The sequence below is a fragment of the Canis aureus genome, chromosome 28 (assembly GCF_053574225.1).
Source record: "Canis aureus isolate CA01 chromosome 28, VMU_Caureus_v.1.0, whole genome shotgun sequence".
Lineage (NCBI taxonomy): Eukaryota > Metazoa > Chordata > Mammalia > Carnivora > Canidae > Canis > Canis aureus.
This window is the reverse complement of record NC_135638.1, coordinates 21,847,394-21,991,572: the sequence shown is the minus strand read 5'-3', so window position 1 is coordinate 21,991,572 and position 144,179 is coordinate 21,847,394. Positions and strand designations below refer to the sequence as shown.

The 144,179-nt window shown below is 38.9% G+C and overlaps 2 long non-coding RNA genes across 2 annotated transcripts; one reads left to right on the top strand and one right to left on the bottom strand.

Annotated features, from left to right (window-relative positions):
- Positions 1-50,617: 50,617 nt before the first annotated feature.
- Positions 50,618-60,084, bottom strand: LOC144300210 (uncharacterized). Its single transcript, XR_013366802.1, has 3 exons — positions 59,860-60,084; positions 57,837-57,919; positions 50,618-51,020 (listed from the first exon to the last, which is right to left on the bottom strand). It is a non-coding gene; the product is annotated as an uncharacterized LOC144300210 (long non-coding RNA).
- On the top strand, positions 59,761-114,306 carry LOC144300209 (uncharacterized). The gene is made up of 3 exons (XR_013366801.1): positions 59,761-60,195; positions 87,326-87,477; positions 114,104-114,306. It is a non-coding gene; the product is annotated as an uncharacterized LOC144300209 (long non-coding RNA).
- Positions 114,307-144,179: the final 29,873 nt, after the last annotated feature.

The following is a 144,179-nucleotide window of genomic DNA, read 5'->3' as shown; positions in this document are numbered from 1 at the left end:
TGCAGGATGTGACCTGACAGGAACACCTTTGGAGGGACTCACTCCTGCTGAGTGGTTGGATCTGCAGGAGAATGTGAGTATAGGGAATGTGTGTTAGCAAGGTAGACAGAGGGTGTCATACTGGTTCCTGCAAGTGTCCCAGTATCTAGGCTGGGGGTAAGGGAGAGATATGCTGCCTGCTAATAAATATTTTTTTTTGAGAAGTTTCCTAAAGGTTTCTGCTCCTCCAACACATGTTCTGAAATTAATAAATAAATCTCCTTCTCATATATCTCAGGTAATTTTTAAACTGCTGCTTCTGTGCTGTATCTCTGGTGGGGTTGTTCATTATGCTGGCTTATTGAGAGCAGAGACTCAGTTTCCTGGCATTCTCCCAGAGTTAAGCCTGCTGATTTTTAAAGTACCCAGAATGAAGCCCTGCTGATTGTAAAACCTCCTGAAGTTAAGCCCCACTTGTTTTGAAATCCAAATGCTAAAGCACTCATCTTCCCAGTACAGGTCCCCCATGTCTGGGGTGCGTGGCATAGAGTCTGCTCCTCTCTCTTCTCTGTGCTTGTGGCATCCCTCCTGTTTGTGGTTAGTCTTTCCAGGAATTTGGTTCTTACTGCAACTCCACCCCTTCTATCCTTTGCTATGTGGGTTCCTCTCTACAATTAACTGTGGAAATCTGTCTTGCTAGTCTTTGGGTATTTTCTGGGTTGTTTGCACTAATGTGGCTGTTATCTAGGTGTGTCTGTGGGATGGGGTGAGCTTAGGATCCTTCTATTCCACCATCTTCCCAGAAGTTCGTGACTATTTAGGTCTTTCTTAATTTCCTTCAGTAATGGTTTGCAGTTTCCCATGCAGAAATTTGTGCAGAAATTTGTGCATCTTTCATGAGACTTGTTCCTAGGTATTTGATACTTTCAATGCTGATGTTATTGGTATTATTAAACATTTTTATTTTCTAACTGCTTACTACTGATGATTGGTGTGTTCATTTTTGTGTGTGTGTTACCCTAATGTCCAGGAGTCTTGCTAAATACACTTAATTCTAACCATTAATCTGTAACTTCTTTGGGATTTTTTTTATTTATACGACAATGTCATCTGTAAATAATGAGAGTTTTATTTCTTCTTTTCCATATTATAACTTTTATTTCTTTATCTTGCTGTATTTGCTTTGGTTAAGATTTAAATATATTGTTAGGGATCCCTGGGTGGCGCAGCGGTTTGGCGCCTGCCTTTGGCCCAGGGCGCAATCCTGGAGACCCGGGATCGAATCCCACGTCGGGCTCCCGGTGCATGGAGCATGCTTCTCCCTCTGCCTATGTCTCTGCCTCTCTCTCTCTCTCTCTCTCTCTGTGACTATCATAAATAAATAAAAATTAAAAAAATATATTGTTAAATAAAGACAGTGTTAGAGGGCCTTCTTATTTTGATGTAGATCTCAGAGGTAGGTCTCCAACATTTCACCATTAAAGATGATGTTTGTTACAAACTTTTTTTAAAAATTTTTATTTATTTTTGATAGTCACACAGAGAGAGAGAGAGAGGCAGAGACATAGGCAGAGGGAGAAGCAGGCTCCATGCACCGGGAGCCCGACGTGGGATTTGATCCCGGGTCTCCAGGATCGCTCCCTGGGCCAAAGGCAGGTGCTAAACTGCTGCGCCACCCAGGGATCCCCTGTTACAAACTTTTTTGGCAGATATACTTTATCAGATTAAGGTAGTCTTATTCTATTTTTAAATTTTATTCATTTATTCATTAGAGACACACACAGAGAGAGAGGTAGATTCACAGGCAGAGGGAGAAGCAGGCTCCATGCAGGGAACCTGACGTGGGACTTGATCCCGGGTCTCCAGGATCACGCCCTGGACCGAAGGCAGCGCTAAACAGCTGAGCCACCCGGGCTGCCCTCTTTTATTCTTTAAATGTGGGAAATTACATTGATTGATTTTCAAATGTTAAGCTATCTTTGAATTACTGAAATGTAACCAATTTTGTTATGATATAAAAGTCTATTTATACAATACTGGCTTCAGTTTGCATATACATACATATTTGTTTTACCATATATACATATATTTAGGATTATTCATGAAAGAGATTAGACCATATATTTTATTTCCTTGAAAAATTCAATTTTGATATCAAGGTTATAGTGGTCTCTTTGTTTAGCTTTGTGTCTTATCTATTGCGCTATTCCTCAGAGAGTCTGTCTTTTTGAAACTCTCTCACCTATACTTCATTGTTATTTTTACTCAGATGCATGGGAAGAGAGGTAGTAGAGCATTCTCTGATATCCTGATTAAGCCTCAGTTTTAGGCAGGCACCTGAGAACCTAGGTTTTAGGGGTATGGCCTTCACAGGTGTTCTGCACCTTCTGTAGATATGGCATTGGACTGAATCCTTTCCCGAACTCCAGGAGTAGAGCTTCTTGGCCCCTATTTCCCTTATATCAGATCTGCTATAGGGCAACCTATAACAGGAAGATAAAGGAAGATAAATGGAGACTGAATTGGCCTTCCCTCCCCTCTTCAAGTATATGTACCACAAATACTCTTTCTTTCTTTCTTTCTTTCTTTCTTTCTTTCTTTCTTTCTTTCTTTCTTTCTTTCTCTCTCTCTCTCTCTTTCTTTCTTTCTTCTTTCTCTTTCTTTCTTTCTTTCTTTCTTTCTTTCTTTCTTTCTTTCTTCTTTCTTTTCTTTCTTTCTTTCTTCCTTCCTTCCTTCCTTCCTTCCTTCCTTCCTTCCTTCCTTCCTTCCTTCCTTCCTTCCTTCCGAGAGAAAAGAGTGAGTGGGAGGGAAGGGGTAGAAGGAGGAGGAGAGAGAGAATCTTAAGCAAGCTCCATTACCAGCATGGAGCCCAACACAGGGCTCTGTATTAGTACCCTGAGATCATGCCCTGAGCCAAAATCGAGAGTTGGGTGCTTAACTGACTGAGCCACCCAGGTGCCCTGCAAAAACACATGTTCTGAACTAATAATGGGAACCTATTATCTGATACATGGTATATAATGTCACCAAATATTTGTAAAGGGGCTGTCTTGGAAATTTTGTTAAGTATACAAGATATAAAGTAGAATTGTGGTGGATACTCCACTTAAGTCCCTTTTAAGGAAGGATTTGCTGCTCAACCATGGAGAGTGTCATCAGTAGATTGTATTTGGGCACCATCTTTTAAAGAGCCTGCCTCAACTACTGAGGATTGCCTTGCCAGAAGTCACACCCTTCCCAGAAACCTCACATCCTATGACTTAAGAGGTGGGGGTTATTTCCAATGGGAAGTATCACTCCAGGGCTCCCTACCAGGTTGGCCAAGAATTAGTCATCTTTAAATTGCAGTTCAGATTCTCCATTTGCCCAATCCTGGTTCCACTTCTTTTCTTTCAAGGTATGGATCCTTAATAAATATCTAGCCCTGCAAATTCCTCATCAGTATCTGCCTCTAGAGAATCCAACCTGAAACAGCAATGTACCTTAATTTTTAACTTTGTAGTTTTGTATCTTCATATCGTTCGTAGATTCTTATCATCACATTGTAATGCCCAAGAATATGTTCATTGTTTTTGATTGATTTCGTTGATTAGAATTAATGAGAAATGGGATAGATGACATTGTGGGATGCAGTGCACTCCATTTTTTTTTTTTTTTTACCATTGGTTCCATCCTTGATTACTCCCTTTCCCTCATTCCCCACATCCAATCCATCCAGATGTATTTGAAGTCCTACTTTCAAGTAACTATCTAGCTATTTCTTTAGATATTGTGTTCAAAACCCTAGTTCAAGCCATTGTTATCATTTGCCTGGACAACTGCAGGAGATTCCCTATTGTTCTCCCTACTTCTATCCTTTTCTATCCCCAACCAATCCTTTATTAAAATATTTTTTTATTGAGATATAGTTAAATTCTTTAAAATATTTTTCCAGTTAATCCTCTTTTTACAAAGAAACCAGAGAGATCCTTTAAGGTCCCTTACATAAACATCCTTGATGGTTTTTCATTGCTCTTAGAATAAAGTCCAAACTTCATTGATAGGGCCAACAAAGCTTTGCATGAGCTAGCTGGACTCACTTCTTTGGTATTACCTTCTATTCTTCTCTTTACTTCATGTCTGCCTGTTCCTCAAGTCCACCTGTTTCTGCCTCAGGATCTTTCCTCACAGTTCTTTAACTAGAATGCTTCACCAGACCATTGGCTGAATCACAGTTACCTTTCGGTTCAAATAACACCTTTATTGAAAGACTTTTCCTGATCATTCTAGCAAAAGTAGCTTTCCTCATTTAATCATATTTTCCTTGTATCATTTTTTATTATTTGAAATTATCTGATTTGTTATTTGATTATCATCTATCTCACAACAGTAGAATATAAGGTCAGATCCCTTATCTATCTTGTTCACTTCTGTGTGTAGTTCCTAGAATATTATTGTTCCTGTTTTTATTATTATTATTATTTTTAAAGATTTTATTTATTTATTCATGAGAGACAGGAGAGAGGAGGCAGAGACATAGGCAGAGGGAGAAGCAGGCTCACTGTGGGGAGCCTGATGTAGGACTTGATCCTAGGACCCTGGGATCATGACCTGAGCCAAAGTCAGATGCTCAACCCTTGAGCCACCCAGGTGGCCTATTTATTATTTTTTAAAGAAGATTTCATTTATTTATTTGAGAGAGAGAGAATGAGTGAGGGGAGGGGCAGAGGGAGAGGGAGAAGCAGACTCCCCAATGAGCAGAGAGCCTGATGCAGGGCTTGATTCCAGGACTCTGGAATCATGACTGACCTGAAGGCAGATATTTAACCGACTGAGCCACCCAGGCGTACCTATAGTTCTGGTTTTATAAATATTTATTCAAAGAATGAATGAATGGCATGGTTGAACCTGTCAACTTTTTCCAAAATGTTAGCATCTTCTAAACATGGATTATCATAATCTTTAAAAGTATACTTTTAAAATTATTATAAATTATTCTTATGCAGTTAAGCATGTGGATTTTAAGCCAGATTGCTTGTATTTAAATACTGGCTTTATTGATTCCTAAATGGTGTGATACTGAGCAAGTTACGTATCTTATCCTCCTCCCCCGTGGAAATAATAGTAGCTAGTATCTACCTTAAGGGTTATGACAAAGATTACTTGAGATAATCCATGCAACATACTTAGAGCAAAGCCAGGTATGTAGTAAGTGGTCTTAAAACATTAGTTATTAATTATAGTATGGAGAGTTACATGGAGATCTTGCCTTAAATGTAGGTAGAACCAGCAGTCATCTGGTAAGCTTTGAGGGCAGTACGAAAGTTCTCTTGCTTCAGAATCTTCTACATGTCTGCTAAATTGCTTGAAATTTTGTCTTAGGTAATTTTTTTCCCCTTGGATTTAGTTATTGTTTCTCCCTACCTATGCAGATTGGACAAGAAATTACCGAGAGAGAGAAGATAGGGAGAGACCAATGTCGAAGGAAACCAACAAAATGGGTACAGGGAGCAGACAGACTGTATTAGGGAAATCCATAGAGGGTGAGAACATAGGTGAAGGACTATGAGAAGGAGGGCTTCTGTCCTTGAATGATTTGGAGGAAATAAAGCCCTCAGATACAAAGGAACTGGATCTGGGAACCAAGTAAGAGATTAAGGAATAAATAATATCTAGTTCCTGGGCTGGAGTAGAAGATAGTTAATGCAACTGGGAAACAACTCAGTTGGCCTCCATCTGAGCCAAGAGGTCTGACAGAGTTCCTGTAAAAGGAACAGTATTGGTCTCAGATTTAGTCATTCAGTCATGATAAAAAAAAAAAGTGTTTAAGAGCTAGCATCCAAACAGATCATGGGATCTTTACAGTGGAAGCGTAATTGGTACAGTGACAAGGACTTGGACTAGAGTCAGACACTTACATTTCAGCTATGCTATTTACCATCTGTCTTAATTTGAGTGGGTTACCTAAGTCCTCTGAGCCTCTGGCTCTCTGTCTGATGAAAAAGAACATGATAATATGTTTCTAATAGAAGTTTTTGGGGAAGATGAAGTGATCTAACATGTGAAAGAATTCTGTAGAATTCCAGGTACAGCATAGAAGTTCAATAAATGATAGTTTCTCTCCCTATTATTGGTCATTTATATGTTGGGATGAATGTTTTTACATTTGCTCTGTTAATAATAGTTCTTTTGGTCTGCCAAGGGCAAACCATTTGTAGCAGTGAATGGTTTGATTAGGGGAAGGTGGGGAAAAAAAGGAAGAAGAAATGATATCAAATGGGAGGCCTGGATAGAGTATCCAGTGGGATGTCACAGATATGCTTTAGGGTATTCCAGGGTAGTCCTTTAGCAAGTAGAATGAGTGGCTTGCTTATGCCCCAGCTAAGTCTGCTCATCTTACTCTTCACTTCCACAAGGAAGTATTCTCTTATTCCTTGATATATTACAGTGACTACAGAGTGAACCTTTAGTCTTGTGATTATTTGATTACCAGCTGTCTTCCTCACCTGGCTGCTTGCTCCATGTGGGCAGGGAACCTATTTGTATGTAGTGCGTCTGCAGTATATAAAATGACTGTGACAGCACCCAGCACATAGGCAGTGGGCACCAGGATTGGGAAGAGGAACATTAAAATATTGAAAATGTTGAGATAATTTACCTTTTCTTTCTTTATAGGTTAGCCTAGGGCTTTCGGAATTGTTAAAATGCTGTACAGATATTATGATTCATTTGAGAGATGTTGGAGATCATCCACATCATAGGTACCACTTTCTTTCTGGAAGATCTTGATATAGTTACTTATAAAAGATCTGCTGGTATCAACAGCAGTGCATGTAATGCCTATAAGGCAACAACTATTCATTATGGTTGTTATGGATGTTTCAAAGAAGAGAATGAACTATTAAGATTATTTATACCTTGATAATTTTAGAAAAAATATATTAATAATAATTATTTTTCCCACCTATTTTTAAGAACACGTCGGTCTTTCCCTCACCAATGAAATGATATTCATTACAGTATCTAAGAGTGGAATTTCATTGTGAAAGGTGATATTACATTAATGATAAAGAAAATTTTGTCTAAAAAATTAAGTATGAGACTTATTGAAGAATTAAAATATAAATTCCCACATTAAAAAGCATACTGACAATGAATTATGCTCCCATATTAATTTTTATTAAGATGTTTTTATTCAATCATGAAAAATAACCTGAAAATTAAACACTTTACTTACCAGAATCCTTTTTTTTTTTGGCATTTGCACAAAAATGAAGGTTGTTAAACTTGAATAGCTAAAGGTTTTTCTTGGAGAGTGGATATAAAATATGACATCTTCTTTTTTGGTAGAACACCAAAAATAATGATGTGGAATTAAATGAGTTCACTAGTTTTCAAAAGAAAATAATTCAGGGGAAAAATGCAAGAGAGGTCATCCCTTAAGGAAAATTTTTACACCTACCTATCTCAAATTGTTAGGATAGGATTGTGATGTTTTCCTAGTAACCTGTCTACATTTTTGAGTAATTGTTTCCATTATTTTGAAATGAAGCAAGCATGAAAAAATATTTTAACTTCTCTTACCAGAGTAAGTGAAATAAGCATTTCCTACATGTTTTCCTTAGCTACCATGTATTGATGTTCTACTGTGCATCAGGTGTTGGCCAATTCCTTTAAATATGCTTTTACTGTCTTCACAACCATTCCAGATATTATTATTCCTATTTTTATAGATGCAGAAACTGATGCTTGCCCAAGGTCACCAAATGAATAGGAACAGCCTGAATTTTTACTCAGCTCTGAATTTCCTTTAAAATATGTTGTACTCTCCAAATTTAAATCCTAAAAATATTAACAGGAAAATACAATTTTAAGTACTAAACAGAAATCAAAGAATCCAATACAACCAAGCAACTTCTTTTCTAATATGCTTAAGTAGTAATAGTAGCTTATATGAAAAGATTTTTTTAAAAATTTTTATTTATTTATGATAGTCACAGAGAGAGAGAGAGAGGCAGAGACATAGGCAGAGGGAGAAGCAGGCTCCATGCACCGGGAGCCCGATGTGGGATTCGATCCCGGGTCTCCAGGATTGCGCCCTGGGCCAAAGGCAGGCGCCAAACCGCTGCGCCACCCAGGGATCCCTGAAAAGATTTTTATATAAATCTTTTGATATTAATCTCTTAGATAATGGGCCACTACAGATAATGTCACTGATTTCCAATCCTCTTACTGGGAATAATTACCTATTGAGCTAATCTTAGTGATGACATTTTTTCTTGAATAGAAAGGGGAATGAAGGTATTTATCAATGTGGACATTTGTCTATTTAAAATCTTTTCCCAGAGGATTATGGGGGTATTATGTTTGTTGAAGCCACAAAAAGGCTGAGATAAACACATCATAAGCCCCCCTACACTTGCTACTAGGCAAATAGCTTATCTGACAGAGGATATTGCAGTTCCTCAAACCAACAATGACAGGATGCTCTCAGGGACAGGAGGATCTCACTTTGCTCTTGCCTTGTATGGCACATGACAAACAGTAGTGAAAAATTCGCAATTATTGGCATTTGTCAAGTCTGGTTCTATGGCAGGAAAACGGAAACAGCAGCAATCATGTTCAATTTAAGTCTCCCGTGATGTCAGGCTATTCACGGACTCACATGGACATCTGAAGAGACTCGAAAAGGTTTACAGATGTGCAGTCAGCTATGACAGTGATGCTGCCAACGTGGCTCATGGATCAACTAACGATTAAGATATCAAAAGCGATCCCTGTAGCTTGCTGACAGCTGGTTCAATTGTTTGCACCTGTTTCCCCTGCATTACACATGTGTCTGGAATGGATTATTCTGGCTTGCACTAGAAACATTTCACCTTTCCGCACTGTGATGTCCTCCAGGAGCATCACTGCTGAAGACCAGGTGGCTCTCTCCAAGGGTCCACAAGGGGAAGAAACCTGTGTGCTTTTGAAAATGGCTCTGGGATGTTGCGCCTGACAACGTTACCAGTTAAGTTCAGTTCTTGTTAACAGTTAACAGTGATAATATGAACAATGTTTGCTTCCAACAGGAATGAGAGAGAGAGCTCTGTTATCTTACAGGGATACTCCATTCTCATCTCTTCTTCAGATAGTAGTGTCACCATCCATACAGCCATCTTGAATCTGTGGTAGAACTAGATAGGAGTAAAAGAAAGTAAATCAGTGAGCCATTCCTCTGGTCCCTTGGTCTTCTTGTTGGCTAGGATACCTCTCTTACTCTCAGAGCCAAATTTACCATGAAGCCGAGGAAGCTCAAGCTTCATATTCTTGCAATTGCATGGGCTCTTTCCCAGGTTCTGAGAGTTGCCCTCACCAGGGGTTCACATGGTTACATATTTTTGTAAAATGTGCAAAAGTAAGACATTTTAACCACAGTGGGTTAAGACTGCTGTTTCTTTCCACTTTGACTTCTCCTCTGACATACTTCCCATCATGTGATGTGGTGTTGGGGTGGTTGTGGGCACTTTTAGTGTCTGGCTAAGGGGAAGCTGAGTTGGGGACACATTTAGTTTGGGTTTAGTGGGATATTTTTATGCGGTTTGCAGTCACTTCCGTGTGTATTTAAGTTATTGCTGGCTTCCAGGAATACTCCTACTGTTATTTATGTCTAATTTCGATTTCATAGTTCTATATTCTTAAGGAGGATCCTTTAAATTATAAAAGTTACTAGCCCCCAAAAGCCTGATGGCTCCCACTTGCTCATTATATCTAGTCACCAAATCCTGTCCATTCCATTTAGCGGTATGCTGGTCAACTGGTTCTCATAAAATAAAAAGCCCTGATTTATAGTGTGTGTTAATTTCTGTGGCCAATTTCCATTGCAGCTACCAAGCTACCAATGGTTTAACAACCAGCTCATGGTATTTCTTTATTTTTTAAAAAAGATTTATTTATTTTAGAAAGAGAGAGAGAGAGAGAGAGAGAGAGAACATGTGTGAGAGAGGTGGCGGAGGGGGCAGAGGCAGAGGCAGAGGGAGAGAGAATCCTCAAGCAGATTCCTCATTGAATACAGAGCCTGACATGAGGCTCCATCCCAGGACCCTGAGTTCATGACCTGAGCCAAAATGAAGAGCTGGACATTTAACACACTGTGCCACCCAGGCACCTCGCAGTATTTCTGAATATGTAACAACTGACCATTGCTAGCTGGTACAACATGGCTCCAATATGCCATTAATGCTCCCTCAGAAATAATTTTATGAATTGGCCTCTCTTCTTCATTTCAAATTACCTTAGCTCAGACTTTTCATTTTTCTTTAACACCATCATCCCAAGACCATTCTTAAGAGCTTCTTATCCTGTTTTCATTTACCAAGCTGTTGTGAGCATAGTCTACCTTCTAGAATACCACTAGATATACTTCTTAAAATGCAAATTTGACCATGTAAGCCTCTCACTTTAATCCTCCTTTGGCTTCCCCATTATCCAGAGGGGAAAAGTTGAAATTCCCAAGCTTGTTTTAAAGTTCCATCATGTTCTGGCTCTTATACATCATCTGGCCTCATCTCCCTCCATAGCACTGGAGCTTCCTGAGTGAACTCAACAATTCCCAAACATGCTGAAACCATCACTTTTCTGGGCCTTTGTTCATGCTGTGCCTCTGCTTGGATTCTGCTTCTTTCCTTTCTCTGCTTGGCAAACTCCTATGCGTGCACATGTCTATACACTGGTCTGTTTTTCAGACTGTGAAAGTTTCTCTGAATGACGGCTACCTCAAGGATATCTTCTGCAGGGACTCATTAAACTCATAAATGTTCACTTGAAGACCCAGTACAAAAAGAGGGACAAAGGAAATAAGTATCTCCATATCAGAAATTACATTTCCCCAAATTCCCTATGCACCTCACAATCAATACCAAAAATAATGTCCCACTAAATGAGACCACTCTTTCATTGTTGGCTTTAAAACATATCATTCACTATTGCAGGATAAAAGAAACTGAATTTGGATTGGGGATCCTAGGCCAGGACTGTGAAAAGTTAACTTTAGGTTTTCTGTCCAAATCATCTTCCAGAGGTCATCATTAAAATAATGTTCTCTGCTTGTTGAACTGATAACCTGTATCATATTGTCACATTCCAAAAGTATTCTGTATCTCTTGTATTTTCAGTTGCATTCTCTGTGAAGGTTACTCAACTTCATAAGGTTCTTGGGTCCTCCAGCAGGATCTTTCCATACATTTATAGTACTCATGAGGATGTACATAACCATCTGTTTATATGCCTATCTCCTATGGCTAGACTATATACTCCTCAAGAATGGGAACCAGGTCTTATTAAACCTGATATCCTCAATGACTGACAAAATGGGCCCTCAATAGCATGTAGAAATTTTCAGTAAGTATGTGCTTCATAAAAAATGGATGGATGGATATATGAATGAAAGGATAAAGTAGGTGAGGCAGTAATCAAGGTAGGAGACAGAAAATTTTCCATATTCATACAAGTGGCAATTGGAATACATCCAGGTGATAGAGTCAAATGACAGCTCTGGAAACAAATAGTGGAAGCTCTTGGTTTTGTGTCTATTAATGTTTACAAGTGTAATGTATTTATGAAATTAATCCTTATTCTTTTTTTTTAAATTTAATTTAATTTAATTTATTTATGATAGGCACACAGTGAGAGAGAGAGAGAGGCAGAGGGAGAAGCAGGCTCCATGCACCGGGAGCCCGACGTGGGATCCAATCCCGGGTCTCCAGGATCGCGCCCTGGGCCAAAGGCAGGCACTAAACCGCTGCGCCACTCAGGGATCCCTAATCCTTATTCTTTTTTTTTTTATTTTTTTATTTTTTTTTTATTTTTTTATTTTTTTATTTTTTTTTTATTTTTTATTTTTTCCTAATCCTTATTCTTGACATGATAATTTTTAAGCATTAAAAAATAGAGATAGTTGGGGAGGCCCTGGGTGGCTCAGTTGGTTGAGCATCCAACTTGATTTCAGCTCAGGTCATGATCTCAGGGTCATGAGGTTGAGCTCTGCACTCAGTGCAGAGTCTGTTTGCCATTCTTTCCCTCCCTCTACCTCTGCCCGTTTCCCACTCATGCACATGTGTGCATGTGCACGCACTCTCTCTCAAATAAATGAATGAATGAATGAATGAATAAATAAATAAATAAATCTATCTTTTAAGAAAATTAAAAAAAGAGATACAGTGGAGATAATAGGAAAAACTACTAAAATTAAATCCCAGCTAATTCCTGTAGTGAGTACATGATGAAAACTTAATGAATACTAAGTGTTAAGAAAAGAGGATACACAGGGCCAACTGGGAGATAAGATGGTAAGCTAATAGAGGAGAGAATGAAAGGCAGTGTGCAAAAGAAATGCAGAGGAGGCTGTAGCGATAATGAAGAAAATTGCTATTGGCTCTGTAGGAAGAAACTGGGATGTGGCATAAGAATACAGGAAGGAACAAATACCTTAGACGGAAAGGTATCTAGTAAACTAAGTGGAAAAAAAAAAAGGAATTTCTGAAGTGGGTGCATAGATGATTGCAGGCACCAATTTCAATAGACTGTTTTGCAGAGCACTTTCACATACATTACAAATACACGTCATATGATTGATGTTTCTAAACTTTATGTCAGTGTTTCCCAAACTATGTTTTGTGGAACACTAATATTTTCAAGATGGTAATGGTTGTTTCGCTGGGAAAATATTCCACATACCTTATAACCAACCTTTGTTCTCTTAGATATTAAAGGCTCTGGGAATTTAAAAAAACATTTCTCACCCCTTCCCTTTTTGTTTTACATTTATCCCCTTTTTTAACCCAACTTTCCCCAAATAGATCTAACCACTAAACACTTCTTTTGTAAAACATCTACTGAGACAGCAAAGGATGAGAGTTTTCCTCAGAACATAGTTGAATAAATATATGTGTTTCATCTAATTCACTTCAAGGAGGATCCAGAGTGTGACATGGAGGGAAATTTTATTTCAACCAATCTTAATTTTTAGTAACCACAGAGACAAAATATGCAAAAGTGACTTACTATTTGAAGCTCAATTTTCTTTTCTGTGGTATGGTGATGGATGACTGTCCCACCAACGTGTGAAGATGTTGGGACCAGCACCTTTGAAAATACTTTGGAAAAGTTTAGAACAGCTGCTGGAAGGCAGCTTGACTAGACCACCGGACTAGGAGTCAGGAGACCTGGCATGCCTGGCTTTGACAGTTAATCTTCCATTAAGTGTGTGCATATACAAAAGTTATATGAACTACCAGGGTTTTACCTTCATATGTATATTGCATACATGCATGCAAAGGACTGGGCCTAAAGCTGAAGGGTTCTGAACTGAGATTGTTTGACAGTGAGCTGAAAACAAGGTGAGACACAGTCCAGGGTGAGAAGTAGTCACTGCTGGGAGTGCTACAAGATAGACATAGGAGTTAACCAAGGGGAGAGAAAGAATGGACCCACTTTTGCTGGGTGAAGAACCTCTTTGGGTGCTTGGCAACAAGAACAGGAGTGGAGGGCCATAGACTCACACCCCCTTCCCTGGCCCTATCCACATACTTAGCATCCCCATGTCAGCTTGAGCCTATCTTGACTGTCTGTGATGTCTGTGCCTTCTGCCTTAGGCCATAAGCCAATGGACACTGGATTGGGTAGTACATAGGAAACCCTCTCTACGTATTTATAAGAATGGTCTAGAAATGGTCTACTATCCCCTATTTATCTCAGACTTCACTGAGTGGCAGGCCCCATCTGAGCCTGGAACTATAGACTTTCTGACTATTAATGCATGTTTGTGGTCTGCTGGGTGCTATGTCTAGGTGTCAAGCCCTCTGACTGCATCTGTTTTACCTAGTTTCCCTATTTCCCCATCTTCCCCAGGCCCTGGGCCCTGGTATGTGGTTTTTCCTTCTATCTCCTTAGAAGGACTGGAGTCTGAATTTGGCCTTTCATCTAATTCCTTTAGATTTTCCTTTTCTGCTAGGGCTTAAACCAAAATCTGATTTCCAGGTTTTTATTAGGACATTTTGGCATTTTACTGTGTAGTCTTCCCATAGCCTTGGGGAGATTCCTAACCATACCCCATGGGGTGAAGTCATCTGTTGCAAAATGTTTTTAAAAGGCCCAGAAAGTGAGCTGTGTTGTTATCATTGTCCATGAACTGTATGCAAATGACAAAAATGGCTGCATAACACTGACTGAAATCTCATCACCTTTTAGGAAAACGATTTTGTGGCCTAACATTTACTTTAATTGATATCTAGAATCACTGCTGCCTCAAAGCCTGGGTGCTCTTTCTTGATCTGCGGCTCAATATTATCCCCACACCATTAGCCCAGGTCACACCTCCCTGGAGTTGGTCTTAAATAGCCAAAGTGTTCCTCCTGCCAAGCTGGTCAGACTCCAAAGTCAGTCCCAGCATGTTCTTGTTCCCAGACGGCCCAGATATGCGATTGCTAGCCTGTGCAAAGAAGGAGTAGGATAGGTCCATGGAATGACATCATATGCACATTTAACTAAAACAGGTCCAACTACAGGAGTTCAGAGAGATCGTGTGGAAATAATAGCATAGATTCTACCGACCGTTTCACAAATTGTTTATGCATCTGGGCACAAGCAGGAAATGGAGGGCAGAAATCAATTCTCCTGATCAGTCTTAGTTTCCTTTGTTTCTCTATGATGTGAGCATTTCACTGGGCTGAGTATGATTGCAGTATTAAAGATACATATTTTACTTACCACATGGTTTTTTAGTTAAACCCTATTATATAATTTGCTGCTCAAAAAAGAAGTAATAATCTGGGCCAAAGCTGTAAGAAAACTGGTTCTTTTGGATCTTGTAAAGTAGTACTGTCCAATAGAACTTTTTGTGATGATGGAAAGATTCTATAGTTTTTAGTGTCCAATATGGTAGCAAGTAGCCACATGAGGCTATGGAGTACTTGATATGTAGTTCATGTGACAGAGAAATTTAAACTAATAAAGATTCATTTAAATGAAATAATCTCATGCTACTGTATTAAAAGGTACTGGTTTTCTATTTCTGTAGAGCAGATTATCACAAACTTAGCAGTTTACTTACTGTTTTATTACCTCACAGTTCTTTAGGTCAAAAGTCTGGGATACTTTGAGTTCTCTGGTTCGAATCTCAAAAGACTGCAATGAAGGTGTTGGCAGGGGCTGGGCTCTTACCTAGGAGACTTGGGACAAATCTGCTGCTAGGCTCATTTAGTTTCTTATGGTTAAAAGTCCAAGGCTCTTATTTCCTGGCTGGCTGTTGGCCAGAGGCCACTCTCAGTAGCTAGTGGCCAATCTCTGGTCCTTCTACGTGGTGCCTTCTGTCTGCAAGCCTGCAAATGGCTTACCAATTTCTTTTTTTTTTTTTTTTTAAGATTTTTATTTATGAATAAAAGACACACACACACAGAGAGGCAGAGACATAGGTAGAGGGAGAAGTAGGCTCCCTGTAGGGAGCCTGATGTGGGACTTGATCCCAGGATCCTGGGATCACAACCTGAGCCAAAGTCAGATGTTCAACCACTGAGCCACCCAGGTGTCCCAGCTTACTGATTTCTTTCAGTGCTTCGAATCTCTCTGATTTCTCCTTCTGCTACCAGCCTGAGAAAACACTCTGCTTTCTTCTGCTCACTCAATTGGGTTAGGCCCACCCAGTTAATCTGCCATCTATTTTATTTTAAAGCCCACTGACTACAGGCTGCATCTGCAAAATCCCTTCACAGTGGTATGGAGATTAGTGTTTGATTGAATCTCTCAGGAGGCCAACTTTAGAATTCTGCCTCCCACAGTCACCTTCTTCTTAAGATTTCTGATGGTCATTTTCACCAGACTTGATTTTTGTATTTCGTGTTAACTTTAGGACCCAACTTCCAAGTAAATGCTGATCTCATAGCAGATAGAGTAACTTCATTGCTTGGGGTTTTAAATTCTTTTCTGTACTTGAGAATCACTTTAAAAATGTAGAAACCAAAAAAAAAAAAAAAAAAAAAAAGTAGAAACCTAGAAGTTAGTGGCTGGAAGTTGTGGTGGGGGGGGGGGGTGGAAGGTGGAGCAGGAGAATGTGAGACTGTATCTACTAAGACTTTAACTTTTAACACTTTAGTTCAGATGAGGTGATATATAGATGAGACGGGCTGGCTGAGTTTGAGGAAGGAGGATGGTGAATCGACCGAGGAGAGCTGGGAGGAGGGGACAAATGGAAGGACTTAATGTCTACTGAGGCCAGCTTCATTCATCTCTCTCAAAATTATCTACCACTTTGGCATTTGAGCTATAGGTTGCCACTCCATCACTTAACAGAATTTGAGAGCTATTAAGGTCAACAAAACAGCATGATTTGTTAAAAAAGAAAGATCCCTCAAATCCTTTCAAAGTGATATCAGTCTGCGTTAATGGAAGCATTATGTTCTAAACCAGCAAAAAAAAAAAAAAAAAAGGCAAAAAATTATTTCCAGCAACTTGGCACTAGTCTTGCCTGAACATATTTCAACTGCTTTTAGTTTGGGATACCACATGTTGAAAAAGAGACAAATTAGAGAAAATTCAGAGACCGGCAACCAACATGATAAAATGTCTAGTTAAAGGGCCGTGGCGTGGCTCAGGGGATTGGTAATGGGATGTAAATCCTCTCTCGTCAGCACTTCATGTTTAGCAATGCCTATCTAATGGCTGTCGTCACTGCTTAGATTCAGAGACCAGCATGGGAGAACTGTCTATGGTTCAGAATGTTGTAGTTCGTGTTTCAAGTAGCATCACCATCAGAGACTTTTTCACCTTTCCGGGCAGAAGTGAAGGGTTTAAACACAAAGGCTAAATCACGTATTCACTTTGACCTGAGCTAGTTGCTTCCAAGTTTGGCTGGGTGTCTTCTAATTACTCTGAGCAGTAGGCTTCACTGTGTTTGAATTAGGAGTGAGAGAGATTCCAGTTTTTGAGCTTAAAGAAATATCCACAGTAGTTGAACTAGTTCCAAGAAGTTCACAGTCTGCTTCAAGTTTAGGTTAAAGAAACAGAATGTCAATTTATTTAGCTACAATGAGAAATAAAACAATAATCTGAACTACGGTGCTCATGCTAATGAGATCTGTGCATTCTGTACTTCTAGGAAGACTTCCAGTGGAAGCCAGATCATAATCTGAAGGTTACTCTGTGCCAGCACAATGTTTTTTAGATGATTCTAAAATACGTGGATATGTCTGTCCATCTATGATTTTTTATCAAGTCTGTGTGAGTGTCCAGATTGCTTAGTGGGAGAGGTCTAGAATTCATGAGACTTCTGTTTAAGTCATGGATCTGATATTAACTCACTGAATGATGCTTGGTGAATTGGTAAAATAAGAAACAGGTAACAGATGGCCTTTAAAACCTTTTTAGTTGTCAAATTCTTTGATTTTATATATATTCTCTATAGGCAGCTAAGTAGATAGATAATTAACTCTCATATTCTACTTGCTAAAGACCTCAAGGGTTTTTACAGCTATCAGTCAATTTAATAAACATCTGTCGGGTTGCCTGGGGAGCTCAGTTAAGTGTATGACTCTTGATTTTGGCTTAGGTTATGATCCTGTCAGGGTCGTGAGATTGAGCCCCATGTTGGTCTCTGTGCTGGGTGTCAAGCCTGCTTAAGATTCTCTCTCTCCCTCTGCTCCCCCACCTCTTTCTCTCTTCCTCTCTAAAAAACAAATAAATAGGGATGCCTGGATGGCTCAGTCAGTTAAGCATCTGCCTTCAGCTCAGATCATGATCCCAGGGTCCTGGGATGAGCCCTGTGTTAGGCTTCCTGCTCAGCAGGGAGTCTGCTTCTTCTCTGTCTGCCCCTCACTCCTGCTCATTCTCTCTCTCTCAAATAAATAAAATCTTTAAAAAACAAATAAATATTTGTGGATGGCTTCCTATGTGCAAATATCGTATTAGGCATGGAATTAGAGATGGTCTCATCCCACAGGGGATTTAAATGACTAGCGAAAATACAAATGCTATCATTGTGAATTAATTTAAATATTAATGAATATGAATAATAACATGAATATGATAGTATCATATGAATAATGACTGATGACAATATAAGAGAATTAAAACCAGCAAAAGAGGTATAGATAGATACCTGTGGTTTAGGATATGGGGTAGGGAAAATATATATTTAATTTATAGAGATTAGAGAAGAGCATAATATTTGAACTGGATTTTTAAGCATGGATGTGTTCAGCAAACTGAGAACCTCTGGTCTGGAGTCAGAGTTGGAACTATGGTAATGGTGATGTGAAATTTGGCTTGTTCGGTAGGACAGGAGGATATAGGAAGAAGCTAATGACATTTTAGTTTTAGGGCCTCTCAGTTGCGTGGACCACTTCTGTAGTAGTCTACTAGGGCTGCCAGAGCAAAATTCCACAGACTGGGTGGCTTAAATAACATAAATTTATTTTCTCACAGTTTGGGAGGTTGGAAATCCAAGATCAAGGTGTCAACAAGGCTGGTTTCTCCTGAGGCCCCTGTCCTTGGCTTTTAAAGGACACCTTTCCTCTGTGTCCTCACATGGCCTTTTTTCTGTGCATGCACATCCCTGGTTTCTGTATTCTTCAAAGAACACTAGTTGTAATAGATCAGAGCCCTACTCTTATGTGCTCATTAAACCTTAATTATCCCTTAAAAGGCCCTATCTTCAAATATAGTGCACTGGGGGTTAGGCTCCATGTGAATTGGAGGGATAGGACACAAAATAGTTTTGTTTTTGCTTTTTAAAAATCTTATTTATTTATTTGAGGAGAGCAAGAGAGATCACAGAGGGAGAAGGAGAGAAGCAGACTCCCCACTGAGCAGAGAGTGGGTGGATCCTGGGTGGATCCCAAGACCCAGAGATCGTGACCTGAGCTAAAGGCAGACATTCAACTGACTAAGCTACCCAGGTGCCCCACAAAATAATTTATAACAACTTCTAAGGATCTTAGAGGGGACCTGGCCTTGAAATCACATGATATGTTTTTTTTTTTGAAAAGTAAGATTTTTTTGGTATTCTTTGTCTTTAAGAGAGGTAGACCTGAGGTGGGATGCTGTGTGGGGGAAGTGGGCAAGGGAGAAATCCCCCCGTCAATTGACACGGAGGACATAGGGGCCGATGTGAAAATCTCAGGTTCATAGTTGGAATTGGTGGATATGAAGTGGGAGAACCATTCTGATTTTTTTTTTTTTCTGGTGTGACATAAGTATAAATTAGATTTAGGAAAAGATTTCTTGGTCTCAGAGTCAGGACAAAGCAGTTAGTATTAGTAAAAAGTAAGACCCTTCAGGAAGAGGAGTCATAGATTCTATTCTTCTCCTTCCTTTTGAGGCCCTCTGCTATTCCTCCTGTATCCAGCTTCTTGTCACAATCACTTGGGGTGCTTGTAAAGAATGAAGATTCTCAATTCCTATGCCTAATCCCAGATGGAATGAATCAGAATCTTTGGGGGCTGGGGCCCCCAGATCTTCATTTCCAAAGTTCAGATTTGTTTTTTTACTCTCTACAGATTCACTGCCCTATAGATATAGCAGACTAGAATACCTCTCTTGATTCCAGTATTGCTACCATTAATCTCTGTGGATTACATCAAGAAACTACTATTTTTGGAGAAGTTATTTGAAGCTATGTACTGTTCTAAGCAACATAGCCACTTGATTTTCACAGTAAACCTTTATGGTGATACCATTACTCCCATCATGTGGATGAGAAACTGAGGCTCAGAAAAGTTAAAACAGATTTTCCAAGGCCATGGAAAGCAGCAGTGTTCATAAGAGTTAAGGGGAAAAAAGAGAGGGAAGATTTGGTAAGCATATTAATTTGCAAATTTTTCTGTTATGTCAAAAACTACATTAGAGTTATTATAGATTACCTTAATTGTGTGGATGTTGTAATAAACATGAACTCAGACTCTTGCCTGCTCGGGCATTGCAGAACTATACTGTTCAGCTGATACTCTGATGAAATGGAATGCCAGGAAATTCCAGGCACTTGTGGCAGAAGAAATAGATTTCGTGCACTTTTCTTGCCAATACTAACATCCCTCTATGACACTTACGAGGCTGTGGAGACTTGTGTGCTTGGCTAATGTTCACATTTTTGGTTTGATAAGAAATTTGGGCAGCTTTAGAAATAAGGTGTGCAGCTTTTGAAAATATGAACAGAAGCTTACTGTGTGATAATCTCCTTTCTTTCAGTAGGCTCTGAATTGGTAAGTAGGTTTTATTTTTGTGCAGCAAAATGAAACAACTCATACTAAAAACACATATTGGGAACACGAGAATATTCCATCTCTTAGTCCTCCACAGTTTTGTTTAGAGGAAGATGATTCCCATTCATTGGACCCAACAACATAATGAAGCTTCTTAAGGCAACCCTTGCAATTGCCATGTCAATTTATAATACAAGCAATGTGTGTATTCCTTCAACAAATTTACATTTCAAATACACAGAAAGAAATAAAATATCCATGTTTATTATGTTTAGATTGACTGGATATCAGCTAGAAGAGATGGCAATGAAAAAGAGTTCATGTTGATGTAACTTATTTTAACAAATGTAGTACCCCCAAAATTAAGAGGTTAGTTATTTCACAGATGATGAGAATAAATTTTGACTTCTTTTAATATTTATTTAAATATAAGTTTCTAGTTTCTAAACATTTTTAGAGTTTAAACATTTTGAAATACACTGCAAAATCAAAATAAATAGAATTCACCTGTCGTCTATGTTTGGCTTTTATTAAATAAGAAGCTAAAGATCCCTTCCATCCATACATTTTCTCCTCTCAGGGTTAAAAACTATTGGCTAGCTATTAATGTATATTCTTCCTTTTTCCTAGGTTTATACTTTATAGACACTTATACATTAGATACCTTAAATTAGAATATTATTAAATATGCTTATCTGGAATCAGTTTTATTTATTATGGTTTAGACATTTTTTCTAGGTCACTTCATGCAGAATTTTTTTTTACCATTTCAATGCCCGTATTGTTACTGTTGAACCATTCCTCAATGTAATTTTATAATTTTTATATTTTTCCATCTATTTAGTTTTTTTTTTTGCTATTGTAAACAATTTCTCAATGAATATAGACTTGCCAGATATGCACGTTTCAAATTTCAATAGCTATTGCCAACCAAATTACTTTCCACAAAATTTGTGTATTTTCCTCATGATTTGTATTTGTATACTTTCTCCATGTTTGCGGGAGCTGGCTGTTAGCAGTCTTGTAAGTCACTGACAATCAGCTGAGGGCAAATTGTATTTTGTTTTACTCTGCAATAAAGAACTGGATTATTCTGAATGTTTCATATACTTAAAATTTTTTCTGGTATGATTCTAAAAGGTACATGTACTCGAGTTAAAATAAGAAAAACAGATGCTTAGTTAGGACTAACCTCCACTTAAAATAACTACTATTCACGTCTTTAATCTCAGATTTAAAACACCTTTTATTTGCCAGAATGGCTAATTAATTCAAAATGTTTCCAACATTAACCTCAATTTCTGCTGTGTCTGTAAGGGAACTAGATGAGGAATAAGTAACTCAGCTTGTTTGAGAAATTCAGGCAGTTTTTGTTTTGTTTTTACCATCTGTATTTTGTTATTGGGGAATGATCTTCATCTTTATCGCCCCACGTTCCAAATTATACTTTTAACTTTGAAATCTATAGAAAACACTGAAGATTACACTCTTGGATTGTTTCTGACCAGTGCTAATTTATTGGAGCTCTTCCCCTTGTGTCCTCATAAATTAAAACTATTTTTTTCTTTAAAATAAGTTATTGGAATTTGGTGGATAGGAAACTGAAATGAGATGCTCTTTACTCAATCAAACCAGCAAATACCTCTGCAGGCTTAGTCATAAAACCCGGCACGGAAATAATACTTGTCTCACAATCAGGTCAGAAATGATAACTGAAACCATGGAAGCCTGAAGATAAGCTACCTGTGTGACCGGGGGAAATAGCTGAAAGCCTAATAGAAGGCTTTGTGTTGGAGGACAGTGATTGAAGTTCAAAAGGCTTAGCAGAGGTCAAGTTGGCAATGTCAGGTATTTCCCCAAGTTTACTTCATTCAATTAAGTTGAAACAATCTGCTCCTGTGAGAGTTAGTGGCTTTCCTTACACTGGGAGGCCCAGGCAAAGGGATGCTCTGTTTCCTCGGCACCAGAAGCTATGCCTGGCATAATTTTTAGAAAGAGATTGTGTCGATTTTCAGGAACTCTCTGCAGGGGAATTTATGTGCAATACAATGCTTGTAAATCTGGTAAATTTACCAGATACATTTGAAAGGGATGGATGAGGCACTTCTTTGTTTGCGTGTATCAGCCAACTCTTGGCAACCTAATTCTCCTCAAACTTTTGTTGTCTCTAACTGGGATGACTCTTCCTGTGTCTGTCATGTTAATTGAGCTGGTTTTCTAAACTGCTGTTGATTGCCTTGACCTCTGCCCAGCTGAGGGACTAAATGCCTGGGACTGAAGGCTTTCTTACGAGTGCCTGTATTCTCTGCTCATGGCTGTGGGATGCCAGCAGACTTCGGGGTAGGAAAGTGCCCCAGATTGCTTCTTTAAAAAGCAAATTTCACACGCTTAGGATTTTGTCTTTTTCCTTGGTATGTTACTTTTCTTTCCCTTTTTGAAATGTACTGTTTTATTTCTTAGTTTCAGTAATTATTTTACAAACACGAGTGAACTTTGTGGAGGAATAGAAATGGGACATAACCTGACTGCAGCAAATGATCAGATTACAGAGATAAATTGACATATGAGAGGTTCCGGAATACTGGGTAATTACAGCACATACCTCCAGGAAATTCACACACACACACACACACACACGCACACCCCACACTAACCTCCTGCATATGTGTGCGTATGTGACTATGTAGATTTTAATTACAAGAAAAGCTTAGGAAATTTTTTAAGTTGAATGGCGCCAAATGTCATTATCAATTGGTTCCTTACCATTTAAGATATATTTTTCTAAAAGCTCATAATCCCAATAAGTTTTCATGGGTCAGATACTGGGAAAAACAAATGTGGCCAAAATGATTTAATCCAGTAGGTCCTAAACTTGGCTAATTCAATTCAGTTGAGCCCACCCAGGCATCCTGAATTACAATCTCCAAAATAGAGATGCAGCAACCTGGTTTAACACGGTCCTCAGATGATTGTGATAATCTGCCAAGTTTGTGAAGCCTAAAAGTCAGTCTAGAATACTAAATCATTTTGTTTGAATCAGTTTGATGTTGAAAGCATTGTGCAGTTTACTAAAGAACCACTAGGGGCGCCTGGGTGGCTCAGCAGTTAAGCATCTGCCTTCTGCTCAGTGCATGATCCCGGAGTCCTAGAATCAAGTCCCGCATCAGGCTCCCTGTAGGGAGCCTGCTTCTCCCTCTGCCTATGTCTTTGTCTCTTTCTCTGTGTCTCTCATGAATAAATAAAGTCTTAAAAAAAATAACCATTAATGCGTGATTTTGGCAATGCATATAACCACTATGCATTCATGGACTGCCTCATTGGAGCTTTCTAATAGTAACCCTGACTTAGACATTATGAATTCTATTTACAGGTGAGGAAACCGATATCATTAATATTAATAATTAATTAATGCCATAAAGTTAATAACTAGGAAAACCAAGATTCAATTTAGTCCCTAGCCTTCTGGTTATATGCCCAGGGCTTCCAGCACATTGACTTCTTGTAGCTTTAAGGTGAAAATCAGTAAAGGCCTTTTGCCCATGGGATCTCTAGTTGAGACCTAGCATTTTGTCTGTAATCCTAAAATAACTTTAATATTAGTGTTATTTCAGTTGAGAACACATTTATGGGGTTACTATATGCCTAAATGTGTTGAGTGAGGGGCTAGGCCTCTGAGGGGTAGGTAGGCTTTATGCTCATAGAATCTTGTTGGGGGGTGAGGTTTACTTAGGACAAGAGGAGGAAAACAAAAGGTTATAGTGACAAAATGTATCATGTGGGCTGTCAGTGCTATAGCAGCAAAGAGACAATTATCTGGAACTAACATTTTTAGGGAACACCCCAGGAGAAACAGGATTTCATTTAGGTCTTAAAGAATGGGGTTTGGAAAGTTCAGGAAAAGACATTACAAGTATGGGAACAGCATGAACACAGGTGTGAGTGTGTGTCTATTTAGTCAGTGATTGTTCATGAGAGGGCTAGTCCAGCCAGGAGCAATGGGAGAGTGGGAGCAAGGTATAAAATATGGGGCCATGTTCTGTCCTTCCAAGTGGACAGAGTCCATAGGGCACTGAGATTGTTGAGTTAGAGGGTACCTTTTAGAGTTGTTTCCCTCTGCTTCTATGTGTTACTTATTATTCTCATGTATGTGCTCCCAACCCCCAGGAAATACTTTAACCTAATGCTTCAAAAGCCTCTGCCATTGTCCAGAATCAAATTAAGCACAGTGAAAATGACCATCGCTCTGAGACACATGGGATTTGGGATGTCAAGGGACACAAAAGCCTCAGCATAATAGGGAGAATCAGCAGGTTCCTGGGATATGACTAATTTTTCTCTGGCTGTTTAGTAACAGGTGGTATTTATCTAAGCAGACTGCCCTGGGCAGCTGGTTGATGGGTTCTTCCAGCTGGACATCTTCTCCCCATTTAGTCCAACCACACCTGCTTCAGACAGCAAACAAGAGGCTTTCTCATCTCCAGTATCTACATGTGGGGGGCTGGGGGTATAGATGAACCGTTCAGCTTCCAGCTGTAGTGTTTCATGATGTCCAAGGATCCCATCTGGCCTCCTACCAGAAAAAAAAAAGTTTTAGGTTTAGAGTGGTTTTTGTCCTGTTAGGTTGCTTTCTTTTAAAAAAGAGATTTTTATCATCTGCTGCTATCATGTGATCAGATTTATCTCCCATGAAAACTTCCTTTCCTTGAAGCATGCACTGACACGAGGGTGCCTGTCCCTTCAAGCTCTTATCGTATTGCATTGAGGAATAGTAGAATAGTCTCATGAAAGATTAATCACTTCCTGTAAGCATCTTGTACCTGCAGACAGGCTATTACTGAAATATGTCTGAAAGAAAACAAGGAAGGATGTTAAAATGTATCAGCCAGGTATTTTTTGGCAGTGTGACTACAAAACTTGTTTGGGTGCCAGCTTTTTTGGAGCCAAAAAGGACTTCTGTGCTGAGTTAATGGATCATAGTTTGTTTTGTACATGAGTAGCAATGTTTTCTTTGTAATGGTAGCCAAAACTTTGACACTGCACAGGTATTTCTCTAGAGGCTGTATGAGTGTGCGCATTCTTATTTTTTCCCCCATCTAAACTGAATGATAAAGCAGCCATTTGGACTAATTTTAGTCCTGGCAGTTTAGAGAAACCTGTATCCCCAGTGCTGGGCCTGCCAGATAGTAGGTGTTCAGTAAATAGTTGATGACTGACAATCTCTATGTTAAGAGTTGTCAAGGGGTTTATAATAAAAGAATGAGAATTTAGAGGATGACATAGCCTTGGTCCTGAAAATTCCATTAATCAATAGAGTACTGGTTGCAGTACCACCCTGATTTAAAGCTTTCTATTTACAAACTGTGTTCTAGGTTTTGTGCTAGAGGCCGGAGATAAATATAAATATAAATATAAATATAAATATAAATATAAATATAAATATATATATATTCCTTGCTTTTAAGAAGCTGAGAATTACTAATAAGGGAAATAGTAACACAACATCAGCAACAAAGACAATATTTATTGGGCACTTGCTTATTGTAGATCCTCAAGCACTTTGTAGGTATTAATTCATTTGATCCAGAATTATTATTTTTATTATTCTAGTTTTTCAGAAGTGTTAACCAAGGCACAGAGTCATACACCTTTATGTAATTTACCCAAAGTTAGTAAATGGTGGAACTGGGATATGAAGAAAGATCCAAAACCAAACATTGAATTTGGGGAGTGCAGTGCTCCGATGGGGTAAGTACAGGGTGCAGAGAGGAGGCTCTCTCATTTTAGTATAATGGGGGTTGGGGAAGGGTTTCAGGAGCAGATGATGGCTGGGCCTTTTTTTCCTCACCTCTGCTTCTGGCTCTGGGACCTGGGATCTGGGACTTCTGTTCCTTTCCAGATCTGGTCCCAGTTTTCCCCATGGCCTTTGTCACTGACAGGGAGCATTGTGCTCTACCTTATGATATCTCTTCACTGATGTCTCAATAAGTTATTCAACTTCCAGCAGCTTTAATGATGTCTTTTATGACCGATAGTGCTGTTGTGGCAAAAATGAGGGCTCTGGGTGTCAGATACATTTAGATTTTTTAAAGATTGACTAATTAATTAATTAATTAATTAATTAATTTTAGACACAGAGAGGCAGAGACACAGGCAGAGGGAGAAGCAGGCTCCATGCAGGGAGCCCGACATGGGACTCGATTCCGGGTCTCCAGGATCACGCCCTGGGCTGAAGGTGGCGCTAAATCGCTGAGCCACCTGGGCTGCTCTACACTTATATTTCAATTTCATCTCTCCCATTTGTAAGCTGTGCAATATTCAGCAGGTTACTTAACTCCATAGGATTCATGATATTCATCTCTTTGATATATTGAAAGAATTTAGATCATATATGTGAAATATCCATCATTTAGAAGGTGCTCAAGAAACACTAGTTTTCTTTGTCTTGTAAGATCTATCTTTCTTTCCTTCCTTCCTTCCTTCCTTCTTCTTATGTTTCTCCTAGCAGCTAGCATGGTTCCCACAAATAGTAGATAATTAATGCAGGTTTATTAATTTGATTTTATGGGTGAGGAGAAATAATTTATGCCAGGGCTATATTATGAAATCATCATACATGCATCTTCCTGGGATACTTTTCTCTCCCTTTTTCTTTCCCCATTCATATGTGTCTTCCTGCTTAGTTTATTTTTTTTTTTATTTTAAAGATTTTATTTATTTATTCATAGGAGACACACACAGAGAGAGGCAGAGACAGGCAGAGAGAGGAGAAGCAGGCTCCATGCAGGAAGCCTGATGTGGGACTCGATCCCGGGGCTCCGGGATCATGTCCTGAGCCAAAGGCAGACACTCAATTGCTGAGCCACCCAGGTGTCCCTTCCTGCTTAGTTTAAATCCTGCTTGTCCTTCAGGTCTCAGCTGAGCTGTCATCCTCTCCCAATAAGTGTTCCCTGCCTGAGTTAGACTGCTCTTCTCTCTGCTTCTGTGAACCTTGGGCACTAGGAGCAATGGGTTTCAGACAAGCTTAGTGATTATTTTTTTGTATTGAAGTAAAATCCACACAACATAAAATTAGCTATTGTGTACAATTCAGTGGCATTTAGTGCATTCACAGGGTAGTACAACTATCACCTGTCTAGTTCTGAAACACTTTCAATACCTTCGAATCAAACTCCATATCCAATAAGCAGTAAGTTTCTATCTACCCTCCCAGTAGCCTTTGCCAATCACCAGTCTGCCTTCTGTTCCTGTGGGCCTACCAGTTCTGGACATTCCCTATAAACAGACTTATACTATATGTGATCTTTCGTGTCAGGCTTCTTTCACTTGAAATACTGCTTTCAAGGTTATAGCATGGATCAGGGCTTCACTCCTTTTTATGGCTGAGTAAGATTCCATTGTAACTATATAACACATTTGGTTTATTCATTCATCCATTGATGGACATTTGGGTCATTTGACCTTTTGGTTACTGGAAACAGTGGTATTATGAACATTTGTGTATGAGTATTTTTCTGTGTTTTTTTCAGCTATTTTTGGTATATACTAAGGGGTGGAATTGCTGAGTTTTTTTGATAATTCTATATTTCACTTTTTGAGCAACCATCAGCGCTATTATTTTTTAACCTCAGAATGTTGCCTAAGTTAAACCTAAAGATGAGCCTGGGATCTGGAGTTCACTATACTTAGAAAAAGCCTAAAATTTCAGCAGTTCTTGAAAACCTTCATTTAGGGAAGAAAGATGCCAAATGATGAATGTATAAAACTCTTTTGTAAAAATAATTTTGCTTGTGTGAAAGAAAAAGAAAGTACAATAATCCATGAGACATTCTAATGGGGGAGAGAAGAGTACTAATTTTAACTTAGCTCCCCAGAGTTCTCCCAAATCCTCTGGGTTAACTTACAGCAGCTGGACTCCCTGAGATTTCACTGTTTTTTTGTTTTTTATTTTTTATTTTTTTAGGTTTTATTTATTTATTCACAAGAGACACACAGAGAGAGGCAGAGACATAGGCAGAAGGAGAAGCAGGCTCCCCATAGGGAGCCTGATGTGGGACTCTATCCCAGGATCTCGGGATCATGACCTGAGCCAAAGGCAGATGCTCAACTGCTGAGCCATCCAGGTGCCCTGAGATTTCACTGTTTATTTCAAAGAGTATTCACATAACCTAGTAACTAGCACCATGAGCCATCTATAGAGTATAGGGGACTCAGATTCTGACTTACTGAACAGTTACTCTGTGGAAGGCACCATGCTGTGTGCTGATGCAGGGGCACTTCAGAGAGGATTTTGATTAATTTGGTCCTTTATTAGTTTCTCCACTGGAAAGACTGATCATTTTAGTGAAATTAGGACTTAAACATAAAAAGATTATTAACTGTCCCAGGAAACATGTGATTGTGCCACATGAGTGCTACGGAGGAAGAAGCACATACTTCCCATGAGGACTATGAGAGGAAGCTTCAAAGTAGAAGCCATATTTAAGTAGGAGCCATATTTAAAGATATGCAGGCTTTGTATCTAAAGGGGAGAAAATGAAGGTTGATTTCCAGGTAAGACATGGCCGGGTAAGACATAGGCTGGCAAGTTCAGTTGTGAGCAGGCTAATCATTTCAACAAAACTTAAAAGAAAACACATAGCAGGTTATAGTCACTCCAGAACAAGCCAATGGAGACAGCCAATCTGAAAAGGGGAATGAAATTCCTAAAGGAAACAAAGAAGTAAAAATCTGAGGTGGAAATTGTGGCTAATTCAATCTGCTGAGGAACCCCAGGTGAAGCTATGGAGTTTCTTTAGAAATTGTCTCAGATCTTAAAACCAGATGTAGAAGTGGCTCTGATTATGGCCTGAAAACTACATCCTTCTTCTGTACATCAGAAGAGTAGTTATAAGGCTACCCTGATGACAGTTAGTGTTCTCCATCTCTGTGGACTTAGCAGTATGAAGGTGTCTTTGATAAGTTGCCTACCTGCAAAAAGAGTAGACACTTGTTTCATGAGCTACTTCAGCTCATGATTATTAGACATTTACTTTGTTTTTCTGGGAAGGGCAACCTGGTACAAGTTGTGGACTGGAAATAACAATGTACTTGCTGAAAAAGAAATGATACTCTCTTCCAAAGCCTCTGAATTCCCCCTAGATAAGGAACTATACACCTGCTGCTCTCAGATCATGATTTCTGTTACTGAATAGGATTTTTATCTTTTCCATTTGGGTGATGTGCTTATTGAACAGTTATATTTTCATTTACAATTCTGCTTAGTCTCTGTGCAAGATATGAAAGTGTCTTAAGCAAGCTCTTGCTGTAACAGTGGGATCAGTCTAGTTCTAGGGTAATAGAGACACAAGATGCTTCCTTGTATCCTAGAAACACTTCACCTTGCAGCTAGTTAAAAAGTGATCAGAGTTGACAACTCTATTTGACTTTTGTGGTTCCCCAGAAGCTTTTCTGTGATCTCCCTGGATAATATGGAGATGTAGATTAGAGGTACCTTTATAACATCATGTTTTACAGGGGCCTTGACATTAATCTCTTACTTACCTTCCTTGGTAACCAAAAAACAGCCCACAAGCAAAGGCGGGAGCAATTGTCCAAGGAGCTGGGTGGGTTGGGAAAATCCTATTAGGGAGAAGTGACTACTTGTTTATGTTAATAATATCAAAGGACTTCCCCACTGCAGTTTCATTTAGGAATGCTTAAGAGTACCAACTCTGGACACACATAGACCTTACCAACTATGTAACCTGGGATCACTTATTCAACCTTTTTGGACTTCAGTTTGCAACTCTGCAAAATGAGGATAAAAGTATTACCTCCTAGGGTTTTTATGAGGATTAAATGAAATAATGTATATTGTGCACGGAGGACAATGCCTAGCACATAAGCTCTTAGTAGCTGTTGTCAGTACTAGGATCATTCTGTGGCCAGCTTCTAAGTCTTACCTACTTTTACTGGTATATTCCCATTTTAAATGTGAAGTTTCATTTTGCTAATCTTTTCCATACTTTTAGTAAATATGTGTGCATTATTTAAAAGTCTGGAGAGATTTACATTTCAAAAATGTTTATGTAGAGTGTAGGAGAATTTATAATACAGCCTAGAAATGTATGAAAATTATATTTATATTGGGCAAATTAATAGTTGAAGTAAAGAAAATCTCTGGTACTGGGGTAAAGTTTTCTTTTTCTCTCCCCTGCCCAGTTTTATTGAGATTATAATTTTTTTATTTTTGGGGGGGGATTATAATTGACATACAACATGGTATAAATTTAAGGTGTACAGCATAGGTAAAATTTTCAGTTATTACTTACTAAAAACCTTTTTAAATAGTATCTGGATGTTTTTGAGTTGTCCCCTACTTGTCATTCGCTCATTCATTTATTCATGAAAGTATTTCTTTAAGATCTAAAGGGTCCAGGATTTTAATAAATACTCAGTTTTTTAAATTCATGATTTCGCAGTTGTTAGTCAAACATAATATAATAATTAAATGACAAAACCTGGAAATTAATTAAGGCTTTTAGCTGCCAGATGATCTTCCAAAACAAAATGTTGAAGAACTGGGAGAGATAAACTAGGAACATATGGATTTCATTTTTCTTGAAATATATTTTGATTCAAAAATTAAGGGAAAACAGGGACAATTTTTTTGAAGCCATTTTTAAAAAAGGTAAATATTTGGCTTAATACTAAGTAATACCCAACTCAAATATTTAAGTTTTAGGCACCATTGCCAACTGCAAAAATATATATTTTTTAAGTAACAATGAAAGGTAATAGTTTTCTCTTTATCAAAATCTGATTTTTTCTTTTCTTTCCCATATGGTAGCAGACCTTGGGGAAAGACATTCCAAGTAAAGCTCCATTGTTCAAATCCTGGACTGGGAGTTTAGAGATTTGGGCACCACATTTCTAGATACAGACTTCTAAAAATTTCCAGGGACCAGGAACCATGGAATTTTACATTAAAATCTAATTTTAAAACTTGATAATTTGGTCCCCAGAGTGAATGCTATCTTCAGATTTTATCTTTTCCATAATAGGAAAAATATTTTTAGTAAAGTTACATTTGGCTTAAATTTCTTATTAAGTAGTACACATCAGTAATTTTAAGAATTCAGTCTTGTGCATCCGAGTATTTCCTGAAAAAAATAAATAATGTTTCATGATTGCCTAAACTTCCAGTAATTCATAAAACTAACACGTTTCTGCGAGTCTTTGTTTTGTGCAGAATGTCCAAGTCCTTCATCTTCCTTGAATTCACCAGGCAGACTTGCATTTCTCAAGCCTGACAGAATCATTTCTCCTCACAGAGTTGTCTTGCACCTCAGAGACTTGCACCCAAACCAGATTTTCATCTGAGGAAGGAGCTGTTTCAGAGTGTTAAAAAGAGAATAAATCCATTTTTAGAAGCAAATGATATCCCAGTTCCCAGTGTAAAATATCTATAATTGCCTAGCCTCAGAAAAACAACTGGGTTTTTCTAGAGTACAAAGAATTTTGCCAAACATGGGGGATCTCTGTGAGTAAAACAAACAAACAAACAAACAAACAAACAAAAATCCCCCTCCCCCAGCCCTCAACATAATCTGTAGACTGTGAAGGATATGAAGTTATGAGAGGAAAACCCAGAAGGGAGAGTAGATGTGGATACGGAGTCTTCTGTGAATTTCCAGTTCTTACTCCAGGTGGGGAAAATTCACCACAGCTATGGATCATCTCTGTGAAGACCATTCCTCATCTTTTCTCTGGTCTCTATTCACCATGAATCTCAGTTTACATCCTCTAGTAGCTAGGGCCAAATGAAGGATTTCCTTTCTCTCAGCAGCAGGCAAGTCTATGACTAGGAGCCGCCTCTGTGAAGGGGTGACCCGTTAGCTGCAGCAAGTGAGGAAGAGTTTGATGAGGGAAGATACACACTTGGAATGTTCACTCACCATGAGCTTCACAAGAAAGGGTTTAGGTTCTCCCTTTATATTCCATCCCCTTGGCATACAAGATTATACACAGAAATCTCTCTGTAAAATTGCCTCCTGGGCCCATGTTTTCAGGCCTCTTTTAAAATTGAGCCTCTCTTATAATGAAAGAGGTTCTCTGATACTGCAGGAAATAGCAAATGCAGGGCCACCTACGATGGATGGTCTGTTATTAAATCCTGACCTGCAGGGAAAACAACATTAGGTAAGCCAAACAATGCAGTAAGAAAAAGTACCTGCCAGCATGGCATTGGGTGCAGATTGTTTTCCTAAGGAATACTTAATGATTAAAAAGTGTCCTAGTGATGTTTTGGTATGATTTATACTATAATACTTTACCATCGCTCATTTGCACAGATTAGATCTCTCTAGCTAAACTATATGTTCATCATGGGTATTAGCATGCCTCTCTCTGTGTTTTGTTATGAGTATTTACTTAATTGATAACGGTTTGTAGTAGGTAGCGCATGGGAAAATAATTCATGGCAAGACCTTGGGCATGAGTCAGTATGCTTAAAGCCTGAAAACATATGATGATCAGTGGGTACTGACTTTGTCTTTTAATGCTGAGTAAAGTCTCATAGAATTACACTAAATGAGAAATGAAACTTGACACTTCTGGCTTCAAAATTTAATTTTGAAAAAGGGGATCATGGCATCCCCCAAATGGCACATGTCTGCTGACTAAGCAGGGCAAGATGCTGTAACTAAATCCTAAAAGTGAAGGCTGAAAATAGAAATAATTGGAGAAAAGGAAAGAAAATTGTGTTAGTAAATTCAGTAACCACTAATCCCTGTTTTTTTGATCAAAGGCGTCTAGACACTACCTAACTCCATTCTAGCTTTTATGACTGCTGCAAAGGAGTGTGCATTCTTATTACCTTATTTACAGTGTAGAAGATGTCTGTGTAAACAAACATGTCTTGAACACTCGTCCATTTGTCAGAGTTGCCTGTTCTCTGGGCTTATTTAGAAATCCGATTTGGTGTTAAATAGCGTTCTTTCAGAAGGCTTACACCCAGAGGCCCACGGACATACTCCCGCCAGAAAATGGACATGTTGTTTTTTACTACAGACAATTCTGACCTCAAATATTTTTGTCCTTCTCTCTCCTCACGTCATTCACACTTTTCATGTCCCAATTACAGCTTCTGAAACAGAAAATATGATCCTCATAAATGAGTGCCTCCATCTTCCCCTTAGAGAGAATAATGCCAAACATGTATTTGAGAATTTATATTCCAGTTACCCTGTATCTGTATTCCTTCCAACAATCCTTTGGAGTAAAATATCACTCTCCTTATTTTACTGAGAGGCAAATTGAGAACCCAGGAAGGTTAAGGAGCTTGTCCAAGACCACACAGCTCATAAACCAAGATATCAGGATTAAACTGAGACCTGATTATACAGCCCCTGTTCTTCTTACTACCTGACTCTAGGAAGTATCACTGGTTCAGGCCAATTGGTAGTATGTTGAATGGAAGACAGCTGTTATTTGCTTTGCCTGTGAATGTCCCTTGTTCAAAGTGTCTCCTTTGTCCAGCTAGGTATGAGAAACTCTTTGAATGACAAACACTGCGGCACTAGGGAAGGGATGGAAACTCACATTCACAACTTTATGTTTTGAATTAGCTAACTGCATTACCTAGCAGGACTCTGAGAATGGGATACATGACGATGGGTTTCATTTTTTTATTTTTAATTTTTATTTTAATTTTAAAAAAAGTTTTATTATTTTTTAAGGATGATGGGTTTTAATCTGGAGTGGTTCAGGAAGGGAATTTTTCAGCTGAAAGGGGCTTAATTGCCGTCAAAGAGGCTTTGCAGGGTCCAGTTTCCGCCACCAGGGGTCAATGTGCAGGTGCTAGAAATCTAGGCACGAGGCAGCTTTGGGAAAACACGCTTGCATCGAAATGGTAAATGGAAATGAAAACTGTACTTCAGTTAGTAAGGCTTGACAAAAAGCCCCTGTCAGGTTAAAACTCCAACCGAAGCTATAAATAAGAAGTTACTTATGGTTGGGTGTGTCTGAAAACCTGAGAGTATATCCTAACCAGGTGAAGGCAAAATATACCTACCATTATTGTTGCTAATAAGTGAAGCTTAAATGATAATGTGACTGGGTTATAGTACACAGGGAGATACAACAATCTTTTCAAATTTGTTAAAAAATTCCCTTACTGATTACACTTTAGGGTAATCACATGACGAGGAGACTAGGAAAGGTCAAAAGAAAGAGGAAGACAGAAAGGTGTATTTTGAAAATTATCAAGATGTAAGTACGAGCATCTCATTTTTTTTTAAATGAAAAAGTACTCTGTAATGGGTTAGATAATTGTTAAAGGCCACTTCAGTCTTTTATCATTTCATTCTTTTGGGCAAGACAAAGCATGCAGTAAAATATCCAAGTGATGTTAAATCTTTAAGAAAATACATTCTCCAACAAAATGTCACATTCAGTTTCATGGCATTCCAATATTTTATTTTTACCTCAGCTCATTTGTGAACCATTTTGTTTGGTTGTACCGGGACTCTTTTGCCACAGATGCTCATATTCTTTTTAAAAAAGTTTTTGTTTATTTATTCATTTAAGTGATCTCTACACCAATGTGGGACTCACACTCATGACCCCCAAAATCAAGAGTCACATGCTCTTTTGACTGAGCTGGCCAGGTGCCCCCTCATATTCTTTTCTTTAGACATAGCTATTTGGATATTTTTATATGGTTTGAAAATCAGAGGGTTTACAAATTTGTATTAAAATAATTCCTCCAGGAAACTGTAAGGTTTCGTTCTTTTCTTATTTTCCTAAATATAAATACATTCATCTAGTAGTTGGGAAAACATATTCAAAATGATAGTTTGCATCCTTCATGATTTAATAGGAGCATATGTCTGCTCAAGAGCACAGTGAAAGTTAATTGCTGTCTACTTGGAAAGCTCGAAGCAGCAGAGTTTGCCCCTGGCAAGATAATTTTACAAAAGCGGGAACAAATAATGAGCCAGCCTGTCTCTCAGCCATTACTATGTCAGATGAAAGCTTCTCTCTCTCTCTCTTTCCACACACACACATACACACACACACACACGCACGATAAACTTAAGAGGCACACATTCAGAATGACTGTTTATGATCTAAGCAGCAAAAAACCATAGCACAACAGATAGTTTCATAAAAGGCTTCATCTGGGAGAGTGAATTTTGAGCGATGTATTTCTAGAGTTTAAAAGTCCAAATTATCTTGTGGCTAAAATACCTACCTGCATTAGCTTTGACTTACCTCATGTAGGTCTTTCAGCACCGGGACTTAACATTCTGACCTAACATTTAATGTATTAATCCTAATTTTAATCCGATACCAAGACTCTCTGTTGTATTGAATCAATTCAGGTTAATTCAGAATTATGTTGCTCCCACCCAGAATCAATAGGCCCACTGTTGGTTCTCTCCAAAGTTGACCACCCAGTTTTGTGAGAATCTGCAGTGAATTAGAAAATCTGTCATTGCTGAGGAGACTGGGCAGCTCAGATATGGCATGTCATTCTCTCTGGTCTACACAATACCCACTCTTTGTCTACCGTCTCCTAGACTAACCTGACATAACTGAGCCTGCCAGTCAATGAGATCTTTATTCTTCTGGAAGGAATGCCTTGCACACCAGTGTTATTAAGAAATTTCTGGACAATGTTTAGTGGCTGAAGAATAATCCAAGGTTCTATTAAAAAGCCATCTGGGTAATTAATAGCACATTTGTTCTCAGCCTCCTCCCAATTTGTCCATTAGTGGAATAAAAGCTCAGGACAAAGGGTAATGTGGTTCAGTTATATTTTACAAGAATTCTTCAGGAAGTTGAAAACACATGATAGTTTTCCAAAGATACATATGTTTATGGGCTCTTAGGGCAGCAAATGGGAAAATCCATGAGCTTTAAACTGAAGTTTTTTGCTGCCACTGGCTATTTAAATTGAGAAAAAGAATATGGAATATTGACAGTCTATCTTCAGAATTGATGAGCATGCTGCTAGTGTGCCCCATAAGCATGCATAGGCTGGGATGTCTCCATCATATTTAAATTAAAAAATTTTTTCCCTTAAATATTTACAAATTTGAAAGAATAGAACTTTTATCCTTTTACCTGGTGGTTGGAAGCTTTTCTGGGATTTCTTTCTACTGTATTTTCATGAGTAGTAGCCTTAGGCAGCATATTTTTGCACCATTGCCAAATAAGCTGTTTTCTTATGGATGCTTTTTCTATGAGTCTGCCTCTTTTTTCTCTTTTTACTGCTTGCACAGAGAAACTTTGAAGTTCTAGGTGTTTTGAGGATTAAAGTTAAAAACACCTCTGCAAAGTTAAATGAGGATGTTTTTCTCTCTTTTAGATTTGTTTTAAGGCAGTGGCCAGCTAAACAGTATAGGAACCGAGAATTTATAGGAATTTCATTGCCACAGGGTATATCCCTGTGTATAGGAGTGTGTGTGTGTTGGCACATGTGGGGGAGTTGGGATGGGGGCCACATGAGGGTCACACCATTGTATCTGTACTTAATCCTGCAGTGGGTTGGCAGCTCAGGTCGAGGGGGAGAGGGCAGGTTCTTCAGCCTGTGAACACACCTGCCTTGCTCGGCTAGCTGTCTTTCTCTTCCTGGAATGGAATGCAGTCTTTTGTACTTGGTAGTCTTTGCCTTGAGAGCTCTTTCCCTACCTTTTTATATGATTGGGCTTTCCCTTTTCCAGTAAATGTTCTTCTAAGAAAACATGCTTTGGGGATGCCTAGGTGGGTCAGCAGTTGAGAGTCTGTCTTTGGCTCAGAGCATGATCCTGGGGTTTTGGGATCGGGTTCTGCATCGGGCTCCCGATGAGGAGCCTGCTTCTCCCTCTGCCTATGTCTCTGTCTCTCTCTCTGCCTCTAATGAATAAATAAATAAAATCTTTTTTTTTTTAAACATGCTTTGGAGGGGACAGACCTGAGTTAAGACCTAGCTTCATTCATTCATTCATTCATTTACCCCTTCAATTGATGCTTATTAAATGCCTATTATGCCCCAGACACTGTCAAAGGCACAAGAGCTAACATATTTCCAGCTCTTGCTGTTTTGTCAAGGAGAGAAACAGTCAAATACCAAGACAGCTGCACAAACCGTAACCATGATAAGTATAGATAGGAGATGTGCAGGATACCCTGATAGCCTATACTCAGAGATTTGAACTGGACAGGAAATCAGGGAAGTGGTTCCTTTTTTTTTTTTTCTTTTTTTTTTTTTTTTAGGGAAGTGGTTCCTGGAGGAACTAACTCCTGGGCTGAGCGCTAAGGGATGATGTGGCATTATCTGGTGGAGAGGGGAAGGAAAGCGAGGTGTAGGCAGGTAGGTAGAAGATGGTGAAGACCTGGTTTTGGGAGGGGGCACGGTGAGTGTGGCTGGATTACAGAGAGTAAGGGGAAGGTGAGCAAGATGCAACAGTACGGGGGACTGGTTCCACAGCCTTAGAGGACAAGCATAAGCTCTATCTTTAGAGCACTAGGAGGCCATTGAAGTGTTGTGATACTTTGTGGAAAGTGGAGAAAACCTTGTGGAAAAGCTCTTCCCTTCTGTTCCTTACCTTTCCTCCCCCCTGCCCCTTCCCTTCTCTTCTCTCAGCACCCAGACTGATGTCATTCAGGGAAGCAACTCTGTCATTTCTTTGCATCACAGGATTTCGTTGTAGCTTTTGTGGCACCCTTGCACTGCACCCTCCGGCATGCCTTCAGCACCAGGAGTTCAGAAGAGGAGTTGGAGGGCTCAGCAGACAGCGGTCACCGATACCCTAGGACAGCTTCAGGTATGGGCTGATCTGACCTGGCAAGCACACGAAGGAAAGTATAATTTTATTCATAAACTAAGCTCTGTTTTAGAAACACAGCCTCTGAGATAAGCCAAGGAATGAAACTGTTTAAATATCCATTGGTGACTAAGTGTTTTTTTTAATTTCACTGAGTTAGGAGGTCAGCTGCCTTGGCTGCCAAAGTGTGAGGGGAACACAGAGCTAGCGGCCTGGGGCCCTCAAGGAGGCTGTTCTTGGCTGGCCCCAGAGCCATCCCAGCCTTGGAGGGCTAGGCTTCTCCTCAGCAGAACAAATATTTGTTACCACTTTACACAAGAATATTTTTGAGCTCATCGTATTTACATTGCAAATGCTCTGTAAATAGCAAAGCTGTTATGTGTACCTGAAATTTGTTATTTGTTGGAGGACACTGTATTCATAGAAGATGAGAAAAGTAGGTTTGGAAGGGAGAGGAGTGCCATGAAAAAGCAAACAAACCCAAACCATCAGCAGAATCTCTCTGTGCCAAGGCTTATACTTAAAAGGCCACCCTAAAATGAATCCCAAGTAAATGCTCCCTCCAAGTCTTTCCCTTGGCAGGTTAAGTAGATCTAGAATTAGAAACCCAACTGTCAGTACAACCTATCTCAGAAGAGTAAATGGCATCCATGCCCTGGCTCCAGCACAGGGGTCTCTGGAGCATTGCAGGGTTTTGTTTCTCCCTTTAGGACTTTCCTGTGGCCTACAACTCATGAGCATCTCTGGAAGAGAAGATAATACGATCCCTGCCTGCTGAAGACAATGTGTCTTCAACACTTTCAGGGGTTAATTTTCACATCAACACAGGTCAACACACATGAATAGATTTGGGTCATACATAAAGGGCACTTTCCTATAAGTTTTGGGATCATGCTTTTCCATTGTAAGATGAAAACCCAAAAACACAGGAACACATTTTACATAAAGAAGTGTTGATTTGAGAAAAAAAATTACTTCCACAAAACAAAGGCAGTGCTTTCTTTTTTTTTAAGATTTTATTTATTTATTCATGAGAGACACAGAGAGAGAAAGACAAAGAGAGAGAGAGAGAGAGAGAGAGAGAGAGAGAGGCAGAGACACAGGCAGAGGGAGAAGCAGGCTCCATGCAGGGAGCCCGACGTGGGACTCCATCCATCCCGAGACTCCATGATCATGCCCTGGGCTGAAGGCGGTGCTAAACCACTGAGCCACCCGGGCTGCCTCAGGCAGTGCTTTTCATACTGTAAGGGAAATTACTCTGGTCTTTTTGTGTATGCAGCTTAAAATTTTTGTTTATGTATATTCTGCATAAGGATTCTCCCTACACAATGTGATGCTTCTGTAAGTATACTCCACCGGTTGTGCCCAAGATTGAGAATCCGAGAAACCACCAAGGAGCCGACACCGATCCAAGTAAATACATGAGGGTTTATTAACAAGCTCGAGCTTGGGTCCAAGTATACCCGACACAGCAGAGCAGGGACTTGGACCCCGAGGTTAAGAGGTGTAGCAGTTTTATAGGGGCCAGTGGCCAATGAGATTGTAACACACACAGAAAGTTGCACAGTCATGTTGGTCCACACGCAGATGGCCAATTGAATTACAATTTACCCTATAGTGACCGTTTGAACTGGCCTATCACTCTGGTCAGAACTGGCGCACAGGTTTGGTGGGCAAAAGGCGGGGTTTACATTCTCTGGCAGCTAGGGGTTCTGAATTCTTATATGAGCCGGTTTCCGGTAAGGGTGTGCTCAGCAGCTTGACTAGGGTGGGGGGAGTGCCTTAAGCAATAAGCAGGTCGTGTGGGGGTTATACATGGATGACGGGTGTAGCACAAAATGGAGTTAGTCCTGCTCTGCTTGTCCAGGGGTAGGGGATTTTTGTTAAATTCCTTGGGTCCCACACACTATTCTCCCAAAACCATTGCTGAACTGAAGTATCTCATCATTTATAATACTATATATAATGAAATGCTAATATTCTTGTTTGAAAAGCTTTCTTGAGAGATAATTAGCAAACATAATTTATCCACTTAAAGTATACAGTTCAGTGTTTTCTATTGGATACGCAGGGTTGCACAATCCTCATCATGGTTTAATTTTTTTTATCACAATTTAATTTTTGATCATTTTTGTCTCTCCAAAAACAAGAAGCCCATGCCAGTTAGTAGTCCCTCCTCATTTCCCTCAGCACACTTCACCCCCAGGTACAGGCAACCACTAATCTACTGTCTATCTCTATAGACTTGCCTACCCTGGACATTTTATATAAAGAGGATCAAATAATATACGGACTTTTCTGCCTGTCGTTTTCATTTTTCAAGGCTATTTGGGTTGTAGTATGTATCAGCACTTCATTTCTTTTTATGGCTGAATAGTATTCCATTTTATGATTATGCTACAGTTTGTTTTTCCATTCACCAGTGAATGGACATTTGTGTTGTTTCCAGTTTTCAGCTGTTATGAATAATGCTGCTTTAAAGATTAGTGTATAGTTTTCTTTTTGTATGTGTGTGTAGACAGATGTTTTTATTTCTCTTGGGCAGCTACTTCAAAATAGAATTTCTTAGTCCTATGGGAACTCTATGCTTAACATTTTGAAAAATGCAAGACTGTATTCCAAGGGCCGTGCCATTTTAGGTTCCCACTAGCAGTGCATGAGGGTTTCAGCTTCTCACATTCTCACCAAAACTTACAACTGTCTAATGTTTCTTTACATGAAGCATTATTCTTCCTTTACTGCTATTTTGCAATTTAAATCCCTTCCTTATCTGCTCCCCTTATCTTCCCTTATCAAGTCCTTAACATGGTAGCATGAATTAGTTTATCAAATGGTTTTCTTGTGAAAGGTTTTGCCTTAGTGCCCTTCTGTGCCAGGTTGGGTTGGGGAGAAAGTGTGAGGAAATAGAGGGAATAGGCACTAGAGGGATTATGGGGCTCAGGGGGACCCTGACCACCTCACAGACTGTTTGACCACAGGGCTGGGTTAGAGACAGGGTCATGGAGTTTGGGTTGGTAAGCAGACCTCTGGTTCCTTGAAGAAATGGATTGAGGTGTATCACCTGTCTCTAAGGCTAAGTACACTTTCAGATTGCTGGAACTCAGAGTTACCCAGTCTGGTGGAACTCTATTTCCAGGCTCTGGCTAGTCACTACCCTCTACTCAAAGTGTGGTCTGAGAACTCTTGTTACTGGTCCATGACGGAAATTGAGAACAGGTGTTTAGAAACATTTTTAACAATATGACATTGCTGTGACATCCAAGTGTGATGAACTCATGATTGGTGAACTCATCTCATTAAATGGGGTTTAACTTGTTCACTCGTCAAATTCACAGAGCAAGTTGCATGTGGCAGGAGCTGCATTCTAGACATATGCAACATATGCAGTGGGACCAGGACACATTGGAAATCGAAAATTAGATTAGCCCTTGGCCACGGTGTGAGAACCACTGCAGCAGCCAACTCATGCTTTTCAACATTTTCCTCCCTTTACCTACATTCGACTTTGAGGAATGGTGGAAGTTCAGGGTGTGGGAGAATGATGGCGATTGCAGGCACTAACTGAGCACTCACTAAATGTTAGGCTCTGCACTAAACACTTTATTCATATCAACTGATGTAATCTGTACTATTGCTGTTTCCATTCTATTACACTATTATTATTATTATTATTATTATTATTTTTAAAGGTTTTATTTATATTATTTGTGAGAGACACAGAGAAATAGGCAGAGGGAGAAGCAGACTCCCTGCGGGGAGCCTGATGTGGGACTCGATCCCAGGACCCTAGGATCACGCCCTGAGCCAAAGGTAGATGCTCAGCCACTGAGCCACCCCGGTGCCCCCATTCCATTATACTATTATTATTTCCATTCCAGCAAACTGGTGACAGGGGGCATAAGTACTAGCTCTGTGGGTAGGTTTACATCTTGTTGGGTGATCAGGATGAGTCCTGCCTCAGCCTCAAGCCCTTCCAGTTTATGAGGGTTTACTCTTCTCACTGATTTGGATCCTGGCCCCGCTCCTCACACCAGGTTCTGGCTCAGCCTGCTTCCCTTTGCTAGCTAATTTAGTGGATCACAGTGATGTGGGGAAGTGAGGTGGTGGGGTGGGAATACAAATAGGAAGAATCAAGGCAGGAAAGGAAGCTGAGGGAGAGCCCAGCGGCATGAAAGAGAGCTTGACTAGAGGCCCTTCTCTGAGGGAAGAGTTATAGCCACTGTTGTGGAAAGTGGAAATCTAGGAGGAAGAAGTAGAAGCTTAAAGAACTAAGTGTGAGGTAATCACTTCCCCTGTTTATGCATGACCTTGGGAAAAATCCATAGAACTTTTTGTGCTTTTGGAGTGGGGTGGGTATTTTCTTATGGTAGACAGGGTCCTGAGATGAGAGCCGGGCAGGCTGCCTGGCCACATTTGGATTATATTTGGACAGCTCAGAGCCCTTAACCTCCCTCAAGTTCTAGCTAATGTAGCCTGGAACATGTATTTACACACCAGAGGGAGAGGAGACTTGTAGTTCTCTCTGGTCTTTTGGAGAGCCCAGGTTAGGGATGGAGACGGTCAGTCTGCCCACCAAGTAGCCACACAGGTTTGTGACAGTTCCTTGCTTCCTCGCTCCATCTGCATGTTGGCTGAAGGTTACCCTGCTGAGGTGTGTCTTTTAGCCAGCATTATCTTTGCTTGATGCAGATTTTCTATGGTGGACTTGTGCTAAACTCCTTTGCATTGTGTTCCATCAAAACACTTATTTTAAGGATTTGTAAAGTTTTCTTATTATTTGGGGATCTGAGGTGAGTGACCCTTTAGGAAGCACTGCTAACTTTGAGCGGACTTTTGTAGACTTTCCCCTCAAGTTCATTTCAATTCAGGGAGTCATGAGGCCCCTCCTACAGCTCTCGGCAAATGCATCTTGGTCATTTATGTTCACCCGCCACATGGATGCTTTCAAGGAACACCTTATACACAAACCCTTTCACGTTTGCAGGCCAGAGAGCAGTATTGTTCTTTACAAGCCTTTCACGTAAATTGCCAGAGCCAAGATGTACTACGCAGAATATTTAGGAGACTTTCTCTAAGAGATTCTTTGAGATGCATAACTTGGTGGCTGGAGACGACGTCAGTCTTTTGTAAGTCTGAGATTTTTCAATTTTTAAAATGGAATATTTTGCTTCTGGGGACTCCTCTCCATGGAATTGTAAAGTGCCCTTGTGTCATTGTGTAATCATTCAACAAGAGCCTTGCCTTGGGAGCATTGCAGTGGCTGGGAATTAAGAAACTTCTGTTTCAATTCCAACTGCACCAGTGACTTCTGTGCGACCTTAGGGAAATTAGTTAACCTCCTTAGGTTTTATGTGTTTCAAAATGAGAATCAGACTATTACCTCATAGTCTGGGCTCAAGACTCAATAAGGAGCTGAAGCCCAATGAGCTCCCCAGGTGATGGCTGCTAAAGCTAGGCTGGTGCTCCAGTGTGAAGCCCCCCCCCCCCCCCTCGTTCACCAGTTCAGGAGCACAATTAGTAACTCTGTCAGCCTGCAGTCCTTTGGAAGGCTTATTATACTAATAATACATTTTATTTGAGGAGCATATCATGATTTTTAAAAGACTATTATGTATTTGGTCTTCTAATTTGATTTTCTCCATCCTGAGGAAGGCAGGATTCATTACCTGAATTCTAGAGCTTTGGTTAGAGCAGGGAACTTAGAAGGGATGTTCCAGGTTAATTTAAAGACTTAGTAATTTATAGGGCAATGCATATTCTTCCACAATCTAGCCCCACGGAAAGACAGTCTGTGGCAATATTTACGTTTGTAATGTAAATTACTCCTTGGTAGTACACTAGATCCACAGAGTGGCTGTGTTTAAATCTCTATCAGTGAAAAGCCTTAGGCAATTTACTTAGCTTCTCTTAGCTTCATTCTTCTCAATATAAAGTAAGAATAAGGGGCACCTGGATGGCTCAGTGGGTTAAGCCTCTGACTCTTGATTTCAGCTCAGGTCATGATCTCAGGGTCATGGGATTGAGCCCTGCGTTGGGCTCTGCACTCAGTGGGGAGTCTGCTTGAGCTTCTCTCCCTCTCCTTTTGCCCCTCCTCCCACCCTCTCTCTTATGCACTCTCTCTAAAATAAATAAATATTTAAAAATAAAATAAAATAGGGATATTATAATCTCAATCCTCATAATGAGGGTTACATGAAATACTATACATACATATATATATAAAGTGCTTAGTATGTTACCTATTATATAGTAAACTCCCAATTACCATGTTGTGTTTATTTTTATTTTCTTATGTACCATCAAGTTATAGTAATATGCCATCAAGTTATTCTTCTTTTAAGTATAAACCTTAAAATGTTTAAAACATGTTAGTCTTTTTATAAATCAGAAAAACACAAAGAAGAGAATATAGAAATGATTTGTGTTTTTCCCACTAAATACCTGTTGACATTTTAAAGAACAAAATAACACATTTATAAGGTTAGAAACATCAATATGTAGAGAAGTGTATACCTTGGAAAAATGAGGAACTTCTTTTTTCTTTTGGCAAGGTAATCCCTGTGAACTGTTCAGTTATTTTCAGGAAAATATGTATATTTCCACATATATGCTTTGACCTTTTTCCTTTTCACACATAAGATTTCATGCAAAGCATACAGTCCTGTACTTGTTTTTTTCTTCTTCTATATCTGGAATCTTTTCCACATACAGATCTACTTAAATCTCTTTAATGTTTTCCCAGCGTTCTGTTATATATATATGCATCATAATTCATTTGTCCTGTTACTTGTTGATGGGCACTGGGTTTTCAGTTTTAGTTGGTTTGTTTGCAATTTAATTATGCTTTACTTAATATCTCTGTACTTGTGTCTTGGAGAATTTCTGCAGGTATACCAGTAAGGTAAATCCCTAGCTTAAGGTCACTGAGCCATGAATTTTAGTTTTGATAGTTATTTGATAGATCCTTCTCTATCAATTTATACCAACGTAGCACTTCTGCTAAAGGCTGTTTCTTATACCCTTGCATGTACTAGATATCTCCCAACAATAAGCGTTTTCAAGATTAAAAAATGGCATTTGTGATTTATGTTGTTGATCAGTGAAGAACATTATCTTTCTTTTTTTAAAAAAAAATTTTTTTTTTAAATTTATGATAGTCACAGAGAGAGAGAGAGGCAGAGACACAGGCAGAGGGAGAAGCAGGCTCCATGCACCAGGAGCCCGATGTGGGATTCGATTCCGGGTCTCCAGGATCGCGCCCTGGGCCAAAGGCAGGTGCCAAACCGCTGCGCCACCCAGGGATCCCCGAACATTATCTTTCTTATTGTGATTTCCTTATGAGTGCAGTTGATTGACTTTTCCTATATTTGTCTTTTTACACCATAGGCTCTATGTTGGTATACTTTGCCCATTTTTTTCTATTAGGTTGTTTGTTTTTCTTATTTATTTATATGACCTTTTAAAAATAAATAAGTGGTTTCAAGAGATATGTTAAATCATATATAATTTTATGTATATTTTGGGATAAAATACATTGGCTTGGGAGCTACAGTAGACAAAATTTGTGTTTGTTGGTCTAGCACATATTCTCCCTTCCACAAATATTATCCAGATTTTCCTTTTGGATACAGTGAATTTTTGCTCCATGGATTTTGGGTTTCTCTAGGTGTAGCCACATGACTTGCCCACCAGAGTCTTGCAGCCCCCTGGCCACGGTAGAGAGGCAGAGACCCACACCTGATCAATAGGACCCTTTCCTGTGACTCTGCTACACTTGTTTGACAAGAAGGGCTCTTTTTTATTCTGCTGCAGTAGCTGAGAAGGACAGACAGGATGCTCTGGAAAATACAGTACAACAGAACCTCAAGTCAGGAAGTAGGAGGAGGCAAGCACATAATCAATATTGTCCTCTCTAATACCATGGGCCTTGATGTTGGCTTGACTTGGAAATTTGATATCAAAGGATGCACTGAAAATATGGAAGGGCAGGTGGGAGAAATGTTATTAGGATAACTTGAAATTCAAGATAATCCTGGCAGCGCCATGAATGCCAGGCAACAGTTTATTCAAGAAGGGGAAATTGAGGCTCGTTTGAGTCATTGCACTATGACCTCTACATTGTAAAATGGCTAAGTCTTAATGAGAGACTGGCTTAATAAATATGAGTCAGGAGACAGCCTATAGTCTGAGGGACATACTTCCTATATATATGTGATTTAATGTGCTTGAGTCTCATTTTGGTAAGATCACACACATTGATAGTTGCAGAAGCATGTAAATGAAGGATGTCTCTTGTTTTTGTGACTCTCATTCTCTTTCCCTCCCTTTCTGTATTAATTGGGAATCAGGGATTTGTGCTTCCCCATATACCACATCACACATATTTTAGTAGCCAGAGTTCAAGATGAAAAACACGTAAAGCTAGGACTTAGGAGTACAATTTCATAATGCTGCTTACTTTTGGCATTGAGTACGAGTTTATGACCATATTCCTTTTGGCAAGCCAGACTTTAACTTCCAATAAGCAGAGTTAAGTGGTGAAAATGTGTAAGATAAACTCATAAAATTAAGCTTCTAAAATAAGAATTAGCTAAGTGAAAAAAGCATAAACTCAGCTCAGCTCATAGTGAATAAAGCTAGTAATTTATGTTCACTTAAAAATGTTTTCATTTTTTTTAATAGTGTGATAGGAGCAGGAATGACAGATCCTCCGCAAAATTCAAACCATGTAACAAAACCAGCCATACTGCTGACATAGTTTGCAAAATGTAGATTGAAATTATTTTCTCTCTTCAGGGTGAACTCATTAGAAAAGTCGGACTGGAACTGCAGGGGCTACATTTTGACCACTGAGCCACAGACTGAATTGAGAGGGGAAGAGCTACAGTGCTTTCCCCTCCCTTTGACATCTTTGCGATTTGACTGTGAGATGTGAGACTGGAAACCACAAGGGCCGCATATCCACTGGCTTTTATGTTCATTTCTTGTGATGAAAGCTATTTCCCCAAATTCTTTCTCCCTTTCCCTATTTTCTTTACAGTTATGTCGAATATGGCTATATTATAGTCTAGCATTATTAGGAGTGAGATATTTAAAATATGTGTGAATTTTCTAGGTAATTGTGGCATCCAAACTTTTATGTTTTAATTATTTTTTAAAAGATTTTGTTTATTTATTCATGAGAGCCACAGAGAGAGAGAGAGATGTAGAGACAGAGGCAGAGGGAGAAGCAGGGTCCATTCAGGGAGCCTGACATGGGACTTGATCCCGGGACCCCAGGATCATGCACTGGGCTGAAGGCAGGCGCCAAACCACCGAGCTACCCAGGGATCCCCTAATTGTTTTTAATAGGGACTCATTTATTCATTTCAGAGAGAGAAGGCATGAGTAGGGTGAAGAGCAGAAGGGGAGAGAATCTCAGGTGGACTCTTTGTTGAGTCTGATGAAGGGCTCAGTCTCATGACCCTGAGATCATGACTTGAGCTGAAATCAAGAGTTGGTGGCTTTACCAACTGAGCCACCCAGGAGTCCCTGTTTTAATTATTTTTAAAAAGATTTTTATTTATTTATTCATGAAAGACATAGAGAGGCAGAGACATAGGCAGAGGAAGAAGCAGGCTCTCTTCAGGGAACCTGATGTAGGACTTGATCCCAGGATCCTAGGATCACGACCTGAGCCAAAGGCAGATGCTTAACCACTGAGCCACCCAGGCACCCCTGTTTTGATTATTTTTAAGAGAACATTTTCTAAGGGGTATTTCTACATCCTTGGTATCATTATTATGACTTACTGTTCTTTGTGCCAGTAGAACTCTGTGTCTGCATTATAGCCCTCAGGGCAGGCTATCAGCTTTTACTTATTTGTTATATTGTTGCTATATCCAACAGCCACCATCAGCGCATCTAGTTTAACGTCTCATATATGAAGTAGTGAATATCCTACTTGTGAGTCAGAAGGGGACATATTTTTTCAGCAAAGTTTAGACCACAACGTGTCGGTGTACTTTGGAGAAGATTGCTATGCTGAGTGCATAGTTGAAATTGATGTTGACCCTACAGGGCTTTGGTGACTGGTTCTTCAAGACTTGGTAAGTAGATTCCTTCCTCTTTTCTAGACTAGTCTTCCTTCTTCCTTGTTGCTTGGCTACTTGTCCATTCTTTGATCTTTGACCACTTCCTGTGACTGCCTTCCAAGGTCTCCTTGTGTACTCATGACACTGACTTCCTGTGCCATCACTTAATGTTTCACATTTTATTGTTAATTTCTTATTTAATGGTTGTTTTTCTTGGCAGATGCCATGCAGGCTGACATTATGCTCATTATCCCCAGCACAAGCACATAGTTCTCTGCATGTAGTAAGTGATATATAGGTGTGTATGTGTGTGCACATATATATATATCTGTGCACACACATACATACACACGAATGTATTGAATACTTGGTTCTTAAACTGAAGTGAATGTAATCCCTGATTCACTGGGTCATGCAGCTAGGGTGAAGGTCATCCAGGGCCAACCAGGGCCTGAAAAATAATCACTTTGGGAATAAAATGGTGATGCCTTTATCTCCAGAAAAGTATCTCTATTTTCTAAGTTGCTGTCCTGCCCTGCTAGTTGTAGGACATTAAAACTCAGTCATTTTGGGGGCTCCCTTCTCTTTCCTTGATGTGCCAAGAGTCTGGAAGGCTTCTATGGTTGGTGCCTGGGGAAATGGGAGGGCTCTCTTTCTCTTAACCCTCTGAAGCCACTTCCTTCCCCCACCCCCCAACCTACTTCCTGACCCTATCATCTTAAATAGTTCTTGTAATAAAGACTATAAAACACTAGCCGGGAAGATGGTGAGCTCTCAGCAGTTTCTGCTGTCTGTGACACAATACAAGTACCTAAGAGGAGAAGGTACCCAAAGGCTTAGCCATTTGTTTACAGTGTGAAACGGAAAAGAACAAAATATAAATTAATAATAAAAAAAAAATCACCCTGTACTACGATGGACTGAATTGCCTGTCACCAAAATTCATATGTTGAAGCCTTAACCTTCAACATAATTGTATGTGGAAATAGGGTCTTTAGGAAATAAAGTCATAAGGGTGGGGCCCTAATCCAATAGATTAATGCCCTTATTAAAAGAAGAGAGACCAGAGCTCTCTCTCTTTCTCTCTGCCATGAAAGGATATAGTGAGAGGGCAACTGTCTGCAGACCAAGAAGATGACTCTCATCAGGAACAGAACCTGTGAAACCCTGATATTGGTTTTCCTGCCTCCAGAACTGTGAGAAAATAAATTTCTTTTGTTTAAATCACTTAATTGGTGGTACTTCATTATACAGCCTGAGCTGACTAAGACGGGTACTTAATGTTGACTTTCTGTTCCCATCCCACAGAATCACTGGGTTGCCAAGCAGAACTGATCTGTATATTAGGTACTTGAGACACCTGAGGCATCATGTCAACTTCATTAAATGCTAAATTTAGAATCCATAAAAACTTTATTACATGTGAAAATAATTTTTAGGTTGGATTTTTCTTTTTTTTTTTTTTTTTTTTTTTTAGGTTGGATTTTTCTTCTCAAGATTTCCCAAGTATCACAATGATTACCAAAAAAAGGTATTATTAGTAATAAATGGGTTATTTTTAATTTTTCAAAACTTAGATAATTCTTTCAAAAACAAAATTATAAAAAAAAGCCTTTCGATTTCTCAAAGAAAAATGATATTTAATATTTAATCTGGGGATGTGAGAACATTTTAATTATTTTTTAATATATTTTTTATGTTATATTTCATGTAAAATGAAATCGCTGAATTCTAAAATTCCTAAAAGTTGCCTATGCGTCTAGCTCCCTCACTTCCCTCCTACTGTCCTTGTGACCCTGCTTTGAGTAATACAATTGTATTTGTAACCCAGAGTTAGCTCAGTCTTCACAGGCACTCTCCAGCAAGATTGCCCTCATTTCTGACACCAGCCACAAGTTTGGGGATTTCCAGGTCATTTGCACTTTTTTTTTTTTTTTGAAGATTTTATTTATTTATTCATGAAAGACACAGAGAGGCAGAGACGCGGGCAGAGGGAGAAGCAGGTTCCTTGTGGAAAGCCCAATGTGGGACTCGATCCCAGGACCCTGGGATCACAACCTGAGCCAAAGGCAGATACTCAACCACTGAGCCACCCAGGTGCCCCAAGTCACCTGTACATCTGAGCAACTGGCTACGAATATGGAAGTTCCCACTACCCATCTCGGGTTTGGTAATTAGCATGACTCCTAGAATTCAGGAAAGTGTGATAATTATGATTCCTTCTGTCATATCAGTATTATCAACAAATAGGAAGTTCATCTGAGCTTCAGGTGTCCAGACTTTCCACTGGGGTTTCATTGTATATACATGATTGGTTTTTCTGGCATGGCCAGCGCCCCTCCCAAACTCAGATATGGCCCTTGGGGCTCACCATAAACCATAAATAACAAAGACATTCCCATCACTTGGGAAATCTCAAGGATTCAGAACTTACCTCCCAAGAACAAGAAAGCTAAAGGCCAGCCAAATTCTTTATTATACTTCAGAGAGCTATGATGTCACACTCACTGAGATGAGGGCTCTATCCCCACTTCTGTCACAATTATTTTCTTAGATTCCCCAAAGCATAAGCTAACTTTTAAAATTTTATTAAAATCTTCTCTCTTAAGGAACTTGAGCTGATTTCTTTCAAGGCTTGGTTGGAGAACTTTTCTATGCATAGCATTAGCTCCTCTTCTTCCTTAGAGAGAGCTGTTTCTTCTAGTTACCAAGCTCCTAAATTTTCTTTCCCATATCTGATTGGAAATCCAACAAATCTTGAAAACTAGATTCTTGGTAGACTTTTGCTAGTTTGCTAGAACTTCTAAGATGATTATAGAGAAAGCATCCCACCTTCCTCTGATATAACACAAATGAGGCACATGTTTCCAAGGGCATCTTTTTGTTTTAATCAATGTATAGCATTTGCATTATTAAAGCATGAATTGCTTCTATCGATAAGCCAACTGGATACAAAGCACAGGGACCTAGGATAGAATAAAAGAGATTGTTTAGAAAATGTTTGCCTCTAATTTGACTGAAAACCTGTTTATTTGTTTTTGGTGATATAGAAAGTGGATATGACTGAAATATTTTAATCAATAATTCCAATTTTGCTTTAAAATCACCCTATGTACTCTGCCATATAGGATATAGTGATATTTAATTTTATGTGTCAGCTTGCTAGGTTAAGGTGCCTAGTTGTTTGGCCAAATATTAGATGTTACTGTAAATGTATTTTGTAGATGTGATTAACATTTGCACTCAGTTGACTTTAAGGACATTACCCTCAATAACATGGGTGGGTCTCATCTAATCAGTTGAAGGATTTAGAAGTACAGCCCCCCCGACCCCGCCCCAAAAGAAGAAGGAGGAATTCTGCCTTCTGCTCAAGACTGTAACATAGAAGGCCTGCCTGAAGTTTCCAGCTTGGTAGCCTCCCTTACAAGTGTACAGATTTTGGATATGCGAGCCCCCACAATCACATGAGCCAATTCCTTAGAATTTACCATCACCTATCTATCATCTCTCTATCTACCCTGGAGAACCCTAACTGATACAGATGTAACATTTTGATTTACTTTCATTAGCATTCGATTCTCATATAGAAAGTTTAGAAAGAAAACGGTAATTGCTGAATAAGCAGGGCTGTTAATGGCATGTCCCAGTTGCTTCAACCTCCTTCTGCAGATGTCATTGGATAAGAAAACATAGGCATCTGCCTTTAAGACATTTAGTCTGTTTTTAAGATATCACTGAATTTCCTTATTTATTTAAAAGATTTTACTTATTTATTCATGAAAGACACAAAGAAAGAGGCAGAGGCAGAAGGAGAAGCAGGCTCCCTGAAGGGAGGCTGATGTGGGACTTTATTCCTGGACCCTGGGATCACACCTGAGCCAAGGGCAGATGCTCAATCACTGAGCCACCAAGGTACTCCGATATCACTAAATTTGTTATCACATACTTGGCTAGAGATTAATCCAAATTGGTGGAGAGAATCTTGAGTTGAGAAAACTTACTTTTAAGTTCAGCTACAGTAGAAGCTCTCTTGGCCAGTCTCTACTTACCTGACTGTGTAGTTTAATGGAAGCTTGCCATTCCCTCCACCAATAAATAACACTCACTGTTGCCTCTGATACACTGAAAGATAACTGCTGGTAGCATCCTTCTTCCTAGTATGCCTGGGTACATCTATTTTCATTAGGTGAGTTGCGTGTTTACCTGGAGTTAGTTTAGTTTATCTGAAATCTCTGCTTGCCAGTCATATTGTTATTGTTATTGTGTTATTTAATTAAATATTATGTGGAATAATGAAATGGAAGTGCTAAGACCAAGTTGAATGCTTTCACTAGGCTCAAAAGTGTTTGCTAAAAGAAATTGCTGTTGAAGTAGCCATGAGACAATTATAAAACATGGAAAATGGGTGATAAAATTCTAAAAGGATTCTGCCCTTAGATTGCTTTGCAAAATTCCTTATTCACTTAAAGAAATGATAGTGGAAAATCATAAGCAATGCATAAATGCATTATACATGTGGTTATGTGGGAAGGAAAATTTGGAACTCCAATCAGTGGGCCCATTCTCAGAGAAACCCTTGGTCCAACAGTGACAAAAAAAAGGTGAATTTGCATAGATTTAGATATATTAAGAAAAAATGTAATTGTAATACTTTTTAATGATTGTATATTTTAATTAGCTTGTTCTGTTTATCAACCAACTACTGGTTCTGTTTTCAGTGAATAAGAGGACTTCTATTTTATTTGATTATTAACTAGGTGCCAACTGAAGGTATGATGTTGAACAGGTCTCATAATTTTACTGGGGCTATGTTTCCTCAGCTATAAAATGAAGAGTGTTATTTAGGTGCTCTTGGATGTCCCTGTCAATTTAAAATCCTAAGATTGATAAGAGGGGGAGCTGATTGTGCTCAGATTGGATGGCTTTTGCAGGGATCTGATTAAGCAGTTAATACTTGAGTGGTGTCCCAACGATGGGCTTTAGATTGCATCTAATTTCCTATTATCACAAACAAGGCTGAAGTGGACAATCCTTGTACATTGTATTTGAACGATAATTCTAACATTTCTGAGAACTACTCTATTTTCAAGGAATTCTCATAACCTCTAAGAATGAGCTGTGTGAAGGAAATACATGCCTCTTTTCCTTTCTCTCTCACACCTCTTTCCCTATTTTTTCTTTCTAAATTGATTTTCTATAGAGAATTGAAAAATATAACACCAAGGAGGAATCTGGGAAGAATGCCTTTTTTTTTAAAGGCAGTCATTTTATGCCTTTGCTGAGAACACTGTAGGCAGTGTGCACAAATATCATGTAAAAAAGGAAATAAAACAATGAAAATAATCTATAATTCTTCTTCCCAAATAGACATTTTTAAAGAGAAAATGTATTTTTATTTATTTTATTTGCAGCTAAATATTCTTTTGTTAAGGTGATGCTAATTTTATAGTCACATTAATAGTGAAGGTAGGCAATCAAAAGATTAGAGAGGGCAAGTAGTTAATATGGGAGAAATTCCTTAAATCAAGGAGCAATCAAAATTCATTACAGAGCAAGTAATAATTCAGGTCACAATAGAATTCATATGGGGTGTTTGGGGAGCTCACATAGTTAAGTCTCCGACTCTTGATTTCAGCTCAGGTCATGATCTCAGGGCTGTGGGGTTGAGCCCTGCACTGGGCTCTGTCCCTTTCTCCACCCCCCTTTCAAATAAATAAATATATAAATTCTTAAAAAAAAAAAAAAGAAAGGCCCCAATAGAATTCTTCTGTTTTGCAAAGTTTATGGAAAAGTGAACTCATGTTAAGTAATTAATAGGGAGACAATATGGAAAAAATAATGATTTTGAAGTTAACAGAATTAAAATGAAGTCCTTGTACTGCCATTTACTCTCATTGAAGCATGAACAAGTCAATCTTTTGTCTTAGTTTCCCCATCCATAGAACTGCAACAAACACCAACTTTGAGAGCACTAAAAAAATACATTATAAATTGTTTCCCCACTGTACATTATAGTATGGGAGATATGGTGAAAATTTTTTCACTCTCTCTAATGGAGTGGTATATGTATATATATGGAGAAAAACATAATTTCTGTGTATTAGACATGCGTTCTTCCTTAACCTGTCCAGAATAAGGGGCATCTTTGCATATTGTAGAATTTCTGGCAGTAAATCAACTTCTCTCAAGAATTAAAACTGAAAGACATAGATTTACAGACAGCAAGCTTTTGAACAGAAAATGGGCAGATCAGCCATCTTGTTGGATCAAGTGGAAGCTAATTAATAAATAGAGAAAAATAGACTATAGATAAAGGAACTCTGCAAAATACTGAGATTACTCCATTCTGGATATTGTTTTAAACACTTCACTTCATTAGCCTTTTTATAGATGATGAAATTGAAGAAACTGAATAAAAGATAGATCTAATTTCAGGCAGTTTCAGTTAGTCTAAATTCTAAACCATCAACCTATAGCATGCAAAGGAGGCATAGAGAAAGGAGCCTTAATTCTCATCCACCTTCTGTGAAATTCTGTTGGGCAATGAGCCCCCCTATCATGGACTTCTGTAGTATTTACTGTATTCTTTCAGCAAACTTCCATTTTCTTGAGAAGATCTCTATTTTTTAAGAAAATCATCCCTGACTACAACAGCCAGAAAAATTCTAAAATTCCACCATTCATGGTAAGAAACAAAACAAACAACAAGAAACGATAATGTCCTCTAAAAGCAAGCATGTTAATTGCCCTTGAGTTGCTCAATATTGAAGAGCATCTTAACTATCGGTGCTGGAGTTATTGCATGGGCACACAGCCTGTTGTATGTAATGAGGACAAGAAAGATGCTGGCTCCCTTCATGTCTGACTTGTTTTGAAATCAAGAAGTATAAGGCCTTTAGTTTTGTTCTTCAAGATTGTTCTGGCTACTTGATATCTCTCGAAATTCTATGTGAATTTTACAGTTTTATGTTATTTCTGAAAAGAAATGCCTTTGGAATTTTGATAGGGATTGCATAGAATCTGTAGATCACTTTGGGTAGTAAGAATATTTTAACAATATTAAGTCTTCTAATCTATGAGCACAGATTGTCTTGCATTTAATTTGTATCTTTGATTTCTCTAAAGTAGCAAGAAATACTATTGTTTGCAAATGTTTTGTAGTCTTAAGTGTACAAAACTTACCTCATTGGTTAGGTTTATTCTTAAGTGTTCCTTTTTTTATGCTATGGTAGCTGAGGCTATCTTAATTTCCTTTTTGGATTAATTGTTTTTAGTGTATAGAAACACAACTGATTTTTCTGTGTTAATTTTTGTATTCTGAAACTTTGCTAAAATCATTTACTATTTCTAACATTTTTTGGTAGAGTTTAAAGGGTTTTCCACTTATAAAGTCATGTCATCTGTGAACAGATAATTTTACTTCTTTTCCAATTTGGTTGCCTCTTATTGATTTTTCTTGTTTAATTGTTCTGAATAGGAATTCCAGCACTTATTTCAGGGTGCTGTGCTGTTACAATCCAGTATCCTTGTCTTATTCTGATCTTAGAGGACATAGCTTTCAGTCTTTCATCATTGAATATCATGTTAGCTGTGGTCTTTTTATTTTTATTTTTCTTAAAGATTGATTTATTTATTTGAAAGAGAGAGAGAGAGAGAGAGAACATGAGCACATGCAAGTGGGGAGAGGGGCAGAGGGAGAAAATCTCCAAGCAGAATCTCTGCTGAGAGGGAGCCCAACTTGGGGCTTGATCTCAAGACCCTGAGATTGTGACCTAAGTGGAAACCAAGAGCTGGACCCTCAACTGACTGAGCCACCCAGGCGCCCCAGCTGTGGCCTTTTTATTTATGGCTCTTATTATGTTGAGGTGGTTTCCTTCTATTCCTAGTTTGTTGCCCACAGCCTTGATGTACTTGATCTTGCTTGATGGATTACAGACTGTATTGGGCACTGACTATTTGTACAAGTACAAATCTTGTATGTGCCTGTCTTGAGCTGGATTTCAACACCTTCTCTAGCCATGACTTACATGTTCTTTCTAGTTTACAGGTAATGATCTCTAAATCTTGACACCTGAACTGGGTTTTAAACTTACCTTAAGTAGCTTCTATATCTAAGTTTCTGTGACAATTATTCTGTCTTTTGCCAGACTGCCATCTCCATAAAGAAAGGAATGGTTTTACTCACATATTTTCATATTTTTAGTGTCATATATAAAATCTGCCTAGTAAACATGCCTTTGCATTGTTTCTATTATTTAAACCTTGTGTTTTCACTAGCATCTTTAACAGTCAACATAATAGGTATTTATCAAGTAAAGGAATAAATGAATTGTGTGTTCCTAAATAGGCAGAGATAATTAAAGAACCATCTATTCTTTCTCTCTCCTAATGATACAAGCTTGTCTCAGTGTTTCATGGGGTTTTGTAGCTGACAGAAATTAGCTAGTATCTAGACACTTTAGTGAATTTATAGATTATGACTGTTGAAACTATTTTGTTGCATGCTTGGTGACTTTCTGCCACTGAATATTGTTAAAACCTCAAATCTGTGTTGAAAGTGGCAAACGATTGATACACTTTTGGACGATAGCTAACAGTCAGAATTTAGAAGATTTTATATAGAAACTAGCATTCTGTTGATAGTAGTAGAAGAGTATAAGAAGAAAGCATGGAACTCCTCAAATTATTTACATAAATTATATGATAAATTTATACATATAAAGGAATCCAACATTAATGTTTACTATTTTAAAAAGCCAACTAATTGAGATATCATTTATATTGTTTGCTCTTTTTAAAAGATAAATTAATTTTATGAATGTATTTAAGTTTGTTATTCAAGGAGTCTTTAATGTTTTTAAGATTTTTTAATATAATAAAATTCTTTACCAAAAATTTTCAGCATAAGAGCACCTGAGTGGTTCAAGTCGTGATCCTGGAGTCCTGGAATCCAGTCCTGTATCCGGCTCCCCGCAGGGAGCCTGCTTCTCCCTTTGCCTATGTCTCTGCTTCTCTCTGTGTCTCTCATGAATAAATAAAATCTTTAAAAAATTTCTTCAGCATATAAATGCAATTTTATGATTCTTTAGTCTTAAAAGTGACATGATTTCTTTTTCTAAGTGTGTAGTTAAGACTTTACTGAGTTGATGGTAATAGTTGGCTGTGAATCTGAGCCATAGCTCAGATGTCCCCCAGGTGGGACAGTGGATGAATGAGAAAAGAACACAGGATCTGGAGTTAGATTTAGGTCATTCTTGCCTCTTATCCCTGTGCATTCCAGGATAAGCCATGTAACCTCACTCAGTCTCTTCAGTGCAAAACAGAGAAGATAGTAATAGCACCTGCTTAACTTCTTTCATGGGCTCTTTGGATGACCAAGTGAAATAATACCACTTAAAATATTTTATAAACTATAAATTGCTATATTAATATATTAATTGCCAGTTACTCTAATTTTAACAACTCTCCTTTACATATTTCTCTCTTTAGAAGATTTTATTTATTTATTTATTTGAGAGAGTGCATGCTTGGGTGCGCACATGCGCGCGTGCACACACACACACAGGTGTGCATTGTGAGGAGAGGTGAAAGAGAGGGGACTAGCAGACTCTGCACTCAGTGCAGAGCCAGATGATGTCTTGATCTCAGAACCCTGAGATCATGAACCTGAGATCATGACTTGAGCTGAAGTCGAGAGTCACTCAACCAACTGAGCCACCCAGGTGCCCTCCTTTACACATTTCTTAAGCAGAGATCTTGTTCTCTTGGACTTAAATTCTCACATCACGTAGTGCTTCTCCCATGACACGAAAACAGGGTGATCAGCCTTCCAATGATGTCTGGAGCTGGAGGCAGCATCTGGAAACTAAAATATGAAACTGGAATTCATTTATTTTAATACAGCTTTTCAAAAAAGAAAGAATTTGTACCTTTTTGAAATGAAGTTTAACTTGCCTGCATTCCATAAAAGCAGAGTTTTATTTGTCATTCTTAACTAATCTGGGCTTTCAAAATTTTTGAAATGTTATTCTGCCATTTAGTATTTCCTAAAAGTTTGCCACTTTAGTTCAGATCTATGAAACTACATTCCATTTTAACCCAAATTGTGAGTTTGCTTTCCAACCCTTTAACAGAAGGTGATAATAGCCAAGAGTAAGTTTTTTTGGGGGGGTGGGGAGAGAGAGAGAGAGAGAGAAGGAAGAAAAGAGGGAAGGAGGGAGGCAGAGAGAACAAGCATGTATATTTTATGCATTTACAAAGCACCATCTGAGAACTTTCAGAAACTTGGGGTCATTTTATGCTTTGCTTTCAAAATAGGTATATAGAGAGGCCCTTCTTTTCCTCAAATAATCAGGTGGAATAAAATTACCTTGGAATATGTTAAAATTGTAGATTTTAATCAATGAGAGATGTGCTTATCTAATTACGTAATACATCAGTAGGTATTTCATCTTCTTAGAAGAAGTCCATTTTTTTATTTTAGCCAAATTATATTTAGGTTGGTTTAGGTTATCAGAATAAAAATTCTGATTTAGTAAATCCTTATTTTTCCCTATTTTTTTTTCCCTGAATGGTCACCAATTTTGGAATTTGGGGAAAATGTTCTGGAAAAAAAAAAAAAACATTCAGGGAGATGTTTATTGAAACCAGGCTTTTCAGTTGAAATAAATGGAGGATGCACTGAGTTAAAGGTAAGCATTTCTCTTTATGGCAAGACTCTCAGGCTCTTTAATTTGCCAGTGTGAATCCTAAAGCTCCCAGCAGACCACAGAATACTTTACCTTTCATGGAGTACATCTTACAGCCATATGCGCCTCTCCAAACCACATTTGTCCGACACTAGCTTGGGAGCCATGGCAATATATTTAATTTAAGCAAATATTAACAACTGCCACTAATATACTACGAGGTTTTGATACTAAGTTTTTTTAGTTTAATATGTGTATTTTATTTTTTTGAGTTTGATATTAACTTTGGATTCTTCTCCTAGTGATGGGTAGAATGCTAAGCTTGATGTAGAGGAGCTACTTCTGTCCTTGTTAGATTTGGTTGTCTCTGTCACTTGTCAACTTTTCCATGTGTCACAGTTCTCATGTCCCTGTCTGACCTGCATTTGCTGTGTCCTTTTTCAGAACTTTAACATTGATTACAGAGGAGTCTCGGTACTTCAGTCTATAATTGCTCCAAAGCCACTTTAAAAATACAGAATTCCAATGACCCTTTCTTTCTTTCTCTTTTCTTTCTTTGATCTTACAACATGACCTGAGCTGAAATCAAGAGTCAGATGCTTTAACTGACTGAGCCACCCATGTGCCCCCTTCAGTGACTATTTCTAAGGAGATTTTCCTTTACTATCATGTGCTCCGAAAATGCCCATCACCAGTTACTTTGGAATGAACTCTATTAGCATTTAATTCTCAAATTTATGCTTGCTCTTTGATCTCTGTGTTCCATATACCTGGAGCCATACATTGAGTGGGTAAAGCATTATATCATTTTTAGATTTTCTCCCAAAAGCCATTACTGAGCCAACCTCTTAAATTCAAAAATCAGAGTATTTTTGCCACCTTTTTAGAAACTGTGAGAAGTAGCTATCTTTTATTAGATACTTAGAAGGTGGCTCTTCCTAGTCTTCTGGAGTTCTCATGTTCCCATGTTTGGTTGCTGGGCAACCAAAACATCTTGCTTTTTTCCAGGCAACCCAATTTCGTCTGGACAGTTCCTTCATTCCATGTGTTGGTCTTGGTGGAATGACGTACCAGTGATGAAGCAATTGTCTGTCAGCTCTCATTCACACTGCTATACCTGGCTCGTGACATTGGGGCTGGGATTATGCCGATTCTCGTGTCTCCCTTGCTAGCTGACTTCCCGTTTATAGAGGGCACTAGGTGGAGACAGGAGGCTTATTTGCTCTTCTTGTCTTCAGCGCCCCAGGAATGGCGTTTCACCCCTGCAGCTGCTGTTTGTTCTGCTGTGCAGCTTCTTGCAGCACTTCTTGAGCTGGGCTTAGGCATACCAGGGGGCCCTGGCAGGAATGCTCCCTCCTCAGAATTCTGAGTCTACATTTGCAAGCCTTTCATTTGAGCTCTTGAGACCACCAGCAGCTGGGCAGAGAGGACCAGTGCCTGCCTCCCCATAAAGGTCAGAAACCTTAGAAGTCCAGACTGTCCTACTTCTTCCCCTCACAGCCAGTGAGTGTCCATGAACTAAGCAGAGGCAGACACTTTTTATTGGAGGTTTTGGATTTTGAGAAGGCTGAAAATAAATAATAGTTGGGAGTATGTTCATCACAGCAGGGAAAAATTGACTTTACTCTTTTTGTTGTGAGGCTGTTCCTATTTCCTTGCTGTCTGGAGCTCCCTTGAGGAATCCTGTTGCCAAGGTTGGCTTTCTAGCCTTCATCAAGCCCGTGATTTCTTTGATATTCTTCCCCAAATTCCCTGATTAGCCAGAGTCATATTTAGATGCCCGCAGCCAAGGAGTCCAAACCCTAAATATGTTAAAATGTATTTAAAATTCAGTTGCTTCATTGCCATCTTTATATAAATATATATATGTGTGTATATATATATATATATATATATGCTAGACCTTTTGAAGTTATCTCACAGTTCTTAGATGATATTCTGTACTTTTCTTTTTTCATTTTGTTTTTCTCTTTGCATTTTAATTTGGGAATTTTCTAGTGATGTAGCCTTTTTTTTTAAATTTAGGTAAAGTTCAAAAGCATAAAATTAACCATTTTAAAGGGCACAATTCGGGGATGCCTGGATGGCTCAGTGGTTGAGCATCTGCCTTTGGCTTAGGCACGGTTCCGGAGTTCTGGGGTCAAGTCCCACATCGGGATTCCCTAGAGAAGTCTGCTTCTCCCTCTGCCTATGTCTCTGCCTCTCTTTCTGTATCTCTCATGAATAAATAAATAAAATCTTTAAAAAAAATAAAGGGCACAATTTAGTGACATTTAGTTCATTTACAGTATTGTGCAAACACCATCTGTAGCTAGTTCCAAACTATTTCTATCACCTCAAAAGAAGACTACTTATTTAGTAAGCAGTTATTCCCCACATACCTCTGCTATAAGCTGTGGGTAACTACTAGTTTACATTCTGTCTATTTGCACTTATCTGTTCTGGATAATTCATATAAGTAGAATCATAAAATGTGTGACCTTTTGTATCTGGCTTCTTTCACTTAACATACTTTTGAGATTCATTCCACTTATAGCAAGTGTCAGTACTCTACTCCTTTTTGTGGCTGAGCAATATTTCATTTTAAGTATAGACCACATTTTTTTTACCTATTTATCTGCTGATAGAGAGAGGGATTGTTTCCACATTTTGGCTATTTTGAATAGTGCTTCCGATGAGCTATTTTTGCTATTTTCTTAAAGAATCTCATTTATTCTCTTCTGTATTTATTTTACCAATGAGCCCATCAAAGTCGTTTTTCATTTACAGTGTTTGTAATTTATAACATTTGATTTTGTAATAGGAACTGAAGTAGATAGACCTGTGGGGTGAGGCTGTATGGTTAGTCTAGTTAGGAATTGGGCTATGTAGTTAATTTTTGTTGTAGCTGTAGGTGACAGAGGCTTCATGTTCTTTTAGTGCTCTTATCTTTGTGGCCTCTTTGACTCTGGGTTTCCCTGGGTGCTCCTTGTCAGATAAAGTCTGCATCTTGGATATTTTTCAGCTATAATCCACTGTTATTATATGGGGACCCTGTTGGTGTGGTGGTTAAGGTGTAAGAGAGGAAAAGCATTCTATAATCTTACGATTAAATGTTTGTCTTTAGTGAATCTGTGACCTTCACAAGTGTTTCTTAGCCTTCCCTCATCCTCTTAGGTTAGATGAGAAGGATAGAAGGGGCTGGGGTAGGAAAAAAGCCTTTCTCCTAGGTGGAGTAAAGCTCTGATAAAGTCTTTCCCCTGGAGAGTAGCCATTTGTTGTAGAGAACCTTCTGTGAGTATTTCAGTGATTACACTTCCCCAACCTGTGCCAGAGCCACAGGTAATCTTTATAAACTTCTGACTGGGAACTTGATGGCATTCTGGAGGTAAATCCCACAAAAGTTGGTGGGGGACAAGATTGCTGCTCCCAAGGAATTTCTCATTTTTATTGTAGTATATACTCTGCTCTCCCTAGTTTGTCAAAATTACTATTGCTTCAGGTAAACAGATCTAGGCTTTAGTGCTCTGAACTTACCTGTCCCTCCATATTTTAAGGTGGTTCTTTATCCTGTGACCTCAGTTCTTTGGTGGGTAAAAAAAAAAAAAAAAAAAAAAGTTGATTTTCAGTTTGTTTATTTTTTTCTTGTAGTAAGGACAAATGTGACAACTTCCAAGGTCCTTACATATCAGATCTGTAGCAGAATCATTATTTTTAAAAACTGAAGAAATTCAGGAAAAACTTTTTACCATGATAATGTACATTTCAGTTTCAGAATCTTCACAGAAAGTTCTTAATATCTTGCTAAGTCTTTAAATCACATTGCTTTAGATTGTCTTTTTCTTAGTTGACATTGAGAATAGCCATAAACCAAATATCCTTTCACAGTTGACAGAGACTTTTAGGTCTTTCCCAGCTTTTTCTTCTCTAAGCTAAATAATGACAAGTTTTCTAAACTTTTAATGGCACTACTTTCTGAATCCTTAATTTTTTTATTGCTCTTTTCTGAGGTTTCTGAATCTTGGTGCTTTTGAACTCTGCTTGATTTCTTGGGCTCTTGGCAAAACTGGTTACTGCAGGAGTAGTTCTGGACATTCCCAGATTTTTAAACCTGTGGGATTTATAGTGAAACCGGGGAGTAAGGAAATGTGTATACAAAGATAAAAGTAGAAGGTAGCAGTACTCAATATAAATGAATGGCACAGGCAAGAGTGTTATATAGTTCTGAAGATGGAGTGACTGCAGAGGGCTGGTGAGAAAGTATTGGTGGAGGATATAAAATGTGACTTGGTTCTAGAAGGAATAGTAGGGGTTTGATAAGTGGCAATGGTCAGTGATGGAATTCTGGACAAAAGGACCAATATAGATTTAGGCATAGGAATAAGCATGTTTGAAGAACAAATAGTTTGGCTGTCACAAAACTCTCATAAGGACATATCCCTGGAGGTCACCAGTGGGCCTACTTAAGGAGTGTAGGTTTCTTCCTGCAGGCAAAATAAAGTCCTTTAACATGTTTGACCAAGAGATGTACTGTTCAAGGCTGGGTTTTGGAAGATGAAGATGAGGATGGTATATTTGGCTGGATTTCCCCAAAAGAATAAGCAAAAGTGAGAGTTAGTCCAGGTTTATTTTGGGGTATAGATAATGGTCAATTAAAAAATAAATATAAGGGAAATCCACTATTAAACCACAGTGATGGTTGTGGTAAGAATGATCAGGGGGTTTTGCATTAATATTCATTTCTTAATATCTAGGAGCAGACACAGGTAGGGGTACAATAGTGTGGTGTCGGCTAGCATGATAATGGGAACAATCTCCCTTTATAGATTCTTATGTCTGAACTGTGTCCTTTCTCTTAGTTATTTATCATTTTTCCATCTACATTTTTTCCCTCTGTCTGCCTTTGATCTTCATAATGTGGAAGAGATTTCCCTTATTTGTTATGTCACCTGGCTATAAGTTTTAAAAGAAGAAAGGACAGAAAACCCTTTTTGCTACCATCTTGAAAAACATAATCTCTGAGACAGGCAGTTTAAATATTACCTAAATAAATATTTACAACCACCCTTTGAAGCAAGGATTACCCCTTTCTGTAGATGAGAAAATTGAGTAAGAGTTATGCAGCTGGTTAGAGGTGGAGCAAAAATCCAAATTCACATCCATTTGACTCTAAAGCTCATGTCCCTAAACTCTAGGCTGTACTGCTTTAGGGTCATAGGACTAGCTATATGCATAGTTCTATAATTTCTGTTCAAAACTCTTCAGTGGTGAGGTACCTGGATGGTTCAGTCGGTTAAGTGACCAAACTCTTGATTTTAGCTCAAGTCATGATCTCAGGGTTGTGAGACTGAGCCCTGCTTGAGGCTCCTTGCTGAGTGTGGAGCCTGCTTGTGATTCTCTCTCCCTCTTCCTCTGCTCCCCCTCCCCCAACACATGTATGTGAGCAGATGCGCCCACATGTGCATTCTCCCCCCCCACTCGAAAACAAACAAACAAAAACCAAAAACCTCTTCGGTGGCTTCTCATCTTTCTTGAAGGATAAGCCTAGTCTTTGAAATGGACTGTAAGGATCTACTCCCTCCCTATGACTCTTTGATCTAATATCTTACCATTTGCCCTCAGCTCCTGCCACTTCTGCATTGGCCTCTTTTGTGTTCTTCATGCCAACTAGCCTTTCCTTCTGCATGGAGCACTCTTTCCCATAAATATCTGTTTTATAACAACCTCACCTCCTTCAAGTCTGTGCTCAAATCTTCATGTTCTTATTCCGGACTATACTGATAATCTTATTTACATTGTAGCTTGCCTCCCACCCTCTCACCCCCAAACCCTCTTATTCTGCTATTTTCCCCACAGCACTAATCACAATCTTATATACTGTATAATTTACTGTTAAAATTGTTTTTTATTGTTTTTTCCCAAGTAGTGTGGACAATTTTTGTCTCTCTTTGCCATCCATTGAAGTATGTCAAGTATGTAGAAAACATCATCTAGAAACATAGTAGTCATGTAAAAAAATCATTGAATGAATTATTTTTCCTTCTTTAGTATATTCTATAGTTCATCCTAAAACTATTGGCAGTGTTATAAAAATTATGTCATAGTAGAATGTCTCTTTATGTATTCATTCTCCTGAGAAGACATTAAAGAATATTTGCACAAGTTGTAGCAATAGGGTAGATTCCTTCCTTTCAGATGTGAAATTAAGATATGAAGTATATGGGCTATCTTTGTTGGAAGTTTAAGAAAAATAATTAGGACATGAAAGTTTGATATTTATTTTTAGATTAGTTGAGCAAATTTTAATTGCCTGAGAGTTTATCACTCAATATTGTACACTGCTTCTATATGCCTCCCCCATCAGAAACAAATACAATACAATGTCACAGCTTTCCAGAGTTGGTACCTTTGAATGTGTGCATTGTGGATGGATGGTTGGTTGAGATTGTCAAACCAAAAATGGAATTTAGGAAATATATTTTAATTCATTTAGTGAGCAGTAATCTCACCTCTCCCACCACTATTAAATTCATGTTAAGAACCTATATTATTTGTGAGTTATTTTTATTTAAAAAAATGCTAGATTAAAAAACAGTTACCAAATCCAAGATGCTACCTCTATTGAAATAGCATTAAAGATGCACTCTAGGCTTTAGACTTCAAAAGGGTTCTTTTTTTCATACTTAGCAATAACAAATGTTTCTGTGCACAGCCTTTTAGCACTCTGTATATTTCTTAGTACCTCATAGATCCTCAAATTTAATTGAACATGCACTCTCTAATTATCCATTTCTACATGAAGCATGTCTCAATTGAGGGACTTCTACAGACCTGCAGGCATTTAGCATGCTCTTTGGTGAATGTGCTTCCTCTCAGTGATTAGCAGTAATGACTCCAACTGTCTCAGGGAGTACAGGGACTCTGCTTTTAAGTTCTCCAATTGTACTGATGGTTTGCCACCCTGTCCCCACTTCATAATGTTTTCTATCTGAAATGGAAAATGGATACTTTCCTATGGAGCTTAAGATGTATATCAACATTTAGTTCCTGGGTCAGAGTCAGATGTAAGCACCTTATTTTTTTTTTTAAAGGACTAGAAACAATATGAATGACTTTGGGTCCGTTTTGAGTCCACTTATTCTCAGATTTTCCTGTGAATAAGAATTGTCTGAAGAGTGTGTTAAGTACAGATTTCTGGACCCTGCCTACAATGATTGTGATTCCTTCAGTGTGGAGAGGAGCTCAGTAATTTGTGTGTTTAACAAGCACCCCCAAGGAATTCACATGCAGGTGTTTTGAGCAAAAAGACAGCTTACTTGTGGGACAGGCGTCACTTGGATGGCATTTGAAAAGATCCATGGCCATTCCCATGTGTAATACCACGAATATAGCTGTTGGTGAAACTTTCTCCCCACTGCTCTGCATTTCTGTGTTGGGAATGCATAATGGTTAGTGAGTACGCACAAAAATGGTAGATATTGATACAACAATATCATCTTGATAAAATAGACTACATTCAATTGTGTCAGAATGAGAAACTTTTTTTTTTTTTTAATTTTAAGGGTTTCCCCCAAAGATCACTTTTTCTTTTTTTCAGAGCAAGGTCTACATGATTTTATTTCCTTCTATTACATGTTCTCTTCCATAAGATCACCTTTTCTTTTATTTCTTTATTCACAGATACCACAGCCCAGTAAAGTTGTTTGCAACTTTCTGTAGCTCATACATAAATGAGCCAACTCCCAGTCCTTTTCTTGTTTCTACCATACCATGAGATCTGTATGTCATTCTTAATTTTAAATTTTTATTATGACCAAAGTCACTGAGCTCTTCTAGCCTACTGCTGGCATTTTAGACAGGAGGATTAAAAAAAAGTAATATAATCATGAACCTAGAAAAAAGTAAAATGCCAGTATTCCACCAAGTAGATTAGTAATTATACTAGCAGAAATAAAGGACAGACATGGCTTCAGGGAGTCCTTTTGATCTGTTTTTCATTGTGGAAAACAACTTAATGTGTTCATACATGATTCTCAGTGATTTCTAGAAAATGCCTTTGTCACTGAAAGACGGAGCAACCACAAAGTAACAGGAATCAGACAATTTTGTTCTTGTAGTAGCTGTTTCATGTCATTTACAAATTCAGTCCATTGAAACTGTCAAAGTAATTTAGAGACAAAGTGGTCAGTTTCAAACTCCAGTGCTCCTTCTTTTTAGGAAGTAGCACCACAACTCCAAAAAAACATGTTTTAAAAATAGCCACTACATTCATTTCCTATTATATATTTTACAAAATATACATTTCACTGCAGTAGTTATATTGGTAGCTGCTAAGAAGCATTTCAGTTTTCCTAGAACATGGCATTTTTTTCTATTAAAAATAATCACCTATTAAAGTAAACCAATTTATCTAATTCTTTTTCACTAACTCTTTTCCAAGAAAAAAGGTGACATTAATTTTATTTTTAGTATTCATGGAATTTTATGTTCAGTTTATTCACCTAAAAAGTAGGGAGGAAATTTCAGGTTATTTCACATTCAATTAAAAATTCTCTATAGAAAAAAAATTCTCTATAAATAGTTGTTGATTGACTCTAGATAGGGAAAATTGAAATGACTTAATTCACTGTAAGAAAGTTATAGAGATAAAATTATTTATCATTATTAAATGAAATAAACACAGCTGTCTCATTCTGTTGAGAAAAAAAATAGTTAGAGTTTTAATATAACTGGTCTGGGCAGGGACAAGGCGTTAAGTATTTTTTAAAAGCACCAAGGTGATTCTAATGCATAACCACACAGAGACTACCACTTAGACAAATAGGGGGCTGCAAGTAAATGAGCGCATTGCCTCTGGACAAGTTGAGGATTCTGTTAATGGGGGTTAGATGAAGTGGGCCTGTGTTACAAAGACACAGGTCTGACTAAAAGTTGGAAAATATATTTTTTTAATTGAGGCATAATTGACATGCACCATTATATTAGTTTCAGGTGTAGCACATAATGATTTGGTATGTATATATGGCAAAATGATCACCACATTAAATCTAAGCAGCATCTATTTAGAAACTAAATAACTTTTAACTTATTTAAATTTAAGCTGGAAAGGATAGATTCTAAAGAAGAAAAAAAGACTGGATTAAATACAATTCACCCTCCTGTACATTTTTTTCTTTTTTTATAGGCTAAGAAATTAAAAGTAGATGTTTTATTCATGATTAGAAAGTAAATTGGAATCAGTCAAAATTGTACTTTGTGTCCCTAAATGCCTTAGTTTTTTGTTGTGACAGAACTTTCTGGCCTCTTTGTGTCCCATTTTTGTGTTTGTTGAGATCGGGGTTATCATATGGTCAGCGGTACACATGTCTGAACCTGTCACTGGAAGATGAGCCCTTGGAAGCTAGAGGCAGTACCATTAAATGCAGAAATGAGTGAGCTGCCTCTTGGAGGGTTAGTAAGAGTAATGTGAAATCAGAGAGAGAAGGGCCCTGGAGACAGACTCTGAAGATCTCAGCTTCATTGCCGCCTCTGCTGCTTAGTAGTGGGGTGTCTGGAACCCTACTGAATCTCATGCACATCAACAAAATGGAACATCTATATACCATGCACTCTCTTTACATGGATCAAGTGATACCATAAAAAACCTCACAGTTTGTGGATTAACCACTACTTAAAAATATATTATGCATGATAACATAGTGTTGTCAATGGCAAGAGAAATGGGCCTGGGACCAGAAAGCCTGGCTCTGATACCAGCTTGATTTTACTTCTGTGTACTTATCATTTAACTCTTCTGCCCTTTAGAATAAGAATATTTACCCCTGGTGTGCCTACTTGAATGATATTAATCATTATATAAAAATAAAGTTAGTTAGCTTTTAACTACACTAGCAATAAGAGATACAGCCTCAAATAAGACAACTTGGTCCTGCCTTGGTGGAATATATAGCCTAGTGGAAAAAATATGATGTATATAAAACTACTTTGTAATTTTTTTTTTTTACTTTGTAATTTGTAAAGTGGTAAGCAAATGTGTGGTATTATGGTTATTGTTTTTTTTTTTTTTAAGATTTTATTTATTTATTCATGAGAGACAGAGAGAGACGCAGAGGGAAAAGCAGGCTCCCCACAGGGAGTCTGATGTGGGACCCGATCCCAGACCCTAGGATATGCCCTGAGCCAAAGGCAGACACTCAACTGCTGAGCCACAGAGGCATCTCTATTATGGCAGCTCACTCATTTCTGCCTCTATGTCTTAATGTCACAAAAGAAGGGCATTCCAGAAAAACTTAAAGAATTAACCACATATCTTATCTGTGGTTCTGAATGTTCCAGATAACAAGCAAACTCTCAGCACTTTTTTAAAAAAAGATTTATTTATTCATGAGAGACACAGAGTGAGAGGCAGAGACATAGAGGCAGAAGCAGTATCCCTACAGGGAGCCCAATATGGGACTCGATCCCAGAACCCAGGATCATGACCTGAGCCAAAGGCAGACGCTCAACCACTGAACCACCCAGGTACCCCACTCAGCAGTTTTTGAATTGGTGTTCAGAAATACATGAGATCAGTTTTAAATAGCTGGGTTAGTTTGGGTTTCCATGTTTAACTATCAAATGTAAAAATATTTAGCAGAGCATTTCAAATGCTTAAGAAAATATCGATATGACAACACCAATCACATTCTTTAGTTGAATACTGGATACCGTGAGGTCCTAAAATTCCATGACTCTTCTGGTCATTGGGATACCACATAAGGAATTCCCTGTCATTTCAGTAAGTTCTAGTCATGCCCTGATGGGCTGTGTCAGTGGTCACACTGCCATGCCAATGCCAGGGAGATTGTGGTTGACAATAGTTTCATGAGGAATGGGGTGATTAGACTCAGTACAAGTTCATTATAGATGATTTTAATTTGATGTCTAAAGGGCTAAAGTTCTGGTAAGGTTTTGGCCTTTAAAAATATTTTGAATTGTATTTATTTTTGTTTTCAGTATGTTCCATCCCTCTACTAACACTGTACAAAATTAGCTTTCTAATTCTGTTTGTCGTATCTTCGAGTAAATTTATGTGAAATGGACTAAAATAAAAGGCAAAGCATCTGCACTGAATAGGCAACTTCTATTTTATATGGTCTCCCTTTTTATTATTTCTTCTTGATATGAGTGTAACTGCAGTAAAAAAAGAAAAACATACTGGCCTTTACATGAGCAGGGGGATGGAGCTTTATCACCCCTAAACATCACTACCTTAGCATTCTCACACATAAGTGAGAATGCTGAAGCTCACACTTTGAGAGATTGATAATGATGTACAGCTCCAGGTCCTGAACTGGAAGGCATGCAGGCATGGAAGTAGAAACTAGAAGAAAGCCCTGAGTGAGGTGTCTGATTGGACTGCTACATTACTCAGGTGCATGGAAACATCTTTGCATTTGGTCCAATGAAGCTCTTCCTCCCTGGGCGGCAGGAGATGAATTCTGCATTTAGGACTGTGTTAGGCTGTCCAAAGCAGAGGGTCTCATGGGGTGAGGGTCTCCCTTTGGCACCAGTTCTGTCAGCTGTGAGGGGATGACATTTGGCATCCATGTGCCGTGCTCAGCAACATACTTCAAAGCAAATCTGTTCAGCAATTTCCAAGTTAGTGAGCACATCACACTCAAGTCTTGTCTGGTGCTTCGAAAAGCATTGCTGTGTTTTGAATGAGATCTCTTTCACTCAAGGCTTATTTTCAGTCATTAAGGGAGTCAATGCTCAGAAACTCTATAAAATGGTGGGCGTTTTCATCCCAGCTTTAGAAGTCATTGGTCTGATATTCTCCTGTATAACATAAAGGTCTCACAGCAGGAAGCTTCAAAGGCAAATGCTTACAAAGAAAAAAGTCCCATGAAAGAGTGAACAATTCTTCAACAGTTCCTCCTTTAACTCTAACCATGACACATGTCATTTAACCAAGTGGGGCAGAGCTAGAGAATGAGAGTACAGTATTTTCCTGGTTAAGATTGGCTTAGGTTCTTTTTTTTCAACCCAAAGCTTATTTGTGGGTCACTTTTCTGCAAATTCTCTGGTATAGTAATGGGGCTGAGACCTAACCAATCCCCGCCAATGTTTTGCTGAGGGGACTCTCCTATAAAGGCTGTTTGTTATTTCCTCTTTGAGGCCACGGGCCCCTGGCTCATGGCTATATCCCCAGCACCTGGAGCAGTGGCTGGCACATGTGAGGCACTTGATACATACTGGTTGAGTAAATGAATACATATGTGTCTTCTGTCTACATTGAAGATATAGCCAGGGAGAACAAAGGTATCAACTTCACCTAAAGTTGGTGATTTGCATTTCTGAAGACCCACAGATTTGGTACAATAACTAGCTTATTAAGCCTCTGGCCTTTCAAGAATTAATACCCTCATTAAAAAAAAAAATTAGGGCAGCCCGGGTGGCTCAGCAGTTTAGTGCCGTCTTTGGGCCAGGACCTGATCCTGGAGACCCGAGATCGAATCCCACGTCGGGCTCCCTGCATGGAGCCTGCTTCTCCCTCTGCCTGTGTCTCTGCCTCTCTCTCTCTCTCTCTCTGTCTCTCTCATGAATAAATAAGTAAAATCTTTAAAAAAAATTTAGTACCCTCAGAGGTGGTTCTTCAGAGACAAAATTTGTGAACAAATAATAATATTACCAAACCTTATGGGAACTGAGAGAAGGAAGCATGAAGTGTGTATGGAGGAGAAGTTATTTAACATGATGTTGAAGTCTAGTGAGTTTACTGGATGACAACGAGGAAGGGCATCATGGGTAGAGAAAACAATGCATTGCAAAGGAGACCTGGCACAAATGAACTTGGCTCTTGGGGGAGGGGGAGAGGCAGGAAAGGGTGAACAGGGAATCAGGCCAGTAGTGTTGGCCTGTGAAGGACCATGCTATCCACTGTGAACTTCCTTAAGGTACTAGGAAGGAAGTTGTAGAAAAGTTGTTGGCAGCAAGGGGATAGAATCGGATATTGGTATTTCTGTGTAATCCCTAAGAGAACTGGGAATGTGCTGCCTCTCTGAGAGGCAGATGGCCAGTGGACTTCAGTATGCCGGTTAATGAGAATAAATAACATGGCCACACACAGGGAACTTATTAGCAGGTCACTTGCCTCCACAGAGAGAAAGTAGGTGATGTAAAGGACATTCTTTTAATAATGTGTGAGACAATGTTGGGTGTTGGGGATATAAAGATGACTAAAGTGGAAAGACAATTATAAATGAAGACAGAGGTGCTATCTTTGAGAGGCTTCTGGCTTAGTCGGGAGATACACTTGTAAGCAGCTCCTTACCAGATGCTGGGGGGAGAAATAAGTACAACAGTATGGGAGAACCTTATCTCTGTGTTGTCTCCTTTCTTTAATAGGATGTAGGTGGCTATTTCTAAATCTGCCACAGAAGCTGTTGTGAACCTTGATCCAAGTAAGTTGGCAGCGAATGGGCAGCTGCATTTAGTAAGCTACAGGCAGTACCTGGCACTCTGGCCAGGGTAGGCAGGTGGTCAATGCTCACTTCATGTGGGAAGGATTGTGTCTTCAGTGGGGAAAATCTCTGACCTCAAAAGACCAAGGCCTGGATTCTTGACTTTGCTTTTAAACCTGTGGTTTTGGGATCCCTGGGTGGCGCAGCGGTTTGGCGCCTGCCTTTGGCCCAGGGCACGATCCTGGAGACCCGGGATCGAATCCCACGTCGGGCTCCCGGTGCATGGAGCCTGCTTCTCCCTCTGCCTGTGTCTGCCTCTTTCTCTCTCTCTCTGTATGACTATCATAAATAAATAAAAAAATTAAAAAAAAAAAGAAAAGAAAGAGTAAACCTGTGGTTTTGAAAGATTCGTTTCATTTTTCTGGCCTCAGTTTCCTTATCTGTAAAACAGAAGGATTGACCTAGATGATTTCTAAAGTAAGTGGTATTATTTATGATTTCATGAACTTCAAAAAAATTCTCATCTATATCTAGGTGTGGAAAATATGGGGAGTTTTCAAATAAACAGGTGGGGGAATTCTGGCTTCCAACTGAATATGAACATCAAGGCATAGATGGGAAAATGCCATGTATATGCCTTATTATATGCCTTATTAGAAAATCAAGATGGGAAGGAAGTGGCCCTCATTCCACAAATCAAAGCGTTTAGCTTTCTGAGGTCTACCAGGGCCTGAGATTGGTAGACCAGTCCATCCTCATTGTTGTGAGGATAATTTCTCTTTAGGACTATCCAAATGATGGGATGCCTCGGAGGCTCAGCGGTTGAGCACCTGCCCCTGGCTCAGGGCATGATCCGCGGTCTCAGGATTGAGTCCCACATCAGGCTCCCTCCCTGGAGCCTGCTTCTCCCTCTGCCTATGTCTCTGCCTTTCTCTCTCTGTGTCTTTCATGAATAAATAAATAAAATCTTTTTTTTTTTTTTTTAAAGAACTATCCAGATGGTGTCCTTCCTAACCACCATATGAAAAGGTGTCAGTTTTGGATCTTTACATTTAGGATTTTATTTAGCCACATTCCACAAGAAGAATGTTGTTTATATGAAGGGACTTTTCAGAGACTCTAGTGAGTTTGGAATAACACATCTTAGGTTTTGTTAGATGCATGACATCATTTGAAATGAATAGTCTAATTTACTCAGATAAAGGCATGGAATGGCTATGTTCTTTTTGATTTGAGAGTTTTTAGGCTTTTCAGACCAAATAATTAACCTAACGGGGAGGAAGAAATAATGACTAAGTAAAACATGAAATGTCTAAGGACAATTAATGCAAAAAGAGGTATGTCTTAGGAACTCAAATCCTTAGCAGGACAAAGGGTGGGGTAGGCACTATGGTGGTAGAGTACTGGTTGGTAGATGCGGATGTCATTGAGACAATTACACCTAAAAGAGTGAATTCCTCTCTTGAATAGGCCTCCAACTGGCCTACATATGAAGTATAAAAAGTGAAAGAAATATTAAATCAAGGGAATCAGACTAATGAGGCTATTTTTCAGGGATCCAAGCCAGTTGAAAATGGCATCTAGCTCTATGGTAAGAAAATGTTTGATCCAATTCTCTGTGTCTTGAAGGCTTTTGGGGTGGAAATCATGTATATATATGATTATATGAATGGATGAATTCATTCATATGTATATATATATGATTATATGAATGGATGAATTCATTCATATGTGTATATATATATATATATACATATATATATATATATGTATATATATATATATATGAAACAAGGGTGCCTGGGTGACTCAATTGTTTGGGTGTACAACTCTCAGTCTTGGCCCATGTCTTAATCTCAGGGTTGTGAGTTCAAGTCCTAGTGTGGAGCCTACTTGAAAACAAAATTAAACAAAATAACAAACCCTGAAGCAGTCATTGTTGTAACCTCTAAACCATGCAAGGGGCATTCATGCTCACATTAACGTATCTTTGATTTTTTTAATAAAGGGGTAGAATTAGGGAAACTCAGATACTAAGAGGGTTCTCTGGGAACTCTGCTTAAATAAATGATGGGTCATATTGTTGATAATAGTTTAGAGACAAGTGGATATAGGATTCCAAAATCTTGGTTGAGGAGCCAGTAAAAATGAATCTGTTCATGGAGTTTTACTGGAAAGTTTTATATCAACAGAGTCCTTGTTCAAATCAGAGAGGCTTTACCCTGAGTCTACCCTGAATGGAGCCTCCTGCTCTCTGCATCATGTTGTGATGCAACCAATTCTTTCTGGATGTCTGTGATTATATATGCCATATGTATTTAATATATGTTGGGTCATATCACTCCCATTATGTGGGGTTGGAGAAGATGTGGACGAAGTTACATAGCTCCAGTGGCCCAAGTGTGCTGCCTATCTGGGTAAAATTATTATAATCCTGGGTTTCCTTACTTGATTCAAATAAATTTTAATGATTTATAGTGATTCAGCATTGAGGGGGGATACGACCTCTATTGTGAAGAGCTTGAGGGACTGCTGTGGTGTGAACCCTGTGTGAGGGATCTTTCTGTGGGTTACTCATAGATGCAAAATGAAAAAAATTGAAAATAAAATCCTCTAAATAAAAATAAGCAAAGTAAATGAAAAGCTTACTTAAAATAATAACATGGACTATGCTTAAAAGCTGTTATGAACATAAATAATATGAGAAACTATTAGAAAGCTAACCAAGTATCAGGCTAAGGAAAACCAAAATACAGTGCAGCAATGAAACTAAGAAGTCAAAGGTGAGAAAGCTAAGCCAGAGAATTAGAAAAATGACAAAATAAAAATATACACAGTTAAAAAAGGATAAAAGTAGACAAACTAAGAGGAAATTTAGAATATTTTACCAGGAAAATAGTCTGGAAATATATATATATATATATATATATACACACACACACTGTGTGTGATTATCTTTAGGTGTGTGGGAGTATGATTTTTTAAAAGTATTCATTTTGCTTGTTTGTAATATGTGATTTCTATACTATCTTATTTTTTTAAATTATTTTAATTATTTATTTAAGAGAGAGAGTGAGAGCAAGAGAGAGGAAGGGAGAAAGAGAAAGCAGGAGCGCACACAAGTGGGGGGAGGGGTAGAGGAAGAAGGAGAAGCAGACTCCCTGCTGAGCAGGGAGCCTAATGCAGGGATCAATCCCAGGATCCTGAGATCATGACCTGGGTCAAAGGCAAACTCTTAACTGACTGAACCACCCAGTCACTCCTCTCTGATATTATCTTATATTGTGTATCTAATTAAAAATTATAAAAACTGCCCATGGGATACATGAAATTAAAATGAGCAGGCAGTAAAGAAGGAAAGAGTAGTTATATTAGTCTATATGGTAAAAAATAAGACAGAGTAAATAAGCAGAGAAAATAAATATTCCACAAAACAGTACAAAGCAGAAATTAAAGGATTAAAAAATATACTAACATATATAAATATTTACAAAATTTCAGAGACTAGGGGATTTTTAAAAAGGAAAAAAATTAAAAGGCCTAAGGAATTCTTGCATTCAATGCTCTTTTTAGGGGCTAAGCTGGGGCACCCCCCTCAGCTTGAGGTCCCCGCATGTCTCCAGGAAGGAGGTCCAAGGACAAAGAGCAAATCTCTGGCTTCTCCAGCTCACCTCACACTAAGGGTCCTGCCTCCTGCGCTCCTCTAAAAATATCCAGCAAATTGTGTGGCAGAATCAAATTCCCCTCACTCCGTACCCAAGTGATAAAGCAATCAGGAGGGAGGGCAGACTCCGAGTTTCTGAAAAATGCCTTGAACAGGGCCGTTAGGAGTTTGCTGTCTATCTTATTCATTGTCTTGGCAGGTTTGTGTCTGCGCTCAACTGCCGCTGCAGCATGTGGACTCAGACACTGAACTGTGCACAACCCAAGAGAAGAAAGGAGGGATAAGAAAATGCATTTGTATTGGGCCTCTATTCTGGATCAGGAATCATCTATTCTGCACGAGGGGTATTACTAGGCTCTTTCTTTTGGTCTTGACCAGGTCTTAGAAGGTAAACATTTTAATGCCAGTTTTGAGACTGAGGGATCAGAGGCAGAGAGAGGTATAGAATTTGCTCAGGGCTACATCCAGTAATAGAAGTGTGACTCTAAGATCTGTAAAACTTCTTCCATGCCACGCTTCCTGAGGAAATGCTTGTAAGCGGGGCTGTGCCATGTTCCTTTCTAAAGTAGAGAGGAAGCCCGTGATGATGGAGTGACACCAAGCCAGGATATAGGGGATCGGAACACATCTGCCTGGCAGTCCTGGTGAGCACGAGGGTTAGGCTGATAGGGCCCCAGTGACCCAGCCCTTTGCCTACCAGTGAGGTGGGGGGCCTCTGGTAGTAGGAGAGTAGCAGAGAGCTGGAAGTCAGGTTGATGGTGGTTCTCAAAGGATGGCCTCCAGACCAGCAGCATTGGCATCATCTGTGAGCCTGTCAGAAAAGCAGAGTCTCAAGTCCCGTCCTGACCTACTGAATTGGAGTATCTGGAGATGGTCAGAGGAGACTAAACAAACCCTTCAGGTGATTTTCAAGCACAAGATTGTGAACCCTTGCTGTAGGGGTATCAAGAAGTTAAATGAGAGGCTTGGGGGCAGAGTAAAGGAGCTTTGATGCTGGGGGAGAGGATGGTAGGTAGATGAGACTTTGAGCTCATCAATGGTATGAAAGATAGGCTTCTGATGGGCAGAATAAGAAACAGGTGCGAGGGTGATGGGGCCAGGTGTGGGATGGGGAATGGCCTGTAGTCAATACCACATTTGACCTCATCTGGGTCACCAGCAGCAATCTCTCGCCTGGCTCTAAGCTTCACTTCAGGCATAGGTGATGGTGTTGGTAGGGCTGTAGCCACCCATCCCATGGAGTAGCTGGCAGGCTGCAAAGCAAATTAATAGAAGTGTGTATGCCTGACATAAAGTCAGTGCTCAAAACACTGTCCTTGAATTTGGATTTAAATGGGGAGCTGAGTAGATAGGGAAAGACGGCAGCAGCCCCCTTCCCTCTTGAAGTGACCCTGGCCTGCTCAGGCAGCTCTTGTGGTTGGAACATTCCCCTCTGGCATCCAGACAGCCTGAAGTTACCTGGAAAGGTAAATTCTCAATTTGGACTTATTTGAACAATGAAGCAAATATTTTGCCTATCTTCTATGGAAGCAAAAGCTAAGTATATCCCTCAAAAGACAAAAGGGATAGGTTTTCTCCAAGTTATAAATTTTGTGCAGGGCAGAGGATAGAAAAATAGATAATACAGCTTGAGCAAGAAGGGAAGTAGTGTGGCATTATGAAAAGCATCAGGCGCTTGGAGGGAAAAGACCTGGAGTTGAGTCAGCACTGGTCTCTAACCCAGCTGAGTAACCTTAGCAAGTGACTGAATCTTTCTGAATTGTATGTTCTTCATTTCCAAAGGGGGTTAATTCTCCACCTCTTGGTATTGTGAAAATTGGGGAAAAATGTAGTAGAAATGTCCCTAATGGTGCCAGGCACATGCCAGCCAATAAGAAATGTTTTCTGCATCTCAATTCTATACCTATCCCTTGCCCTGAAGAAAGCCCGGGAAGTTATCCCACCTCTGCAGGCTTTGCTAATGTGGGCCCTTTTGAGAAAGCCTTGTCTGCAATGACTCTTTATGTGTTTATGTGATAAAATTCCTTTGCCCTTAGGTACTTCATATTCTCCAGTCTTTACTGGGTTGGGAAGGATATTTGCCATGCCGACTGATCAGCTTCTCTATGCGATATAAGATGTTTTGGGCACTGTCTCTTTCTCCTCTGTTCTGAAGTGCGGGTGCCCTTCCCCTTGTATTCCTCTCTTGCATCCGGAGACCTTCGAGCTGCGAATGGGGTCCCTGTCTGGCCAACATGAGCAAGATTAAGACAAGAAGCAGCTGGGTGACTGCATCATTTCATGGGCACTGATTTTATTGAAAGGCCGGGGGTCTGCAAGTGGGAGACAATTTTAGTTTCTGTAATTGTCTCCTCTAGAGGCATCGTGAGAGAGAAGGAAAAATCAAACACTCAGTCTGCTCTCTTGCCCCAGGCTCCATAATTTGCCTTTTACTTTCTGTATTTTCATATTGGAGTTTGAAAAGCAGAGGACCCAAACAATCAGCAACAGATGTCCTCGTGTAATCTGCACGGTACATGACTTCAGTTAGCATGCAAATTGTCATCCTAGGGCGGTTCCAGGGGACTGCTGAAAAGACAGCAGGCCTGCTTTGCAAAATAGAGGGAGGGCATGATTAAAATGTCTGGATCCAATCATATGTTTAATTACAATCCCTTTTTTATCTCAACGACAATGACTGGTAGCTATTATGACACAATATTGAAAATGTGTATGACGCATGGTGGTACTTGGAAGGCTGAGAGGTGGTCTGTGTTTGATCAAAATGATCAAAGCTCCTTGCCATGGAGAGCCCCCTCTCCTTCTGCCTCGTCTGATCCACTTAGACGAGCAAAATATGATTTATAGGAGACTATGTGATTTTCATTCCCCGAGAGCAGGGGCATAATTTTTGCACCACCATTTCCCCTAGACACGATGGGAGCTTGACAATTGCTTATAAATGCACAGTAACAGCCCCTACTCCATGGATGTCTACAAGGCCTCTCTCATGCTTCAGGTTTAATTTACTCTGTGTTCCAACACTGTTGAATTTTATTATTGGTATAATCAGAAAAAGACCAAAAAAAAAAAAAATCTTAAAAGCTCAGAGAGACTCTTGATTATTTCATTCTATTCATACATCCAGTTTGTCTTTTGGAGAGTTTAGAGGGAAACAGAAGTGATTTTTTTTCACAAAATGATATGAAGTTTTACTGCTTGGTTGATATAAAGATGGAATTTCATTATGTCAGCTTGTAGAAGTGACATCAAAAATTGCTGTTGTGTCCCTTATAAGAATGAATGTGTATTGTTTATGTTTTATCCTTTAGCTGGAACTCTGGAAGGCAGAAATAAAGCTAAGACTCAACTTGTTTGGCATGCCTCATCATGGGTAACCACGTAACCAGCATTATGGGGAGAACTAAGTTTACTAACATGATGCAAAAATCTAATTTGGATTAAATTTTATCAGATAAAATTCTCTTACACATTTCACAGCTGGGTAGCAGTATAGTTTTTACATCTCAAAGCTTTTTGGTGAGGACTTCATACAAAATTTGGGTTGTGGTTTCACATATACTTGCTTCTATCCTTTGAAGGTGTCCTGCCCTACCTTGTTCTCCTTTTACATTGGTGATAGTTGTATAAAGAAAACAAAAATATTCTTAATTAGCGATAAGAAATTGAATTATTATTAAGTATAATTAGTATTGTGTTGCTGTCCTGCACTCAGCACTCTGCTGGGGGCTGTGTGGGGGCTTCAGCTGATGTGTCAAGGCTTAAATCCTGCCCTCAAGGACTTTATAGCTTCATGCAAGTTCTGCAGTGAGTCACATATAAGAAGCAAAGATAAAGGGATGGATAGAAAGCGAGATTGGAAGCTGGAGATAGAGTGAGAAAAAAGCTTGAGCAGGAGGGTAGGTAGAAAGTGAAATGGCTAGAGTCTTCTAATCCTTTATCAGCTGTGTCCTACTAATAAAGGTTCCCAAGGAAGGGGAGGGGAGGGACATTTAATGGAAGGGCATACTGTTTACTACCATAAGGCCTTGCTCCAAACTGTTTTGTTGAAATTCCAGCCATGATTTGCTGAGGCGCACCCTGGCTGAATCACAAACACTGCTTTTGTATCTGTTTACCCTAAAAACAGGCTGAATGACCTATTGAGCTCTTACCTTAGTTCCGCCCTTTAGGTCCTATATCAACAACTAACTTTTATTGAGTTCTTGTGGTGTGCCAGGGATTGTAGGAATCCCTTAATGAGTTTTCTCATTTAGCTCTCACAAAACTCCTCTTTGAGGTCAATACTATCCCCCCAAACCCCCAGTGGTTCAGGTGAAGTAAATGAGACACAGAGAAACCAAGTGATTTACCCATGATTTAGGGCTCAAGGAGTCAATATTCCGAACTGGAGTGTTTAACTGCTATACTGAATTATCAAAGTGTAGACTGATGGGGAGAAAAAACCTGAGGAGAGATGGAAAAATTTCATAGGAGAAAAAGATGACATTTACAATACAGTCATACCATATTCCTGCCACTGAAACTCCAGGCCTTACTCCAATGAACCAAGGCACCTGGCTGGCTCCGTCAGTAAAGCGTAAGACTCTTGACCTTGGGGTCATGAGTTGAAGCCCCACATCGGGTGTTGCACTTACTTAAAAAAAATACAGTGAACCAATTTTATTCTAGTGTTTGCTTGCATCCAATCTCACTCTCCTCTTTAGGAGAAGGGTAGAGGTGGGGGTGTGAGATGCCCTTTGTTGCAAAGTGTATACTGTGAGGACAGGATGAGAGGTTGAAGTTCGAATAGCTGGAGCAAATCTTAAGCTGGTCTTTGAAGAATGAGGAGAAGCTAAATAGGTAGTAAGGAAAAGGAGGACACAGTTAATTTGTGGAGGTAGGCATCTAGAAGAATAGAGGAGGTGGCATGAATGAAACTGAAGGTTCCGGGCCAGTGTGGGGTCTCCACAGGGCAAATGCAAGTGTATCCCAGTGCAGGTGGATGGCTTGTGTAGATGAGGTTTAGGAACATTGTTGAAGATTTTGAATCAGGTTCCTTTAATTTTCCAGGCTGCATGTCACCTTTCCCCCTGCGGTGATCTGATAGTATTTGGAGGAGACTGGGTATCATAATGGTGTGGCATGGAGCTCTCAGATGACCCCATAGTGGGACAGAAACCAGGATTGCCCTGTGGACAGTAGAGAGTCTCCAGAATTCCTACAGGTTCTTCCCAAGCTTGTCCTGGTTTCCCAAGAAGGCTTCAGGATTGCTGCTGGGCAGAAGTGGATCATAAGGGAGCCTTAAAAAAAGACATCCAGCAAAAAATAGTTGGCAGGAGCTAGTGGAATGTCTGGATCACCACAGCTGCATCAATGTGTTAAAAAATACCAGCCACTTTTATTTCCTAAAAAATGCGCTTGCTCCTCCTGGTGCAGTGACGGGAATGGCCACTAAATGTCACTGCTATGGTGGGGGTCAGAGCCCCTGTTGTGTTTGGATGGACTAGATCAAGACTCTCTTGAGCCAACTACATGTATGCAGTGATTTTGATGTACTCTCTAAACTCAGCTACCTCATGATTAAGAGGAAGATCTGAATTTCTTAGTGTTTTATACTTTATTAGAATGTGCTGCCCGCCTGTGTGGTCAGTATGACGTGATTACCCCACCATGAGCCAGACTGAGCTTTGCATTGTTTTCTAGGGCTGAAGCTTGGCTCTTCTCTGTCCTTGCTGCACCCCTTGCATCCGTTCTCTCTCCTGCCTGTCAAGCTTTGCTGTGAATTTAAGCTCTGGGTGATTCCATGACTCTGGAGTTTTCACAAGTCCATTAGCAGCACAATCTATGTCAATCTCCTAGGCATAATGAGAAAAACATCTTTTCCCCTGGAGGTTCATCTAGAACCTTATCCAAAAAGAAGCCTAACTATCTTCTTGGGTGAACTAACTCACAAAGCATTTTAGTTCACATTTTTAAATGTGAACATACTGTAATATGAAATAGTCACAAACTAGGGGGCTGGTAACAATGGAAATTTATTTTCTCACCATTCTGGAAGCCAAGGCACGATCCTGGAGTTCTGGGATCAAGTCCCACGTCGGGCTTCCTGCGTGGAACTTGCTTCTCTCTCTGCCCATGTCTCTGCCTCTCTATCTCTATGTGTCTCTCATGAACAAGTAAATAAAATCTTAAAAAAAAAAGTTACCAGGACCATGCTCCCCCCAAAGGCTCCAGGAAGAATCTTTCCTCGCCTCTTCTAGCTTCTGGTGGCTCTAGGCATTCCTGGCTTGTGGCTATGGGACTCCAATCTCTGCCTTGTTTTCCTATGGCCTTTCTGTATATGTGTGTATGTGTGTGTGTGTATTTCTATCTCTCATAAGGACCTTTGTCATTGGATTTTAGGCCCACTTGGATAATCCAGGATGATCTCCTCTCAAGGACCTTAATTGAATTATGTGTGCAAAGACCGTTTTTCCAAGTAAGGTCACATTCACAGTTTCCAGGGGTTAGGACATGAATATATCCTTTGGGGGGGCCACCATTCAATCCATTACAATAATTCTGTCTAAGTAGGCTACCTTGAAGAAAGATTATGCTTGACAACAGTAAGATACAGCAAATGTTTAAATACACTAGTAATTTTTAAGATGTAGAATGGCTTCAGGATATTTCTGGTTAGAGACTAGGAAAGATGTTGGCATTTCCCTACATTAAAAAAACCCTGGGTTTGAGACCTGGTCCACTATTTACCAGTTGCAGGCTGGTCTGTCCTCTGGCCCAGGCTCAGCTCCTTCCTCTGTCATAGGAGCGTATCACTTTGGATGGTAGGAGGTTAAAATGCCATGTGACTCACTGTGCAAACTGAGGAGTGGGTTTGCAAACATACGCAAAGGAGTTTGATGCTGGTAGAGAGATGTGAAAACTTGCATAGTTCACTTTTTGGAGGGACACACTACCAAGATGCCTTTTTTTAAAGTTAAGATTTTATTTATTTGAGAGAGTATGAGCAGGGAGAGGGGAAGAGGGAGAAGCAGACTCCCTGCTGAGCAGGGAGCCTGAGATCATGACCTGAGCCTAAGGCAGCCACTTAATCAATTGAGCCATCCAGGAGCCTTTTTTTTTTTTTTTTTCAGGAGCCTTTTAAGTCCATGAAACCATCCAGGTTTGTATTATACCACTCAAATTAAACACTTTTGGTATGAAGCAAATAACTTTGAATTAGGAGGATTTCTTTGTAATGTATATAGACAGGCAATCTATCAAAGAACATCTAATGATAAGATGTTAGATAAGGCCAAGCCTATTTCTTTTTTCAGTCTTTGGCACATACTCTTAACCTCAGAAAATCACTCTACATAGAGAAAACTAATCAGCAGGTAATGAAGGCACGCAGACTTCAGGGCGGGAGGCTTTGTTGGGTAAACACCTTTAAATGCAAGGTTTTTATCACTGCAAAGTCACCCACAAGAGAAACTTTAATTCACAGAGGTCATCTTCCAATTAAAGTGTAAGAGCAGATTTTCAAAGGCGTTTGTTTTAATGGTGCCTCATCAGCTGTTAAAAAAAGTCTTTGGAGTCACTATTTTCTCTTACAAATGTTAAGTATTCTTTGTAGACAGGAACTGTCTGTTAAAGTAATATTTGACATCTAGGGAATCAAAAATACTTTACAATGAAAGGCTGACATCTGTTTACTATATAAAAAAGAGTGCTGTGTATTTTTACTAGAAGAATTTTCCTTTAATAAGGCAGCCAAAAGTCATCTACACATACCAAACCAATTTACAGCCCGAACCTGTTGAATAGCAACATGGCATCATGGATGCTTAGCAATCCATTGCTTCCCCCACCCCCACCCAAGTATTTCCCTGGTTTGGGATTGGATTTGTATAGGATCATTTTCTTTCTTTCTTTTCTCTTTTCTTTTCTTTTCTTTTCTTTCTTTCTTTTTTTTTTTTTTTTTTTTTTGAGGAAAAGGATACAATAACAATAAAAAGCCCTGGCTTAATTATTGATGTGTTGAGCTTCAATCTTTTCAGTGCCCTCAACTTTGATTCCATCGTGCTGGCAGTAGATCATCTTTATTTCAGGAAAGCCAACTGCAGCTGAGCTCTTTTTATATATTTTCAATGTATGTAGTAGCAAACAAAGTCCGTACGTTTGGACAATTCCACCTGAGATCTGTCTAAGTCACTACAATTAGGAAGACATCAGACAGAAGGGCAGTCAACTTGGTAAAGGGTTTAAATCTGTGTGTAATCTCATACAGGTGCTGCTTCCTGTGCTCTGGAAAATCCCTCATCACAAAACAGACCAACTGAGCCACACCTGGGTTTAGGCAGAACATCTGGACCTACTCTTTCCTACTCACTTGTGTTCTTCAAATCTTCCCTAAACAAATGGCGCTTTAGCACAACTCTGACACCAGAGATTTGTAAGCCCTAGGTGCACTGCCAAATTCAGTTTGATACAAAACACAGTTACCCTTCTTGAATCAAATACATTACAGGTATGATACCCCAGTCATATATTTCAATTAGTCGAGCCTCAAGTAAGTTATGGAGGTCATTTCCACCAGTAGTAATAAATTTCATAATGGCATTAACAATTAAACAGGGAATTTAGGGGGAAGGTTGAGGTCCAACATCTATTACATGCCCTAGCATTCATTGGTCATATGTTCTTTGTTTTCTTGTCATACAACCATTGGCTGGGAAAGTCTTGAAAACTAAAGATGGGTATAGATAAAATTAATGCCAGCAGTCTCAGTTTCCTTAGGAAAAAGCATATATCTGTTCAACTCCTAAATGTCTAACTTTTACTTAATGAGACCTCTTAATTTTTAGACATACAATTCTGGGAGAGCTTTGTGACTAATGAATAACTTTGTGTTATAGGTTTGTGCTGCTGGGCTCAGCATTATGCTGGAATAACTCAGTTTATGAGTGATCCAACAAACTATCAGGAGACTATCAGCATAATTTGTGTGGCCTTACATATGGCCTTTTAGTAAGTGTTTTATGTGGAATTTTGGCATTTCAGTTTAGGTGGATGCTTGGGAATAGGAATGGTCAGCCTGAAGAATGAATGGTATGGAGTAGGTGTGCCTTTTATGGCTCCCATAAAATATGCAGAAATAATGGGGATTGCATGGCGATCAATAATATATGTGTCCCTTTCAGGTAAACACATCTAAATATATCTTCTGGTGCTCATATTTTGAATTGCTAACCAGTTTACAATAGAACATTTATTCCACTTGCAATGCTGCTCTGTTTTTTTGTTTGAATTCTTTGGATTCTCTTGATATTAGTCAAGCTCATCAAGTCTGAGGGAACTTGGGGATTGAGAGCAAGGTGGGATGGGGAGAGGAGCATGAAGAACACCTCTCACACCAACAGGTAATAAGCCAGAATGCAGGCTCTGGAATGTTCAGAAAGTAAACTCAGCTCTGAAGGGGTAGTGCTAGTTTAGTAGGTAGCTCAGAAACACCACGTGATACCTTTGATTCCTGAAGGATCAGAATGGAGAGACTCCCCAGCATATCCCTTGGATTTCAGGGTAACTTGGGTCTGGACCAGATGCTCCCAAAGAAGAGGTAGTGGGAAGGCCTCCTGAGTGAGCAGGTATATCTGCCTTGACTTGGTAGCGATGTGATTTGACAATGAACTGAAGTGTCTTTTGCTGATGAGGCCTTGTCATTCAGATAATGGGAGCTTTGATTTTGTTTTCCAAAAGTTCTCTTCAGCATGGTTTGATTTTGGTTGGGTGGATGCATGGTTATGGTATTGACTGTGTGAACTAAATATGCATTCAGTTTTGAGAAGTCACAGGTTATTATTTTTTTAAATCCATTTTGCTTTCAACGTAATTGAAATCGTAATACATTTTTCCCCACTCTGATCATCATATTTTGTGATGGGAATGGATAAAAACCCCATCAAAGTTTAAGTTTTCTTGTGGCAATTTCTTTTATCTAGAAGGGAAGGACAATTAGGAACAGAAAGAAGTATAGCATGGGAAGTAGGGGAGAAGAGCAAAGGTTTTTATAAAGGAAAAAATCAGCATAAGTACTCACGTATGAAAGCTGAAGTATATTAGAATATTGGCATAAGGATGGTCTTTATAAAATTCCTAAGCAATGTAAAGGTTGGAAAAAAGAAGCTGATGCCCAAATGATGCCCATTTTGGGGAGAAATGGCTCTCCAACAGGAAGATGTGATGTATTACAGACATCAGATACCTGTCCTAAAATTGTTTGAGAGTCAAAGAATTTTTGACAGGGAGGAGCAAATTCTGAAATGGATATCTAGTGGAGATTCTGTGGGAGCTTCTAGAGGTGTAAAATAAGTACGTGGAGTAAGCCAGGTTATAAATAATGAGGACAACACATTGTCCGAGTAGTAGAAATGAGTTTTATGGAGGCAGAAATCATGGCAGAAAAGACTTGATTTCCCAGCTCTGGCACAATGCTTGGCACAGAATATGTAATCAGTGTTTGAAAATGAGCAAGGCAGTAAAGGTATAAAAATCAGCTCAAATGAACAAGGATGAAAAAGCATTTGTTAGGCAATAAGAACAGGAGAAAAGAGATGAAAAAGATGATGCAAATTAGCCTTTTTATGAATGAAATTTAGGTAGGAGATGTTAATCCTAAAAAACTTTCTTGGGGGCAGCCCGGGTGGCTCAGCGGTTTAGAGCTGCCTTCAGACTAGGACGTGATCCTGGAGACCTGGGATCAAGTCCCATGTTGGGCTCCCTGCATGGAGCCGGCTTCTCCCTCTGCCTGTGTCTCTGGCTGTCTCTCTCTCTGTGTCTTTCATGAATAAATAAATAAAATCTTAAAAAAAAAACTTTCTTGGAAAAATATCTAAGTTTCAGATCATGTTTTCCAAAAAAAACATACCCACGTAAACACAAGATAAAATTAAATGGCCCTGTCAAATGGTTCAGGAACAAAAAGGCAGTGAAAAAGCTGAATGCCATTCAAATATGTGATTCACAGCTATATTCCACATAGCAATGCTACCACCAAAGAGGAAGGGGTTCATCATACCTGTTGTCTCAGTGTTCGGTGGTAATTGGAGGACTTCAAGTTTGTTGAATAGTTAAATTATTTTGGCAAAGCTACCCAATGCTATCCCTTTGCACCTACTTTCTAAAAATGAAAATATATATAATGTAAATATATATATAAATTTTTTTTCTACCTGAGATACAAGTGAGAAATGCCTTCTATCCTCATTAAATTACTATCTATACCTTGAGGTGCTATCAATAAAGAATTCTATAGATGGCACACATAAGAATCTGATTGATTATGAGACCTGAGATCTGTAGAATTTTAGTGAAATATTTGGAAATAATTCACCATTGTCTTTGTTCAAGAGTCAAAGCAGGAAAAAGAGCTTGAACCAGACCAGTAAGGAAATCTAAGGTTTACTGAAAGGACTGATCTAGAGCTGTCAGGAAGACCAGAACGTTCAGGATTTCTGTCCTTATTCCTTCACAAGCTATAGAGGAGGACGCCTGAGAAACTTTTCCTCCCTGGTGCGGCTGGCGGAGGTTCACACCTGCAGGCTGGCTGAGGCGCTGACTCTCGGTGCTGGATCCAATAAAGAGATCAACCTCTTCACTTTCCCTTAGAGTCTTTAGAAGAACACAGGTTGGTCTCAGAGCTATTTTATTTTTTTTTATGTTTTTGTTAAATCTCTAAGGTTGAGGTTGATTAACTTTTAAATTAAGCCACACTCTGAAATGAAGTTTAAAATGTCTTAACCTTCGGATAGGAGTGGAATTCTCACCAGTCATTATTAGAGCTCACTGACGTTACAAATTTGTGGACGGATGTTATCCATTAAGGTGAAAGCAGAAAGGGGCTATAAAGTTGACTCAGAAGGCTAAGTGCTTTACCTTCAGGGAAGCATATATAAAAATCTGTCCTGAACTGTATATAGAGTAATAGTTAAAGCTTTGAGCACCTGGTTCTTAACTGGCCAGGCAAAGTCGTATAAAATACTGACATACCTTCTACTTACTGTTATTTTGATCTTTAGGCAGGTTACTATTTTTATTATACATGCTTAGGAATTTAGCTTCAGCGATCAGCCAACTCAGAGGGCATTTATTGAATACCAACCATGTGCCAGTATAAACCTAAGATAAAGTTTTAAGTTAGGACTAGGTTTCTCAGTACCTGCCTTTGTCTAATTCGTGGACTAATGGAAAGAATGGTGACGTTCAGTATTTCTTAACACCCTTTCACAGTGATTTGACAAGTTGACATTTTTCAGAGAGTTCAAAATCTGCAAGGTGCTGCCTGCATGGCTTAGTTAGCTGAGCTGGTTGGAAACATGGCACTAATGAGGCCAAGGTTCAATTCCCATATGCCCAGGTTGTTTTGAAGGCTAACACTGCCTAGCTTCTTGATTTCCCAACAATAGCTATGTTCAAAGGAGAACCACTCGAGAGAGGATGGGGCTCAGGGACAAGTTTTTACTGTTCCTGGAAAAATAATTTAAAGCTCATGAGCTGTGATGAATTAATTCAGTAGTATCGCCTCTGTCAACAAACATCATTTTAGTTAAGGTGGCTTATACAAATGGGAGAGAGTGGAACCCAAGATGGTTATTTAAAAATCAAATTTCTATGTGTGTAATGAAATGTATGGAAAACAAGAGCTGGTTTTCTTGAGCATTTTCTACCTATCTGCTAATGTTCCAAACTTTTTTTTTTTTTAAAGATTTTATTCATTTATTCATGAGAGACGCACAGAGAGAGAGAGAGGCAGAGACACAGGCAGAAGGAGAAGCAGGCTCCACACAGGGAGCCCCATATGGGACTTGATCCTGGACTCCAGGGCCATGCCCTGGGCTGAAGGCAGGCGCTAAACTGCTGAGCCACCCAGGGATCCCCAGTTCCAAACTTTTTATATGTATTAACTTTTTTAAGCTTCATAAGAGTCCTATGAAGTAGGTACCTTCAGTAGCCCTATTTTATTTATAAGGAAATTGAGACAAAGAGACCTTAATCAATTTTCCCCCAAGTTATGCAGGCAGACTGATTCCAGAGCTCTTGTATTAACCACTACACTCAACGCAGATACTGTCTAGGGAGGAAATGCACCAGCTTGTCAGTCAGCTCTAAAATAGACAAGAGCTATCAAAGGGCTGGCTCCCAGTTCACTGGTGAATGGTAACTGCATAACTGTTTGATTATTTTGCTCTATTGCTAGACCAACAACTTCATCAACTAGCTAAAATTGGGAAATTTTCATCCTCTCAACACTCATGACACCTTAAAACTAAGAAAATGTGTACTTGAATGTTCCTTTGCAAGTGTTCTTAAGTGTTTTTTAAAAAGCTTTCTAAGTTAAAAGCTGTTTTTATTATCCATTCAATGACGCACCATGTGTGTTACTGCAAAAAAAACAAACTAGACATTCAAAATCAAAATTAAAGACTTGGTCTTCCTCTGTTGTCTTCTCATCAGCCTCACAAGCAAATGCAAGTCTCCTTCATGAAAGAGAGCCTCCTGTTGGCCCCAGCTTCCCCGCAGGGTGCTCACATTGAAAAGGCCTTACTTTTAAGCTGGACTTCTGAAAAATCATTCCCATTCTTTAATCTGTTGCAATGTGCCTTTTTGCTCTTTTTACTGCAATAAGTCCTTTAAACATCACCAGTCCTCTCTCTTAAGTTAACTCTGTCTTTTCTTGGTCCTTTTATGTCTCCTGCCTTCTTCATCATGTTTGATCTTGCTCCCCCAAGCCAGCCTTCATATTCATTATGCTGTGTCATTCCTTACCTTCAGTTTCTCCTACCTCTCCTGTCTGGTACAGTGACTCAGCCTGGCTCAAACACATGCATTGCCTTAGGTTCTTGTTCTTAGGCCTCTCCTCTTATCCTCTGTTCTCACCCTTGGTGATCTTTTCATTCATGCCCTCAACAGTCACTTCTGCATAGCAGATGCCAGAAGTCTGATCTGTGTAGTCTTGACTCCTCTTCAAGCACCAGACCTATTTTTCCATCTCCCTGTTAGTTATTTTTCTTCTGGTTGGCCTACCAATGTTTCAAACATAATGTGTCCAAACTATGTCCCTGCCTTCAAACTCTTCTCACATTTATGCCTTACCAAACTAGAAATCTGAGTTATCTTTGGCTTTTCTTTGTACCTTATTCCCTGCTTCCAAGGGTCTGCCAAGTCTTGTTGATTTTACTTTTTTTTTTTTTTTTTTTTTAAGATTTTACTTATTTATTCATGAGAGACACAGAGAGAGAGGGAGAGAGAGAGAGGCAGAGACACAGGCAGAGGGAGAGGGAGAAGCAGGCTCCATGCAGGGAGCCCAATGTGGGACATGATCCTGGGACTCTGGGATCACACTCTGAGCTGAAGGCAGATGCTCAACCGCTGAGCCACCCAGATGTCCCATTGATTCTGATTTCTAAAAGCTTTTTGAAATCAGTATTTTCTAAGTCTATTCCTATGGTAATCATTGAGACCTTTCATCCAAAATTAGTACCTACTATGTGTCAGGCACTGGGCAAAGGACACAAAGTAGATAAGGCTGCCCTCCAACTTAAGAGAAGGGATAGAAAGGGGACACATGGGTGGCTTAGTGGTTGAGAGTCTGCTTTTGGCTCAGGGCATGATTCCAGAGTCCCAGGATTGAGTCCTACATCAGGCTCCCCCTGGGGAGCCTACTTCTCCCTCTGCCTATGTCTCTGCCTCTCTCTCTGTGTCTTTCATGAATAAATAAATAAAATCTTAAAAAAAAACAGAAGGAAATAAATCACTAGTGTGACAAGTGTCATAGTGGAAGGAAGCATGTAACAGTGTGTTCTGGGAATGCAGCAGAAGTGGGAGAACAATGTGCTACTGGCACAGGAAATAGAATTGCACAAACATGTTGGAGGTGTTTGGCTGCATGCAGCAAACTACCTCTTTCTGAGCACCAAATAAACAATTACATAAGTGATGTTTCCTTAACCTGTTTTACCACTAGCAAAGAGGCTTTTATTTTCCTTTTATGATATTTGTTGTTCTAAGTGTGATCTGCCTCTCCCTTTGGTAGTGATAGTTTGAGTGTTATGAAAATCTGCCTGTTCTGTGGTATGTGACTTATGTGAAATTTAAGAATTTCCCTGTGATTTTGTAACACTGACAGTAAGATACAGGAAATTCTATCAAAAAGAGCCACTCAAAATTGTCACTGTCGCTCTTACTATAAGAACAAGAAATGAAAGAAATGTATAACAACATTGAAAATGTCTTTTTAATACTATTTTTCATTTAAAAAATTTAGAAAATTTACTTAGTGGTAAAGGAATAGTTTATTAGCTCAAAATCTTGTATTAAACCTGAATATTCTTATGTTTGGGGTTTTATATTGTTTAAAATTATTATTGTATATCAAAATGGTTAAATATGGTTTTATATGAGTCAACCTAAGAAATCTATAGCTGGATTTTTTGTTGTTGTTGTTATTGGGATCAGTAGAATTGAGAGTGTGTATCATGGTTCTTTTTTTTTTTTTTTTTTTCATGGTTCTTAAGGTAATCAAGGAGAGGCCATCTTTATGGCTCAACCATCAACATTCTTTATTTGATCCTCTGATTTTCTTATTCCACTGGAGATTCTTGAATGTTTAATACTTTCTATGACATGAGTATATTTGGGGTGGGATGGTCTTAAAGCACTATTTAGAAAATCTCACGTAGGTACTATGTTCTTGGATTTGGAGCTCCCTGAGATAGCTATAGCTATGGATGTCAGAGGTGGGAAGAATTAGGTCTCTTTTTAAAGACAAAGCATTTAAGAATCAAGGGAGTTAATATATCTAACCCTATGCAACTAACAATTGATAGAACTGGTGTTAGAGCTCTGTTTGCAGAGAATAAGGATATATTCAAGAGTTGGGAGAGAGAAATAGAGAGAGAGGAATTAGAAAGACTTATGACAGTATTAGAGCATCATCCTTGTATCTAGGCAACCATGACTTTCAAGATATCCATTAATGCATAATCCTGTAGGGTACCTCCTTACATAATTCTCCCCACCAAGGCCGTTGCCTTCCCATTGGTCTTCAGATCACCAGATGAACTATTTAGTGGCAGGAGGAACAGGTTCTTATGGTTCCAGGGGCTCAGATAAAATTTGGTCTTTCTTCTAATGATTGGGAAATACAAAAAGATTTCTTTAAAGAAAATCAGGTTTCTAATGTGAAATATTCAGTTACTTTGACATATTTACTATTGCTACATACTTATTATTCTTAAATAGCCAGGTATAAGATTTAATGGGGCAAACATTTCAGCTACTTTTTGGTTCATGTGATCTTTGTAAGTGTACTCAAGGAAATTAATTTTTTTAAGGAAATTAATTTTGAAGAAATTTGCAGAATACCAATTGCATTCAGTGTGAGTTCTATTTACTTGTCAATAAATGAAACTCAGTTTTCTGGCTTGCCAAAATGTGTAATCCAAAGTGGAGGGTATAATTTTTTAATGTAATACCATGTTCTAGAGTCTCTTTAGACATAAATGGTATTTTGGATTTGTCTTAATAATAGAAAACTATTTTGAAAATATAAGATTGCCAATAGAGTAAAGACATTATAAAAGCATTATTCTACTTTCATGGCAAGCATATTTAAAAAGTTTTAGTTAAGGAAACCCAGCAATTGAAAACATGACCCCATTCTTCTGTATAAAACATATAAATAAAAGATTATGGAACTAAAACATATTTTGTTGAAAAAAGTCACTCATCATTTTGGTGCACTGACAAAGTACTCATAATTCTCTTTGAACATTTAAAAGTCTGTTGTATCATGCTCTGGACAAGCTTTTAGATTTTAAAAAAGTTGGCTAAATGACCTATTTTAAACTCTTCTCACTGTGTCCTGAGTCTGAGGACCAGAGTGCTCTTCTTTCAGCTGGATTTTTTTATGAGGTGTTAAATCAACATTGCCAAATGTGACTTTGTGGATCTCTCTTCAACCCCATAGTAGTAGACTGATGCAGACTAGTTGATCATTTGTGTATCTTTAATAGTCTACAATTAACCCTTTTTATAAGGAAATGTGTAGGATGTTTTGGTTATATATAAATCATCATGAATAGAATGCATTTGTATTTATATAGGATGGAGGCCAGGAATCCCTCCATGTATCCATTTATATTTGTTCTGCAGACTTAAAAATGTTGGCAGGACAGGCTGCATACACAGCATCTTGAGTAGTGGTGCATTCTTGATAGACTGATGAAGAAAAATGGGTAAACCATCTTGGATTTCCTAGATTTTTCTGGGGAAGGAGAGGATTTTGTTTCAAGTACAGCAATAATCTCTAACTTCCACAGAGCACTCTCCAGGTCAGAGTGTGTATTCTCACATCCATTGTGTTGCATGATCCTCACAGCTACCCTGACTGCTGAGGAGGGCTGGTAATACCCTCAATTCAAAGTTGAGGAAACCAGCATCCAAGAGAATTTGCTTGAAAATGTAGTGAGAGTGGTCTTACAGTTCAATGTCCATTCCAGTACTTTCACCACAGGAGCCTCATGGTGTGGTCTCAGGAAGTTTGAACAGGTGAAGATTTGGAAATCTTTAACCTGAAGCATTAGGCTGTTTAGGCCTTTGACTAAGCTGGTGGTTCATTTTTCCAAAATTGGGAATTCAATGATAGAATTATCAATCTACTTGAAAATGTAGTTTAAGATTAGCATGGGAGGGATCCCTGGGTGGCGCAGCGGTTTGGCGCCTGCCTTTGGCCCAGGGCGCGATCCTGGAGACCCGGGATCGAATCCCACATTGGGCTCCCGGTGCATGGAGCCTGCTTCTCCCTCTGCCTGTGTCTCTGCCTCTCTCTCTCTCTGTGACTATCAAAAAAAAAAAAAAAAAATTAAAAAAAAAAAAAGATTAGCATGGGAATGCACAGTAAAGGCAAAGAGGCAATTTCGGCATCTGACTCTTGTGCGAATAGGTGGAGATGAAAAGGAAAGAGAACTCAACAAATATTTTAATGATCCCCAAGTAATTTTTTAAAGAGTTTGGGTTCTAAATACATAGAATCCTTGTTATAACACAGTTTTTGAAGTTCATGCTTTAGAATGACTTTATAGGTGAAATCTTGACCCCCTTTGGATAAAGTCCCAACCTTCCTAATTTAATAGAAAAATGTTACAATCATAGCCTGATATTAAAGCTATGCCTATTTTTTCTTTTCTTTTCTTTTCTTTTTTTTTCTTTCTTTCTTTTCTTTTTTTTTCTTTTCTTTTCTCTTTTCAAAGATTTTATTTATTTATTCATGAGAGACAGACAGAGAGAGAGAGAGAGAGAGGCAGAGACACAGGCAGAGGGAGAAGCAGGCTCCATGCAGGGAGCCGGATGTGGGACTCTATCCCGGGTCTTCAGGATCAGGTCCTGGGCTGAAGGCAGGCGCTAAACCGCTGAGCCACCCAGGGATCCCCTATGCCTATTTTCTTGATAAAATAGCAATTTCTTCTCTTTGATCGTGTTAGCTAAATAAAGAGTAATAAATTATTTCTCTTCTTATTATTTGGATATTTGTATGTGTCTGGCCCTTCTAAGGTAAATCATAAATTCTAAAAAATGGGGACTAAATACTGTATATACTAATTGTATGATAAAAATTAATTGAATTAAATTACTTGTATCAAAACTGCTGAGTGCCTTTCTGACAAATACTTATTATATATTCCATGTCTCTATGCAAATGATCTTTCACCATTATTATTGAGAAATAATTGACATACATACATCACTGTGTAAGTTTAAGGCATAGAACATGATTTGGTTTACATATATTGTGAAATTATCACATAGGTTTAGCTAACATCAATCTTCTTGTATAGATACAATAACTTTTAGGATTTACTCTCTTAACAACTTCCCTATATATGGTACAGCAGTATTAGCTATAGTCATCATGTACATTACACCTGTAGTGCTTATTTCTCTTATATCTGGAAGTTTGTGTTGTTTTACCACTTCCTCCAGTTCCCTCTTCTCCCACCTTCTGGCTCTGGTAATCACAAGTCTCTCTCCTTCTCTCTCTCTCTTTTTTTTTTTTTTTTAGATTTCACATATAAGTGAGATCATACAGGGGGTGCATGGTGGCCATACGTTAAGCACCCAACTTCAACTCATGTCATGATCTCAGAGTCATGAGATGGAGTCCCATGCTGGGCTCCCTGATCAGCAGGCTGTCTGCTTCTACCTCTCCCTCTGTGCCCTCCCTTCATGCTCTCTCTCTTTCTCTCTCTGAAATAAACAAATAAATCTTTTAAAAAATAAGTGAGATTGGGCAGTATTTGTCTTTCTCTGTTTTACTTATTTCAGTTAGCATAATACCTTCAGAGTTGATCCATTTTGTCATAAATGTCAGTATTTCCTTGGTTTTTTTATGGCTGAGGAATATTCGTATTACACTGATACACACACACACACACACACACACACACATATCACAACTTCTTTATTCATCCATCAATGGACACTTAGGTCGTTTCCATGTCTTGGTTGTTGTAAATAAGGCTGCTATGAACATGGGGGTGCAGATACCTTTTTGAGTTAATGTTTTCATTTCCTTTGGATATATTCCCAGAAGTGGAATTGCTGCAGCATATGGTATTTCTATTTCTAATTTTCTGAGGAAATTCCATACTGTTTTCCATAGTGGCTGCACCAACTTACAACCCCACCAACAGCGCATAAGGGTTCCCTTTTCTTTACAGTCTCACGAGCATTTATCTCTTGTCTTTTTGATGATGTTGTACAATTTTTAGTAATGTCTTTTTTATAATGGTTCTATATCCCTTAAGCATACACAAAGTATCCACCTACTTAAAAAAGATACATTTTGACCTCAAATTCCATGGCTATTAAATACTATGTATATGAATGTGCAGAACATAATGAATACATGACCTTTACTAGTATGAAGATCACTGTTGTATCATTTAGTTTTTAATGCTGTACCTGTTTCACATTCAAGCTCTGAAATGCCTTAGAAACTCTGGGCAAATGGCTGTTGCATGCCTCAGTGCCCTCATCTGTAAGACGATGAAGAGAGCTCCTAAGAATGTTATAAGAACTGAATGAGGCGATGCATAGTACTTGGCATATAGTAAATTGTCCTACACGTTATTTAGATAATATTGAATTGAACACATTCAATTGGACATATAAATGCTTGTTCTAAATAAGACAATTTTGAGATAAATGACATCCTCGAGTGGCAGTTGACTGGCCTTCACAATTTTTTCCAATCTCAGTAAAAATGTTATAGATTTTATCTTTCGAGATAAAAATAGATGTTATAAAATGTTTGGAAAATGAAATCACACAACTATTGACATTTCCAGTTGATTTTTTTTCATCACAACTCTGGACATTAGGTCCTGTTTAAAGGTATTTTTTAAGTAGTAAATACCTAGTCATTATTTGTTTCCTTTGACCCATACAGTTGAGAATATTTGCCTCTTGCAGCCTGTTATCACTGCTACATCGTCTTTTCCAAAGATGACAACATCTCTCATCCCACATGTTCTACCCTATCTGAAAACACTGCTGAAGTTACTACGACCCTAAGATGGTGAATTATGTTTTAGGGCTGCCAGGAATCCTTTAGCTATCAAATGTTTACCAGCCTTTAAGAAGCAAGTACTTCCTTATTACATAAAATCACTAGTTATACGGTTGAGTGGTTTCTTTTGAGTAGTTCCTGACAGCTGCAGCAAAGAGAAGGAAAAAGAAAAGCCAAACGGAGTTGAGAGAACTCAAACTATTAATATACCATACAATATTGATTCCTAACTTTGCTTTTGTAAGTGTTTACTAAAAATACAATTACCTAGGCCCCTTCCCTGAAGATTCTAAATCAGCAGGTCTGAGTGGTGGGATCCAAATCTATTTATTATTTTTTTTTAAGGATTTTATTTATGTTTTCATAAGAGACACACAGAGACAGGTAGAGACATAGGCAGAGAGAAGCAGGGACCTTGCAGGGAGCTTGATGTAGGACTCGATCTCAGAACCCTGGGATCACGACCTGAGCCAAAGGCAGACAGACAGACGCTCAACCACTGAGGCACCCAGACGTCCCCAAGTCTGTCTTTAAAAAAATTTTTTATTGGGGTTCAATTTGCCAACATATAGCATAACACCCAGTGCTCATCCCGCCAAGTGGCCCCCGCAGTGCCCATCACCCAGTCACCCCAACCCCCCACCCACCTCCCTTTCCACTACCCCTTGTTCATTTCCCAGAGTTAGGTGTCTCATGTTTTGTCACCCTCATTGATATTTTCACTCATTTTCTCTCCTTTCCCTTTATTCCCTTTCACTAATTTTTATATTCCCCAAATGAATGAGACCATATAATGTTTGTCCTTTTCCGATTGCCAAGTCTGTCTTTTTAACAAGAGTGTCAGACAGTTCTTCTTATCTGGCCACTGGGAAAAACTTCATATAGAAACCTATGAGCATATAAGAAAGCCTCAAGGAAACTTTCCTTTATTTCCCCCCCACCATTTTAGAAATATCAATAACCAAAGCAAGAAAAATAACCTATAATATTATTTCTTAGGATTTTGTGGCTGTTCATAACCATTATGAATGAGGTAATCAGATTGTCTGGGTTCAAATCCAGATTCTTCCACTGCAAGTGCAAACGTGGGCAAGTTATATAATTTCTTTGTGTGGTGACTCTTTATTTGTAAGAAAGCAATGATAATATTACCTCCTAGGGCTACTTTGAAGGTTGAATGAGTCCCTATGTGAAAGTCTTGGAATAGTCCCTGGAACTGATAATAAGTACTCAACAAACATTATTAGCCACCGTTAAAAATAATTTCAGACTATTAATGGTAGCATGCTACCACATCGCAGTACATGGTATTTTCTAAAGATAACAATACTTCCCATCTCACCTGTTCTTCCACAGTGTGATCTTGCTATTCCTCACATCAAGAGGAGAGTCTAGTTCTTCTTTCCTTGAATATGGGTAGACTAACTGCTTTGGTTTACAGATTACAGTGGGACTTCCAAGGCATGGTCATAAAAAAGTGATGCCACTTACTAGAATACTCATGTTTGGAGCCCTGAGATGACATATGAGAGCTCTGATTACTCTGAGGCCACCATGCTGGGGGAAGCCAAATCAGGTGGAGAAGCTACATGTAGGCACTCTGACTGACCATCTTAGTCTTTGATTCATCCCAGCCCAGGCATATGAATGAGGGAGGCTCTAGGTAATTCCAGCCTTCTGTTGTGGAGTCACCTTTAGCTTTCAGGTCTTTCCAGCTGAGGTCCAGACATTATGAGGAAAAGATACATCATTTCTTCATGTCCTGTCCAAATTTCTCACCCATAGAATCTGTAAGCATAATAAAATAGTTGCTATTTTAAGCTACAAAGTATTGGAGTAGTTTGTTTTGCAGCAAGAGTGGCTGAAACATACATCTTTCCAACTCCATAAATATAATGCCCATATGTCTTGTTCACTGCTCAGTCTTCATCACCTAGCACATAGTAGCCCTCAACTATTGAAAAATATACTGTATTTTAAACAATTCCTCACGTTGGGCAACTGGATAGTTTTCCATTCTAGTGATTCTAGTTTTCAGAATAAATACTGGAAATGGAATTGCTGAGTCATAGAATCTTGCAAATCATTTTTATATGGAGATATTAAAACATTGAAATACTATTATTACCCACAAAGAATTGTCTAAGGAGAGCCTGTCAATGTTAAACCATCAATGTGTACCTTAAAGAACTAGCAGGTGCTAATTAAATACACATGACTGACTTATAAACCAGAATAGTGAATTTTGGACAGAATACCAATGTATTAACTTTAAAATAACTAGCTTAGTGGTTTTGTACTTGATGTCTAGATGTCCAAAAAAAAAAAAAAAGTTAAAAAGAAAGGGTCCATATGCTGTGTCAAGTATTTCTAAAAGTCTGACTTATTTTATATGTTCTAGAATAAAGGCAAGATGCTAACAAGCATAATGAGTTTCATTTCTTTTGGTCAAACTTGTAAGTAGTGAAGCATTCTAATACTGAAATTCTAGGAATTTTGAGGCAGAGTTGCTATAGTAAATACTATTAGCAGAGCCACATATTGCTTTCTGATTTAAACATACCATTATTTGACCAACTTTGACAAGATACAGTGTGGTAGCCAAAATTAAGGGCCTGATAGCAGTGAACAGTACTTAAATGTCTAACTCCTTATTTAAATTAATTATTTATTAGCAATTAATATAGCATCATTAGCTATATTAGTCATTTATATGATTTCATAATATTACTAGGAGCACTTGCTGTATTTGCATCTTCAGGTAAAACTCAGATTTTGTAACAGAGTACTCAATACTTAATGTAATTTGTTTGAATAACCTTTCATTTTTTAAAAAATTTATTTATTTCTTTTTTCTTTTTTTAATTTTTTTGAATTTATTTTGATTTTTTGGATTTTTTTATTTTTTATTTTTTATTTTTTATTTTTTTGAATAACCTTTCAAATCATATAATCTATATGGACAAAATAATATAAAACCATAGGGACAGATATTTGAAAAATACATATATGTGCATGGGGATTATCATTTGCAATTACTCCAACACTGAGGAATATATTAAGTTGTTTATAAGCATGAACTTATAACCAGGGGGACTTATTTTTTTTCATGTCCAAAGTAGTTAGACAAAACTTGTTTTATTCTATTCATTGAAGAGTAAACATAATAGAATAAAAAAATTGGGATTTGAGGTCAGAGAGGTCAGACTCCAGGTGGGTGACCTGGAACAGCCCCTGGACTTCTATGAATCTTAGCTGTAATATTGGGATAATATTATCTCATGGAGTTTTGTGGGGGCTAAATGAGTTATCATATGAAAGATCCAGTCATAATGGATGGCATGCTGGTGTTCAATGAATGTTAGTAGAATCTAAATTTATTTTTCTATATATCTGTCACTGGCTTTCACAATTGGAGCATCCTCTTCCTTGGAAAGTACTGTAAACGTAATAATTCTGACTATTTTCTAGCCACTAGATAGTTCAACCTTATGATGATCCACAATTTTGTCAGACTGTCAGATGAAAGTACATTCTTTATACTCATTGTGTTACTGATAACCCAGGGAACAGAACACCACATTTGAAAACTATCTCACAGCATGAGTTACTAGATAGATGATGAATTGTATCTGTTTTGTCTTATTTTAGTGTCAATTCCAAAAGACTTTTTCTGAATCTATTCTTTTATTTTTTTTAGAGACTGTGGAGGAGGGAAGGGCAGAGGGAGAGGGAGAGAGAGAATCTTTTTTTTTTTTTAATTTTTATTTATTTATGATAGTTACAGAGAGAGAGAGAGGCAGAGACACAGGCAGAGGGAGAAGCAGGCTCCATGCACCGGGAGCCCGATGTGAGATTCGATCCCGGGTCTCCAGGATCGCGCCCTGGGCCAAAGGCAGGCGCCAACCTGCTGCGCCACCCAGGGATCCCGGGAGAGAGAGAATCTTAAGCAGACTCCATGTCCAGTGTGGAGCCTGACTTGGGGCTCAATCTCATGACCCTGAGATCATGAACTGAGATGAATCAAGAGTCGGTTGCTTAATTGACTGAGCCACCCAAGCACCCCCTGATTCTATTCTTAACCTCTGATGTCATGTCATATCTTTCAGAACTTATAGATTGCTATGCATCAATAATGCCCCTAAATGAAAATGTAGTTACAAAAATACCATTGGAAGTCAACTTATAACTCGTTTGGTTTTGTCATAATTTTCATCTTATGAAATGCAGAGTGCTATTTTTTTTTCTCTTGACCAGAAAAAGATTTGTTTACCTACCATTTCATTGGTAGTATGGCCCACGGTGACTTTTTTGTGTGTGTGTGTGTGAGTGTGTGTATAGCGTCATATAGGCTTTGCCTTTAATGATCTCTTACAGTTAGAAAACACAATAAAACAAACTGTTCGGCTCCTGGACAAATTGTATATTACCAGATCATCACTAGCAGATGTCAGTTGCACATCCAGTCCTTTATGAAATTCATAAATAAAGAATTGTTCTTTCTTTGTGGTTTTAATAAGAAAAAAAAACTGATGTCTAAATAGGTCAGATGACTACAGGGTGAAGCAGAAGCAAACAGTAATCATGTAACAATATGCTTTCATTTTATTTGAAGGGCTAAAGATTCATTGTGGTGAATCACAGGGACTAGCTCTTGGGAATCACGTTTTCTGTTCCAGTACATTTTTCAACAACTTTTGATTTGATTTGATGATGATTTGATATCATCAAATTAATGATAAAATATAGATACCTAATTGCTAATTGAGAAAATGTCTCTTAATAGGTTTGAATAAGGTCCCTAGGAAAGCATTGGGCAAGATTTAGTGAGTCCTCTTGCTATAAAATGAATTATAAAGTAAGACATTTTGAGTTGGAACATAAGGTGACTTTACAGTGACAAGTCTTCAGGTGATTGCAATAATCTTAATGCCCTTTGTATACTTTTTCATTTGTCTTGAGTTTTAAATCCCAACACAATCACTGGAATAACAACAGAATGAACTCAGTTCCTGGATAGATGTGAAGCTCAATTTGACTCCTTATATGGACAAAGCATAGTAATGCTCACAACTATCTGTGGACAACAGGGGCATATAAATGTGCATTAAAGTCGATAAAAATTAGATTTATTTATTTTCACAAAAAAGATTTGATACTGTTGCTTTCATAGACACTGAAAGCAAGCATGTATTTACATGTGAAGGGTTTATACCTTTTCTCCTTTTTTTGGAAGTGAATTATTATGTTTTTGAAAGGATTTATTTATGAGAGAGAGAGAAAGAGAGTGCATCTGTGTCAGGGAAGGGGCAGAGGCAGAGGCAGACAAGCAGACTCCCCACTGAGCCTACAGCCTGGCAATGGGCTTGATCCCAGGACCCTGAGATCATAACCTGAGCTGAAATCAAGAGTCCGACTCCTAACTGACTGAGCTACACAGGTGCTCCTGGAAGTGGATTGTTTTTAAGGATTTTTTTTTTCCTGAGCTCCCTCAACAGAATGCTATCAGACCAGAACAACCTACCAGTTAACCTTTGTCAACTTAATAGCAAATAGGATAGAATATACTGTGACCGTTGTGCTGAGACCTCACCCTGGGTTAAGATCAACTGATTAATCATTTTTTTCTGTTTGTTATTCTTTTTCGGTTATAGGACCTTATCATAAACAGAGGGAAACTTACATTTTTGCAGTTCTCATGAATAATTTTCCTAGTTTGGTTCCTATCTAAAAAAGTGAGTGAGGCAAGGACCCCCTTTCTGGATTCTAGTTTTAGCAACTGTGACTGTGTAGAGGGCCAAGGTGTAAGTGAGGATTTTATGAAGGTGTTAAATACAGTTATTTATTCTTTGTAGTAAAGGGACTAAAGAAGGAAAAAAGAAATAAAAAGTGGATTACCTGCCAAAAAATATTTGTCAGTAGACTGTTGACAAAGAACTGCCTGTAATATTGAAAATACACCTCAACTGCTTTGAATCTGTTCCAAGCCTCCTGACATCAATTGTCCCATCCCTGGCCAGGTGACCCATAGTGTTTGCTGTTTGTTAATTGCCTGGGAGCAAAGAAGGGGATTGTGATGAGAAAAAGGGATAGAAATAATAAGGATTTATTTGCAAAATAGGGAGCTTCCACTCAACATTTCCCACACTATGTATATGGAAGCAAATAAAATGGAAGATTATGATGTATGATCTCAGGATATTGAAAAGGAAGGTTATTTATGATAGAAAAGCCACTATAATTTTAAAACATATGGTAGTCTTCTCTTTAGGTGGCTAGGTGTTAGAAGTGACTTATATCTAGTGACCATTATTGCTAGGTCTCATGTAATGATATACAAAAAAAGCTTAAGAATCATGAGCTTCTCCTGTTTAAGCCCTAAAATATGTTTCCATGATGACAGCAACATGGGAAAAATTCGGCTACAGGTATTTTTATTTTTTGGCAATATTGTGTCAAATATCCAGTTGGATTTTTCTTCAGGCTAGTTGTTTGACCACTAAAGGCTGGAAGGGAGGGAGGGAAAGTGAGAGAGATAGAAGGAGGGAGAGAGGGAAGGAGGGAGGGAGGGAGGGACGGACGGACTGTTGGGAGGTACAGATTATTTCATCCTGATCTTGAGCAACATGTAGTGGTAGAGGCTCATTGGCTATATTTAATTGAACCACAAGAAATTGCTGTTTTTATTGGCCACAAGGCTTAGATATCGGCAGTTTCATATACTGCATTGTATTAGGTAATAGTGAACATGTATGCCCTCATTATTTATTGATTATTTATTGAGTCCCAATTTATATAAGAGAGTGTGAAAGACCAAAGGCTCTTCCATAGCCCCTTGGCCTGGGACTAGTGCATTTATTTCTTGCCTTTTAGTGGAGTCCTGCTAGTCTTTAAAGCTGGTCTCCAAATCACTTTCTTTGGGAGTTAATGTTTTATGTCCTTATTTTTTTGCTCAGTGGGGTTCCTGATTTTTACATAAGGGTGATTAACTTGTATATATAACTTTTGTCTTACTTTTCCATTTAACCTGAGAAAAATATTCCATGTCGTAAAATTTTCATAACTATATTTCAAGGGCTATAAATTCTTCCTTTAAGTGAATAGTTTATTAGCCATTCCCATATTTGGAGGATGTTTAGGTAATTGGGTGACTGTCTTTGTGCATAAAGTTTTTTTTTTCTGTTATTTCAGGTTCTTTCCCTAGGATAGAGTCCCCAAAGCAGAATTACTTGGTCAAAGGGTATGAACATAGAAAAATCTCTTGATACATGTCAACTGGAAATAGCTGTATTTTTAATACTGCTTGATATATGAAGTTTGACTCCTCATCAGTCACAGGATATGTTAAAAACAGTTTAAAATGACCTGCAGACATGGTGGTCCAAAACTATACTCAATGACAGTGTCATACTCTGGATAAAGGAAAAGGTTTGGAGTTGCTGGTATCAAGAGAACCACTAGCTATTCTCAAAGGGAATAACCTCTGAATAAGCTGATACCAAAAAGCAAGACCAAGTTCCCAGTGCATACAAGATTGCTTAAAGTTCTGTTTGTAATTATTTTGCCTTGAGGAAAGAGGGAAAAGGAGACCAAGTGTCAGCCTATGTTTAGGTAATTTTTCAAAGAACAAGTTACAACTTTCGCACCTTGGGAAAGAAGAAGTAGAAGACAGAATATGTTTAGGTTTAGATAGTGTGTTTTGGCTGAAAATATAAATCAGAGATAATTTAGTACTGGTCAAAGATATCTCTCAAGCATATTTTTAAATTCCCATATATTTACGATAATATATCTCCCTAAATAAGATAAAGCAAGGCAACTAATGCTTATTAGGCTCTAACTTCTTTAGGTCTGAGAGAAAATAAGCCAGTGATAAAAAGTGTCTACATCTGATGTCATGGCATTGGGGCAGCCAAGCAGTAGGGAGCTTGAGGAGACACCATGGAGCCACAAAATCGAGGAGCAGCTGCTGTGTGTGTTGGCCACTGCTTGTCCAGATGATTATTTGAGATAGCTTACCCTAAAATCCAGAAACAGGGCCCAGCAATAATCAAACCATGCTTGGAGGAAGGTCATTAACATCCCATCGTTCACAGCCACATCCATCAAGGGGAAATGCCTGAGCCATGAGAATACCCTGCCTTGGGGCCAGGGTGAAGCATCAGAAGACAGGTGGCTGTCAAGACCTCTCAGAACTACTTCTGTAGGAGGAAATATACTGGTTTGGAGCATGGAGTCCAGACCTAGATAGTTTAGATTAGAACCTGGAGGCCACCTCTTTCTGGTTGTGTGAACTTGGATGGGTCTATGCTTTAGTTTACTCATCTGTAAGATGGGGATAATATGGTCTTTGCCTCAGGATGGCTGTGAAGATGAAGGGATTGAATACGCACTGAGTGCTTACAATGGTGCTTGGCATGTAGTAGGTGCGGTTTACTTTTTCTTCCCTTTACATTTTGAAACACCCAAATAGGGTTACAGGAAGCTTCTAGTAGGTTTTAAATGGGTACATTTAATAAATTCACATTTTATACATACAGTACAGTGTTTATATGGACATCTTCACTTGGGGATCAAGTCCAAGTCTAAACCCAAGGTCGTCTGTGATGTGAGATATGACAAATGGGTCTCCTGGTGCAAAGCCCTGGGATTTATGTTATTGCTTTCTTCCTTGAGGACTATACTGATTAAATAGGTGTCTTTTTTAAGAGTAGCTGATATTGAGAGTGCTTTACTCAACTGCACCCTATTTATTGGACTAGGGAGCAAATTTGGTAGAGTGACTCTGCCTCCCCAACTTTTCCAGCTATTTCAAAGTAGCCATTTAGAGCAGAAGATGTATTGTTGAGGCTCCACACATTAGCACTCTTGAGATCTGGATGACCAAGTGGTGTAGAGCATTGAGTTCAGAACTCGGGTGAAAAGCAGTCAAATTGGGATCCTTCGTGGAAAATTCATGATTCTTCTGGTGCCCTGACATTGTGTGACTGAGTGGAAGACTAGACACTAGTTATAGGGAACAATACAAAAGAAGAAGACAAAGACTTTCTTTTTTTTCTATTCTGGTCAGAGGAAATTGAAGAATCCAAGACTTAATACCAGGCAGCCCAAGCTTTGGAAGGGAATCTGGAGTAGCTGTGCTTGAAAATTTCCACTTCTGGGTTAAAAGTAGTAGATATTAGAGGTCCCTCTTTGGAATTAGATATTCAAAAGAATAAAACTTCATACTTGTTTACAAGGTCTTTACAAAGACCAGATGTTAAAGACTGACCTCAAGTCTTGGTCAGATGTGCAAAAATCCTTGTGCATTGAGAAGAGAGGTGCCTGGAAACAGGGCCCAAGGAACTCTGGGCATTTTTGATATTCCAGTGACCAGATACCAAGGAAGGGTGTGTTATTTCATCTCTGAAACATGAACACCTAGAATTGCAACAGAGAATTGCTGTTGACTCTAGGTCACTTGTATATGACTAGTAAACTCAAGCCCCTTCTCTTGACAATTCAATTTAACTATTATGTAAGCTCTCTTCATAGCTTCCTCTCCACTCAGATAATCACTTTTCCTTGTTTTTCAGTATCAGTGTCTCACAATAAAGCATTGAATTATGAGATGCCAAAAGTATCATTGACATTTTGTTTTTCCTTAATATAGACTGATGTATAAAAAAAGCAAATTTATAAACCATGTTGGTTTTTACTTGAATTATGTTTTGACAGTGAAATAGACTCTTGTAGACCTGAAAGATATAATTACTTTCAAAATGACTGAAGGTTAAGCAAAAATTTAACTGTCTGATTCCAGTGCTATTAGCTATGTGTGAAAAGAAAAACTGCAAAATGTGAGTTGAGAAGATTCAATTAAAATTCATGGCAAAGCTCACCAGGAGTGAGTCAAATTGGAAAATATTGTTGAAGCCATAGCAGAATGTGTGTTATGCCTCTAGGGGTCATTTACTTGAAATCTTTCTCACACACACATGCCATATACATAGATTTTTATCTGTTCCAAGTATATTTGAGCTCATAGAAAGTATGTTAAATCTCCTCAAAAGAGAATTTCTCCATTGTTCTCAAGGATTATTTCTACTTTTCTTCTCACATGTGCTCTCGCCAGGTAGTTCTTTCAGCTGTTGAAATCACTCAGTTGGTGTGCTGCTTTGTGTCTGACAGGAGGAGTAACAAAACAGCCTCAGAGATAAGGTCTAGTTGGAGCAATCATGGAAGATGCCGGGAAAGATTAAAGACAACTGGAGAATTTGCTGGAGCAGCATGAAAAATAAATTGCCTCAGTAAAGTAATGATTAATGAAGCCACTCCTAGGAACCAGTTAAAATTGTTAAAGACCATTTTTAAACACTTTTAGGAGTGCTGCTTTAAGCAATTTATGTATGCAGGAAATGATATTGTAATACTACTTATACTTTAACTTAGAAATACATTTCTTATTAGACTTAAAAGATATTGATATACACTCTCTCACCATTGCAAGATTCTGACTTTATTCCATATGTCTTGCCAACAGCTTTCTGGAGTGTGAAAGTTACATGATAATCTGAAGATTAATTTAGTGTATTGTCAAGAATTATCCTCAAAGTTAATAATTAACATACATTAGCATGCATTAATTAACTTTTCTTCATGGGCTATATTATTCTCACAAATACAATGAAAATATTTTATTAACTGATTAACAAAGTTTTATTCATGGGAAAATGTAAGCAAAAATTCTGTAGGCTAGAAATATTTAACTTAAGCATATTTATAGAATATTGGAATTTCTGAGACAAAGGTCTTATATCAATATACACTTTAATTTTGGTTAGGGTGAAGATATCAGAAGGTGACTAAATTTAAGTGTATAAATTGGTGTGTATATACTTTCTAGATGTGAGGAGAAGGAATACAGAGTTTTAGGAAAATAGATACTCTTCTACTTCCAAATACTGTGTTTCATATGAAAGTAATTTATCAAGAAATTGTAAGTTATAAATCTTTAGCTTATGGCTGCAGCAAGGGCCTCAGCTAAAACCCCAACTATATACTCTCTGAGATTCCAGCATATCTAGTAGGCTTGTCATGTGCTGGGATTATTTGAAAAAAGTCCAAGTGGCCTCCTGAGAATGAGTGAGTCATCCTAAGGAAGAGTCATCCTAAAACAGGGAAAAGGTTGAAGAACAAAGATCTATAAGAACGAGGGAGTAGTTTTGTGTGTGTGTTGCTCATCTTTGTTTTCCATGCATCCTTGTTTTTCTTGGGGATTGGGCTAAATCCCACGTGTAAGATTCGAAGTGAAGCCAGTAAGAGATTTTTCACTCTAATGTCTGAGATTCTAGTGAGTATAACGTGGCACCATTTTGTGATTCAGTAGCAAAGTGTATGAGGAAGGCAGGCCTCTGTATGACCTGAGCAGGTTGTGTAGGGTGCATAGCTCTGGGATGGAGGTAGATCACATGTTGACTCAGAGGCAAGAGCCATCAGAGGAGGTATTCTTTCCACTTCAGAAGGGAGACCACTGGTATAGGTGCATCATCATGAGCTCTTGAGAAAGCCACAATTTTGGCAGGATGCAGCTTTGATGTAGTATATGTTCCTTGGGGCATGGAGAGCTTGAGAAGTTGGAGTGGTTTTGGAGAGTTAATTGCCTCAAGCACAGTCTGATGCTTATGCCAGTAGTAGGAAAAACAGTAGCAGGAAGGGTGCCATGTGGGATCTAGGAGGGGTCGAGTGTGCATTCCCTGAAGATATCCAGCAGGGACTCCAGACTGGTAGCTGGGAAATCGAACTGAGGGAGAGAGTATGAAAACTAAAGAAGAAAGTGTTTTGTGACTCCTACCACTACTTGTACCCTTCCAGCCCATATGGGTTTTAGAAGAGTAGATGTTTTATATTATAATCATTTTATATTTCAGAAATAAAAACCAAGAACTTATAATCTCGCAAGAGAATACAATTATCACTATTTATTGACTGGCCATTAAGTGTCAGAGAACATCAACATTTCTTCCATGCCAGTGGGTGGACTACTAGTGTTCTTCCTGAGGGCTAAGATGAGCCCAAATCCAAAAGGGTGGTGGTGCAGGGATGGTTGAGAGTCTCCAGGCTGCTGTATGGATAGTATTTCAGGCAGCTGTGTCCATTCCATGCATACATGTCTGTTCTGTGTGGTCACCTCATTTCTACTACGATTACTTTTTTATTTATTTATTTATTTATTTATTTATTTATTTATTTATTTATTTATTTATTTAAAGATTATTTATTTATTTATTTATCTATCTATTTATTTATTTATTCATTTATATTTTACGATTACTTTTCAAATCAGGGATTTAACCCATTCTCAGAATGGATGTGTGTTGTCCCCTCTCTCTAATCTGTAACCACCTGGAATGATTGGTAGGTGTCATTTTACCCATCTGATAGACAGCAAAGTTGAGGTTCGGGGGAGTCAAGCAAATCGCAACTGTGAATCAGTGGAGAAACAGCCGCATGACTGAATCATCCATCTAGTTCTCTGATTTGGCAAATCTTCAAATAGTGGTTGATTCTCTTGACTCATCCTCATATCTAACTTTGTATAAATGCACGAAGATGACTTCAGTCCTGAGAAAGAACTTGGCCTCTAATTGAGGTCTGTTTCTTTATGAAGCAAGACTACATGGGATTTACCACAAACATGGAGAAATGTGAACCCAAGTTTGGTTTCTTGCTATGTCCATCTATTAGGATAATTACCTTGTTCTTGTTGTTATGTTTATCTATATACAAACAAATGGAAAAACTTTATAAGAATTGTACATGGGTATTGTCTCTTGTGCAAACACATCATTAACAGGAAAAATTATGGGAAAGAAGATTGAGTAAGAATACAACATGATTCATACTCTGCTTTGGGAAAGCTAGAGATCCTAGCACCACATAACCCAATACTGCTCTATCTTGTTATTTAGCTATCACAAGTATGATTTTCACTGTCTAATTAAATTATAGACTCCCTGAAGGTAAACATTGTCACTTATTCTATGTACGCTTTGCAGGGCTTAGTACAGGGCAAGCAGAGTGGACAACTGTAACATTGTTTTTGTATTGAAATACTTGCTTACAATGAATCTGAGTCTTAATTCCTGATAAGGCATATGTTCTAAAACCACACCCTCTACATCCTTTTATTTGACCTTGAAAGTGATCATATGCAGGAAATGAAGTTGTCCCCTTGTCCTACAAGTATGGACCAAATGTCAGCTTTTTCAGGAAATCTTTCCAGGCTCCTCACTTTGGGCTGGATGCATTCTCTCTGTGTTCTATACATACTGAATTTGAGGCATTTATCTATCATTTTAAAATTGATCTGATTTGCCTGTTTTCTCTATGGGCTTGAGAGACTGAGGACAATAATTTTCTCTGCACCCATAGTGCTTTTCCCACATCTTACTACTACTCATTACATAAGAGGTGCTCAGTAAACATGTGCGCATGCCTGGTCCTCACAATTCTTTTATAAATGACAATTCATTTATATGTGGACATATACTCATTTCCAAAAGGAAACATTTTTTTTAAATGGCTGAACCAGTTCTGCACTAATATGGAGTCACTAAAATCCATTAGCTCTACTGGGTGTTATACTATATGTTGGCAAATTGAATTTAAACAAAATATTAAAACATAAAAAATAAAGTCCATTGGTTCTGATTTCAATAAAATGTGAAACAACTCTTAAAGAGGAACCATAGCAATTAAACCCAAGTCTTCAGTATTGACAAGATTGCTCGGATATTATGTATTCCTATCTCCATTGGCATCTTCCATTCTAAACAGCAATGGGAGGCTCTCACATTTTGTGTGCCATAGGAGTGGCTGAAAACAAGTGAGAAATCAACTGTTCTGTGATGTATAAATGTGACATTATTTATTTGAATCTCATCTAGACCTGTTATTTAAAGGAAGGCTGCTATTTGACTTTTCTTTTTATACCTAACTGAAGTGATAAGACTGCTTGAGGATATATTTCTTTCTTCTCTTTCTCCCTCCCTTCCAGCATCCTCAGCATCTGTGATTTTCTATTCATTGTCATGACATACTGTTTGAGGTTGAGCTTCCTTGAATCCTTGAAATATTGATTCCTTCCTCCCCTTTTTCATTTCTGATATAATGGAGATCTATTAGTATTATATATAAATAGTACATTATTAAACAAAATATTTAGATAATATTTCCTATACAGCATATTTACTGATTTATAAAAGTGACCTCAAATGAGTCTATTGTTTGATTCTGTTTTTAACAGTTATGAGATATTTGATAACTACATTATCATGACTATGTTCTCAAGTATCTGGGTGTTACTTTTGAATTGCCAGAATGGTTTCCTCAATTTGTATGTGGTTCTGACCTTTGACCTATAAAGCATAATGTAACCATATGATATTGGTTCTTAGTATAAATCAAATATGTAGTTCCATATCCACATTCTATGCATCAAGAGGAGAGAATTTTCTTCTTCATTTATAATAGCTAATAATTATAATTGGTTGTATTATTTTTTAAGCATAGCAATAGGATAAGCACTAAAGAGTTGTGTTGGTACAGCTTGCTGTAGCTAAATTTATGAGTTACAACTCTTAATCCAAATGAAATACAATTTTATTTGAGGTAGATCTGCAAGTGGGAGAATGACTATTAATTCTGCAATTCCAAAATAACTAATGTACTTGGTTTGAAGCCAGGTACACTGTGAGTTTTGGATTTAAGTGCTCTTGTGGGAAATACAGAGAGAGATTTTAACATATGGATTCTCAGAAGAAAATGCAACTGTTCCGTATAAGAAATATTGAGTTATTCTTAGTACTTTTTAATGTGTGGTTGACTGTATATTCTTGAGTGGTGCCATTTTTAACACTTGGCAATTCAAGCCAAAGATCTTCATTTCCTGGGGTAATTTTAATAACTTACCCATTCATACAGCAAGCATTTAGTGGGGATTGATGGTAATGTCCCATACTTGATTTGATGAGAAATGCAAGGAAGGTAGAAGCAGGATCTCTTTTCATTGGATTTACAATATTGCTGCAAAATAAAACTTATACATGTTTGTGTGTGTGTACATATACCATGCACATACAGCAAATAGCAAAAGGGTACTACATGTTAATATATTAAAAAATTCACATTGACTCCCTACTGTGTTCTGATCTAGGCAGAGGTTTTGTAGCACATGCCTCTGAGGAGCTCATAATCTGATAGTATATGTGTGGGGGAGGTTCGCAGGAGAGGTGATAATTGAGGGATGAGCCAACCATCTGAGTTGTCGTGAGAACGCTGTTGCCACAGCTACACAATCTCACTGTGAAAACTAAAAGGAGATTTCAGAGAAGAATGGGAGTTTGAGAAGGTTCTCAAAAGAAAAGTATAGCCAAGTTGGGTATGAACACACACTGACAGAGGGCAATGAAGAAGAGATTCCTGTGGGGTCGGAAAGCCTCCTCTGAGGACTGAGCTACATCTTCAAGAAATTTATATATCACAATGATATATAAATCTCTATTATTTAATATATGCATGAAAAAGAGAAAAAAAATGGCAAGGGAACCCAGGCAAGAAAATCCTCAGCGGCAAAGGTATAAGAAGTGCAAATATGTACACATAAGAGTGGTCCACTTACATACAGGTCCTTTTACTAGAAAGAGATCAAATTAGATGGATTTAAGAATAAATAGCATCTGCCTGAAGGTTGGGTCAAATGAGAAATGAAAGCTGTTTAAAAAATATAAAACATTATGTATACACTAATTATTCTCAGGGGAGGCGGCATAGTATATTGGTTAAATGTATAGACTGGGCTCAAGTCACGACTCTATCACTCTCTGGCTATGTGACCTTTCGCAAATTGTTGATCTTCTCTCCACCTCAGTGTCTGCATCTATAAAAAGGGAGTAAGTTATAGTTCCTACCTCACAGGGTTATTAGGGAAATTAAATGAGTTGATCTCTTTAAGTGCTTAAAACAAGCCTGACACGTTAGTATATATATTAAATTAAAAAATATTCAGTAGGTAATAGAAACTATTATGGGTTCTTAAGCAGAGGATGATATAATGAGATAATGTATGAGGAAGTTCATCTTGTTAATGATATACAGGACAGACTCCAGTGAGGGAAATTTCTGGAGGCTGGAGATGAGATGGGAACAGGTTTCATGAATATCTGGACAAAGACAGTGAGCACTTGGGGCAGAGTGGAGAAAAACTAAGATCTGAACAGAGGACACTTTTCAAAGAAAGAAAGAGCTATTAGAACTTGGGGGGTGGGGCACTGGGTGGCTCAGTGGTTGAGTGTCTGCCTTTGGCTCAGGGCATGATCCTGGGGTCCTGGGATCAAGTCCTGCATCAGGCTCCCCAGGGAGGTGGAGGGAGGGGGGCCTGCTTCTCCCTTTACCTATGTCTCTACCTTTCTCTGTATCTCTCATGAATAAATAAATAAAATCTTAAAAAAAAAGAACTTGGGGGGTTGGTAATGGGGATGTACATTGTTACAGCCAAAGATGACTCCAGTGTTGAGGTTTTGAGAGACTGGGAAAAGTGTTGTGCCATAGACAACAAATGGGGGAAGTTATGCATGGATGGGCCTCAAAGCTTAGTAAATGAAATCTACTGTGCTTAGTCTAAATTTTCTCAAATAATAATAATCATTAGCTAGGATTTCATCTTCCTTTGTGCTTTGGTGCAATTCTTTTGCCATCTGTTCTAGGAAAAATTCAGGATGTCCTTGCTCTTAGAATGGAAAGCAAATTCTAAAAGGAGACGTTTCTTATTTAAAAATATGTGTTTCCCAAGCATTTAACTAAATTAAAAATAAAGCAAAGATAGGAAGAATTTAACTTTTCAACCACTTGGAATTTTGCAGAAAAAAAATTGAGAAATTGTTTCAGTTGGGAATAAAAAAACCCAAAGAAACAAAATAAAACAAAACAAAAACTAGGCCAAGACATGACCCTAAGGCAAAGTCTTAAATCTGAAAGGTCAATAGGTCACTATACTTTAAAAACTGTAATTATAGCTCTTAATTCTTCCACAGGCTTACTGTGTCATGTTAAAGTTATTCACTCCCATATACTATGGCCCATAATGTCACTCGAGGTATCCTTATGGCTTCTCCAGGTATTAAAGAAGCTTGATATGTTTTTGTTTCATTAATCTTTTCTCAGAGGCCAGTGATGAGTTCATCTGACTCTTTTCCATCAAGTTGAAAATTCTTTTCAATTAAAAACTCATCTCTACAGATGGTATTAGCATTAGAAGAGGCCTATTCTGTCTAAAATAACAAATATTGAGATATTTCAAGAATTGCTCTATAAATCATTGGAAATAGAGTTGACTAAAGAGTTTCAGTTGTGTGTGTGTGTGTGTGTGTGTGTGTGTGTTTAAAGTAAAAGTTGCATAGATGAGAATTTGGCTCATATGCTTTATTGTTGCTAGAATGGATCAGTCTTATCTCAGTGCCTGGGCAATTTTGTTGTACATTAATGTGAAATATTGTGAATGTTTTAACCAAACTATCAACTATGAAATACTTTATCCAAAACATTATGATTACAAAGATGATAATAGAAACAGTTTAAAACAGAAGAGAATGCTCTGTTAAAGAGGACTAGAGAGCCCATTTACTGAATAGTATGGATTTCTTCCAAGCTCCTGTGTGCAGAAAGCATGCAATGCGTGAATAATTCATCTAGAAATTCTATCGTGAAGTTGTATCAGTTTCCACAGTAAAACCTGGCCATGGAGGAGGAAAATACATCAACATCTGTGACAAGCTCTATGAAGAGACAGTGGCAAAGCCTTTCAGGCACCAGGAGCAAAGCAAAATATAATAAATTCACTTAAGTGTCAAATTTGTGTCGGCTGAATAATGACACCATATGTCTGGGTTGCTATGTCACCATAGGCTGCTCTGAAAAAACACATGGCTTTATAGAAACGGCTGTCAGCCTGGGGAAGAAGCCTTGCTGGCTGCTGCCTTTCTGTCCAAGAAAATATAGTCTTCCCAGTAAGTACAGAGTCCGATTAGCAGAAATGATTGTGTTTTTTTTTTTTTTTTAACTAATTTGTCCACATCTAGAGTGAGCTTACTCTTTAGACTTGGCGTGTCCTGTTGGAGAGGCTGTCTTAGGTGTGTTCCTTCATATCCTTCCAATGAGTTGGAACACGGCTTTGAAACTCATCAGTTGGTCTGCTCTGCCCGAGTCTTAAGGATACGCCTTATTTTCATATGGCTCTCTGAGCAACTGTCCTCCCAGGATTTTATAGGCATTGTTCACTAATTGCCTCACAGCATCGCCAGGAGGAATCAAGGACTCAGATATTATTTTGCTCCTTGGCCAACTGAGGCACAGAAAGGTTATGGTCACATTAGCTCTTAGGAGCCATGATTCTGGAGGCAACTCAACATTCGTTATGCCAGGCAGTCGATCAGACATGGCAGATACTCTTTATGGGAAAGAGGATTTGTCCTTCTCTTCTGGGCCTCGGCCTCCTTTCTTCTGGCACACACAGCACTGGCCAGGTGTTCACTTGGTGGCTGCTGTGCTAGGTTCAGCAGCCATGTGAGTGGGGATTCCTCAGGTCACACAATGGGATGCCATAGCGAGAGTTTTCATGCTTAGATATGGACCCTAATGTACGGCAATTACGTCCTGGGTAACTGCACTAACCAGCCTGGAACTCTGCAGAGCACACAGTGCCACCACACACAGGGGAATCTGCAGTCCTGTCTCAGTTGTGCACAGCGGCTTTGTGCCTTGGTTTTCCACCACCATTAGTCCAATGGTATTTGAAGTAGATTGTGGCAAAGATAAGGCACTTAGAATGGGACTTAGTTAGCTTTAATCACAAGAGCATAGGTAGGACCAATGTGTGAATGAGTCTGTTATAAGGAAAATTGTGCATTTATTAGTTTTCCATGGAAGAGCCTTCCCTCTGCAAAGAATTTTAAAACACTAACTTAACTTTTAAACATGACCATTTAAAAAAATAAAAATAAAATAAAAATAAACATGACTATTTTTAAGAGTGGCTGTCCCCAAAATAGGAACTGAGTCACTTGAAGAGCGTGTATCTGTATGTGTGTGTGTGTGTATGTGTGTGTGTGTATGTGTGTACATGACACTAATTCTCTGGATCTGGAGTCTATCCTGGGATTAAGAAACAAAAAAAGCAAAGAAATCCCTTCTCCAGGTGAATCTGATGTGAAGACTGATGATACTTCTGAGGCTTGCACATGCCCTAGTTCCTCTGGCCTTGCCACTTGGGAGTATAAAACATCAAATGCAAAGTGGAACAGATAAAAAAGATTTGTGGTTTCCTGACCAGACAGAGGTGTTTCTTATTCAGCAGTATAATGTCAAGCAGTGGAGAGGATGGTATAAATGCAGCGGTTGAGGCCCAATCTGGAAAGCGGAGTTTCAGACATGTGAAGGAATCCTGGGAGCAGCCATGGGTAGGATGTTTGTTTCATTCCCTCATCCCACCACCATCCCAGGTGTCTGTGCTGACAACCCAGTTCTCTGTCAGCTGCTTTACCCTCTCTTGAAATCAAATTAAAGGGCAGAGATTCTGCAGAAGCAAGATGGCCACAAAATCAGGAGGAGAAGCCTATTTCTGTCCTCTCTAGAGCCAGACTAAACCTGTTACTGCTTTAACAAACAGGATATGTCAGAAGTGATGGAGCAGCCCGGGTGGCTCAGCGGTTTAGCGTCGCCTTCAGCCCAGGGCATGATCTTGGAAACTGGGATTGAGTCCCACATCAGGCTTCCTGCATGGAGCCTGCTTCTCCCTCTGCCTGTGTCTCTGCTTCTCTCTCTCTGTGTCTCTCATGAATAAATAAATAAAAATTTTTTTAAAAAAAGAAGTGATACTGTGTCAGTTCTTGCTCTACACCTTTGAAAAGACTGGTTCCTTATGCTTCTCCTTTCTTCCAACACTAACTATGGGTTTTTCCCTCTCAAAACCCAATTACCACACTGACAAGAAGCCCAAGTCACATGGAGAGGCTGCATCCACAGCATTTTGTTCCACACTCTTAGCCAAGCTCCTGGTCTAGAACCTGTATCAGTTGTCCATCCTGAGAAGCACCTTGGGCATCCCAGTCCAGCTGAGCCCCAGGTAGCTGCAGCCCAGTCAACACCACATGGAGCAGAAGTACCACACAGGTGAGCCCTGTCAATTCCCAGGATCATAAGAATTAGCAAGGCAGTTAGTGTATTATGCCATAAAGTATTGGGGCAAATTGTTATTCAGCAATAGGTAACTGAACAGAGGGTCAGTGCATTTTCCAGTCCATGCCTGTCTGAAGGTAAAAAATTTGATCAAAGTCACAATTTCAACACAGCATTACTGGCTGTCCTTTCACCTACCATGTGGTAGCTCCACCCCCCTTATCTTCTTCCCATGTAATTTCTCTAAGGGATGGCTGGAACATATGATCTGTGAACCAGACTGTTTGGCCACTGTGTGGCACTGGCTATTTTTTAATTCTTCCTCTGATGACATGTCTGCTCTCGGGTGACATCTCTTTTCTCTGGTGACACTGAGTAGGATCTCTGAAAGCAGCATTGCTGTTGATGGCTGTGATGACTGGAGATGACTATGGGCCTGTAGATGCCCAGGGGTGAAGGCCCTGGGATTCGTATCAAGGCGCCATCTCCATCAGTAATGTGACCACTGGTACCAGTGTGGCTGATACTTTGTTTTTGTAAGGTCCCATGAGGATTTCAGGAATTAGTTCATATGGTAATTGGTGACGTAAGTGGCCATATCCTTATACTTAATAATTGTTCAATTAAAATAAAGAGTTGAGTCATTCTGCTTAGATTTTTTTTTAGTTACTTTTTGGTGGGGAGGATTCAAATAATCTAAATTAAGAACACTTTAACAGTGTTGCTAATGTTGAAACATTTAGCCTTCAGAGAGATTGACTAGACAAATTGCTGTAATTGGATGAGGATACTTCTCAATCAGGTTTTCCTCAGCAATAGTTCATGCTTTATGTGGGTGAGCTGAAGTATTTGAGTTGCTTTTTATTTCCAATAATATGACTAGAAGAATTTTCCTCTTTGGATTCCACTGATACCCATAACAACATCCTAGCCTCACAAATAGGAAATGTTTAAGAAACATCAAGTGGAAACCCAGAGGAGAATAGATTTTAATCTCTAGTAATTAAGTAAACATTGATGTCACACTTATCAACCAATATCTTGGGATTATTTCTGGGAAATGGTTTTAATGTACTTTTTTTTTTTTTTTTTTTTTTTTTGTCTGTTCTAAAGGGGCTGTGTCTCCCTCTAGGACTGAGGTTGAAACAGATGGAAGATATCTGAAGTATAGGATCATTACTTGAAAATAAGAGGATAAATACAAATTTAATGAGATAGGAAAATGGGGGAACTAAAGGGAATGAATAAACACTGAGCAAGAAGATATCAAGGTAGAATTGTCTTCTAAGGTTATGTTGTAGGACAGCTTGATACTCTTGTGTGTGGCTTTGGAAAATTGAAGGAAAGGAGGAAGTCCATGTTTCCTGGGCATCTAGGCCTTGAGAGATTAATGGGGAAGTAAAGGAGGACCTTTATGCCTGAAATTGGACCCTCTTTTGATGTTCTCCTTTGAGATACTAAGAGAAACCAGATCAGAAAAGGATTTTACTGACTGATTAGGATACTTCCTATGGTAATGTGATGATTGGACAATGATTAATCCCCTCTGTCATCGATGCATTTTCAGTGTCATGAAACATCCCAGAAAAGTTAGAGAGTCAGAAAGGACTGACTTCCATACTTTTATAAGCAAAAAATCAAGTTTTCGGGTCCATGTTCAGAAAGTTAAACACTAATGTTGGAGGATTATTGCTAAATATTTCGGAAAGTAAACGGAGTTCCTCTGAGTTATGTTAAACTTGGTAATTTTCATAGTAGAGTATAAATAGGTCCTTGCTTAGTTAACTTGGCTGTTTTTCCTCATAATGAACATCTGGTTAAATTCTTATATACAAATGTGAAAGAATTATATTTTTTGGAGATACCATTCTAGGAGTCCATTTGACATTGGAACTCTCTTTAACCTGCCAAAGATGCTCTGATAGCTCTCAAATTTTGAGACTCAGTTTGTCAGACACATTGGCAAGAGGCCCACACTTGAGGAGTAGACCTTTTAGATGTAGGACCCCTTAGCCAATTTGGAAGATTTTGAATTTTTGTTGGAACAATGAAGTCGAGTTCTAAACCCTTTCCCCACATGTTATAAATATTAACAATGAAGGTAATGTGGGTGGTGGAGATTTTTTTTTAAAATGTGGATTTCAATATTGGCTGAGATGATAATAAAGTCATTCACTGAGAAACAGAACAGGAGGTTGTTCTAATTTTACATTTGCCTTATTTCTCATGAAGGAAAAAGGAATAAGAAACAGCTTCTGCATAGTAATCAAGTTTATAGAGTCAATACTAATGGATATAATGGGTTAGGCCAAATTACACAAGTATTTATAGTTTGAAATTTTAAGAAGGCACATTGCTTAGTAGTTAAGGAGGTAGGCTTTATGGTCAGATTCCCTGGGCTTAGCAATACCCGGCCACTTCCAAGGTTTTGTGAACCTGAGACATGGAGAAGTGAAGCAACTTGTCCAATTTTCTCTCCCTAATGCCTGCTAGGTTAATAATAATACTTAACTCGTGATATAGTTGTGAAGATTTATTTTAGTTCTTGGTCTAATAGCTTGGGCAAAATAGTAAGTGCTCCATAAATATTAGTTGTTACTATCATAATTATTGAGTAGAAAAAAGTACCTATGATCAAATTTATGCATTCAAAGAGTAAAAGAAAAATAATTCTTTCTTTGTTCACATTCCCTAGTCTCTTTTAGGCACTAAAAAAAGAGGATCAGGAAATTGGGGGAATTTCTATTATTATGCTTGTGCCTTTGGGCACCTGGGTGGCTCAGTGGTTGAGCATCCACCTTTGGCTCAGATTGTGATCCTGGCGTCCTGGGATCAAGTCCTGCATCAGGCTCCCAGCAGGGAGCCTGCTTCTCCCACTTCCTATGTCTCTGCCTCTTTCTGTGTGTCTCTCATGAATAAATAAATAAAATCTTTAAAAAAATGATGCTTGTGACTTTAATGAATTATTCCCGAAATGAAAATCTTACTTATAATCCTTAATGTGTTGGCTAATGGTGTAACTCCTTTTATACCATCCTTTGAATAAATACTGGGCTAGAATACCTCTTTTACTTTGTCAGACATGGAAGGTTCCCTAACATCCTTTTCCTTTTATTATTGAAGAAAAATTATTTTGATGGGAAAGATGTTCTGTGAGCACCAAAAGCATTTGTGACTACAGAGTATCTTGCCTCTGCCACTTAGCTGGTATCATGGAAGCATGGAATACAGCAGTCAGGTACAGCAGGATGCAATCCAAAATTTGGCAGCAAAGTCAGAAAATATCACTTCTCAAGGCAAATATTAGAAGAGAAAACATCATGAGTGAACGTGTTGTTTGCTCATCTGCAAAAGTAAACCCTCTGACTGGAGTCTAATTGTGCATTGCCAGTGAAGTTAATGTGCTTCCAAATTGCCATCCAGAAGATACAGGGTATCTCACAAACTCAGTCAAGGGCCCCGGACTTCCTTTCTGAGTCCCGGCAAAGTCATCAGGGTGTTTTGTTATTGTTGTTACCAGGCAATGTTGCCGTAATCTGAATATTGCTCTATCATTTAGGGATGATGGTGATTTACCTGAATTGAAAAGAGATTGGGAGACTACTTTATCGTGTGCCAACACTGACCAAAAGATTGTCCCTCTTGTCCTTTTTGAGAAGTATTCCTGGAAATGAAGTTGGGTGGCACAGGTCATCACTCCTTGATAGTACCTGTTAGCATTACATTAACACTGCACTCACTAAACCATCTCTTAAATGTAATTTAGATTCCCATGCAACTTTTCCTCTGGAGGTGAGAATGATCTGATCACACTCAAGAACCACTTTGAGCCTTTGGGAGTTACATTTATTACTGTGAATGAATACTTTGATGTTTTGAATCAGTCTAATAGGTATTTGGCTAATGTCAGTTTTTAGAAGTCATCACTTGGAGTCAATAGGAAAACACACACACACACACACACACACACACAAACTACGTAACTTGGCAGAGCTGGACCTAGCATGGTCTACACTGGACCTTTTCAGGATGCAGTCAAACAAGGTCAGCCTGGGACAGGCTGCATACCTCTTCAACCTTGCTCCCCTTGCCACTAGAGACTAGATCAGGGAAATTAAGCCTCCCTTTCCTGCACCCTCTATCTATAGAGATATATCTTACGCCACTCTCTCTGGGCTAGGCAATGTTCTGATTCTTCATAAATTGGCAGAGTGGGAAGAAAGTAGTTCTATGGACTAAGGAATTAGTGAGTATAACAACTGAGATCCTGTGAGGCTTCCTAGTCTCAGGTCCAATTATGTCATCATTGGACAACGTCATTGGAGAAGACACTTGATTTATGCTATATTTTCTTGGCTCTAATTCAATTCCATTAAAAGCTGAAGATGAATTTTTATTTCTCACGTCTCAAATTCTTGGCAAATATCCAGAGACGAACACTATCAAAACATAGTCACTATATTTGTTTAAAGTCTGTCTTATTCAGTGCGGTGATACAAGGCTGACTGCTAAGGAAATATGTCTGATAACTATAGAAAGTGAAAGCGTATAATAAAAAATATGGCTAAAATTTCAACTCATCCTCCTCTCCATGCCATTTGGTACTTAACATTTTGAGTCTTAACGTGGCTATAAAAATTCTTACACTAGAAGAAATAAACCCAACTGCCAAAGCTGTTGGGGCCTAGATAAGAAGAAGTCCTAATTAGAGACTTCCTGTTTTTTTGATATCCTGTTTGTTTTCAAAAATCTAAAGAAAATATCAACTATTTTTGACTTTCCTATTTGGCTGAATTCATTGAGAAATACCATGAAAGGAAGTCCATATACCTTTGGAGAACCAGTTTTAAATGAGTAATACTTTTCCTTCCTTAAAAAAAGGGGCCAACCAAAACACAACCTTGGAGCATCAACCTTTGTTGACAGAAGCTGCCCTCTGCTTTACCTGTGGAAAATAGCAAACCCAGGGAGCCAGCCCAGAAAATGCCCTCAGGCACCAAACCTGCAGTCTCAGAAACCACTAACAAGGTGATTTCTTTTCATTGACAGTCCCTTCCCCTTTGCCAGAAATGTAAAGAAGATGAGCTACCTCATAAACTCCTGGTTACCTTTGCTCCCCCTGAAGTCACAAGTTCTTTGTTTATCTTTTCTTTGTGAACCCTGGGAAAAGTATATCAAAGTGATCCGCTCTGCCAAAAGTTTGTGCACTTAGGAATTGGCACTGTGACAAATGCCTGCAGAGAAGAGAAAAGATTTCTGTGTTGCTTAGTGTTATTTTCTCCCTTGAGATGTTTCCAGAGACTTGAAAGGAGGGCTGAGCTGAGGAACCGATTAAACTTGCTCCTATTAAAAGTGAAAGTCCATGTGAACAACCAGCTCTCTCTGCCTCCACTCCTGGTGCAGCAACCCAGCTAGCTGGGATCACTTATCAGAGAAATGAGAGCTGGACAAGACCAGTCCGGCTCTCTGCTCTTCCACCTGGCAAGGACAGAATAGTTTCCTGTGGTCTCTATCATTGAGTCTGGTTGAATTTTAAAACATGCTTCAGGAAGAGAGTGCCCCAGATTTCCTTTGGGAGGCTCTCTCCACAGAGGAAAACTTGGCTAATAAGTTGAGGATTTCTTTGAGTTAGGCTCATCCCATTATTTTGAGACAGTTGTTGCCTCCTCTGTGCTTTTGTGGTCTTATGAAATGATTCAGTTCTCCACTTTCTCCACATCTGAGGAGGAGAATTGTATCATCATCAAAATACTGTTTGGAAAGACTAGAAGGCTGGGACCGTAAGAGAGTGTTTACACATAGCTTCAACATTTCTTCAGAAAGTTCCACTTTTCCCAAAATCTAGAGAAAACATTTGCAAAACTGGAAGTTGGCTTGTTCTGTTGTGGAGATGCTGTGGCCCAGAACCTATAGAATAATCTGGCCTCTCTAGCCTGCATTGGGCCCTGAGCCTAATGGGCTGTCTGACATGAATCCTTGACCAAACTGAAAAGGTCAATAACATTTTTGAGAGCACTCATCTCCACTTCTGAGGCCATTCTTCCCCTTCCAGGCTCCCCCAGGTGTTGTTGACATTGCTCTACGGCCCCTCTGTCCAGTGTTCTTACCTTCACTCATTCTGACTAAAATTGTCACCTTGGGGAGTAATTGCTGAGCTGCCTGAACTGCTGAGCTGTTGCCTGAATACCCCCTCCTCCCTAGCCACCTCAGGGCATTTACATTTAATAGCAAATACTGCCTTTCAGCTGGGGGAATACTTTTCCAATTCCAAGATTCCAGATGCCTGGGTTAGAAATGGCAGTTATGGGTATTTTTTTTCTCTGTGGAGGAATGGAGGAGAGGGCTTATCAGAAACCTTCAAATGTCATGCCATATTCACAAAATGGTAGACAACATCGGAGAGCCAAGTGATATGTTTATTTAACTGAATCTTTACTTCTGCCTGTTAGGTATTAACAGTTCGTATTTTATGGGTAAGCAAACTAAGTCTTACAGAGTCTAAGTAACTTGCCTCAGATAATACAGTCAGAGATGGAATTTTGGTTTTGAACGTACATTGTCTGACTCCAAATCACCATGTAATTTTTGGTAGTGGTAATGGTAGTGATGCTAATTATAGTAGCAAACATTGCTGGAGGGCTTACGTACCAGCCACTGTGGTAAGCCCTTCATGTGTGTGTTATTCTGTTTTATCCTCGGAATTATCCCATGAGGTAGGTGGCTTTAATGTATCTCCTTTGTATATATGAGGAAATGGAGCACAGAGAGGTAAAGGTTATGTTCATTTAAGGTTTTCAAATTTAAGAGTGTATTCTAGGTTATATAGTTAGCCAGTTGCAGAGTGGTGGATTTAGACCCAAGCAAACTGACTCTAGAGTCTATGCTCTTCCCTGCCTTCGTTGATGATTCTGTCTTTATCTCCATAGAGACAAAGGTGACTCTGCCATCCCAGTGGCCATTATGACATGTAGGCCTTCAGATATTGCTTTAGAAACTGGTCCACTTATAATTTACCACAAAACTCCTTTGCCTGTTGAAGACACAGTTAGCACCCATAGGAGGCATCAAGATGACAGAGTGAGGTTCCAGTCTTACCCATCAGTTCTCAGTACTATCTGACCCATCATCTCTGTGTTCTCTTGTGTAATTACATATTTCCAGGTAGAGTCAAATCTCTCTCTTTAGTTTCTTGTCCTCCACTATATATATGTAAAACAGTGATCTGAAAGTCAACCAAATGCTGTCTTTCAAAAGGCCCTCTGAATAGACACAATATTGGATGGTGCTAAAGAGGAAGAGTTGAGATGTTTGAAGCAGAAAGAGCCAGGAAGTGAGATAGACAGATTGGTGACAGAGTGGGGGATTCTAACTTGAAAGTCCGCTGAATATAGATGCCAAGTGTCTATATCCCACGCGACCAAGAAGCCGCACAGGGGAACCATTGACCTGAGGGAAGAAGGAACCAGTCAAGATGTTCATCAGTAACAAAATTTGATCATTGGTTGGGAAGAGGAGATGACCACTCTCCTCTTCCCTGGCCTGGTATATTTAGGAGGTTGTGAGTAAAAATTTAAAAAATACTCTGCGTGGTCTGCAACACTGTAGCATAAGCAACACTACTTGATTAGTGTTGTCTTCATAGAGACAAAAAAGGCATTCTTCCTCATTTCTCCACTTCTCAGTATTTAGTGTTGTCCTGACCAAAGTAGTCTGTTCATGGATGACCACACAATCCAACTGGAACCAGTACTTGGTCTTTGGTGAAAGCAACCGGTAGACAGGAGAGCTTATGACTTCAGGGATCTACATCTGGGAAGAGATTGCCTCTTGCTGCTGGTAGCCATCTTTCCATCACAGGGCATCGGCAAATGAAGCCATTGTGACGGATGGCAGATTTCAGAGAGACATCATTCGAGCTTCTGGATTAACATCCCTTCCTACCTAAACCAGCTGATTTGGATTTTCTGACCTTTGCCACCTAAAGTTTTCACAGTGGGTTTGATAGTGATGGATTGGGTCATTTTTCAAGCTAGGTTTGTCAGGGAGAACCTCTCTAAGCATCATGGATCAAGGTGCTAATTGTGTACAATTTCCTAGGGATGGGGTTAGCGGTGAATATTTTTTTTAAAGAAACAATTATTTCTTTGTTAATAGGAAAATATTATATATACAATTTCAATTTTTCCTAAAACTGGGAGACAGTCAACTGATCACACTGCTTATTTGTCTCCAGCCACTCAGTATTTGGGGGGTAGCATTTACTCCTCTAAACTCCCAGGGATAATTTGTGAGAGAGCTCACAGATGTGCCTTTGCACTTATGCACACCTCATTTGTCTTCCTCCAATGAGGTGAGGTTTAGCCTCTTTTCTAACTCAGTGTGTTTCCAAATTCTCTAATCTTGTGAGGTCAATTGCAGAATTACTTGTCAAATAAAATAATGAATTAATTGTGGTATCTGCAAAGTGGGAGGTGATGGTGACTAATAACTTCCAGAGGCAAGATGGTATTCTCCAGAGACGGGACAGGGGTAAGGAGAATCCGGGTGTGTGACCAGATTTGTTTTCCTGGCATACTCACCTCCTGCTCTCAAACACACTCACACCATTCACAGGAGAGGTAAAATGGGAAGCTTTTATTTGAATAAAAGCTCTTCAGGTAGGCTGGAGGCTCCACTTACCCCCTAAGGTCCTCTTTGCTATGTGGCTGCTATACTTCTGAGGAGGAGTGAGAATTGAAAGAGAGAGAGAGAAGGGGGAAGCATGAGGCCCTTAAAATGACTGAATTTACTAGCTACTCTGAATTAGCTTCCTGTATTTCATCTTAGGGGGAAAAAATCTCAGAGCAAGTGACAAAAAGCTACTTCTGGCTTTTGGAATACCCTCAGGGGGGAACATTTCTAACCTTTCAAGAAGTCTTTCAAACTGAAGCTTAAAGAGAATGTGTCTGTGCTCTTGTGTGCTTTCCTTACAAATTTTGCTTTTAGTGTTAGTTACATGTGGATGAAGTTCTCCTGAAGGCACATCTTTGTATTTATTGTGGATCAGAATGGATAATAATGCTGGCTATTGAAATCAAACTGCCCAACTCAAAATGAAATTCTTATTTTTTTTATTCTAAAAATAGTTATGGTTTGCTTCAGATATACTGATCAATGAGTACTCCTAGGAGCTGAAATTAGAAAAATGTGTTGTGTTTCTCTGACCATCTTTTCTCTTGTGTTCCTCTTATGTGGGCCATTCATGAAATACTGAGTAGTCATATTCTATTAAATAATGCACTATTAATATTTTGGTTCTAAGATTTTGGTCACTAAATGTCTTCTTACTCTTATTGTAAATTTTTCAACATATCTCAAAACATAAAATCTTTAGAGATAAAAGTACAAAGAATAGTGTAATGAACTACCATACACATAAATGAGACTTAATACATTACTTGCTCCATTTTTTGATTTGAAAGTTCATTATAGGCCCATAACCCATCACAGTACATTTCTCAATACTTACTTCCATTTGAATCTCTAAAATAATTCTTCTTCCACAATAACACTGGTGGCATCACACCTATAAAAATGAACAATTCTTACTAGCAAACATAAGTGATGAAAGTTTTTTTGACTTTATGTAATTATAAAAATATTTTACATGTTAAGTTTTTACGTTTATACCCAGAATCATCTAGAATTGCATATCATTGTCAACAGACAATAGTTTTGTTTTTTATATCCTTGATATCATGTTATGGCATTTCTTGTGTTTCATTGTAGAAATTTCATTGAAAAGCTCATTGAATGAATCTGCATTAGGTTTTTTCTCTCACATTCTGTAACATAATGTTTTCTTGTTCAAAATACATGTGCTCTTGGCACCGTGAATAATCATTTATTCCTTTCTTTATGATTCTTTTTTTTGGTAGAAATTGATGGCTTACTGTGGGAACAGCTGAATCCTCTCTCAAGCCGTAGTCCTGGTGCACATGAGAACAGATGACATATTAAACTGTTTCCATTCTATGGGGTTTAAGTCACTAATGTGTTAGATGGTCAAGTATAAGAATTATGATGTCAGACTTTCACAGGTCTCTCTAAGGACCTTGTTAGAAGTCATTTGTTTTCACAATGTCTGTAGATGCTTTATAAGGACAATTACTACCAGATAAACAATACAAAGGGTCATTGGACCTTTGGTCATTTGGACACTGGGAAAAAGCTCTAGAATCCAAATAGAAGATGTGCTCAATTCTGGACTGCATCTTACTGTATGAACTTAGGCCAATGGATTGACTTCTCTGGGCCTCAGTTTCTCAATTTGTAAAATGGAGCAAATCACAATGGAACAAAGTTATGGGGATTATAGGAGATATAAATTTTTTTGCAAGTATAAGACTGTTGACATAAGGTGATAGAGAGTGTGCTATGGGCTGAATTATGCCCTCTCAAAATTCATATTTTGAAGCCCTAACCCCCAAGGTGACTGTATTTGGTGGTAGTGCTTTTAGGAAGTAATTAAGGGCAAATAACATAAAGTGGGGTCCTAATCTGATGGTATTTGTGTCCTTATCTTTCTTTTTCTGTGCACAAATACCGGGGGAAGGCATATGATGCTATAGTGAGATGGTGGTAACCTGTGAGCCAAGAAGATCACTCTCATCAAACCCAACCATGCTAATATCCTGATCTCAGACTTCCAGCTTCCAGAAAAGTGAGAAAACAAATTGCTGTTGTTTAAGACATAAAGTCTTTCGATGGACACCAATGCTCCTTCCACAGTTTGGCTATTGTGGACATTGCTGCTATATACATCGGGATGCAGGTGTCCCGGCGTTTCATTGCATCTGCATCTTTGGTGTAAATCCCCAGCAGTACAATTGCTGGGTCGTAGGGCAGGTCTATTTTTAACTCTTTGAGGAACCTCCACACAGTTTTCCAGAGTGGCTGCACCAGTTCACATTCCCACCAACAGTGCAAGAGGGTTCCCTTTTCTCCGCATCCTCTCCAACATTTGTGGTTTCCTGCCTTGTTAATTTTCCCCATTCTCACTGGTGTGAGGTGGTATCTCATTGTGTTTTTTTTTTTTTTTTTAAAGATTTTATTTATTCATGAGAGACACAGAGAGAGAGAGGCAGAGACACAGGCAGAGGGAGAAGCAGGTTCCATGCAGGAAGCCTGACATGGGACTCGATCCTGCATCTCCAGGATCAGGCCCTGGGCTGAAGCAGCACTAAACCACTGAGCCACCAGAGCTGCCCTCATTGTGGTTTTGATATGTATTTCCCTGATGGCAAGTGATGCAGAGCATTTTCTCGGTGTCCATCGAAAGATGAATGGATAAAGTAGATGTGGTTTATGTATACAATGGAATATTCCTCAGCCATTAGAAATGACAAATACCCACCATTTGCTTCAACGTGGATGGAACTGGAGGGTATTATGCTGAGTGAAATAAGTCAATCGGAGAAGGACAAACATTGTATGTTCTCATTCATTTGGGGAATATAAATAATAGTGAAAGGGAACAGAAGGGAAGGGAGAAGAAATGGGTAGGAAATATCAGAAAGGGAGACAGAACATGAAGACTCCTAACTCTGGGAAATGAACTAGGGGTGGTAGAAAGGGAGGAGGGCGGGGGGGTGGGGGTGAATTGGTGACGGGCACTGAGGGGGGCACTTGACGGGATGAGCACTGGGTGTTATTCTGTATGTTGGCAAATTGAACACAAATAAAAAATAAATTTATTATTAAAAAAAAAGACATAAAGTCTAAGGTATTCTGTTATCGTAGCCTGAGCTGACAACATAGGTGTAAGAAAAGAATGCATCTTATGGATGGTAGCCTCCTCTTTCTTTCAACTAAAAGAAAATCAGGAGAATGGGTTTACTTTTTAGTAGGAGGAAATTAGATTAGACATAATGTAGCATGTAGAAAAAGAACACTGGTCGAGAATGATGAGCTTCTAATCTTGCCTCAGTCAAGATATGTGAGGACAAGCAATTAAAGATGAAAGCCTTTGGGATCTTAGTTTCCTAAATTCTAAAATAAAGAGATTTTAACAAAATGTCTTTCAAGGTCTTTCTTTTTTCTCTTAGAGGTTTGTTTGAGCTCCATGATCTTTTTTGCTTTCCCCTGATACAATAATGAAACACTTCAGAGCTATTTGGAAGGATGGTAGAAGTGTGTATCTTCTAAATTACACTGAACTTCCCCCACTTTGGATCATATATGCTACATACCTGGAAGTAAACCTGCTAATTTCTCTCTGGAGTTCTCTCCAGCCACCAGGTTTTTTGATACCTGCTTTTTATTGTAAATAATAGACAGAGTTTATAGATATGATGGATTTCTAAATTCAAAAGATGGAAGTTACCCTGAGACTATTGGTCCAAGTAAAAGTGTGCTAAGCCTCATTTAACACTTTGAGAAAATGTTTTGCTTATTTTGAACCTAGCTTTGTCACAGTTATTGTGAACACACACACATTACTGTCATGGGTTGAAGTGCTGGACCCTCAAAAGATCTATCCACCTGAAACCTGTGAATATGGACTTATTTAGGAAAATAGCCTTTGCAGATGTAATTAATTAAGGATCTTGAGATGTTAGGATCCTAGATCACTCAGATGGGCCCTACATCCAATGCCAAGTATTGTATAAGATACAGAAGACACAGAAGGCCAGGAGGCCATGTGACAATAAAGGCAGAGACTAGAATGATGTGGCCACAAGCCAAAGAACACCTGGAGCCATCAGAAGCCAAGAGAGCATTTTCCCCTGGAGCCATCTGAGGGAGCATGGCCCTACTGATGACTTGATTTCATACTTCTGGTCTGGAGAGCTGTGAGCAAATAAATTTCTGTTGTTTTAAAGCCACTTCATTTGTGGTAGCCCTAGGAAGCTCCTAAACATACTCTTTATTACCTCTAACTTTCATTATAAACCATTTCCCAGTGGATACATTAACTACACTTAAACATTTAAAAATATTTTATTTATTTATTTGAGAGAGAGAGTGCACAAGCTGGAGGATGAGGGAAAAGGAGAAGCAGACTCCCTGCTGATCAGGGAGCCCTACACAGGGCTTGATCCTAGATCCCTCAGGATCAAGTCCCTGAGCAGAAGGCAGATGCTTAACCTACTGAACCACCCAGGCACCCCTAGATTTAAACAGTTTTTGCATCTTACAGAAGACAGGTGTTTTTCTAGAGTTAAATACCTAAACTATGGATGATTCTGGTGTTGAATGGTGAATTATCAGAATATCAATATGCTTTTGGTTGATTATTGAGAAGAATCTCCTTGGTAATCAGAGTTAACTCAATTTTGAAAGTTGGAAGGTGGCATAAATGTTGAGTGAGGGAGTGGATTTTCGTGTAAACAGAATTTTTCAGTCTCAGCTCTATTGATATTTTGGACTTGGTAAGTCTTTATTGTGTATATGTTGTGGGGGCTGTTCTGTGCATGGTGGGAGTTTAGCCGTATCTCTGGCTTCCACTCACTGGATGCCAGTAGCACTCCCCCAACCCAGCAATCGTGACAACTAAAAATATCTCTACACATTGTTAAATGTTCTCTGGGGGAAAAAATCACCCCTGTCGGAGCAGTATTAGCTTAAGAGATGACAAAAGTGTAGGCTCTGTGATAAGAATGAAAAAAGTACCGTGGAAAATACTCAACAGAATATTAAAATCCATAGGCTATTCTAAGAAGGGCCATTTTCCTGGTAGTAATAAATGACTCTTTAAAAATAAAAGTGGATTTCTATGAGAAAAGACCTGCCATATCTAAGATTATCACCATCCCTGATCATTATTGTCTGAGGATCATCTTGTGATAGAAGAGAGATATTTTCTCAGAGTGCAAAATGATATGTATATACATGTACTTGTATATACACATATATTTGTATGTTTATACACATATGCCTGTACAGATATAGGTATATACACCTATACATGTGTAGGCATGCATATATTAAAAGCTTATTAACACAGAGGGCTACAAGAGTTTAATATACTGTGTTATCTTGCTTGGGAATTCTGAAGTCTCAGAGTATAATTAACCATTTCTAATGATGATGAAGTAGATTAAAGGCCTTTGAGAAAGCTCGGTCAGAAAGGGCTACGAGTCACCTTGTATAAGTGGACCGAGCAGAAACAATAGTGTTGCTATAGTTTTCAAAAAGTTTTCACCCAGCTAATAGGAAAACAGAATTCTGTTATTTTGTTCCCTGAAGTGCTTATTACCTATTCAGAACTTTGTGATTTTTACCATGCACTTCTGTGAGTCACACAGCTGAGAATCCTTTATTTACTTACACACGGTTGCCTAATGTGCTTTAGAAGTCATGTATAATTACAGTGAATGGGGCTTTCTAAAGATACACTTGTGGTAAGCTTGGCTTCTACTTCTAGAAAAATATTCACATGCAGGAAAAAAGTTTCCTTTGACAATATCTAAAGTCTTCTTTAGATCAGAGAAATATTTGTCTTTACCTTGAAAATATACATTTCAAAGGAGGCAGACAGAATGAAAGTTACTAAGGGCTGTTTCCTCGCTCGGGAATTGGGCTGAACTGGCTGATCTAACAGTTCGTTGAGATCCCATTGGAATGACACCACTTCGCAGAGACGACGGGAATCATGAGGTAAGTTCTGGAAACAAATCAAGGATTTTTGTGGAGAAATTTCTGTGGTCCCACAAGGCAAGAAAAATCGTAGGGAGTATCTTTTGGAGACTGAGTTTTGAAATTAAGGGTCAGAAATCACAAGGGTTTCAAAGATAGTCCGCAGATGTTATGAGTACTCTAGATTTTAATTGGCAGAAAGGTGATTAGCATAGACATAAAGAAAAGGAGGACATCAGGTCAACAAGCCACTAAAAGGTTTTCTTGCACAAGGTTATTTCCCTTTTGAGAGAAAAATATAGTTTCACAGCTAGAGAATTCTTTTTTCTGCTGATTCTCATTTTTGGTATTAGCAATCAGCTTGCGGTGGGGGCAGGGCAGTCACCTGAGACTGTGGCCCCACTTGGAGCTGCCCCTCAAATACACGCAGTTGAGAAATACCTCTGTTGCCTGAAACAGTTCCTTAGAGGCCAATTCTGGCTACAGAATGCAGTAGCATGCTTTTGAGGGACACGACACCTGCTCTTGGCCTGTGGCCTGAGGCAACATGGCGCTGCCCCTTCAGAGCACGCCTGTCCACCACCAGGCGGATGTTGGTGGCCTGGACTGAGTTTTTCCACAGTTAAGCGGAACTGAGAACTCATTCCTTACGTATACTTTTGCTTGTGCAAGTGCTGGGTTTTGCCCACACGAGCAACTCCAAACCCCAAAATGTAAGTCTCATTTGTGGTTCCTAGGATGGAACCTAATGGAAAACTTGGCCAGAAGTATGAAAAAGTCATGTGAAGGGAAAAAAAAGCCTCTGGCACAGAAATCAGGAAATGATTCAAAAAAATATATTGTGCAACCGACACTTGCTTCCCTAACTTTCACAGCAGCCTGCCCCCGTACATTCAGGGGTGTGGGTGAGACTGATGACACCAACCACCACCACCACCACCACCACCACCACTTTCTGATGTGATTCCCCACTGAGCAATTGCTGGCCTCTTGTGACCTCCTTGCCAGGGTCTGTGGGGGTCCCCCTCTCTCTTTGCCCACCTTGGATACTCTCCCGAGGCAGCCTGAGGCCCATCTCTGCCTTGACAGCTTATGTACTGGCCCTCTTCTTGCTTGAGCTTCCGACTTTGCTAATGTTTAGGCAGGGCCCCTCTTTTACCACAACAGTAGACGTCCTTATGTCTTCTGAAGCAGGATGGCCTTGCTCCCTCCCAATGGAAGCACCATGAAGCCTCTCAAAACTCTCCTGCTGCCCCCAAGTTATACAGTAGTAATAGTAGCAGTAAAAACTTTTTTGGATATAATTACTGTTTCCCCTATCTTATAAGATTAATAGATTTATAAGAAGATACTGTTCCTCTTAATATGATTAAAATTTGTACATGGGCTCATCTTTAGAAAATTTAGCTGTTTTTATCAAAGGAATGAAGCCTAAAGCAAAAGTTATGTGTAGAATGCAAACTCTCTACTCCAATCAGGAGGCTTTTCTGGAAAATCTAGGGCATGTTTCTGGTAATGTTCTGGCTGGTGTTCAGTCTGTGCTTTGAAATTCTTGCAAGCCACTCTTTAAGGGAAGTTGTGACTGATTTCTTGGGAGGTGGGTCACTGGACCATAAGAGTGCCTCCTATTACCTCCACTTTCATTTAATCATAAGTCTGGAATTTTAACCCAGGTCTGTCACCCCAGAGTCGGTGTTACATTTGCTTCCAAAGTCACCTTCTACCTTCTACCAGTGCATATGTCACTGCTCTCCATTTGGGGAATAAAATCGAGCTGCTTTTCACTTTCCTTTCCTTCTTTTCTTCCACAATTTGAAATAGAATGCTCATCCATAGGAGATTCCATGGGAGTGAAAGGGCTGTAGTTTGTAGGATGAAGCACATGGAGCTTGGCCTCTGGAAACCAACTCACTGCTTTAAAAATCTCTACCTTCCACTCTAACTACTTCCCACTCTAACTATCCACTTAATCTGAAGGTCTTAGAGGGAGAAGGATTATGTTACCTTGGTGTGGGGACTAACGTAGTTCATACACAATCCAAACTGGACAAAGAGGAAGGCACTGCATCTCACCATCATGGTCACAACTAAAGAGCTGAATTGGCTTCTTGTTAAGAATGATAAAGGACTTCACAGAATGAATGGGGTAGGAAGAGGAGAAGCAAGGCCCTAAATGTGGCTCTCTTCCACCCAACACATCTCTTCCTCTACATTTTGGCCTTCCTTGAACTAGAAGGTCTTCCTATACCTGTCAGTGGCATAGTAACTGCCATAGAGCAGAGTCAACCAAATCCATTCAGTTCATTATTTACATTTTGAGTCCACGAAGGCTATGAGATACCTGGAACAGTGAATTGGAGCTGCCTCCATCATCTTCCTTATTTCTAGAGATAAATGATTATCCTAATGGAAACTTGGAGAATAAGAAAAAAAAATCATTTAACCACTTTACAATCATTTGTCTTTTTAATTTCTCTTATTTTACATAAAGTCTGCATGGAAATTCATGCTTTAAATATTCCTTTAAAATAAACCTTAAAGCTTACAAACACCCGTAAAATCCCAACAAAAATTTTGTCCCTTTGTCTCTCCTTCTATGTATTCCCATTACAGAACATGGTTCTGGGGGGTTGGGAGTAAACTCTTCAGTTATGTCTACCCATAGCTATTTTTAAATGATTTTTTCTAGATCTAATAATATGAAAGGTAGAATTATTGGAAAGATTTCAAATCTTAATTAGTTGATTTTTCCAAAACATTGGATGAATTTTTGAGCAGTAATCATAACAGTTAGTAGAAATTTCTGAGTAGTGCATGCTCCAGCATGCCACCTCACCCCTATCTGGTCTCAACTGGGGGATGCCCTCCACAGTGCTCTTAAAATTAGTATTTTCATTCCTTCCTTTGGATAAATGGTTAGTGTTGGAAGTAAAGGGATCAGATAATATTTACTTCTAGGAACTTCAAATAAATTTCCTGCCAGGAAATTTTACATTTTAAACATTTGAGCTTGATAAGCCAAAGGAATGGATCTCTAGCAGTAGGCTGTGACAGGAAATGTCTTATAGGCACCTCAGTCTCTGCACAAATGAGGAGTGACATTCTTGTAAAAGGGACCCCCACCCCTCACCCTCTCCCCCTCAAAAATCCCAATGGCTTAAATAAACCAGGGGTCATTTTTATCTCATCCAAAGGGAGAATGGAGTCAGATAGTTCCAGGCTAGCATGGCAACTTCATGACAAATCAAGAATTTGGAGTTCTACTTTGCCATCTTCTGCATGTGTCTCTTATCCTCATGCTCCTAAGATGGTATCTGAGCCCAAGCCAACCTGTGCCCGTATCAGGTAGAAGGAGGAAAATGGCAAAAGGAACATGTCCAAATTGCATCAATTGCCTTTAAAGATTTTTTTGAAGCCTGTCCAGTCTCTTTTGCTTCTACATCACTTCCTGAACTGTAGCTTGTGAGCACCTCGAACTCTAGGAAGCTAGAAAATGCAGTAGATTCTTTAGTTCTTTGTCAAAGAGCACATTGCAACCCTGAAAAAAATGGGGTTCTACTGGAAGGGAAGAAGGGGAGAATAAATTGCCTGTTGTAGGGATATGAGCAGCTGGTACTGTCTTTATCTATCATAACAAGTATATAAATATCCCAATTAGCAAAATACCTTATAGAATCAAATCAGCTCCTAATATTCAGTAAGGACTTTTCCATTTGCTGTTTCTTCTGTCTCTCTGCAGTGCAGAACATGTTTTTATGGGGTTGGGAAGTCTTACAGTAAACTCCAGTTTTATTTATCCCCAGCTATTTCTGAGGCATTTCTCATCACTGGAGCCATTCATATTTAAACTCATTCCTACTGGCGAAATATCTAACAATCTTGGGCATTCAGCACCTCCTTAAAATTACTCATATAATTTACTCTTTAGCTTGCAACATGGTTTACACCGCCCTCCCCAAGAGGCAATCAAATTGATCATAGCCACCTGTTCCCTCACCCCCCCCCATCCCACCCTTTGGAAGAAACACGCACCATCAGCCTCTCAACCACTGCTGTGCCCAATTGAAAGTCATACATTGCTAAGCCATCCTGGTAGAAGCATCAACAGCCACGTTTGTCCTTTGAACTGGAATATTTGCCTGTGGATTTCTACATTAATGTATTTTAACACTGACCTGGTTTGGGACCTTGATTTTCCTCAATTCAAATTTGTGGTCTTAACAACAACAACAACAACAACAACAACAACAACAACAACAAAATTGTGGTCTTAGCTCCTTAGATATTCTCTGAACTAGTTTTTCATGATGAACGGTGCTACCTTTTCATTGTAAACCCTGGGCTGTTGTCTTTACTATCTCACTGCCTGCAAAAAAATTTTTAAAAAATGCTATAAAGTGTTTTTCCTGCCACATCAGCTATAAGGTAAATCATTCCTTCATTCTTACCGTTGCTAAATTATCTGCCCTTGGCAAGAGATCACAGGGAAACTACAAACACGGGTATAACCACATTGCCTGCGGTCCCACAGGTTTGGCCAGAAATACTTTCTCTTCCAGACGCTATCCCCTTTCATGTAGTTCTCTTCTCTGGGAGGTTTCACTCTTCTATCATTTGCATTGTGAATTTCTCCCTTCCCTCCACGTGATTAGCTTGTTCCCCTTCACCCACAGCATGTTACTGAAATTATTTTAAATAATGAAGAAAATAATACTAAGAGTAGTTATGAGCAAAGTGTGAAAATGATTTTATTGAAGAAAACCATTTAATGTTTTTGATGTACTTTAAACATGTAAAACTTAAAAAAAAAGATCCAGCTCTTGTATCCACAAATTTGTTATAGTTCCCATAATTACATCTTTTATACCAAATACATTTAAAGTTTATTAAATTGTTCCAGCTTTGATGGAGAACTGAGCTCTGAAACGTGATTGTTTTGAGTGAGGCAAAGATTAGCAAAATGATTTCCTTTTCTCTACGCATGGAAAAGATTATGCCACATTTAGTAAGTACCTACTGGAATTCTTAACTGCAGTTAAATCATGTTAGTATTTTCCTTGGGGTAGAGGCAGAGTGGTTAAGCCTGCCGAATGATTCCATGTAGGTGAAAACTTGGCGTGGAGCCTTGTAACCTCAGGCTGTGAATCTGAGCTCAGCCGCACATTTCCACACATTCCCCAGCATCACGTATAATGCATACAAGCGACAAAGTTTTAAAGAGGTAGTGGAATTATTCCTATTTACCCAAGAACTGAACAGAGCTATTAGGAAGAAATCTCCAAGTCCTCTGTGGGATAAAAATAATTCTTCCACTGCTATGAGACAGTGATGAAAGTTTTGTGAGCCAAGAGGAAAGCAGCTGAAAAGAGCTCGAAAAAGCATCCTGAGTGTTTTTCCACCCTTTTAGGTCATTAAAATTGACCTCAAATACTGAAAGTGATTTTTTGTTGTTGTTGTTCAAATGGCTCCTCCTACATAACCTGTCAACATAATGGTTCCTGTTTTTTCTTGACTTTTGAAAGTGTGATATTGAAGGAAGGGAAGTTTATTCAGAAACTCTCTGGTGCTGATGTTTCTGCAAGTGTTAACCCTCTTGAATGTTCTTTATCCTGGTGGTGAAGTTTAAAAGGGACTGGTTTTGGGGAAAAGTCTTGAAGTTTGATTCTGTGTTTATCATCCATGACCTTTTACCAGTTGCATACCCTCTTTGAGCTTTAGTTTTCGGAAAAAATTGGGGAAAATCATATCTAAGTTGCAGGCTGGCTGAAGAGGTTGTGTCAAAGACCCAGCAAAATGCTTGGCACAGTAGGGACTCATTAAGTGTTAATTGCCTTTTCCATGCTGTTGATATTATATTATTACATGTATTACAGTATTAGTATTATATTAAATAATTAGTACACTAAATTTATAAAGATCTAACAGCAAGTAAGTTAGATAAGAGCAACAAAGTTTCTTAGTAGACAGTATTTTAGTGGTACCCATACTATTGACATATATTGGCAGGTGTAGTATATCTTCAGGGTTAATGCTTAGTAGTGAAATTACAGAGTCAAAAGGAGAGTGAATTTTTTATTTGGTGATTATTAGCAAGTTCTTCTTCAAAAAGGCTACTCCAATTTTTGTTACCCCCTAAAAGTGTATGTGAGCACCCAATTCTCCATGTCCTAATTAGATCTGGATGTTTTAAGAATTTTAATTTGGGGGCTACTATAAGAAGTAAGATCATCTATAAAGAATTAAATTAATACATTAAGGAGGACACACGATGAGATGAGCACTGGGTGTTATACTATATGTTGGCAAATTGAATTTAAAATATTTTAAAAATTAATAATTATGGTAAATAGTACAAGTTTTAAACTTAAAAGTGCTGAATTCAGAGGCTGAATTTATGAGGTGCTCTATTTTTTTAAATAATGTGACCTGTTTTTTTCTATAGATCTGCACTTCTTTTTACTGTTTGATTGCTAGATGAAGATACCCTCCTTTTTTCTCTAACCCACACTCCCCAGCTTCTTATTTGTTTTTCAAACTTTTGTAGTCATGCTTCTTAGGCCAAAGTAGCATGAACAAGGAATGAGCAGACCCTCTATAACACATGCTCTTATTGCTAGAGAAATTTCTCTAGGCTAGTCCCATTCAAAACCATTAGAGACCTTCATACTCAAATTGAATGTATTAAAAATCAGAGCACTGTGAAAAATAATGGATTCCCCGCTGGACTTCCGTAGTTACCATATGCTCTTGGCTTTGGGATTATAATGATCTTCAGGAGTTGCAGTTAAAGAGCCAATGCCTGGTGGTAGTAAAGAATGTATTTTATTGAGCTGGTGCTCATTCAGTAGAGGCAACTCTACTGAAGTTCCTAGGCATGGCAACATCACATGCCTTACCAACTACCCTCTTCACTTCATACCACCTGGGCCTCTGTGACAATAACTACATTGGCATAACTCTATCAAGGCAAAACCATAACCGTGATATGGATTGTGGCTTGGTGGGGGAGGAGGGAAAAGAGGAATCCAGAATTAGCTCTTGTGTGTTGTACAGTTTTTCAGCTCTTTAATCAAGTTTGTAGATATTGCTATTAATTGATTTAGCAAGCATGGCTCTGATAGTGTCTGATTTGATTCATTTGCCTAATCCGCCCTTAGCACAGCTCTCAGTGCATGCCGTGTAGTCAATGAATGCTTTTTGAGTGTTCATACATGCACACACTCCTTCAACAAATTTCTCTTTTTTTTCCCTTCAACAAATTTCTATTGAGAATCTGACTCTGGGCAGGCATTTGGGTCCTAGGGATATGATGAACAAAATAGACCTGGTCTTTGCCCTTATGGGGTTGACATTCTAGTTATAAAGTTCACTACAAGCTAAAAGTTCTTTTTTAAATAAAGATTTTATTTATTTATTCATGAGAGACACATAGAGAGAGGCAGAGACATAGACAGAGGGAGAAGTAGGCTCCTCACATGGACCCTGATGCAGGACTTGATCTCTGGGCCTGAGATCATGCCCTGAGCCAAAGGCAGACGCTCAACTGCTGAGCCACCCAGGCATCCCTAAAGTTCTTTATTTTATTTTATTTTTTTCCCCTAAAGTTCTTTAAGTGCTGCAAAGAGAACGTATGAGCTTTGGTGGGCATGGATACTCTAACTGGGAGGTCAGACTTAGAAAAAATATTCTTTGAGAGCATATAAAACCTAAAAGAAACAAACAAAAAAAGTGATGAATCTTTTTGGTCAGTGTGATCATCTATTTCAGTGTATTGTAAGTTAAGTTGTTTTCAAGAAGAGCTTCCCAGGATTGACAGGTTTACCTTCTAGAGTAGTTCTATAATATATAGGGCTTCTTAACCACAGCTTCTTGGTTCATTCTCTTAGGTGATTTTGCTTCTGTTTGCCCAATATCCAGGCATTGCTAAGTTCCCTTTCCAATATCAGAGCTAATTTAGGTCCCAGACACGGCTTCCAGCCAGAGTGTTCATGTAGCTACCTCCTGAATGTGCTCTGGGAAGCATAACTACTGTCTGAAATGATGATCCTATTTCTCTGAGCAGGGTGCTTTACAGATGATTCAATGGATGAATAGCTTATGAACAGCTTGAACATCCTTATGTGGTTGCTTTTGTGGCTATCTCTTCATCACCATATTTAGGGACATCTGCTGTTGGGGATCCCATGAAATAAATTAATTTGTGATTTGATCAGTCTGCACATGTAACCTGGATACTCTCTTTTTCTTTGCTCTTACTATGCAAATGTGTAGTTATTAATACCCATTAAAGTATTCCAGTGCTGCTGGCACAGTGACCTAATTAAGAACACTCTCTTATCCTCAGGGAAGAGGCTTATAATATGCTTATTACTGCTACCACTATAAGGCTATGAGCTTAGAAGTGGTTATGGAATTGCTAAGGTAAACTTCTCTGAGCTAATCCCATTTAGAATTAGTAAAACTCAAGTTTGGGTATGTATAAAAGTTAGAGTGTTTGTGAGAAATTGATGCCTTCTGGCACCATAGGGTAAAATGTTAAGAAGCAGTGGTTTGCATTAATCGAAATCTGATAATATCTGTTTGGTATTTTGGAGAGTGGCCTCAAGGTGCCTTAGGATTCCTGAGGTGACTCAGCAATGGTCCAGATCAATTCAGCTCAAACTTCGTAAACACCTGATCCGTTCCAGGGACCCTGTGCTAGATGCTGAGAGGTAACAACAACAACAACAAAAATGAATCCTCAATATTCACTAACCTGGGATCTTTGTGGGATTTAAGTTACAATGCAGGTTGACCAACATCAAGATAGGTTAGTCTACTCTTACTTTTCTCATGTGGCTCATTCCAAAGGAGTGAATAACACAATGACACCAGCCTTGAAGAGATGATAACCAAAGATCGTGAACTCATCTTATATCTTTCCTAACTGTCCATATTTAATATAGCAAAGCAGTTTGGAACTGAGTAAAATCTCTCTGCAAATTATTTTCTCGTGCTACTACTCATGTTTTAACATTCAATGCGATTGTTGACTCTCTGGTATGGCCGCCTTGCTGACCTTCTCACATAAAAGTCTGTGAGACAGTCCTATGTCTGTCTCACACCATACCCTCTATCTTCCTACAGCTGATGAGGCTAGAAAGAAGGAACTTTGCCTTCTGAGAAGCAGAACTTCTGACTATTAAGAAAAGCAACAGACAGAACATAAAGACTCCTAACTCTGGGAAACGAACTAGGGGTGGTGGAAGGGGAGGAGGTCGGTTGGTGGGGGTGAATGGTGATGGGCACTGAGGGGGGCACTTGATGGGATGAGCACTGGGTGTTATTCTGTATGTTGGCAAATTGAACAGCAATAAAAAATAAATTTATTATTAAAAAAAAAAGAAAAGCAACAGAATTCCCCACCCCCCCCCACTTATTCTCTGAAGAACCATTTGGATCCAGTTAGCTATTGTACTAATTTACTTATAAACAGATATGTTCCTTTTGTACCAGGGAATGGTAGGTGGAGTAGGGCAGGAACGGAAGTCTCAAATAGGCTGTCCTGTGCTGCCACTTGAGGCAACTAACATTAAGTTTACCTATGGAGGATTATACCATGGCACATTGGTGACATGAGAATTTAGAGTGACTTGCTATGGAGAGTGAGACAGAGCAGCCTGAACCAATACTCATAAAAATGTCCAAATCTTTTTTTTGGCTGAAGGATAACCCTTGATAAATGTATCCACAGGAGGCTATCCATAGCATACAAGTGCAGATGCCTAAACAGAGCCACCTCTGGAAAGAAGTGAAATTTGAGGTCCTTTCACCAAGGAGTTGCATGGATTTAGGATGTTGAGGTGGAAAAAGATAGGAGGTTGTTTCAGGTAGTTTTAGGTACATTTAAAGAGTTAATAAATGTGGCTGCTGAAGGCCCAGAGACTTAATCCTGAAGGATTTTGCTCACCAGGCAGGGAACGTGATTTTCCTGGGGATAAAAGAAGTAGCAGTCATTTGGTGGGTGGATAGGAATAATAAAATAATTAAGAACTTATTTTGCACCAAAAACCAGGCCACTGCTTTATATGGATTACATCATTCAGTTCTTAGAGTGATGTGAGTTGAGGAATAGACTTAACTTACCTGCTTACATTGCATAGCTAATAAATAAATGGTGGTACTGTGATTTGAGTTCAGCCTGACTTGGAATTCCAATTCCTACGTATTGTATTATATGGCTGGAGGGCATTTTGGGTCTTCTCTGCTCCATGAATAGTTATGATCACCCAACGTCACGTAATTGTGTATGCTTACATTTTCTGAACTTTGTTTTAATGAACGAATGTCATATTTTCTCAAGATGACTCTTCCTGTTTTAGAATCTGTGTTTCATAAGGGAGATTTGATGAAATGTAAAGAGTAGAGGCTTTGGAGTCAAGTGGATTTCAAAATTTTTCTTCAAATCCCAGTGACGGCTGTAAATTTGGGGCAAGTTACTGAACCTCATTAAGCCTTTGCTTCTTCCTCGTTTGGGTTAAGCATCCCTACTTAATGCTTACCTTGTAGGGATACAGTGAAGATTAACAATAGCGTTTATGAGGCATCTAACACAATGTCTAACCAAGAGCAGGCACTGGAGAAATTATTATATCTATTAATTTCCTTGATCTGCTGGCAGGGCTTTGGTATAATCCTCTATAGTTCAGCTGTCCAAACTGAGTTACAGATGTGTCAAAGAATACCTTTCCCTTATTTCTATGATCCTCTGGGTGAGTCCACTCTACCTGGGTCATGGAGAGAATATATTTCAGAAGCTACTCTTTTCATTGCTGTGATATAGGCTAAAAACAAACAAACAAACCCAAAAAAACTACTATAAACGCCCATTAAAAAAAAAAAGAAGCTCAACACACAACAACCTCCCATGCCATCTAAGACTCTCCCAAGTGGAGCTGCAATTGGTTGCCTTAGCAGTAAAGAATGCCTTCTCCCGGCTGCAGTTCTACTTGTGAAATTTAAGTCTCTGAATTGTGACTGAGGATGGCGAGAGGCCTTTTAATAATGGTGCGAGCTGGTCAGATGTCTTGGCACCAGATGAAGCAGGGTTTTACAGGATCTCATTACTGTACACATTTGGGCTATATAGACAGGCATTCTAGACCTGTTTTGTCCAGGACCTTCTATTTCATATTTAGAAAAGCAGGCAGAAAAATCCTTGGAGGTATGATTGGCAGTAAGTATGAAATTATTAGCACACTGCCTGTCTATCCCTGGATGTCGTTTCGTGGAAGAGATGACTCCAGTTCCAGAATAAAGGCACATCCAATTGCCTGCAAGCCATACTTGCAGGCTGAGGGGCACACCCCAAGGGTACAGATAACTACTGTACAAAGCATTGGGAGAGAAATGGCTTAAGAGACAGAACAGCCAAGTGCCACGGATTTTTTAAAGAAGGCAATGCTAAATCCAGGGATGGTGAGTTGAGAAAGTTTCATGAGGAACAATGCCTTCCTTGTGGTTAGAAGATAAAGTGTTAGGTATCAGTAAAAGGGGTCAGAGGCAAGTAGGTCTTAAATAAAACCATATTCTGCCATTGCAAAAACAATCCGGGACTCACCTACCTCTCAGTCACTTTAGCATGTAACAGAACAGAAAACAGTGAACTAGGATTCCCCAGGAAAACCACCACAGCCTTTGTTCCAGGAGGCAAAATGAGATTTCGAAGGCATGAAGTTCACAGCTTATTTACTGAACGCATGGAATCTAAAAGCCAAACCCAGTGAACAATCAAATGAACAAATAAGAAGCAGAAACAGAGAACAAGTGGATGGTTGCCAGAGGGAAGGGGAGTGGGGGGTGGGCAAAATGACTGAAGAGGAGTGGGAGATACAGGCTTCCAGTTATGGAACGAGGAGGTCATGAGGACAAAAGCCATGGCACAGGGCCTACCGTCAATGGTACTGTAATGGTGTTGTATGGTCACAGATGGTAGCTACACTTGAGCACAGCATAAGGTAGAGATTATGTTGTATGCTTGAAACTAATGTAATGTGTCAACTGTACTTCAATAAACAAAACAAAACAAAACCCCACACACGTGAGTGCACAGGTTTCTGAAGACCAGTGTGTCTCTCTGGAAGGAAAAATGGATATTTTCCTGGACATGTTACTAGTGTCGATAAATCCAAAAGCTACCATTCCGTGTTTAGCTTGTAACGCGTTCAACACTAAAATAAAGCAAATCTGGTTTTATAGACACCTGGACCTGGTCTTGACCAGCTGAAAAGGAACACCTTTTATACTTTCTTTTAAGACAAGACCTACTTTTTCCTTCTCAAATTATTTGTTGCAGAAACATGGGCATTCAAATTACACTAGGAACCACATCCCCATTGTATCCCAGTTTCATCGTGGGCCTGGACTGGCCTTTCTGATTCTCCTCAGGGCTTTGATTTCTTCTGGCTTGGCTGGAATTTGATAATTGGAAAGATTTCCATCTGACTTTGGCCCTTCCAGTAAATACTGTGTAACTTTTCATTTTAAATCATGCTGCGTTTGAAGGGAGTCAAAGCAGATGTGCAGGTCCTGTTCTGCCAGGAACCTCTCCGTGGGAAGCAATCTCAGCTGCTCCTGTTCTTGATCTGTGGGAGTGGATCTAGATACAAAGTGATTTTGTGACTGTTCCCTCCAATGGCTTCCCATGTTACCCCAATTACTCATCATCCGCCAGGGACCTCCCCCAGAGGATTAGCACTTAAATAGTCTTTTGGGGTTAACACTGAATGGACCCACCTCCATCCTTCCTCCCCTCTGCGTTTCTCCCATGATGCCTTTCCTCCACTCCTTCTGCTCCCCATTCTCCCTGAAACCCGACTTGCTGCCTAGGGGGCTGGTGACCCTACTCTTCACCTTGACTTTTCCAGATGTCCTCTAGTCCCCAGCCCCATCAC